The 115,724-nt window shown below is 43.5% G+C and overlaps 3 protein-coding genes, 1 long non-coding RNA gene, 1 other non-coding gene and 1 pseudogene across 9 annotated transcripts; 1 reads left to right on the forward strand and 5 right to left on the reverse strand.

The window, feature by feature from the left end:
• Positions 1–24,538: 24,538 nt before the first annotated feature.
• On the reverse strand, positions 24,539–44,631 carry LOC124035670. Of its 2 annotated transcripts, none has more exons than XR_006838782.1 (3): positions 43,558–44,631; positions 26,932–28,206; positions 24,539–25,556 (listed from the first exon to the last, which is right to left on the reverse strand). It is a non-coding gene; the product is annotated as an uncharacterized LOC124035670 (long non-coding RNA). The 2 variants fall into 2 exon arrangements; XR_006838781.1 differs by having other exon boundaries at positions 28,094–28,206; positions 43,558–44,608.
• On the forward strand, positions 44,467–48,805 carry LOC124035669 (forkhead box protein F1). Its single transcript, XM_046349240.1, has 2 exons — positions 44,467–45,784; positions 47,633–48,805. The coding sequence occupies exons 1-2, from the start codon at positions 44,812–44,814 to the stop codon at positions 47,794–47,796; spliced, it is 1,137 nt and encodes a 378-aa protein (XP_046205196.1). The 5' UTR covers positions 44,467–44,811; the 3' UTR covers positions 47,797–48,805.
• A 2,645-nt stretch (positions 48,806–51,450) lies between these two features.
• On the reverse strand, positions 51,451–75,886 carry mthfsd (methenyltetrahydrofolate synthetase domain containing). The gene is given in 10 exon segments (XM_046349239.1): positions 51,451–52,192; positions 52,194–52,664; positions 52,666–52,761; positions 53,772–53,897; positions 54,030–54,142; positions 54,262–54,352; positions 56,201–56,314; positions 56,491–56,604; positions 75,440–75,543; positions 75,697–75,886. Coding segments are annotated over 10 exon segments (1,608 nt in total). The 5' UTR covers positions 75,725–75,886; the 3' UTR covers positions 51,451–51,841.
• Positions 75,887–76,062: 176 nt separating this feature from the next.
• Positions 76,063–99,174, reverse strand: LOC124035671 (fatty acyl-CoA hydrolase precursor, medium chain-like). Of its 4 annotated transcripts, XM_046349242.1 has the most exons (14): positions 88,289–88,597; positions 85,979–86,084; positions 84,141–84,345; positions 83,833–83,971; positions 83,605–83,738; positions 83,318–83,471; positions 83,091–83,195; positions 82,809–82,913; positions 82,500–82,640; positions 82,312–82,392; positions 79,024–79,171; positions 78,673–78,822; positions 78,341–78,413; positions 76,063–76,597 (listed from the first exon to the last, which is right to left on the reverse strand). In XM_046349242.1, the coding sequence occupies exons 2-14, from the start codon at positions 86,076–86,078 to the stop codon at positions 76,414–76,416; spliced, it is 1,719 nt and encodes a 572-aa protein (XP_046205198.1). In that variant the 5' UTR covers positions 86,079–86,084; positions 88,289–88,597; the 3' UTR covers positions 76,063–76,413. The 4 variants fall into 4 exon arrangements, with proteins under 4 accessions (XP_046205198.1, XP_046205201.1, XP_046205199.1 ...); XM_046349245.1 differs by lacking the exons at positions 85,979–86,084; positions 88,289–88,597 and adding exons at positions 98,222–98,383; positions 98,512–99,174 and having other exon boundaries at positions 83,833–84,345; XM_046349243.1 differs by lacking the exon at positions 88,289–88,597 and having other exon boundaries at positions 85,979–87,012.
• A 3,184-nt stretch (positions 99,175–102,358) lies between these two features.
• Positions 102,359–105,422, reverse strand: LOC124034845 (annotated as a pseudogene).
• A 7,043-nt stretch (positions 105,423–112,465) lies between these two features.
• trnav-cac lies at positions 112,466–112,538 on the reverse strand. Its single transcript has one exon. It is a non-coding gene; the product is annotated as a tRNA-Val (tRNA).
• Between the last annotated feature and the right edge of the window lie 3,186 nt (positions 112,539–115,724).

A 115,724-nucleotide genomic window follows, 5' to 3' on the forward strand; every position in this document is an offset into this window, starting at 1 on the left:
GAACAGTCGGTTAACTGCCTGTTCAGGGGCAGAACGACAGATTTGTACCTTGTCAGATCGGGGACTTGAACTTGCAACCTTTCGGTTACTAGTCTCTAACCACTAGGCTACCCTGTGAATGTTCCATGCCAGGTTATGGCAGGCCCTTTTAGGATGCTTGCGGTCTTCTCATTCAGGTGAGCTGCTTGATAACATGCTGTTACTAAAGCACTGCTGTACGTGAGTTCATGCAGGTTTTGCCCCGTGTTTGAGGTGCTTAACCTTTTTATTCCAGTCAAGGTAACTTGCTATTGACCAAATTATTATTTTGCAACAAGTTAGAGGTCAAAATTTGTTCCATTCTTTTTGTATTATTAAACCTAGATTTTGTAAATAATGTCTAGACCCAGTCCTGATCGTCCCCTGGACTCTAAAGAAACAACACTTATTTCTCCAGAAGTTAGAACAGGTGGAGAGGATTTTGAACGTTCCTCTTAGCAAGGCTGAGTGCTTCAGTGTGTTAATGCAGCCATGTTTAAACAACTACAAAAACACACACTACAGTCTCAGCTCTCTCTGAGACATTACAGGGAAATGTTTCTCTTCTTCCCTTCAAAGGTTCTCTGAACAGAACAGGTTTCATTAAAAACGCATTTCACATTGGAAAGCACTTGCTGTATATTACAGACTTACACCAGTCTATTTTCAGACAGACTTTTATCTCTGAGGAAAATTAATGAAAGAAGAATTCAGAGATGGTGGTGTCAGACAATACCTTTGTCATTATACTGCATTACCATAATATTATGTTGGTGTGTATATGTGTGTGTGTATGCTTTCACCCATGCCAGGGTGTGTGTGTGTGTGTGTGTGTGTGTGTGTGTGTGTGTGTGTGTGTGTGTGTGTGTGTGTGTGTGTGTGTGTGTGTGTGTGTGTGTGTGTGTGTGTGTGTGTGTGTGTGTGTGTGTGTGTGTGTGTGTGTGTGTGTGTGTGTGTGTGTGTGTGTGTGTGTGTGTGTGTGTGTGTGTGTGTGTGTGTGTGTGTGTGTGTGTAAAACATAGTGATTGTGGCAGTGACCTCAACCCTCTTAGCTCCATGTGTGTTCCACGTGTTCCAGCCACATTCTTACAAATATTTATGCCTGGTGTGAAACGCTCTTGATCTCTCTCCTCTATTTACTCTCCTCCTCCTTTACTCTCCCACTCTCACACTGACCTTTTTTCATCCTGACTGAGACTGACAAGAGGAGGGGGGGAGAGAGGGACAGAGGGAGAGAGAAACAGAGGCGAGAGAGAGAGAGAGAGAGAGAGAGAGAGAGAGAGAGAGAGAGAGAGAGAGAGAGAGAGAGAGAGAGAGGGGGAAGAAAGTAGAGAGAGAATGAAAGTAGAGAGAGAAAGATAAAGAGAAAGCACAGTGATGGAGTGAGAGCCAGAAGAAGGAGGGGGAGGAGTGCCTACTTTGATGGAAGACTTGTCATCTCAGAGAAATTAAAAGCCCAATCGAGTGAGCTCTCTTTTAGAGAAAGCCACACAGTGCGGCAGCCCCGCAATGAGGCCCATTGGGCTAATTGTAGAGTAATTGAAGATGTGTTGACGTCTGACTGAGTGTTAGGTATGGAGGGAGCCGAGAGGGTGGCGGTGTAATGATCCCAACTTGATTTCTAAATTGTACACTGTCAGACGATACACTGATGCCCTGCTTCAATGCACCATGCAGGCCGATACACTGATGGCCTGCTTCAATGCACCATGCAGGCCGATACACTGATGCCCTGCTTTAATGCACCATGCAGGCCGATACACTGATGCCCTGCTTCAATGCACCATGCAGGCCGATACACTGATGCCCTGCTTCAATGCACCATGCAGGCCGATACACTGATGGCCTGCTTCAATGCACCATGCAGGCCGATACACTGATGCCCTGCTTCAATGCACCATGCAGGCCGATACACTGATGCCCTGCTTCAATGCACCATGCAGGCCGATACACTGATGCCCTGCTTCAATGCACCATGCAGGCCGATACACTGATGCCCTGCTTCAATGCACCATGCAGGCCGCCCTGCTTCAATGCACCATGCAGGCCCATACACTGATGCCCTGCTTCAATGCACCATGCAGGCCGATACACTGATGCCCTGCTTCAATGCACCATGCAGGCCGATACACTGATGCCCTGCTTCAATGCACCATGCAGGCCGATACACTGATGCCCTGCTTCAATGCACCATGCAGGCCGATACACTGATGGCCTGCTTCAATGCACCATGCAGGCCAATACACTGATGCCCTGCTTCAATGCACCATGCAGGCCGATACACTGATGGCCTGCTTCAATGCACCATGCAGGCCGATACACTGATGGCCTGCTTCAATGCACCATGCAGGCCAATACACTGATGCCCTGCTTCAATGCACCATGCAGGCCGATACACTGATGCCCTGCTTCAATGCACCATGCAGGCCAATACACTGATGCCCTGCTTCAATGCACCATGCAGGCCTCTGGAGTTGGAGGAAACACTGTAATTGAGTTACAAGACTGGTGGATTCTGATCAATGAGGCCCCAGGTGATGTTTAACCATAGTGAGTGATTGTGGTTTATAAACCCCATCAGTTGTGTCAGTGTGTGGCCCCTGTGTAACACTCCGGAGAGGTCCTGTCATTGGGACTGGAGCTGGGGTTTGACTCCCTCTTTAAACCCACTTCAGTACTCTAGTGAGTACTCAAGGCATAAAGGTGTCTTTGAGTCATGAGTCATCTGAGGGGTGGGAAAGTGTATTCTCAAAACATAGAAATCATGTAATATATATCTAGAATGTAGAGGAAGCCAGTTTACAGTATTGAGATGCAGCCCTATGTGAGCGCGGAGGGGCTGGCGTATGATATTCCGTTCTGGGGAGTCACTCTACTTGTCTGTACCATATCAGGCTAGATGGGGGTGTTGAAGAGGGTGGGGGGGTGATAATCCCCCAGTATGTTTACATGAGAACACCTCCCTGTGGAGAGAGAGGACCTCCAGGTCAGGCCCCCCACGGTGGGGAAGAGAGACCCGAGCTCTGTGAGCTCTGGCCTGGGGAGAGGTTAATGGTGCTCCCCATGGCTCCACTACTGTATGCGTCCTACGATAAGCGACCTCACTGCAGTGATACTGTGACTTCTGAAGGGTTACTGCACTACTGTAAGGTCCTTCTCTCTAGGGGACTGCTGTAGCTTATCTACTGCACTGGTGTAGATGATAGGGTTTATCTCTCTATGGAACAGAAATATGCTACTGTATTCCATCAGATGAAAACACTATTCTCCTCTCCCTATCCAGTCTGCAGCCTCTGCATGTGTTCTGGGCCTCTCACAAAAAGCCAGATGTAGCAGCTGAATTCCTATCCTATGTGTTGGCTGGCTGTGGATGAGGCCTTATGATCATTAGTGGACCTGATATGGGAAACACTAAACACTCTGCCGTTATTCACCAAGAAAGAACACAGCTATTCGCTGATTTTAATCACTGCCATTTTATTCTTGTAACGGCTGTCGTCTTCATCTGAGGAGGAGTAGGAAGGATCGGACCAACATGCAGCATGGTAAGTGTCCATGTTCATATTTATTATAACTCAGAACACTAAGACCAAAATAGACCAACACAAAACAGTTCTGTCTGGTGCAGACCCTGACTGAAAACAACTACCCACAACTCAAGGGCGAAACCAGGCTGCCTAAGTATGGATCTCAATCAAAGACAACGATTGACAACTGCCTCTGATTGGGAACCATACCAGGCCAAACACATAGAAATACAAACATAGAACAAACCATAGAATGCCCACCCCAACTCACGCCCTGACCAACCTAAAATAGAGACATAAAAAAAGGAACTAAGGTCAGGACGTGACAATTCTGTTTTAAATGGCAGCTGTCAAAATATCAGGCTGTTGTGAGGGGTGCAGAGCACGTTCCAAACCTCTGTCAGCCCACATAAACAGTGGGCTGACCACGGTATGTTGGAGACCAACATCCTCCTCCATCAGCCAAACCTTGCTGGAGGGCTATGGGGGACACAATGAATCTACGTCAATGAGATGTTTGCACCCCTATACTCACTCTGATACTCCTTCTCTGTAGTGTCTTTGTGATCAGCTGATCAACCCACCTCCAACAACCACCAGATGGAGGTGCTCATGTCAGAGACGAAAGAAAGAGGGAGTCGGAGTGAGAGAATAGGAGGGTCAGAAAGGGGGAGATGGAGGGAGAGCGAAGGAAAGCGGGAGAGATAGGGAGAGAAGCTGTTCTCTCTTTGTGCCAGCACATGACATCACAGCACTCCCAGCACTCCCAGAGCCTAATAAATGAAGGCCTAACGAGGCAGAGTGGGTGGGAAACGAGAGAGGGGGGAACCCTGCCACCCCACGCCTCTGTCAACCTCATCAGGAACACTCGAAGGAGGGGGAAGGAATATGGAAGGGGGAGAGGGGCGATGCAAGAGTGGGGCGAGGTGAAAAACCTCTCGACCCATTAGAGAAATCAGGTTGGGACTCTAAAAACACCCGGGGAGCAGAGGGGCTGAGTCGCGCTGGTGTAAACAGTGGGTGGGTGGCAGCCCCCGAGCGCCCTGACGGCCAGCGGCGGCCATGATGGATCTGTGGAGTTATCTCATTTTCCACTGTTTTAATTAGAGGCCAGGCTGAGCCCCGGCAGCTGGCTCCACTGTGCCGACTCCTGCTGCCTGACAGAGAAAAATGTCCGCCGACTACGCTGCCAAGCTCAGGCTGAGGTTCGGCCCGTACAGAGAAAAAACACAACTTATGGGATGCAGAACCTGAGGTTTCCGGGCAGAGGGCACATGTTCTTTGTTTCTCTTACTATTTCTTTCTTTTCTTTGATTTCCGTTGTTTTGTTCATCTCTTTCACAATGTGTTTTGCTTTTCAGAATCTTTTTTTAAATGAGAAAACCCTGTGTTCATAATTAAGCTAGTGAGGTAGCAATTACCTGTAGCTATACGGCTAAATAAAGCTACGCCACTTTAGAGACAATGACAGGATGATTAAAGGTATCAGGTGTCTGACCACACTATGTCCTCACGGTCATATGCATAAAGATACCCTATTATTAGATGGCACACGCAGGTGGTTAGATGGTGGAGCACAATGCCAACCCACTGGCATGTTTATAAAGCCAAAGAGATGGGAGTAAAATGAGGTTGTGAGACAAGGGGTTAAATGCCTTACACAGTGGTACAGGTCAGAGAATGGGTACTCATTGGAAGGGTAGTGTAGAAACAGGCATCTCTCTCACCCATCAAATAACATTTATTTATACCAGAGAAATAAATACATCTCAAAAATGGTAACTTGATCCTGTGACTTGTTAACACAGGTATAAACAGATAATTAGTTTGGTACCCTTTAAACTTCGATACCAATGTTATTTTGGAAACTAATGACCACACTCATTAATTGACTTATTTTCTAATGTTTTCGCGATTAATGTTGGTTGTTTTAATGAATTACAATAAAGGAAACCCTTATGAGGAAATTCCATTATCATAATCATCCATTATCATTTTGAAATATTCATTATCACAGTAATAAACACAAAGCATTTCACCAGAGTTTTTGGACAAAGGGATGACCTGAAAAACACACAAATAACTATGTTTAAAAAATGACCAGGTCCATTTTCAGAAGTATCACATCAAGTCCATGCCTGGAGCCATTAAGCTTGATAAATATGTCTGCGTTACCCGAACAGAACTGAGGCTGCACTCCTTATTTATTTATTTGTTTAACATTTATTTTAACTAGGCAAGTCAGTTCAGAAGAAATTCTTATTTTCAATGACGGTCTAGGAGCAGTGGGTTAACTGCTTATGATGATGAACTTAACTTGTCTGGGTAAAAAAGACTCGGAGGCAGCAAACCTGAACTTTGTTGTAAATATGTGTCCATGCAATTCTGCGACGTTGCCCATAAATTCAGCCCTTTGGATCAGGGGTAGAGAGGATAGTGGGTGTGGGAGGATACACAGATTTAGAGAGCAGTTGGCTCTCCCCATAAAACCTGTTGACATCTGACTTCAGCTCTATTCATGATCTGTTATTCCCAGGTGATGGGATGAAATGTTCAACTAGACCGCTTCGGCCAGAAAACGGGATAGCAAACAATTGTTCAAATGCTGCGTTTCTCACTCGCTGAAAAAGGCAGAGAATAGAAGGATGGGTGAGGAAGAGTGGAAAAGTTTTACAGAACACTGGAGAGACGGAGGAAAATAAAATCCTGCCATCGTTGTTTACATTGGACTCGCCAAATTATGGAGTGTGTGTGTGTGTGTATGTGTGTTCCATTGTCTTCCACATGAGCTACATGCAGTGCACCACAGTCAGAAAATCATTGAAAATGATGTTGTTCATCAAAGTATTGATTGCATCAAAATAATTTGGATCATTCTGAATTTGAACGTGGCAAATGTTTACTTTCTTTGGTAGGTAAAATACAGAGAAAAGGGAACATTATTTTCAGGCATGGATAGGGTAAATCTAGTTTACTTCACATTCACTTTAAAAATTAAATGGAATGCAGAACTACAATTTGACAGTAACCATTGTGAAGATAGCTAAGACCAAACAAAAGATGTGAGCCATAATTGAGATTATTCTGTAAATGACTAGATCAGTACATCTGAATGGTCATTCATGCAGCACCAACTGCTGCTCTGGCCCGGCAACATATACATCCAAACAGCAGAGAGATCCATCCTCTTTAACATGTGGGGACAGCTGGACACTTACTTTAGGCAGAGTGCTAATTCAAATCAAACATGTTTATCAAGGAAGAGACACAAAGACAAATTGCATACTAAAGAAGTCATGGGCTTCACTAAAACCGCTTGTTTAAAAACCATGATGCATGCATGCACACACACACACACACACAGACACACACGCCCTGGGGACAGGTGCTTTATGACCTTAGGGAGATTATTAATGTGTGTATCGACCTTCACCATGTAGTGAACTTCCTGCTCTCCCAGTCAGTCCAGGAACCTGCCTCAACACAACAATACAATAACTGGACTGTAACCTTTACACAAACCCAACCTTACACTTTACTCCCCCACCTTATCACTGGTCAACCATGCCCAAACACCAAGCACTCCCGCCCCCTCCCTACAGCACTCCCGCCCCCTCCCTGTTACCTCCCTCTCTCCCTTCAGAATGAATGACTCTTATCTCTCTCCAAGGGAGAGACCTTGTACACTACATCTTTCCCCTTAAACCTTAACCAGTATAGAACTATGGCACTGCTGCACTAGCAGTAAAGCCATGTTGTGGAGTATCCCACATACATGTGAACTTGGGGATACCAAGGAAAATCACATTCCCAGGGCCTTTTAGACATGGGAAGAATTTGCACATTCTACTGTGTGACTCAATGCTACACAGACGCACACACACACACACACACACACACACACACACACACACACACACACACACACACACACACACACACACACACACACACACACACACACACACACACACACACACACACACACACACACACACACACACACACACACACACACACACACACACACACGCACACACACACGTTCAGTAAAGAACATCCAGTAAAGTGGAGCAGTAGTCTAAGAGAGTACATCTTGGTCTGCACCACTGAATTCCAAACAGCCCAGTGTTATGACAGAGGTTTACTGATGAATGCTCTTAAACTGGGGGGAGCACACACACACACACACACACACACACACACACACACACACACACACACACACACACACACACACACACACACACACACACACACACACACACACACACACACACACACACACACACACACACACACACACACACACACACACACACAGCCCACTGATATCTTCCTCCTTAATGCTGCATGGGTGTCCAGATGGGGCTCATCCCTGCCAGAGGACTTCATCTTCACTGTTTATTTCTCTTTATCTGGCCTTTGTTAAGGACTGCCTACCTCTATTAATAGACTGGGATAGCTACATGTGTTTAGAGAGAGAGATGTGTGTGTGTCTGCACGTGTGTGTGTGTGTGTGTGTGTGTGTGTGTGTGTGTGTGTGTGTGTGTGTGTGTGTGTGTGTGTGTGTGTGTGTGTGTGTGTGTGTGTGTGTGTGTGTGTGTGTGTGTGTGTGTGTGTGTGTGTGTGTGTGTGTGTGTGTGTGTGACCATTGGCCTGTCTCAGAGTTGACTGAACTTGCTGACCTGTGCAGGTGTGCCTCTCCTCTCCTCAGCCCCGTCCTGCCTGGTCCAGACATCTGTTTGTACACATGAAGAGTTACTGTCAGCCACAGCAGGATGTTTAGTGTCTGGAAGTGTGTGTATGTGCACATATTTTTGTGTGTTTGTAAGTATGTGTGTGTGTGTGTCTGTCTGGTCTGTGTGTTGAGGACCAGCCAACCAAGATAATGTTTTGATGTTTCCATCTTTTGTCCCCTTTGTGTCGTAGGAGTCATATGGTCAACTAGGAGGAGTAGTGTGAATTGATTGAAGTTGATGATGTTTCTACCATCATAATGGCTCAAGAGGGAAAAACACATTTGAAACTTAGAAAATGGTGGAACAATTTAATGGGGGGACATAATGAGGAGGAGTTGAGATTAATTTGATCATTGTCTTCCTCACATTCACATTTTCCACATTTACCGTTTGGCTCCTATGATGCCTGGTGGACGAATGCTGGGTGAGTAATCAGGGAGGGAGGGAGGGAGGGAGAGAGAGAGAGAGAGAGAGAGAGAGAGAGAGAGAGAGAGAGAGAGAGAGAGAGAGAGAGAGAGAGAGAGAGAGAGAGAGAGAGAGAGAGAGAGAGAGAGACAGAGAGAGAGAGAGAGAGAGAGCGGGAGAGAGAGAGCGGGAGAGAGAGAGAGAGAGAGAGAGAGAGAGAGAGAGAGAGAGAGAGAGAGAGAGGGAGAGAGAGAGAGAGAGAGAGAGAGAGAGAGAGAGAGAGAGAGAGAGAGAGAGAGAGAGAGAGAGAGAGAGAGAGAGAGAGAGAGAGAGAGAAACAGAATAAGTAGAGAGTGAGTTAGCTCCCTGGGCGTCCTCACTCCATGTGCGATCATTTGGGTTGATTTGGATTAATGCTTTAATTGGGAAACACACACAGACCGTGAACATATGCACCCCATAGCTCTGGAGCCGCAGCCAAGACAAACCCTCTTGCCGCGTCACACTGCCAGACCCCCACCCCAGAAACACAGGCACTTAGAGAAAAAGTCCTGTGTGAGAGACACAGGGGCGTAATGACAGTACAGACAGGCTGGCCTTCGTGGATGGAATCAGGATCATTATGGTGGCACTGCCAACCCACAGGTAAAATCACACACACACACTACCGTTTCAATTCACACAGATGCCCACTCACATATACATACACATGCATGGGCATGACCACATGCACACACATTCGCACCCACCATAGTCTTACAGAGGACCACAGCACCAGAGCAGCAAATCTGCACATCTGTTTTCACTGTGGTTTCTCAATGCCATTCTGACCCGCGCATACAAAAGGAATCCAGCTCTGATTTAATTTACAGTTCCCTTAAATGACATTAGCTTGTTAAATGCATAACCCCTTAAATTTGGCAATTTCTATTAAATAATTTGTCTGTTTTCATTCCTGGGAACATGCCCAGTGGAAAAAAAGACAGTCGGCAGGGAGGCTGGAGGGGTCGAAAGTCAAACAAACATTTTATTTCCAAGATGGCCGCCAATATGGTTAGAGCCATATGGGGCTGTATGTGGCAAAGCCTCCTTTTTTGGCATGGCTGGTCCCTGTAGCTTCACACACTGGGGCCTATAAAAGTTTACAGCAAAGTTTACACATTCCCCATGGACCCGGCTGTAATTCTTTATGATACAGTCAAACTGCTGAGGAAGGATGTGCTGTCTGAGAGGCTGGCTACAGTCAGCTGTCTGTATCTACACTGAGTGCCCAAACATTAGGAACACCTTCTCTTTCCATGACATAGACTGACTGGGTGAATCCAGGTGAAAGCTATGATGCCTTTTTGATGTCACCTGTTACATCCACTTCAATCAGCATAGATGAAGGGGAGGAGACTGGTTGAAGAAGGATTTTTAAGCCTTGAGACAACTGAGACATGGATTGTGTATGTGTGCCATTCAGAGGGTGAGTAGGCAAGACAAAATATATAAGTGCCTTTGGTAGTTTGGTAGTAGATGCAGGTGGTATAGTAGTAGGAGTCAAACCGGCTTGAGTGTGTCAAGAAATGCAATGTTGCTGGGTTATTCACGCTCAACAGTTTCCTATGTGTATCCAGCCAACTTGACACAACTATAGGAAGCATTGGAGTTAACATGGGCCAGCATCCCTATGGAACGCTTTTGACACCTTGTATTGAGGCTGTTCTGAGGGCAAAAGGGGGTGCAACTCAATATTAGATAGGTGTTCCTAATGTTTTTTACACTCAATATATATTAGGAGAGAATGGGGATTTATCTCCAGGTGTTTCAGTGCACCACAAGAGGTTGGGCTCGGCCAGTGAATTCTGATAGTAATTCCGTTAATGCAATTGCATGAACAAATCAAACAAATCAAATGGAATTGCTTTCTTGAAAGGTAAAATCCAACCAGAAATGTTGGTTATGTAAAGTGCCTTCAGAAAGAATTCACACCCCTTGACTTTTTCCACATTTTGTTGTGTTAAAGCCAGAATATGAAATGTATTAAATTGAGATTGAGTGTCATTGGCCTACACACAATACCTCATAACCTGTTGAGTGTAGGGGGCAGTATTTTGATGTTTGGATGAAAAACGTACCCAAATGAAACTTCCTATTTCTCAGGCCCAGAATCTAGAATATGCATATATTCTAGATTAGGATAGAAAACACTCGAAAGTTTCCAAAATTGTCAAAATATTGACTATGAGAATAAGCTCTCTGTTCCATAGCCTGCCTTCTCTCCATTTAAAGGGATATCAACCAGATTCCTTTTCCTATGGCTTCCCCATGGTGTGAACAGTCTTTAGGCATAGTTTCAGGCTTTTATTTTGAAAAATGAGCGAGAAAGATCACATCGCGTCTGTGGATGGCTGGGTGCCAGCAGTGTTTTGCATGCGCAACAACTTGGAGCAGACATTTTATCTCTCTATCCTATTGAAGAAGCTACAGTCCCTGTTGAAATATCATCAATTCTATATTGTAAAAACAACCTGAGGATTGATTATAAAAATTTGACATGTTTCTACAAACTTTACGGATACTATTTGTATTTCTCTTCTGCCCGGTCTTGACCGCTCGAGTCTGTGTATTTCTGAACATAACGCGCCAACCAAATAGAGGTATCCCTTACTTCAAAGGCAATTATAGTCAATGAACTAATCACTGATCATAATCTTGATGGGATTGGCCTGCCTGAAACATGGCTTAAGCCTGATGAATTTACTGTGTTAAATGAGGCCTCACCTCCTGGCTACACTAGTGACCATATCCCCCGTGCATCCCTCAAAGGCGGAGGTGTTGCTAACATTTACGATAGCAAATTTCAATTTACAAAAAAAAATGACGTTTTCGTCTTTTGAGCTTCTAGTCATGAAATCTATGCAGCCTACTCAATCACTTTTTATAGCTACTGTTTACAGGCCTCCTGGGCCATATACAGCGTTCCTCACTGAGTTCCCTGAATTCCTATCGGACCTTGTAGTCATAGCAGATAATATTCTAATCTTTGGTGACTTTAATATTCACATGGTAAAGTCCACAGACCCACTCCAAAAGGCTTTCGGAGCCATTATCGACTCAGTGGGTTTTGTCCAACATGTCTCTGGACCCACTCACTGTCACAGTCATACTCTGGACCTAGTTTTGTCCCATGGAATAAATGTTGTGGATCTTAATGTTTTTCCTCATAATCCTGGACTATCGGACCACCATTTTATTATGTTTGCAATTGCAACAAATAATCTACTCAGACCCCAACCAAGGACCATCAAAAGTCGTGCTATAAATTCACAGACAACACAAAGATTCCTTGATGTCCTTCCAGATGCCCTCTGTCTACCCAAGGATGCCAGAGGACAAAAATCAGTCAACCACTTAACTGAGGGACTCAATTTAACCTTGCGCAATACCCTAGATGCAGTTGCACCCCTAAAAACTAAAAACATTTCTCATAAGAAACTAGCTCCCTGGTACACAGAAAATACCCGAGCTCTGAAGCAAGCTTCCAGAAAATTGGAACGGAAATGGCGCCACACCAAACTGGAAGTCTTCCGACTAGCTTGGAAAGATAGTACCGTGCAGTACCGAAGAGCCCTTATTGCTGCTCGATCATCCTATTTTTCTAACTTAATTGAGGAAAATAAGAACAATCCGTAATTTCTTTTTGATAATGTCGCAAAAAGTTGGATGGGGCCACAGTGTCTCCTGACCCCCTCCTGTCTCAGCCTCCAGTATTTATGCTGCAGTAGTTTATGTGTCGGGGGGATAGGGTCAGTTTGTTATATCTGGAGTACTTCTCCTGTCCTAATCGGTGTCCTGTGTGAATCTAAGTGTGCGTTCTCTAATTCTCTCCTTCTCTCTTTCTTTCTCTCTCTCGGAGGACCTGAGCCCTAGGACCATGCCCCAGGACTACCTGACATGATGACTCCTTGCTGTCCCCAGTCCACATGGCCGTGCTGCTGCTCCAGTTTCAACTGTTCTGCCTTATTATTATTCGACCATGCTGGTCATTTCTGAACATTTGAACATCTTGGCCATAGTCTGTTATAATCTCCACCTGGCACAGCCAGAAGAGGACTGGCCACCCCACATATGCTCTCTCTAATTCTCTTTCTTTCTCTCTCTCGGAGGACCTGAGCCCTAGGACCTTGCCCCAGGACTACCTGACATGATGACTCCTTGCTGTCCCCAGTCCACATGGCCGTGCTGCTGCTCCAGTTTCAACTGTTCTGCCTTATTATTATTCGACCATGCTGGTCATTTCTGAACATTTGAAAATCTTGGCCATAGTCTGTTATAATCTCTACCCGGCACAGCCAGAAGAGGACTGGCCACCCCACATAGCCTGGTCCCTCTCTAGGTTTCTTCCTAGGTTTTGGCCTTTCTAGGGAGTTTTTTTCTAGCCACAGTGCTTCTATACCTGCATTGCTTGCTGTTTGGGGTTTTAGGCTGGGTTTCTGTACAGCACTTTGAGATAGCAGCTGATGTACGAAGGGCTATATAAATACATTTGATTTGATATAAAATAATCTTTATGGAACAAAAGGAACATTTATTGTGTAACTATGAGTCTCGTGAGTGCAAACATCCAAAGATCATCAAAGGTAAGCGATTCATTTTATTGCTTTTCTGACTTTCGTGACCAATCTACTTGGCTGCTAGCTGTTTGTAATATTTTGTCTACTGAGGGAGATGCCCTTACATAAACGCTAGGTATGCTTTCGCCGGAAAGCTTTATTGAAATCTGACACGCCAGGTGGATTAACAACAAGCTAATCTGTGCTATATTGCACTTGTGATATAATGAAAATTAAATATTTTTTGTCATTTAATTTGAATTTGGCGCTCTGCAATTCAGCGGATGTTGACGAAAATGATCCCGGTAACGGGAAGGGTGCATCAAGAAGATAATGGACTTTTGTTTTTAGAAATGTTGACAAATTCAAAATCTGAAATGTCTTGAGTCTATAAGTATTCAACCCCTTTGTTATGGCTAGCGTAAAGAAGTTAAGGAGTAATAAGTGCTTATTTTCCACCATAATTTGCAAATAAATTCATAAAAAATCCTTGCAATGTGATTTTCTGGATTTTTTTTCTTATTTTGTCTGTCATAGTTGAAGTGTACCTATGATGAAAATGACAGGCCTCATCTTTTTAAGTGGGAGAACTTGCACAATTGATGGCTGACTAAATACTTTTTTGCCCCACTGTACATATACAACATGTGAAGACACAAGGGAATGACTCTGACACACACCCTTCTATAATCCTATGTTGTCCACACAGACAGACACACACCCACACACACACACCACACTCTTCATCGTTGTCCCTGGTCGCTAGAGCCCCATGGTGCCCATAAAGAGAGGGGCAGTAAAAGGTTAAACGATTAGATGGGAAGTTGGGGGCCTGTCTCTCTAAGTGCATCTAAAGCGTTACCTCTGTGGCCACTCATGACCAGGCTGGCCTTTCTCTCTTTTACTACAGGCTGCTTTACTATGTTTGACAGCCAAGCAGTAAGACCACCTGATGCTTTTGTTTCTCAGACTTTCTCTCACCACCCATAGGTTTGTAAAATGGTTGAAAAGGTTTGGGGGCCTGTTAAGTTCTGAACAGAGGGGCAAGGTTTTGTTTAAAGCAGGTGACTCTGCACCGACACACACACACGTTCACTCGCACTCGGAGACAATCGTGAGAACGCTGTGTAATGTGATGACAAATAAGGGTGTGTTTCCTCTGCTACGCTGCCCATATGAGTCAGAGACCCTAGAGGACTGTGTCCATGTGTGCCCCTTATCACCTTTATCATACCTGTCAATAACAGAGTTCACACATACTGTACACACACTCCTCTCTCTCCATGCAAACACACACACACACACACACACACACACCTGATAAAACCTCATACAGTGTGACAAACAGGAGACAGAGAGAGAGTCAGGTGTCAAGGCCTGAACCACAGAGCAACAGGCCAAGAAATCAGACTTTGTGGACGGTCATTAATACAACAAAGTCTGGGCTTTGGAAGTGACCACAGCATCCAGACTCCACAGCCCTGTACGGTTTCACTCCACAGCCCTGTACGGTTTCACTCCACAGCCCTGTACGGTTTCACTCCACAGCCCTGTACGGTTTCACTCCACAGCCCTGTACGGTTTCACTCCACAGCCCTGTACGGTTTCACTCCACAGCCCTGTACGGTTCCCCTCCACAGCCCTGTACGGTTTCACTCCACAGCCATGTACGGTTTCACTCCACAGCCCTGTACGGTTTCACTCCACAGCCATGTACGGTTTCACTCCACAGCCATGTACGGTTTCACTCCACAGCCATGTACGGTTTCACTCCACAGCCCTGTACGGTTCCCCTCCACAGCCCTGTACGGTTTCACTCCACAGCCATGTACGGTTTCACTCCACAGCCATGTACGGTTTCACTCCACAGCCATGTACGGTTTCACTCCACAGCCCTGTACGGTTTCACTCCACAGCCCTGTACGGTTTCACTCCACAGCCCTGTACGGTTTCACTCCACAGCCCTGTACGGTTCCCCTCCACAGCCCTGTACGGTTTCACTCCACAGCCCTGTACGGTTTCACATGCACACACACATACCTCTCAGTCAGCTGGGCTGTCCCACACACATGCAGACTCACACACACACATGCACACACACACACGCATGCACGCGCACACACACACACACACATAGATCCTCTCCTAACCTAACCTGAGTTCATGTAGTAGTTCTGTCATATCAGACATGAATGGAAACCAACAGCACAACAAACACATCAAAGGAAAGGAGGAATCAAAAAAGTGGCAGCAACGGTTTGAGAGCCAGTAAGGAGTTCATGGAGCAAAGACCTTGAGATGATTATTATACACAATGAAACACTCTACGGACTCTGGATCTGTTGTAGGAGATCAGGGTCCCCTATCAAAACAGCTTGAGGGTGTTCAATTTGGGGAGGGAGGGAGGGAGGGAGGGAGGGAGGGAGGGAGGGAGGGAGGGAGGGAGGGAGGGAGGGAGGGAGGGAGGGAGGGAGAGAGTCTCTGACAACTTCATGACAGTTTAATGGCTGCCCTTCTCTCCTACAGTGTCACCACTTCTCTCCACACAACTACAGTAAGCCATGTCTACTACCCTTAGTTCCCTCTGAGGGGAACGTAGGTGAGCCCACCCCGAACCTCACTGTAGCACTTTCTGGGGCTGGGCTTTGAGGTTTGGGACCAACACCACTTCAGAAGTGTACAAATATAGCATACCATTCCATGCCTTGTTAGAGGGAATGTTTACAACACCTCTGAAACCAGACAGATTTGGAATAATCACAATATGGGGAAATGACCACCTCTTTCTAAGCTCCTGTCCTCAGCAGCAACACATCCAATATCTGAAATAATTTACTCTAGGTTTGTTTAGTTTTCCTGGCTGGGCTTGGGGCCAAGGGCATGCCTGTTGTTCCAGTGGAGCGGCTAGCACTGTCTGATTATGGCCATCATTAACTTAATTATGTGGCCTGTTCGCTCTGAGTTCCGCCGTAATGGATTGACTTGGAGGATGAGGGGAAATATACAGCTAGAGAGCAGAGTCGGCGTTGAAGTTTCACCGTCTGTACGTCTCTCTGTCTGTCCGTCTCTCTGTCTCTCTGCCTGTGTGTCTGTCCTCTGTGGTCAGCAGCAGTGTCCCCCTCATCCACCAGAGAGAGGAGACAGAGAGGAGGCCCCTAAGTGTAAACAGTCTAGTGGACCAAATTACAGGTGTCAAAAAGTTGCAGACGGAGGCGGTTAGTCTGTGCCCATTTCCTCTCCTAAAAATATGCTAACCCGACGTCTTGAATGCCCGCTGTGGTGTCAATGGCAGCTTGATTAATGATCAACACGTTAAGTACAGGAACAAATCCACCCTCACCTTATATAACTTAAGTCAACGCATAGGCATTGGTAGATCACAAAAGTCCACATATTAACAGAAAAAAAAGGCAATCCCTTTACATACCATCAGGACTTTAAATAAAAAAGAACTAAATGCACAGTCAACCAGTCAAATCTCTTCTAGCGATATGAAAAACGTTTGAGGATATTGATCATGTGTTACCATGAGTCCGACTGCACTGAGAGTTTGTTACTGTATATTCCAATTGAATGTCTGTATTTACGTACTGTATGTGTAGGTCCTTTGAGAGGTTTATAGTAGAGCTAATCGGATAACTAAGGCAGGACGAGGAGCCACGAACTTAGAAACAGGTGTTTATCTTGTCAAAGCTGTTGTGAATAGTTGACCTTTAACCCCTGTTTCTGAGCCAAATGAGAAATATAAAGGAGAAGTAGGAGTAATAACAGTCAGTCTGCAGGGGTAAACACACAGGCCTTACAGTATATGAACGGCAATTATACACACAGGAAAGGTCAGGAAGAAGATGAGTCATTTCACAGGCATTTCCCAGAATGCTTCACTTCCCCTCTCCCGTGCCCTTCGACAGCCCTCATTGGAGAGTGGGAGAGAGGGAGAGTGGGAGATATGGTGGCTAGGAGCCCCTCTGTGTGGGGTCTGTCTGGCGTGTGTGTAGCCCTGGGGTCTGGTTATTGATTTTCAGGCATGAAACAAGAATATTGTCCAATGTTTACTCTGCTTGCCAAACCTCTCCCCACCCAGCCTCCTCCCTTTACACACCAGCCTCAGACACTTCAATTATACAAAAACATCTGACATAAATCCACACTCTATCCCTCTCTCCTACATGCCACATAACCTCCTACATACACTCAAACAAACACGCACACACACTCACACAAACACACACGCACACGCACACATGCACGCATGTACACACACACACACACTCACACGCACACACGCACGCATGTACACACACACACATATTGCCACAGGTAGCCTCTCACGTTAGTCAAGGAGAGGATTCATTTGGAGAGCAGGGAGGAATCCTGAAGCGTCAGGCTAATCAGGGCTGGTGTTCAGCATGCAAGTGAATACAGATGTGAGAACCAGACACACACTAGAAATAATACCATTGAGCCTCACCTTGAGCATAATTCCATCACACAATTCTAAAACAACACACGTATATACACACCTTCGTATACACACATTCATACCCATGTATATAAGCATGTAATCATACACACAGATACACACACCACCACAGCAGCCCAATGTCTACATAATAATCCATCATATTCTGCTTCTCTTTACGATGGGGGAGATCATTTAACACTGAAGCGACGGTTACTCCCTCATAAGAACCTCTTACAGGAACATGAAAGCAGCAAGAAGGAAGACAGGATGCTGCCACAACGCTCAAAGAACCTGCTGAAAAATGTGTGGCCGCTCCACACATACCAGGGGCCAGAAATAACACAGGTTGGCCTGGGAGGTGGGAGAAAATCCTTCATATTCATACTTCCACACACCTCACGCTGTGTGCGTGCGTGCGTGCGTGCGTGTGTGAGAGAGAGAGAGAGAGAGAGAGAGAGAGAGAGAGAGAGAGAGAGAGAGAGAGAGAGAGTCAGCCTGGCAAGCAGCTCACAGACTGCCAGCCTTCTCAGGCGTGACTGTAGTGAAGTAGTGTTGTATTGATCTAGTCACACACCACGGCCCACATCTCTCAGACTGGTCTAATTCACTCTGACACGGTGTGGTCATCAGACAGAGATTTAATGGTAGAATCAGGAAATTTCCAGAGAGCAGGACATTGAGTGAGATATCCTATAGCAAATAGGAATTCAATCATACCAACATAGCTTCTCATCATATCTGTCCACTTTTGTTTTCCTTTTTTCTAATCAAGAATGCAGGCATGTGTGCACACACACACTCCAAAATGTAAAAACAATCTCTTTTAGAAGCTGGGTGGTAAATTAGGCTCAGACAGAGAGTCTCTCTTCAGCGTTATCTCCTAGTTGTGGAGGATTGGGGAGAGCAGGGGCAGGCTAGGGTTGCTGTGGCCAGGGGGCTGAGGGGCAGATCTGGGGCTGGGCTGATAATGAGAGGGGGGGGGGGGGGGTCAGGGAGAGTTATGGAGATCTTAACACCCTTTGCCCCCAGGGTCATACTGAACTTCTGGTGGTCAGACACCACACACCACAGACCCTAGTGTGTGATTTATTGATTATATGATTCAGGACTGATTTGTTTATAATTCATCTATTTTACACGCTTTGAAAACAATATGCTATCTAGAACCTGAAATGGTTATCCTATGGGGACAGACGAATAACCCTTTTTAACCCTTTTTTCTAAGAGTGTATCATCCTCTGGGAAACAATTGTCACTGTTTTTCTCTGTTTACTGCCTTAGTCCTTGAATCAAAACAGACACAAGCTTAACTAGGCTGTATCCACTTTAGGGGTGGACATGTCATACACCCAGGAAGGGTGACTCTGGTAGGGGTCAGTAGACCATAGGCTCCCCCTAGGCCATGAGACCCACTGAGCACTCAGCCGTTGAAACCTGGCTGTAGCTCTGCAGGTTAGCTGGCAGGCTGGGTGGGTGGCTGGGTTGGTGGGTGGGAGGTGGTCAGAGAGTTATGGAGGTTTAACCTGGTGTGGTGGTGGTCAGACCTGAGGCTGTGATTTGTTAACATGCTCAGACAACAGACTGACCATACTCAGAGTAAATCACTCCCCTGGCACCAGTGACAAAAGTTAGGCCCTTAGTCCCCCAGTCCCTTCTTTAATCACTCTATTCACCTCTCTTCATCAACTTCAACTCTACCCATGCAAGCACACACACACACACACACACTACTCCAGCCAAGTCAAACAGGGCTGCACCATTGAGCATGTTTACCCTCCCACTCATGGATCTGAAGCTGTAGTAACTAAGACCTGGCTCTACCACCTCCCTCTCCTCCTCCAGACCAATGACCACACACACACACACACACATAAGTACCCATGCACGGACACACGCACGCTCACACACACACACAAACTCTCACACACACACACTCATCCAAATCCCAATTAAACCAACACCCCTGGTTCTCTCATCATTAGTCCATGGCTCCTCTGGGCCAACAACATCTCTCTGTGTGCCATTCAGAGAGAGAAGAGAAAGTCCTGAGGGGTTCCATGTTATTTTCCTTAAGGGCTAGCCAACCTCCTGTACAGTGAGACGTATTAGCAGAGCTGGGCCTAATTTGGACTGGCACAAAGAAAATAGGAAGAGTGTAACGTGTGTGAACACACGAGAGAGAAGAGGGTCAGTTTTACATGGTGAGGGAGGGTGAGGGAGCCAGGGTGAGGGAAGCATGGATTCTCTTACCATTACTATTCTAACTCTAGGCAGACTATGAAAATTGATGAAAAGATCAATTGGAGGAGATTAATTAGCCATTTGATCCTTCTGAGATTGATTTAATGACCTGTTTAACACTGAAACAAATATTGTCTGCACTTAAAATAGAAGCGATGTGTTCAAGAACAGAGCTTCTCTGTCATAATGGCTTTGATTTAACTTGTAAAGCATCTACACAATAAAGAAGAGTAGCGATGCAGAATAAAATCCTACATAGAAAGTCTCGCACAACAAAGGGATGAAAACAGAATTCCACTGCTAAAGACTCCCAGCCGAAGTTCATCAATGTTTCCTTGGCGACTGATACATAACACCGCAAACAAAACATAAGCAGGACTTGTTTTCTTCGTGTGTGTGTGCACGTGTGTGTGAACGTGTGTTCGTGTGTGTGTGTGTGTGTGTGTGTGTGTGTGTGTGTGTGTGTGTGTGTGTGTGTGTGTGTGTGTGTGTGTGTGTGTGTGTGTGTGTGTGTGTGTGTGTGTGTGTGTGTGTGTGTGTGTGTGCATGTGTGTGTGAGCATGTGTGTGTGTGTGAGCATGTGTGTGTGTGTGAGCGTGTGTTCGTGTGTGTGTGTGTGTGTGTGTGTGTGTGTGTGTGTGTGTGTGTGTGTGTGTGTGCGTGCGTGCGTGCGTGCGTGCGTGCGTGCGTGCGTGCGTGCGTGCGTGCGTGCGTGTGTGTGTGAGCGTATGTGCATGTGTGTATGCAAGCGTGTGCGTGTGTGTGTGTCTGTGTGCGTACGTGAGTGTGTTCGTATGTCTCCCATTATGGGTGGACTTTGACAAGAGAAAAACCCTGACTGCTTTCCATTGCTTTATTTATTTTTCTAACTTTCATCTGCAGGCCACTTCCAATCTGCCTTACCAGGCAAACCTCTTCTGTCAGTCCCAGAGGTGTCATTAAGGATGGATCCCCATGTTTCACCAGACACATGAAAGGGCCTCTGGCTGTCTGACTGACTGTCTATGTTGTTGTCTCTGTCTGACTGACTGTCTATGTTGTTGTCTCTGTCTGACTGTCTGACTGACTCTCTATGTTGTTGTCTCTGTCTGACTGACTCTCTATGTTGTTGTCTCTGTCTGACTGACTGTCTATGTCGTTGTCTCTGTCTGACTGTCTAACTGACTGTCTATGTTGTTGTCTCTCTCTGACTGTCTATGTTGTTGTCTCTGTGTGACTCATATTGTCCCACTCAATTTGAGCTGAAATTTCCCCATTCAATAGATACAGGATAACACACACACACGCTCACACACACACACACACACACACACACACACACACACACACACACACACACACACACACACACACACACACACACACACACACGCTCACGCTCACACACACGCACACACACACACACACACACACACACACACACACACACACACACACACACACACACACACACACACACACACACACACACACACACACACACACACACACACACACAGAGATAATGACATCAGAGACAGAGAGGTATGAACACTCATGTTGACTATGCTGCAGTATAAGTTCCTGTGTGTTGCTTACAGAGCCAGCTGATTCATGTTTTAGCCTTACCCTCTCTCTGTGTCTGTGTCTGTGTGTGAGTCACAGTTTACAATGTGCTGCCAGCAGCGGTCTGCTGGCCTGGTTAGTGGGCCTGCCTGTGTTTCAATGGGGTACAGTAGGCTGGGCTGGGGGTATAGGGCAGATCAAAATAACAGGCTAACTACAGAAAGGATCACTTTCCAGCACAACATGCTCCAAGTCACCTGAGGATAACACACAATCACCCATACTGGAGATTCTCTTCAACAAGGTCTTTCATCCGTCTTCATCAGATCAGCTTGCTCTCAACATTCATCCGCACAATACCTATGTGAGAGGTGTAGACTGTTATGTATGGCTGTGTTGTTGTTATGGTATTTTAACTAGCTGTCATTAACTGGGTTCTAACACAGACAGCACAAAGCAACTGGAGCCTTCTGTATTTCTACATCCTTGAGCGTTAGTAGGCTACTATTTACTCAGTATTAGAGGCCAGAATGATAAATTAAGTAAAAAGGGAACTCCACTCATATCTGATTCGAGATAGCGGCCTGAAGGGCCTCCTGTGTTTATCCCAACTCTAATGATTTCTCCTGATGCTAAAACGTTTTCTAATGAAGCTGATCCACTTAACCAAGAAGAGCAAACAGTTCAGGTCTCCACTATAGACCTTGTTCAGATTCTATTTTCCCCCTACACGCTACAACACCAATAAATGTCCAAATCCTGCCATAATAAATAACTACAGTGTAAACACTGATCCGCTCTACGTTCCCCTCTCCTGAGGAGAAATTCACCAGAAGCAGACGTTTAAAGTGTGTTTGAATTCCTGTGCTTTCCGTGACCTTTTTGGACTGCGAAGAAAGGAGTTCTACTAAGGTAGTGGAATCCAACCCCTCACTGACCACGTGTCCTGAGATGTCTGCAGCCACAGGTCGTTTATGATCATCGTACATCACACTGCATTAATGTGGGAACAGGATGCACAGCCAAGTCTTCATACTGTTTAAAAGGAGGGAAGGGTTTGTAGCTCTACTCCGTTCAGTAAGATACGTATTAGGGACTATAGGCTGCAGATGTCTACTGGTGTGAGAGGGCAGAAGGTCAATACCTTAGACAGGTCCTAGTGGTAATAGAGTTCATGTAAACATGGGACCACCAGAATGTTTCATTAGTGTTGAATTTATTCCAGCCTATGTTTATCTTATAGCCCAAACACATTTGCGGAAAGACAGGGAATTTATCGTCAGATCCCTAAGTGTCTCTTTCCCCCAGTTAGACAAAAATACTAGAGAACGAGGGGGAAGCCAGGGACCACTGACGTGCAATTCCATTAAATTAGACATGTAAAAAAAGACACTTTGCACGCACACACATCCTGGGAAACGCCTGTGGTGGTATTTTAAAACATATACATGTATGTTATCGTATTCACCTATTTTCTGTTATTTTGTTTTGCTTGCTCGGAGTTCACAAAATACAAACCTAAACTTAAATGAACAATAATTCATATTCAAATGAGTAAATACCTGTAAATGATTCACTTTATTTAGTACACATACTGTACATAAAAAAGGCCAATACTTTGAGGGAATGCATTAATGCTATCTACAATTCCGTATCACCAATGTCTTTTTATGAAACCAACTCCTAGTCTGCCTGCCCACCAGCACTCTTCCCCACCTGTGGTACTTCAATATATCACTCATTATAGTGTTTTGGAATTAGCAACAATATTCTTTACCTCTTATCCCAGATGTTCATCCTCAACACCCTCCTCTCTCATTGGCTTGTTAAAAGCCATGTGAAGCCGTGCTTAAGCAGTGTGTTGCACCTACACTGACGATCCTACATGAAACATCTGCCACTTGACTGATTCCTGAATCAAATTGGCCATAGCAACAGAACGAGCTGGTGCTTTTAAAAGAGCCATTTTGTCCTAATACATGTCCCATTACCGGATGGCCATTCATCAAATGAACCCTGCCTCCAGAAGAGAAACCTGGCAGGGACCTCCTGAATAGTGCCACAGTGCTCTCTCTGCTTTCTCACTGTCTCCCGTCAGGACACACTCAGCATGTCCGCTATGGCACCACTGTTTACCTCTGGGGTATACAGACAGACGTAGGCCAGCCGGACAGGCAGAGCTTCAGGCCATAGCTGCCAACCTGGGTGAGAACAGGAGACCCAGGCTGCTGCCTCACAGGATATGGAGGGGTTTTTCCTATTTTCCTGTATAATATGTTGTAAACATTCCCTTGGGGAAAATAAAGTTTTAAGATTACTAAAATAGATTAAAATGACAAGTGAAATAAAGAGCTACCATTATGGGGCAGTATTCCCTGTTGTTACTGTATGGATATAATATGTGATCGTGGTTGCATTTCTCTTCTCTCACAGAGACCCAAGTGTAGCCATAAACTCAGTGGTGGACAGACACACAGATTTTCTGGGTCACTAAGGTCCACTGTGGAAAAGAATACAAATATAAACACACTGTCTCACACACACACACACATTCAAAAAACACAAATCTATGTTTTTTTACAGGACTCAAAAAAATAAACACTTTTCCCAAGTCTTTAATTATAATGAACTGTGGTGAGCCTGATTACTTAATAATATGGTGATAAACACAACTATCAATCAAACCGCCTGACAACCCTTAGAATTCAGGAGAGACTGTCCAAAATAAAAGCTGCCGACTCTCTCATTGTGGCAGTGTGTGTGTGTGTGTGTGTGTGTGTGTGTGTGTGTGTGTGTGTGTGTGTGTGTGTGTGTGTGTGTGTGTGTGTGTGTGTGTGTGTGTGTGTGTGTGTGTGTGTGTGTGTGTGTGTGTGTGTGTGTGTGTGTGTGTGTGTGTGTGTGTGTGTGTGTGTGTGTGTGTGTGAGAGGTGGAGACACTGGTCAGTGGTGATGTTCTCCTCTCCAATATAAGGATGAAAGTAAGTAACGGAGGATGAATTGTCAGCTCAAAGCACATATTTATTTACAGAGTAAAACTAACAAGGGCACTTGCTCAAAAACAACAATTGTGCAATCACACAAGCCCACGGTGTCGAAGGCTACAGCGTGATGGTAGGCCAGGACATTGTATTTTAATCACAGGCGTTGGCCACAGTTCCATACTCATTCCAGTTTCAAGTTCAAGATAAAAAAAACAATGTATTTGGGAGTGCAGCGATTTCTCCTCTAAAGCGTATAACAAGGGATCTTCCAGATATAATCTGTATCTGGGAGAGTCAGAAATCTATTGCAATAAATTATTATTACACAGAAAAATCACATCATTTATGATTGTTGCATGAGACAGAGAAAGGAAATTACTTAATCTCTCCTAATTTCATTGGGCATAGCAAAAAACTGGAACGACTGCTACACAGTCAGCAGAAAATGATGACAAAAATAATACATGTTCGGAATATTACACAGTGATAGCAAAAACAAGCTGTACCTACATACTACAGTACACGGATCATTTCACTCAATGAGTGAATCAGACAATGAATCAGATTTCAATTACAGAATTACACTATTAATCTCATACCTTATGTTTTCATACAGTGCGCTATATTGTAGACATGGCTGATCTGTAGCTAGTCTCCCTACAGTAGTGAATAGGTTAAATAAACCCAGTGTAACGGTACAAGAGGTCAGTCACAGTGAGATGAATCAGGGCTCTGCTCTAATACTGCTGCTATTCTCTCTCACTTTGACACTTTTAGAAGACCGTGCCTTATTTCCTTCCTTGCGTGACTCCAGAAGGTAAACACACTGCTGGAGTGACTCATTACAATTCCTCACGTCGATGACCTGATAAAAACGCAGGCCGGGACCAGGGGTCAACTAGGAGGATTATGAGACATTACAAGGTACAGTATGTCTCTCCAACCCCAAGTCGTGTTCTGGGCCCTGACACCCTCTGTTCTCCGAGGAATTCATGGCTTCTTATAGGCAAACCCGCATGCCTGCCCACTCCAGCCTACAGAGAGATAGAGAGGAAAACAGAACATTAGAAAAACATACATTTGAGGTGATGGATCACCCTCTTCGCCAGGCCACTTCGGTGAAACAGACAGAATGCTGTCCTGATGAGCGTGTATCTCTTTTCTGCCCAGAGCCCCGGGGCCTGACGAGAGAGAGGTAGCAGCCGGAGGCGAGGTGGGGCGTCTCTGGGCTCGGGTTCGACCGTCTGCGTGGCGTAAATGAGCTTCATCCTGTTTCATGTAGTGGTGAATTGATTTACGAGTAGTGAAAAGCCTGTTTACCACCGCCTGCCAAGTTGCCTTTTCAGGCGATTGGCACTTTTGTAAAAAGGGATCTGGGAGAAAGGCCTGATCAGCACTTTGCCCTCTGCTAAGCCCAGTGTTAGAGGGAGAGGAGATGGAGATGGTAGTGGAGGGGTCGTAGTGTTGGTGGGGGGAGCAACTTCCCTTCAAAGGCCCCTATCTGAAAAAGGGCCAAACACAATCTAGCATCAATCTCTGTGCTGTCACCCTGCACTCTGCTGCCTTTCCAGCACCATTGTTATAGAGCAGACCAACGGAAAGAGGCCGGGAGCAGGTGGAAATAAAAAGCCCTTTGACGACTGGAGGGGAAAGATTCCTCCTGAGATCCTCACGACATTTACACAAGCCCCAGGGAGCAGGGACTGGCTGTCCACGCCAGTCTGGATACACACACACCGATTCATAGGCCTGGACAAACACACACACTCTGACAGATATACTTGTACTGTCCAATTTCAGCCGCAAAACCTGTCTGCTTCACACTTTTCAACACCGTCTGGTCTACTGCTCTCAACCAAAGTATTCATCACTTACTGTTGCAGGGTGTTGCTTAGTATCACGTGTTACTAAGTAAAGTTATATTTCAGACCTTCAGTTAACTGGATATACTCAGAATCATTCTGACATGCCTGTGCTGTGCCAAAATATTTACCACATTGTCTTTGCTGTGGTGAGAGGGAACAGTCTTTTAGAATGTACGTAGGATACCCCACACTGCTGCACAGATTCTTGCAGGTCTTTCAGTAGCAGTGGTCTAAGAGCTCCCAGTCTTCCACGTGGTCTCAGTGACCTCTCTGGAGACCATGACAGTATATACTGTTTATTCCTCACAGATACAGTGGAAGGCACTTTGTTGTGGGCAGAAATTAGAGACTGGGAAGTCCTCTTCATGAAAGTAGTGGTATAACACTCATCCAAATTACTTCACTCAGGGTAAATTAAAGATGTACATTTTAGCAGAATGTGTCTCTCCCCCTGACTCCCCTTTTCTGACTCAAACATCCCAATGCATCCCTCTCTCATCCCAATGCATCCCTCTCTCATCCCAATGCATCCCTCTCACCTCACCTCTCTCTCTTTCTTGCGTATCCCCCTCTCTTCTGTTCCAGCTTCACCCTCCTCTCCCCTACCGCATCCTTCTCCTCCAATCGGGATCATGGGCTCAGACCTGGTGGGATCCCTGTCATATGATGCCAGTGAAGTGTGATGCTTCGCTGGGACCCCCCTCTGTTCAGGAAATGCTCTTGGCCTTTTTCCCCACCCTAGCCTTCCGCTGTGTTACCATTCCAAAGCATTTCTGACTGATTCCGACCACTGCTGGGCCATGGGTTCCCACAGACAAGGAGGATCTGCTCCCCAACTCAAACAGTAGAGTGGAGGCAGGGGTATCATGTTGTGGGCTGCCAAGCCTGTTTATGGCAGGCAGAATAGCGAGGCCTAAGCTTCTCAATAGACAATTACCATCCCCATTTAACCCACACTCCACAAACCACCTCCACATAGTTTCAATTTGTGGTTTGTATGTAGGTTGGTTCTGCTCTCAGGGCGGATTAAATATAGCCGAGGACCGTTACAGAGGAAAACCGTAAGGGACTGACTTGGATTCGGAACTTGCATTGCAGAACGACGTCTCCCATTGTTGTGCACTGTTTGGGAATTCTTAATAGCTTTTTCCGAAGCGGCTCACCACAGGAAAATCCCCCTTCAGAGTGGGAGAGAGAGAGAGATGGTGGTCTGTGAGTAAACACGCATATAAACACGCATCATATAAACCTGCTTACGCTCCAATCAAAGTCCCATCAGCAACTATCAAAGCCTCTGTAACTAACCTGTATCAGAGCTGGCTGTGGCCTGACTTCCCTCCCTCTCTCTGTTATGTCCTACTCTGACCATTTCTTCTGATTGAGTTCTCCCTGTTGATATATTCCCTGGCATCTGAAACAAACTTCCCTGGACTGGCCCTGTGTTGTGTGTGAGGCTGAGCGAAGGGAGACACCGAAGGAGGTTGCACACACAGTGACATTACCCATTCACTCTCTGCCCTGTGTGGGGCAGGCTGGGAGGCCTCCAGCAGCAATATAGTATAGAGCAGAGTAGAAGCATGCAGTGTAGACCAGTGCAGGACTAAGCAGGGCGGTGGTGAGAGGGGGAAATTGTCATCTCATAGCGGTTTCTCTGGTATTCCGCTGGAGGAGAGATTACAGCCATACTCAATCTTTTCGATCCGTACCTCTCAATTATCATTAGCACTGTCTGACAGACGCAATCCCCCGGTGGAGGTCTGGTTGTCATAGGAACTGTTGCCATCACTGGAAAACCCTCTCTCTCATCCATCACAGAGGGCTGAAATGGGAAAAAGAAGAGTTGTGTTGGTTATATGAGCAAACTTTCATTAAACTGTACATGATATAGATTTGATAAGAAGCAGGGTTGTGAATTATTCAAAGAAACAATAACATAAAAATGACAAGGAACACCTGATCATTAAGTAGGTCTATTGAAATTCAAGCCATATTTCAAATGTACTGAAATTCCTTTTTCAAGCTTTTATCGGGAGTTGTATAATTTGCTTTCATTTAAATGAACTAGTATAGGATAAGGGACGCTTGATAAATCCCAGTGTCGTTTCATACAGTCGAACTGTTCTGTGGCTCATCAAAGACATTAAAGAAAGGTGTGTATTACATTAGCTTGAGGGCTATTGAGGATTATTATCATTTAGTTCAATGATTATGTGCTTTTAGACTGATTTTAAATGACCAAAATGGTCTGTTATAGTGGATGAGTCAGAAGAGATGCAGCTCTGGTAGAAAACATGGGCATCAATAGGGGGTTATAGCTGAGAGGTAATCAGACATTAGGCAGCACTCTGGTTTGGTTCAGCGCTATTTAGCTCTAGGAATGGCACACTAAGTTAATAATAGTGTGCAGAAAATGATTGTCAGATGTCTCACTGTTAAACGTTCTTGATTAAAGCATGCAGCTACTGTCCTGACTTGGCAATATTGTAAGGAAGACATAAGTAGAAAATAAACATTTGAAAAAATATATGAAAAATGTTAAACATCAATAGGGACTATTGTACTTTAATTACTTGAGCAACTATATTCAGGTATAGTTTCCAGATCGAGAAACTGGAGATAAGCAAGAATTGACAAAAGCACTTGAAAATAAGTGCAATAATATACAAAACCCTGCCACAATGAAAACAAAATAAAACATTTTTGGTGTTTTTCTTTCTGTTTATAATAATGAGCCTCAAAAAGTCTCAAATTAAAAAAGAATAAGGACTGAATTGTTGTTTTAGTGACAATCTTCTTCCTTATGATAAATACATATTTGTTGTTTGTCTCCTTTTGTCCTATAAACATGCTGTCAGTCTGTTGCTAAAACGTTAATCGCAGATATTTGACATGTTGGAACATTTTCCTTCTCGCAATGACCACATTTGGACAGTTTTGAGTTTGTAAAACTTCTGGAACTGCCAACTCTTCAACACTCGTGTCTTTCAGTCATGTCAAATAATGTTGTGGTAGTGAAACCGAGCTTGTGTGATCACAAAATAAGCCAGAAGGAATTTTACATACGCCTTTATTCATATTTTTTTAATCCCTGAAAGCCGTATTTCCCTCTGAAGATACGGCTGTCAAAAATTATTCAAAGTTCAGAGGACATGAGCACTATGTTACGAATAGAATACGCAGTTGTAGCCTACTGAGAGGAATAAGTGGAGCGGCTTTCGGATTGACAATATCTCAGGGACGGTTGGGTGAGGGTTGTTGTTTGGTTGGAGCGCCAAGCTTTCCTGAGAAGCTCGGTGTTCTGACACAGCACCATCGCTGCGCGCACAAAATGACTCATCACTGTATTTGAGGTTTGCGGGTTCCCTATATTTAAGGATAACAATACAGAGTCTATTGTAGTTTAACAAGCATAAAAAGGAAATAAATTGCCAGTTTCAAATTAACCAAAACATTATGAGTATAAACAAACTGTGCGACTGAGTTCCAGGGGCTATTTAGAGAACGCATAGGGTGGTATATCTTAATGTAGCCTATTTTTTTTAATGTAAGAGTTCTTGTTTTGGTTTTGGTTTCTGTGTGATAATTAATCGAAATCCGTTTAATATTCCCTCTCATATTGATAATCATACGAATAGGCCTACCTAACTCACTCACACAAAACATAGGCTATAAACAAATACAGTTAACATGATTAGCTATCAATGTCGTGCAGAACAAACAATGTTAACGAGCTATAAAAAGATTATTAACTTTTCATTCTCATGCAGGTTCACCTGCAATGAATGGCAATTATTGTGTTTGATAAGATGTAATGTGACCTTGCATATTTAATTATCGCATTATAAATAGTTCGCTTTCTAAGAGACACTTCAGGTGAATGCAGTTGAAACGGTGAAATATACCTTGATAGGGGAAATGTCAGCATTGAACAGCGCATGACGGCGAATGAGTGTCCAAAACGAAATCCACAATCCAATGTTTCTCAATAAACAACAACAAATAGTCATGCCTACAGGATATAAGGCCACAAATACTGAATGAATGTATTTTCCATCTCTTGAATACTGCAGTTTCAATTACGTTTTGACTTCTAAAACGGGTCACACATTCTCCATTTCATGCGTCTGATCACAAAAACGATCAGTTAATTAAAGGCCCATTGTTCCAAGTTAATTATAATTAATGTTAGTAGCCTCAGTCAATGGTTCAAATAAATTGACAAATAGAGATTTCATATAAATCTGTAAATGCAAGATTTTTCAATAGGAGAATTTGCCCACACACCGAACACACAATGCAGTGCAACATGAGATTCTTGTTTTAGTTCGAGACATGAATGATCAATGGTCATGTCACACGTTGTAGTAGGCCACCATGGAGAATCCTCGTCTTGGACTCTTTTTGCATGTGAAGCTTTCTAAACAAAGAGATGGAGAGCAAGGCGAGGTGATAGGAATATGACTGAAGTGTGTCAGGCACGAGATGAATATGTGCCCAAGAGCGAAAATGGACCATTGAACTGAAAGGGTCTGTTGTGTGCCATGTGCTTATTGCCTCCCTAATTCGAATCAGAAAAAGTTACTGTTACTGAACCAGTAACAGCTTACTGTGGGATGCATTGCAAATAAAATAGGTCCTGCTCATAGGCTAAATGGCAAGCGTATCAGCAACGATATCTGAAAACCTTTATCACCGACACCTTCACTAAGAAGATAACGCTATGGAATTAACAGAAAGCTGAAATGGCCTGAAACATCCCACCCTCCACACCACGTTACTTCAAAGTGGAAATGTTGGTCATTTATTGTTGAGATGTTGATCAATGAGATTTCAACCTTTATTCGCCCCCTCAAAAAGACGGACGTTGGTTGATTTCCCAATGTGTTATCACTATGCTTTAATCCATCTAAAAGCACAACCAAATGAATGAAAACAAAACAATGAATGATTTTTGATTTCGTTGTCATCTAAATGTCGAGAGTTTGGGGCTATAAGGTTATATGTTCAGTAATATGACACAAAGATAGATAATTGGCTTTAAAGTTCTGAAACCTCATTGGTTTGAATGGTGTCAGCAATTGTTTTAAATCTAGTATTCTTTTGAACTTAACAACATGAATTGGGGTATTTAGAGTACTATACAGGTAGAGAACATTGAACAAGAACAAGGCTGAACAAGGCTGTGACAATAATTACATCTAGACAAAAATGCAGATAGAACCTCATCTTCCCAACCTCTCCATGTGTTATCACTGCACTTTCAACCACTTAAAAGCACAACAGTTCAAATGGGAATACAATGTCAGCTTTTTTGTACTTATACAACTGCTTCAATCATTATCAATGTGCTTCATCTAATAGCACAACCGAATGAGCTGGATTGTATTTGTATTACATTAAAAGTACATAGTGCAAGTGATCAATGCTGTTTCAGATTTTGCACAGATATTTATATTGTGAAGATCTCCACAGAGCTGGGATTTTGAACATGCTATGAACATGCTATGAACATGCACGCTTTCTATGATTACATAATGAGACTTTTATAGTTACAGTAACCTCAAAATGTGGCCATGGATGTGTTACTAATTTTAAGGTTGAATAAAAACTGTTACATTAGTTTGTAAGATGGCCTCCATTTTAGGCTATTTACTATATTACACAAGTCATATTGAATTGTGTTAGGTTGGCAAGCAACAAAATAAATGAGACATATCTAATGCTGGGATAGTTTCAACTGAGACACTGGCTTAATCATATTCTTTCACTTTATTTTTGGTTTAGTTGCAGATGTGAATTCAACATATATTTGTTAACAAGTTAATATGCTATTTACTGTATTGTAAAAGTGATATTGAATTGTGTTTGGTTGTCAACACAACCAAATGTCAACATTTGAAGGGTATGTATATTTTGTGCCACTGACTTAGTCTGACTAATTCCAGTTTGTCTACAAATTAATAATTATATGTTGGATTCATGACTCCATCTCTACCAAAAATCTAAGTTAAAGAATAGGACTAAATCAAATCAAAATTTCAATGCACTTTAATTAAAGCAGTTTGATTTAGTCCTATTCTTTAACTTAGTTTTTTTGGTTGAAATTGAGAAGTGAATCCAACATATTCATTATTAACTTCAAGATTCAATTTGATATCAACCAAAGCTTGAAATCCTAGGCCTATTTATTGTCTATTTTTAGTTGAACCCTGTGTTGAATTGAAACAATAGCTGTTGATGACTTCACAAATGCTATATAGGCCTAAATAGTCTCATTGATGATGTATGAGTATGGTTACATTTCATTTGCTCTAACTACCCTTCAGAATGACTTCAATAGCAACAGTTTATATATTTAGTTAATATATATCTCAATAGTCATTATCACTATAGCACATTGGTAGTAGTCAATGGAAAATATCAAAGCTAAGCTGGGCTTGGTTAAAACACTGGATGGGAGATATAATAGATCGCTGTAGACAGACCAACTCTCCTGTAGGAGGTGCTGCTCTAATAGATCGCTGTAGACAGATCAACTCTCCTGTAGGAGGTGCTGCTCTAATAGATCGCTGTAGACAGATCAACTCTCCTGTAGGAGGTGCTGCTCTAATAGATCGCTGTAGACAGATCAACTCTCCAGTAGGAGGTGCTGCTCTAATAGATCGCTGTAGACAGATCAACTCTCCTGTAGGAGGTGCTGCTCTAATAGATCGCTGTAGACAGATCAACTCTCCTGTAGGAGGTGCTGCTCTAATAGATCGCTGTAGACAGATCAACTCTCCAGTAGGAGATGCTGCTCTAATAGATCGCTGTAGACAGATCAACTCTCCTGTAGGAGGTGCTGCTCTAATAGACCGCTGTAGACAGATCAACTCTCCATTAGGAGATGCTGCTCTAATAGATCGCTGTAGACAGATCAACTCTCCTGTAGGAGGTGCTGCTCTAATAGATCGCTGTAGACAGATCAACTCTCCTGTAGGAGGTGCTGCTCTAATAGATCGCTGTAGACAGATCAACTCTCCAGTAGGAGGTGCTGCTCTAATAGATCGCTGTAGACAGATCAACTCTCCTGTAGGAGGTGCTGCTCTAATAGATCGCTGTAGACAGATCATCTCTCCTGTAGGAGGTGCTGCTCTAATAGATCGCTGTAGACAGATCAACTCTCCTGTAGGAGGTGCTGCTCTAATAGATCGCTGTAGACAGATCAACTCTCCTGTAGGAGGTGCTGCTCTAATAGATCGCTGTAGACAGATCAACTCTCCAGTAGGAGGTGCTGCTCTAATAGATCGCTGTAGACAGATCATCTCTCCTGTAGGAGGTGCTGCTCTAATAGATCGCTGTAGACAGATCAACTCTCCTGTAGGAGGTGCTGCTCTAATAGATCGCTGTAGACAGATCAACTCTCCAGTAGGAGGTGCTGCTCTAATAGATCGCTGTAGACAGATCATCTCTCCTGTAGGAGGTTCTGCTCTAATAGATCGCTGTAGACAGATCAACTCTCCAGTAGGAGGTGCTGCCCGGCCTATTGGTTTTTTTCTGATAGTGGATATAATGTTGAAGATTTGATGTTATTTCAAAAGGTACAAATTCAACATATTTTATAGAAGGTTTGTCTATGTTGAAAATTGGTTACCATGATGACAATTATGGTAACCCGTACCCCCTGTATATAGCCTCCTCATTGACTCCGTACCCCCTGTATATAGCCTCCACATTGACTCTGTACCGGTACCCCCTGTATATAGCCTCCTCATTGACTCGGTACCGGTACCCCCTGTATATAGCCTCCTCATTGACTCGGTACCAGTACCCCCTGTATATAGCCTCCACATTGACTCTGTACCGGTACCCCCTGTATATAGCCTCCACATTGACTCTGTACCGGTACCCCCTGTATATAGCCTCCACATTGACTCTGTACCGGTACCCCCTGTATATAGACTCCACATTGACTCTGTACCGGTACCCCCTGTATATAGACTCCACATTGACTCTGTACCGGTACCCCCTGTATATAGCCTCCACATTGACTCGGTACCGGTACCCCCTGTATATAGCCTCCTCATTGACTCGGTACCGGTACCCCCTGTATATAGCCTCCTCATTGACTCGGTACCGGTACCCCCTGTATATAGCCTCCACATTGACTCTATACCGGTACCCCCTGTATATAGCCTCCACATTGACTCTGTACCGGTACCCCCTGTATATAGCCTCCACATTGACTCTGTACCGGTACCCCCTGTATATAGACTCCACATTGACTCTGTACCGGTACCCCCTGTATATAGCCTCCACATTGACTCTGTACCGGTACCCCCTGTATATAGCCTCCACATTGACTCTGTACCGGTACCCCCTGTATATAGCCTCCTCATTGACTCTGTACCGGTACCCCCTGTATATAGCCTCCACATTGACTCTGTACCGGTACCCCTTGTATATAGACTCCACATTGACTCTGTACCGGTACCCCCTGTATATAGACTCCACATTGACTCTGTACCGGTACCCCCTGTATATAGCCTCCACATTGACTCTGTACCGGTACCCCCTGTATATAGCCTCCTCATTGACTCTGTACCGGTATCCCCTGTATATAGTCTCCACATTGACTCTGTACCGGTACCCCCTGTATATAGCCTCCACACTGACTCTGTACCGGTACCCCCTGTATATAGCCTCCACACTGACTCTGTACCGGTACCCCCTGTATATAGCCTTCTCATTGACTCTGTACCGGTACCCCCTGTATATAGCCTCCTCATTGACTCTGTACCAGTACCCCCTGTATATAGCCTCCTCATTGTTATGATAGTGTTACTTTTGATTCTTTTTTACTTTAGTTTATTTGGTAAATATTTGTTTAACTCTTCTTGAACTGCACTGTTGGTTAATTAAGGGCTTGTAAGTAAGCATTTCAAGGTAAGGTCTACCCTTCTTGTATTCGGTGCATGTGACATAAAGTTGATTTGAATTGTGTGGTTGAAATTTCACTCTCAAATCAACTGTTTATGTTCATGACTTTTTGCAAATCCAATGTATTTTCCAGGTAGATTCAACGTCACAATATGTTGACAAATGACTTTGAAACAAAGTTGACTCAACCAGTTTGTGCCCAGTGGGATATGGTGAATTCGTTTTCTTCATGATAGATGTGTGCGCGTCCTGTTGTAGCCTATATACCGTGGGTAGTGTCCTCGGTATCGTGGGACACTGGAGTTCCCGCGCCAACAGGACTCCCCTCTCCCTCGCCTTCACTCACACCCGCGCGCGCCTTGGAGGTCCAGCAGCGAGATCTTGCCAAGTAAATTAAAAAGTCGTAGAACGCGATTCTATAGTGCTGTTGATTGCATGAAAGGGTGGGGCCCCTCAACTATACCGTTCAGATCAATGTAGAGGCCCAATGAGCGCAATCAGCGGTCTGCTAGCAATTCAGTCCTTTCTCATTCACATAAACACCACTTGAACAAAAATATACACGGCCACCTACCGCGCCAGAGAAAGTGATGAGGGGGGTGCACACACCTCGACATTATACTGTTTTCAATTAAAACGACAACGCTAGATGGCCTAAGCGACGCATGAGACAGAGATATCTAGTTTCAGACCACTGGAAATGGAAATCTGCAGTAATGTATATACTGATGATGCATTGTTCCGAAAATAGCCAAGAGTGTAAAAGGGAATCAACATTGTTTGTGTTATTGGGACAATGACAGTTTAAACGTCCCCCAAAATTGCTTAAAATTCAACTTTACATTCATGTGTATATTTTATATTGTGTATTGGCCATTAAAGTAGATCAGAATATTACTGAAATGACAAATTGTTGTTGATATTACAACGATGTTCTTAAATTTGGCTAGTCATAAAACAAAGGGGGGGAGGAAACAAATGAGCATACCTTTGGTGATTTCGTTGTTGGATTTCAAATGGTACATTAACAAATAGGCTACACATGTGGGCACGGAAAGTGTGAATGAGTATTTTCATTGTAATGTATCAAGATATCTGCAATCGTTCTTAAAAAACGAAATACTTATAGGCCTTGGCCAAATGATGCATTGTATAATGATTGTTCCCAGCACATGCCTATTAAAACAAAGACAACATTTTCAATTGTTGAACTGTTTTCCATACAGTGCATTACAGCAACATAATGTGCATGTTATATGTACCCTCCACGTATCCTACTGGCATTGTACACGGGATGCTCCTGTACGTAATTAGGCTACATATGCGCTCAGTCAGGTAATACCGTTATGTGCATATTTTGTCAAAATATTGTCATAGAGAGGACTTTGTTGCCATGTTTCCCTTTAACTACTTCTTAAGAAATATATCAAATGTAAAAATAGGACAAAAGTATATATACCCATAGGCCTACATATTTTGACAATATGGATAGCCAGGTTTAACACATGTATTTGCCTTGGCATTCTCACGCGAAGGCCTGAGTTGCATAACATGCACAATATGTGTTTTATTATAAATATTACAAATATGTGTATTTATATCTTGTAAGATAGAATATGTTGGTTTCAGGATTTCAGAAAACAAATTTTACCAAACTATTATTTCCATTGTTGTTCAAATTGAGATACTGTATTCATTTAATAACCTTTATTTACTCAGAACTATTTTGAGAATGATATATCTACATTTAGCAGCACCTTCAGAAAGTATTCACACCTTCCCTTGTCCACATTTTTTTGTGTTACAGTCTGAATTTAAAATGGATTAAATATAGATTTTTTTGGTTTTGTTACTGGCCTATACACACACACACACACACACACACACACACACACACACACACACACACACACACACACACACACACACACACACACACACACACACACACACACACACACACACACACACACACACACACACACACACATCAAAGTGGAATTATGTTTTGGAAGTTTTTGGAAATTAACTAAACATGAAAAGCTGAATTGTCTAGAGTCAATAAGTATTCAACCCCTTTGTTTTGGCAAGCCTAAATAAGTGCATAAAAATATGCTTAACAAGTTGCATGGACTCTGTGTGCGATAATAGTGTGTTACAAGATTTTGACTACCTCATCGCTGAACCCCACAGATAGAATTATCTATAAGGTCCCTCAGTCAAGCAGTGAATTTCAAACACAGATTCAACTACAAAGACCAGGCAGGTTTTCCAATGACTTACAAAGAAGGGCACCTTTTGGTATATGGGTAAAAACATGGTGAAGTTAATAATTACACATTGGATGGTGTATTAATACACCCAGTCACTACAAAGACACAGGTGTCCTTCCTAACTCAGTTGCCGGAGAGGAAGGAAACCGCTCAGGGATTTCACCATGAGGCCAATGGTGACTTTAAAACAGTTATATAGTTTTATGGCTCTGACAGGAGAAAACTGAGGATGGATCAACAACATTGTAGTTATTTCACAATACTAACCTTAATGACAGAGTGAAAAGAAGGAAGCGTGTACAGAATAAAAATATTCCAAAAGATGCACCCTGTTTGCCACAAGGCACTAAACTAATACTGCAAAAAATGTGGCTAAGCAATTCAACTTTATGTCCGAAATACAGTGTTATGTTTAGGGAAAATCTAATACAACACTGAGTACCACTCTCCATATGTGCAAGCATAGTGGTGGCAGAATCATTTTATGGGTATGGTTGTCATCATTAAGGGACTGGGCAGTTTTTCAGGATAACAAAATACAGAATGGAGCTAAGCATTGGACACTAACCTAAAACACAAATCTACACTGGAGTTGCTAAACAAGACAGTGAATTGTTCCTGAGTGGCAAAGTTACAGTCTTGATATAGGGTTTTTCTTTATTATGGTTATTTTCTACATTGTTGAATAACAGTACAACATTAGACACACCTACTCATTCAAGGGTTTTTCTTTATTTTACTATATTTCCACATTGTAGAATAATGGTGAAGACATCAAAACTATGAAATAACACATACGGAATCATGTAGGAACAAATAGATTCAAATAGAGACTCTTCAAAGTAGCCACCCTTTGCCTTGATGACAGCTTTGCACACTCTTGGCATTCTCTCAACCAGCTTCATGATTTAGTCACCTGGAATGCATTTAAATAAACAGGTGTGCCTTGTTAAAAGTTCATTTGTGGAATGTTGTTCCTTCTTAATGCGTTGGAGCCAATCAATCAGTTGTGTTGTAACAAGGTAGGGATGGTATACAGAAGATAGCCCTATTTGGTAAAAGACCAAGTCCATATTATGGCAAGAACAGCTCAAATAAGCAAAGAGAAATTACACACCATCATTACTTTAAGACATGAAGAGCAGTCAATTTGGAACATTACAAGAACTTTGAACATTTCTTCAAGTGCAGACGCAAAAACCATCAAGCGCTATGATGAAACTGGCTCTCACGAGGACCACCAAAGGAAAGGAAGATCCAGAGTTACCTCTGCTGCAGATGATACATTAATTAGAATTAACAGCACCTCAGATTGCAGCCCAAATAAATTATTCACAGAGTTCAAGTAACAGACACATCTCAACATCAACTGTTCAGATGAGAATGTGTGAATCAGGCCTTCATGGTTGAATTGCTGCAAGGAAACCACTACTAAAGGAGAGTGATGGAGTGCTGCATCAGATGACCTGGCCTCCTCAATCACCTGACCTCAACCCAATTGAGATGGTTTGGGATGAGTTGGACCGTAGAGTGAAGGAAAAGCAGCCAAAGGGCTCAGCATATGTGGGAACTCCTTCAAGACTGTTGAAAAAACATTCCAGGTAAAGCTGTTTGAGAGAATGCCAAGAATGTGAAAACCTGTCAAGGCTATATATAGTAACCAGTCAATTTTGGACACACCTACTCATTCAAGTTTTTATTTTTATTTTTACTATTTTCTACATTGTAGAGTAATAGTGAAGACATCAATAATATGAAATAATACATATGGAATCATGTAATAACCCAATAAGTGTTAAACAAATCAAAATATATTTTAGATTCTTCAAAGTAGCCACCTTTTGCCTTGACAGCTTTGCACATTCTTGGCATTCTCTCAAACAGCTTTACCTGGAATGCTTTTTCAACAGTCTTGAAGGAGTTCCCACATATGCTGAGCACTTTGGCTGCTTTTCCTTCACTCTGCGGTCCAAAAAAAAATAAGTAAAAAAAAAAAATATATATATATATATATATATATATACATAGTACCAGTCAATTTTGGACACACCTACTCATTCAAGTTTATATATATTATACAAATGGTAGAATTATTCTTCCACTTTTTGACAGAGTATTTTGTGTAGATTGTTTACAAAACAAAAATACAATTACATCAATTTTAATCTAACTTTGTAATAACAAAATGTGGAAAAGGTCAAGGGGTGTGAATACTTTCTGAAGGCACTGTAATGACATTTGCATAGTACTAGCATTGTGGGCTTTACATTAGGTTATTTTGTGTGATCACGTTGGTTAATTGACCAAGATGCAAGAGCCCATAGCCCAGAAATGGGTCAAATAAGAGAAAGAACAGAATTGCAAAGCGTAATTGATATTCTGCAGTAAATCATTGAATAATATTTAGGCATGGCACAACTATACAATTTTTTTTTGAAGCATTATCCTATATTTAGCATCAAAACAAATTAATCTCTTGACTTTTAGAAAATGCTTTACTAAGTAAACAAAGCATAATTCCAAACCATGCACTCAAGGTTCTCTTCTAATATCCTGAGGCGTGCAAAAAAGCGACTTCAAGTGCATCCAGGTCCAATGAACTAGCGGCTCAAAGGTGAAGTTATACATTTGATCGATCAATCCGTCACAAAGCTCTCCAAACAACTCTGCTGCAGCCTTCTGGTGACCCTCTCCGTCTCCCCTCCAACACTGAAGCGGGTAACACACTGATTTCTCAGTGTCAAGACCGTCATTTCAGTTTCTAAACAAACTCAGGACTAATTTTGTTTATCAATTATATATTCCCAAATGGTCTATAAGACTAATTACAACAGTAGTTTGTTAAATGTCCAGTAGTCTACACAGTTTTTTTTAAATGGTCCCTTGATCAAAAACAATTAATTTATGTTCTGGTGTCTCGTTTTCCCATCACCAATTTTTCTGAATGGTAATGGCAGCTGCAAAAAATAAAACTAAAAATAAAGATTAAATAAATCATATTTATATCTAACAAAATATTGTTATCAGATTTGGCATTCAATGGTTGTGGTGGGTAAAACAGTGTGTGACATGCTGAGGTTTATCTCTTACAGCATTGTCGAGGAATCACCTCACAGTCACATTAACTAAAGAAAGTAGCAGTTCTAATGTATAATTGGGTGAGTCTTGGACAAGCTATGATACTTTATTTCATATAGCCTAAGGCTAATTCAAGGTTTAGGCTGAATTACAATCTCCCTCGCAGTGAATGCAAGACAAATAAAACTCTGAGTGTATCACTGTACAGTGCACAGCTTCCGCAGTATGCCTATCACCGTTGATTGAACTGTCCAGGCACAGAGTGTTGTAGTTGTACAACAAAAGTTGCTAAAATAAAGGCCATGTGTTTAAAATGTGTGTTTGGGTAAGTGCATGCTTATAAGACAGGGATCTTGGGATGGTATATCCTCGTCTTCGCTGAGATCTGTTGCAAAAGGGATATCTAATGTATATAATCTATATTCATAGTCATTTCGACATACAGACAAAAATGCAATACCACCCCCAATAATATAATGCATCATTACATCCATGTAAAAGAAAAAAGAAAATAGGCCTTTGGGTCAGATTTCGTCGATTGGATAACAATAAGACCATTTGGAGAGGCTCTCTGTTGAGACACGCATACATGCTGGGCTGGCCGAATGATGTGGAATTCCTCCACCTAAGTGGTCGAACATTCCTGAGGATGCAACGCTGTCAAATATTTCATTCGAGGACGTCATGGAAAAAGTACATGAAATAAACTAGGAGGGGCAAGTGGGAAGTGGTGACCTCGGATTGCCGTAAAATGACGACAAACACAATCCTACAACAGTGACATTACCAGAGTAAATATGTACCATTAGAGTTAACCCTTTCCTCAATATGTCCATGTAACATTTAGGCTCCATAACATGGGTAAGGCGGTAAAGCATGTTAACTAATAAACATATATTCCATAGAAGATAAATATGGCCAAAGGGACTTCAGCCAATGTTAGTTATGCAATGTACTATGGAAATAAATCAATAGAATTTAGAGGACACCATAAATCGTTTAAAACCACAGTAACAAAAATTTGACTGACGGAAAATCGTCTATAATATCAACTGAGAGTCCAGAGGGACCCTTAATAATTATGCGTAGCTGTCAACAGCTTTTTACTGAGGGGTTTAACAACGCGCCACTCATCGGCGCGTCCCCCTTCAAAGATCAATGGAGCAACTCGCGTCCCGCTAGTTTGGGTAAACATTTAGGGATCGATTAGCCGTGGACATTAGTTTTTCAAAGTGTATGTCAAAGACGAGTGGCGGGGTTAAAGTGTGTGAAAGGGCCATTCGGCGTGGGGACGGGCACGACGTGTTGAAACAAGGCGTGATTCTCGGAATGAAGTCATCAACGGTAATTAAATGCAGGGGGAAAGGGAGAATGCAAGCTCGCCTGCCCCCTCTCTCTGCGCGCTGGGTGGTCCGCTCCCCTGATAAATGCGTGGGCCTCATTCCAAGCAAGCGCCCTGTGTAGGACCGGTTAAAACAATACTACTACCTATATACATTTCTTTACTTAGGTTTCAAACTCAGCCGCAACAGCAAATTCCACCATTGTACCTCTCGCATTGCCCGTGTAGTTGACAACGGAGATTTGTATATGTTCTTATTTGCTTTACCCTTTGGCAAAAACGTCACAAAGGAGCCAAGCCAACAACGGCATTTACGGGTTTTTGTTGGAACACAGGCTGTCCTTCAAATACATGTTGGCCTGTACAGCTTCAGAACATCATCTTAAATAAATCATGTCATTTTAATGTGGCCTTAGTTTTCGAAGTTTGATCAAATGAGTAGGCCTAAATAGCCTACAATATCCTCTTGTAGACGCATATTTGTAGGACCACGACATTTATTTGTAGAATATAATTCCAAAGACATAAACAATCTTAGTCAAGAAAAAACAGTAGCCAGTATAGCCTACTTGTATGACCCCCAAAATGTATTATGACATTTTGTATTTACAATTTGCCAAAGTATCTGTGACTAATTTGCGTTATTGCATATCCAATATGTGCATTAATTACAAGATTTTAAAAGCATAAAATGATCTAACAACCCGGCAAACCAAAACAGCAGAACCACCGCGAGCCAGCCCGGGGAGTGAACCCGCGCATCAGGAGCGCCTGAGTGAGGGTTGAGGGGCTGAGGGCGAGTGCGCTCTCCGGGGAACAATGAACAGTCTACAATCAACAGATTTAGTCTATGGACCGGCGGCTCTCCACTACACATATACATATATCCTAGCGGTTCAAGGCTTAAATTAATGACCAGAAACTGGTCACATTTAGAATGGTGGATGAGGTACAATGAAGGCTTGAAGACCTAGTGTAAAAAGTGCTGCTCAAAAACAATACATTTTCTGAATGTACTTATTTTCTTATTCTAATTTTCCAAACGATAAGCCTGAAAATTATGTGCCTAAGACAGGTCTTCGAACTTTTCAAACAGGAAAATAAAGTAGACCTATGTGCTACATCGCTTAACTTTGTAACTCAGATGATATTTGTTACTATTTTTATATGACACTATATATAGTCTGGTTAGGCTGCCCACCACATTACAGTCAATTTATATTTTATCTTTATTTAAATAGGCAAGTCAGTTAAGAATAAAATCGTATTTTCAATGACGGCCTAGGAACAGTGGGTTAACTGCCTTGTTCAGGGGCATAATGACAGATTTTTACCTTGTCAGCTCGGGGATTCGATGTTGCATCCTTTCAACAAGTCCAACGCTCTAACCACTAGGCTACCTGTCGAAATGACTAATGAGACCATCATATGGTGTCCTATCTAATTCGCACTTCTAACTGCACAACAGGTCTAGTAAATCTCGATTGGAACTCAATTGAAAAGCCCCGCAGGCATATCGCTTTCTTGTTTTAACTGACAAAAGTTGAAAGTGACTTACCTTGATTCGAGCACCATTCTGAGGAGAGAGTGTTTGGTGGGCGTCGATCTAAAGTCCTCAGCCGAGTTTCAGTGCTCAATGTTCGGCTGGGCTCAGAGCTCTTTCCCTCAGTTCTCCTGTGTGAACATAATAATTATACATGATTGAAATCTCTTTCTGCATTTACGTTGAAAAGTCCTATCCATACACAAGGAGCTGTCTAAAACGGACATAATGCATCAGATTGAGTATGAGCTGATCTAGCGGGGCTTTTTGCTTGATTTTTTATTTAAAGAAGGCCAGGGAAAATGTTTACATTTTGCTGTATAAACATCCTGCCCATGTTCCCGTCTATCTTTTAAAGAAATCAGCTGCGTGGTCTTCGAATATGGGCATTTTCTTTCAAATAAGCGTATTTTAAGCAACATTTTAGACATACTTCACACTTTAGTAAGTCAAAGTCAGTGAAATGTGCTATGGGGAGGTTGACCTGCTGTATCTGACAAGTGGGAAACCAGTTTTATATATCACGGTGGTTGTGCATACAAGCGTAGTAAAAACATACATTTTCAAAAACACTCTAAGTAATATTGTCGTTGCGGAAATAAAGACTATTGAACTTTGCAAAGTTCTAGCATAGCCTGTAGGCTGTTGTATTAGGCTACCATTTACATTCTGAAAGATGTTCTAGTAGGCTATGTCCTATATTTGAAAATAATTCCTGTTTCACGCCATGCAATTAAAACATGATATTTTTCTGTTCAATAAAATGTAATTTTGAGTGTTAAGAAAGATCCACTTCTCTGATTCTGAGTTGGAAAAAAACTGAGCCCATACAAACTAAAGCCAGGCAGATGTGTGTGAGTGGGAGGGGACTGGGCGGGCCCGGTGCGCCAATGACGTCCTGGTGGTCAAGAGCTCGAGCTAGCAAGGCGCTGATGGCAACGGATAAGTAAAAGGCGAGCTCCTCCGGACGCACCGACAGAAGTTGAAGTAGCTCCTGTTTCTCCCCCATTTCAATTTGGACACTCGCTACGGGTTTCAGGGTTCACATTGGCTAAGGAATTTAGGCACCAAAAGGAAGAGCGCAATAACGCACGGTTTACAGAAATTCAGCTTTGCATTTGACCGTGCGTAGTTCAACAGCATTGAGGTTATTGGTAACCATCTTAAACTTTTCTTTGATTATTTATACGAAGTTTCTAGTACTACTTCAAAACGAAGACGTGGATATTTTTGTTAAACATTTTTGTCATTGCGCTGATAGTCTAACTAATGACGGCAGAGGTCCAGCAGCCCCCAGCGCAGACTCCTGCCCAGAGCAGCCCGATGTCTGCCCCGGAGAAGCCCCACGGACAGACCACTGTGATGGAGACCGCCTCCTCCACCACCAAAACCAAAAAGACCAACGCGGGGATCCGCCGTCCGGAGAAACCCCCATACTCTTACATTGCGCTGATAGTCATGGCTATCCAGAGCTCTCCCACCAAACGCCTGACGCTCAGTGAAATTTACCAGTTCCTCCAGAGCCGCTTCCCGTTTTTCAGAGGCTCTTACCAAGGATGGAAGAATTCCGTGCGTCACAACTTGTCCCTGAATGAGTGCTTCATAAAGCTGCCCAAGGGGCTCGGGCGGCCCGGGAAGGGCCACTACTGGACTATCGACCCAGCCAGTGAGTTCATGTTCGAGGAGGGATCCTTCCGCAGGAGGCCGCGGGGCTTCAGGCGTAAATGCCAGGCGTTGAAGCCCATGTACAGCATGATGAACGGCCTGGGATTCAACCACCTCCCCGAGTCCTATAACTTCCAGGGGAGCGGCGGGGGCCTGTCCTGTCCGCCCAACGGCTTGTCTCTGGACAGCGGGATTGGAATGATGAATGGACACTTGGCAGGCAACATGGAGGGGATGGGTCTGGCCGGGCACTCCATGTCCCACTTGTCGGCCAACAATGGACATTCCTACATGGGGAGCTGCACAGGATCCACGGGGGGCGAGTACCCCCACCACGACAATTCAGGCTCGCCCCTCCTCACCAGCGGGGGAGTGATGGAGCCGCATCCCGTCTACTCAAGCTCGGCCTGGGCTCAAGCGCCTTCATCCTCTCTGAATAACGGAGGTTCTTACATCAAGCAGCAGCCACTGTCTCCCTGCAACCCCGGGGCGAACCCGCTGCAGCCCAGTTTACCCACGCACTCTCTAGACCAGTATAATCTTCATCAGAACGGACACAGTAACACTGATTTGCAAGGTAAACTAACATCGCCAAATGATTACGCATGCCTTTTACAGTCAGTCATACCCAATAGCCTAAAATGTGTGCGAAATAAACACTAAGCCTAGGCTATAGCCCACTAATTGCTTTGAACCAAATCCAAAACTTCTAAAGTAAATTATAAACGAGGTGAAGAAAAATGAAAATATATAGGCATATAGAGAGAGCATCGTTTCACAGAAAGCAGATACAAACTTAACGAAGATTACATTACTGATATTGGCCAGCTACATGCAAAGGTCGTCACCTACTGCAATCAGTTCAGTAGGCAAAGATAGGGACTGGGCATGCTCAGTGCATTTGTTTTTACATAGGCCTACAACTCCAATATGCCACAGTTTTTGGCGGACAATATTGGTAGAAATAATGGTTCTGTTGTCTTGGAAATAAGGAAATGGACGCAAGAGACCATCGTCGAATTATCTAGCAAGGAGGTTAAGTAATTCAGTTTCCTGTCCTCATTTAACTGGCCAAGGAGTGGGACAACAGCGGGTTTAACCCTCACTATGTTTTCCTATATAAATTCCTGGAGGTGGTCGGCACGTCTTCTGGGACAAGTGTTGGTGCCAATCTAGAGACAAAAACAACAAGCGCGAGCCGGAGCCAGCCAACTCAAGCCCTCGAGGCACCCGGTCCTCCGGGATTTGCGTGCGAGCAGGCCACTGCCAATTAGAACTATCCCACCCTCGAGATCTCCAGACGGTTCTCTGCCTCAACAGTTCCCTACGACAGCTCCAAATCAGAGGGGTAGACAGACCGGGGTTTTCCCAAATTAAATGAAAGATTATCTACCCAAATTAAAATGAATTGTTCTTGAAAAGGCAATTTAGGATGAATTTATCCTCTTTAACAATATTCTGAAAAGATTTCGGCAATGCTAGTCCTACTTCAATCGACTTTTATATCATAGTATAATTATATTACAATATAGGTTAAATAATGCAATGCACAATATTACAATTCACCCTATAAATAACAAATTAGTCCAACACCAAAAAGCTCAGTAGTCACTTTTGAAAACTGTTTAAAAAAAAACTTTCTACAGATAAAAGGTAAATGTGTATTATTATGGTGATGGAAATGTAGGGCTATATGCAATCACCCAGTGGCAATACTAGTTTCTTAATTTTCCATGTACCCACAAATATGTATTTCTAACTAATTTGCTACCACCTTTTCTTAATTTAAAAGGCAACTCGCATATCTGAGCAATCATTTTTGCAGGTGCATGGTAAGTAACAGTTGGACAAGATGAAGGTAAAAGGACACCGCACGCTGCTCTTGATAGTTTCACTGATCTTTAATAAGCTTGCGTATCGGCCTCACGGCCTTCGTCAGAGCTTTTGAGTAAAAAAATAAATAAATACCACCCTTATGTAGACCTAGCCCCACCCACATCCGTTCCACGCATCGAAAGGTGATGGAGGCGAAGGAAAAACAAACAAGTGCTACCAAATATAAGAATGTGAATTTCATAAATATTCGAATAACGTATGTAAATAAGACTTATTAAACACGTTTAAAACCAATGACATAGACCTATCGAGCAAGTTTTCATAAATCATTGGGTACCTGTGAGGCCGGTACTTAAGATTATTAAAGATCCGTGATACTATCGAGAGCAGTGTCCTTTTCCCCTCATCTACCACATTTTCTTTAAAAAGCTGGCCTATATCCTTCTCGACTTGTGGTTCTTACTAGGCCATTCATAAAGATAACCATATTGTGTTTGCCAATTGACAGCAACAAATTCATATTGGGTTGACATGCTATATGGCATAATGCGAATTGAAATATTATTTACTCTTATATCTGTATTCTTAGGTATTCCACGGTACCATTCCCAGTCTCCCAGTATGTGTGACCGGAAGGAGTTCGTCTTCTCCTTCAACGCGATGACGTCCTCAACGATGCATTCGCCCAGCAGCAGTTCCTACTATCACCACCAACAGGTTGCCTACCAGGACATCAAGCCCTGCGTCATGTGACAGCCCTTACAGTGAATAACGGACATCACTGACTTGAGCCACTAAAGCCAAAGCGGCTGCAGGGCTGAGACGAGGGAGCAACCCAACCCTTGGAGGTAGGAGAAGGCAGGCCCTGGAGCACGCTGTAAGAGAAGCAACAGTAACGCCAGAGAACCCATAAACTAAACAACTTTTCACACAAAAAAAAGGATTTGGTACAGAGACATAAATACTGCAAATACAGATTGTTAAACTTCAATGTTTCTCTCTCAGAAACCAAAAATGGAGTGGAAATATCACAGAACAGCCTTGTGGTGTAGGCCTAAGCTGTGGGCTATTTTCAAGAAATGTCTGTGTGCCACACAAGAGGTAGAAGCAGAGACCGGTCGACACTCACCTTATGCATCTCAACCCCAGCTGCCGCTTGGTACTATAACTCTGCGGGCGGATGACTACCACTTGAGAATATTTTACAATGTACAATAATGTGTATTATTTTTGTTATGCATTCAAAAGATATACTGCGGGGACAATTTCATTGCTCATTTATCCGGGTTAGGCTACTCGGCTCCATCGAAATGATAGTTAGATTTTTATTTGATTTTCTGAGAAGTTTAAACTAAGCTATAGGCTACACCATGCATTAACATGTTTAAATCAACAACAACACGATCTGAATTAAGGAAGAATGAAGGCACTTTTTTTAAATAGCAAAGGGCAACTTCTTATTTATTCTGTGCATATTTTTAATTGTACACTTATAGCCACAATGTTGAAGTATGCTTTATTGGCAATATTTGCCATGACGCGTTCTTATTTGTTCTAAAACGGAAATTGAAGATATAGATGTAAGCACTGTTAGTTACATGTCTATTTAGGTGTATATATCCGTGTAGACACCCGTTATTTTTCAGCACTGTATAAATTGTAAATGATGTTATGCTGAGTATTGGCATACTGAGTGTCTTTAGATTAGTCTGTATATTACTACACACGATCTGTATACAATTAAACGTATTGGCATGCAGTTTAACTGGCTGAAACACCTATACAATTATTTCTGTTTCTATTTCTGTTTTTTTTTAGGGAAAATTACACATGCAGATACAGTTCCGTCTATTCCACTGTCTGGTGCAACAGGAAGGCCTTTTAAATATTTTTGGGGATGTTCTATTTTAGTTGTCTTCAAATTCAAAATCTATTCGTCATAAGTCCTTAATTAATTTAATCAACCAAATATTTTCATGTGAAAATAGGCCACATATTTAGGAATTGATTCAGGTTTAGACAAGAATAGGCCTAAAGGTGAACACAATTAATTAGTATAGGCTACATCCATTAGCCTAAGGACGCCCATGTTAAAGACATTAGCTAACACCACAATAGCCTATGGTTGGATATAAAATAAGACATATCTGTTGGATGTCGAAAACTCCTGTCCAATGTGTAACTGTGTAATCGGAGTGTATGTTGTAATTAACCCTTAACTAATCAAAGCCAGCAGTTACGGGGGATGGCGAATTCGCCTCCGATTCGGTTTCAAAGAGGGAGGAAAACGCGTGCCCACCGCCGGGAAACATTTATCCTTCTCTTATAAGGCACAACGGGCTCACAGACTGCCTTTTCTCAAATACAGCATTCTGGGTGTGAGGTTGTTTTTACTTGAATATATATAGGCTGTAGCAAGTATAGCCATTGCTAAATAACATTTAAACGGGAGTTTATTATTTTGTGTGGGTTATGTATTGTTTTCAACCTTGAGATTATGGGCTAATTCTCACTGATAAAACATGACATTATCTGGTTTGTTTGTTGCTGTAGATGCTTATATGCCGTTCCTACTTAGCGCTACATTGCATGACATCTGCCCCCCCCCCAAAATACATAGCAAATCACACAAGGATTAAGTCAGTAGAAAGACATTAAAATAATATAGGCCTAAGCATTTCTCGTGCATTATAAGACACCGTGGTTTTATTGCCATTGTATGAATCTAAAGGCTAGACTGCAGAAGACATTTACAATCTGAAATGCCATTTTCACATGAAAACATGTCGATGCAATCTTTCAATTTGTTACTTTGGAAATGTCATATTGGACAAAACGAACGCAGACTTGTTTCAGCACCGAATCCAACTTGAAATCTGTAGCTTCATTTGACTTAATTCCCAAATAACTTCCTTAATTACTAAGTGTCACAAGCTATAAAGAGCACTTCAACACTATACTAGAAATAGTTAAGTAAAACATATTCGAATGAAACAATACAACAAATGTTGCATTCACTATCAAAACGTTGACTATAATATTGAAATACTGCCTGTTCAAATGTACTGTTTAAACCATTAGTATAAGAAAATATTTAGGCCTACTCATTCTAGAAGTAGCCCTATTATATCAGTGTCTGGAAAAATACTTAAAATTGCAAAGGAACAAATTAAATGACACATTATATTCTGCATTTCAATAGTCACTTCAACTTGATGTTAGTGTTCCTCCTTTAATTAAAGTACCCAATTTAGTTGCACTATAACGTTTTTACCTACAAGGACAAATACAGTAATAACTAAACTTAATTGTTGTGGAAGTGAAGTATTGTTATAATAGCTTATTCTCAGTGACATTCTCACATTGGGCCCCATGCCTTGCTGTGTATATGTTGGCTTTTCTGTGTGAGGCTGTGTGCGACTATGTATGTATGTATGTATGTATGGAGCTGTGTTATCTCACAAGGTGGTGACCACTCTCTGAACTCCAGTGAAATTCCCTTGTATGAGCAGAGCACACAGGGGCAGCAGGCCCAGTCACTCCACACTGCAGCGGAGGGACCACACATTAGCATGCTGATGACGTGAGCCGGGGCGCAGCACCTCTACAGGGCTGAGATTTCTGCTGGGGCTCCACAGCTGTTCCCCGGCCTGGGCTGGATGACAGCTCCATAAAAAGCCTGCCTGCCTAGGTTCTGGTCTGGAGAGTGTGCTCGTCCCTCAGCCTGTCTAAACTACTCTAAACTGTAGGACACATCTTTGGCCAAGCATTAGCACAGCAGCTATAAGTCACTGTTTTGCCAACCAGATGCACACAGGTTGTCACAGGGTTAGGGCATTGCAGGTAGCTGCAGATAGAACCTCAAGCATTGGCTAAAGTAGGTTCACATAAGCCATTAGACATGTCATGCCAGCCATAATGTTTACTTGCTGGTTATACAACGTATCACTTCCAGAGGTACAGTGTCTTTAGCAATAGATAGGTCAGAGGTTAGCACATCCAGTATACTACAGCTAGTCCTCTTAACTCCTGCTCCCCACATACCACCCTCAGACTAATTGGACTTGTCAGGCCATCTGATAGGCTATACCATGTGTTATGCCATTAGCGAGAGGAGTGCTGGAAAACAGCCCAATACTGACAAGACAAACAAGGTCCCATGAGAGGATAGGACACTTGATGACACTTGATGAAGGGTTAACACACCAGCTCACCATCCATCTTGCTATACTATTTCCCTCATCTGTTTTAGCTTTAGGTTCATATTTTCCTCAGATTGTTCGTCAGTAGGATAACTTACAATAGGAACACACTGTACTGACAGACTAGCGGTGTGTACACAGGTCATCATTTGACAGTCATAGGTTGATCAGTCCTGGGTTTTGAGTTATAAAGAAGACAAAATGGTTAAAACTATGAACTCAAAGTATGGTTTATTTAGTACACAAAATATCCTGTGAATTCCGATGGCATTACATGTAGGGCATTAAACATTGCCCCTGCACAAAGAGACTAACAGGGAAACCTCCAACCTCTCCTTCCTTTGTGACTGACAGACAGGCCTGCCAGTGTGGATGAAACTTCTGTATAAGAACATTTCAAACGTAAATGGGGTTACGTGTTATCAATACCAACACTAAAAACCATAACGACAAACCAAACTCTGCTTAAGGCATTAAACATATTTTCACACTTCACATTGGTACAGTGAAGGTAGCATCCTTCCCTTTCATGAAACACAGCCTTTTCTTTCTGCTGGCTTGGCTTCTGTTACGGAGATGGACATAGAATCAGGCAGTTACTCGTTATGGTTGAGCTCCTGCTTGGGGGAATCTGCCTCTGGTTCACTCGTACTCTCTCTACTTTCTCTAGCTGTATTTTTGGGGCCTGTATTTGGTCTGGGCCTCCGGTTGCTTGGACCTGGCCTCCTGCCTCCCCTCTGGCTCTTGGCCAGCTCAGCCTGCAGGTCGTGGCCGTTCAGGGAGAGCCCCTCCAGGGCGGCCAGGGCCTGGTCTGCAGCCTGGGGGTCTAAGTAGTCCAGGAAGGCCCGGTGCTGAGCACCCTGCCACGTGAGACGGATGGGGGCTGCCTCCCTCTCCCGGAGAGCAGTCTTCAGCTCGCTGACACGCAGCCCGGCAGGGATGCCCCCCCAGGTACACTGTGGTCACAGTCAGGGGGGGCCTGCGCTCACGGGGCTCGCCACCTTCCTCCCTGCCCTCTTGCCTGACCCCATCCCTGTCCCCTTCTCTTCCCCTCCCCCTGGCCCCCTCCCGGCCTCCTCCTCTGCCTCTCCCCCTACTTCCATCTCTGCCCCCCTCACGGAAGCCCCCATTGCGGAATCCCCTGACCCTCCTACCCCCCTCTCTGCCTCCCTCCTGACCTCCCTCCCAGTCACCATCCCTACCCCCCTCTCTGTCCCCCTCCCTCCTCACTCTTGGTGGGCGTCGTCTGGGTTTCTGCTCAGTCTCCTCCCTGGACTCCCCGTTGGGGTCCCTCTCAGAGTCCTCTTGGGTGTTCCGCCTAGGCCTGCGCCTGGGCTCACGCCGGGGTCTATCACCCTCTGACCTGGGCTCTCTGTCCCTCCGGGGCTCCCTCCTGGCCCTCTCCCTGGGCTGCGGGGGGAGGGTGGGTCCCCAGGGTCACGTCCTTCCCTTGCTCCTCCTCCAAGGCCCGGAGCTTCTTCAGCACGGGGATCTTCTCCAGCATCTCAGCGTTCAGCTGCAGGTATACAACAGGACAGGCTCAGGACCACTAAGGTCATTTCACAGCAGAGCTGCTCAAGGTCAGCAAAGGCACTGGGTTAAGGGCAGCCCAGCTCTGGGTCATGCCAAGAAGAATGGGGTTTAGTAAAGTGATGGGGTATAAACAATCAAGAAAGCTGATGTTTGGTGCCTGCTCATGCTGTTCTAGGTGACCATGCAAATGTTCAGAGCATGGTAGGTAGCTTATGAACTACACCAAAATCCATGCATGACTAGACTACTCGACAAACCTCAAAGGGCACAACAACCAACACAACAGTACTCCATAACAACACATCCATGCTTACAGTACATGAATGCAGAGGAAACAGACTGACAGTCTTCAGGAGTGCTGATAACCTCTCTGACCGCATCATCTTTATTGTGGGGGGGATATTCCACTTCCCTAGTAAAGCTATATAAAGACAGCTCTCTGATTTCCCAGGGCAGAACGTGTCTGCTAAGGCTGTGATGGCAGCTGCGCCTGTACAGGATATAATGGTCTATTGTTTTTACCTTGGCCCCGGTGCCCTCTCTTTAACTGGGCCCTACACAGCCAGGCTGGCCCGGTGGAGAGGCCTTTGATGATCAGACATGGCCTTCCTGTCTACGAGGTCAGCATGGGTCCTCAGGACGGGCATGGCTGTCTTAAGGGACCCCAGAGGTAGCGTGTGTGTGTGTGTGTAATGGATATACTTGTACGGGAAGGTGAGCAAACAAAACTCAAGCAACACGGTTTGAGGTGCAGCCAAAAGTCACTGGAAAACTACAGAAGATGGGCGCAACTTTAGCCTCACTTTGAAAGCTGTTTTCTAGCTCAAATCATTGAGGTTTCAGCCACTCAGCAACATACAGCAACTAATAGCAGTCATATGAGTAAAACCAGCAGCTGTAGCTAGCAGCAGCAACAGTAGTTCGAACAACTGCATAGGCAATGGAATTAATCATATTGAGCGACAGTAAACTGGGTGAGATTTAGTGTTGTACCTTAGTCCAGATGATGCCCTGGGGCTTGGGGCGTTGGCAGTCTGTCTTGATGACTCTGGTCGGGGTGAGGATGTAGTCCACAGTGATGTCATGGCTCTCAATCAGATCCTCTGGGATGTCAACAACCTGCAGAAATACACAGACATCAAGCACAGATACACATGGCAAAATAATAGGAATCTGGAACATGAAGCAACATTTATTCAGGTTAAGACCAAACACAGTGTGTGACTTCATGTTGTGGGATAACAGGCTAACCTGGCAGTCATGGACGATGGTAACCACCACAGTGGATTCCGTCACAGCCCCCATGCAGAGCATCATGGCATACTCCATGTCAGCAAAGCCCTCTCCTTTACCTATCCGGTAACCTGAGGAGAAAGGAGAGATGAGAATAATCCTAACAGTATGGGTGTTGGTGCTGAGCTGGAACTTTCCTGGACCAGGGTAGGTGTCCACTGCCCATAGAGTTCTCTCTGCGGGCTCTCACCTTTCTCAGACACGGCCACAGAGCCAACCACCAGAAGATCCACCTGAACCTTGGAATCCAGACCCACAGGGACACTGAACTCCTTCACTCCCTGGTGAAGAAAGAAAGAAAAGAAAGAAAGAAGAAAAAAGTCAAAGAAAAAATTGAGAACAGGTGCACCAGATCACAAGAAACATAGGATTCAAACTTTTTACATTTGAAACCCGACACTCCAACTAGTCTGGGAACAAAGCATTTGGTCTTCTATGGTGGATTCACCAAGTTCTACAGAGTGACAGCATGTTCATGGGGATAATGAATGGGAAGTGGTGAATGAAGGAGGTAAAGTGAGATATTGAATCCATGTGCACTGGGGCTGGATGGAGTGGCATAGGTAGTGCGCCGTCGGGGTGGGTGTTGGGTGAGAAGTAGTGTTGAGCGATTAGTGCTTTTTGAGGTTGGTTCAGTTTATTACTACAACATTACCACAATTTTGGATTTAGGTTTTGATAATTAAAAAACAAACATGAAATGCCCTATGCATTATGTGCGTTGAATGCTGTAACAGAATACAACTAATAAAAGTCCCATGGTGTTAGTGACTGCTTATCACTTATTAACCAGCAGTTCACATGACTTTAATTACAATTTTTCAGTTGTGTATATTATATTCGATTACTTTATTATTTAATTCCAAGTCATCCTCTCATAGCCATAGAGCTGCTGACAATGATTTCTGTGAATATCATTATCTCAGTAAGTCTTCAAAGTCATTAAAGCACCAAGCAACTGCTCTCTATGTATCCCCTCTTGATCGCACAGTTCGGGCTGGATCTGATTCATCTCTAGAGAAACTACAACATCGCACAGTTCGTACTGGATCTGATTCATCTCTAGAGAAACTACAACATGGATCTGATTGATCTCTAGAGAAACTACAACATCGCACAGTTCGGGCTGGATCTGATTCATCTCTAGAGAAACTACAACATCGCACAGTTCGTACTGGATCTGATTCATCTCTAGAGAAACTACAACATCGCACAGTTCGGGCTGGATCTGATTCATCTCTAGAGAAACTACAACATCGCACAGTTCGTACTGGATCTGATTCATCTCTAGAGAAACTACAACATCGCACAGTTCGGGCTGGATCTGATTCATCTCTAGAGAAACTACAACATCGCACAGTTCGTACTGGATCTGATTCATCTCTAGAGAAACTACAACATCGCACAGTTCTCTAGAGAAACTACTGGATCTGATTCATCTCTAGAGAAACTACAACATCGCACAGTTCGTACTGGATCTGATTCATCTCTAGAGAAACTACAACATCGCACAGTTCGTACTGGATCTGATTCATCTCTAGAGAAACTACAACATCGCACAGTTCGTACTGGATCTGATTCATCTCTAGAGAAACTACAACATCGCACAGTTCGTACTGGATCTGATTCATCTCTAGGAAACTACAACATCGCACAGTTCGGGCTGGATCGGATTCATCTCTAGAGAAACTACAACATCGCACAGTTCGGGCTGGATCTGATTCATCTCTAGAGAAACTACAACATCGCACAGTTCGGGCTGGATCTGATTCATCTCTAGAGAAACTACAACATCGCACAGTTCGTACTGGATCTGATTCATCTCTAGAGAAACTACAACATCGCACAGTTCGGGCTGGATCTGGTTTATCTCTTGAGAAACTACAACATCGCACAGTTCGTACTGGATCTGATTCATCTCTAGAGAAACTACAACATCGCACAGTTCGGGCTGGATCTGGTTTATCTCTTGAGAAACTACAGCGCAATGAGCTCACAGAATATTTTTAAAAAGAACAAAATGGAATTCAAATAATTTAACTGGAGTCAATTACTTGCTTAAAAAAAAGAAAAAAAAGAACTGACATTTCATTTAATTACTCAGCACTAGTGAGAAGGGACTGACTCGCCTGCGAGGTGGAGCACACTCTCAGTTCTTCTTTGCTTGCTCCCTCAGGCGGGACAATCTTATTGAAGAGTCCTGTGCGAAGGCGAGGGGTCGGCACCAGCAGGGTTTTCCTCGCCTGGAAGCCAGAGGCCAGAGTTTAGTAAGATAAGAGAATATAAACCATAGACAGATGAGTAAAGGGCATCTAATACAAATAACCTAATTCCAGCACTCCATGGTTATGATCTGGTGATGAGACAACACTACTGAACCAATGGCCCAGGCCCATGGCGGCCTGTGACCCAGGGCTACCTGCAGCACGGCCAGCCTCGCCCCCTCCAGCGGCTTGTCAGGGTCCACTTTCACCTCGTCAGTCTCATTGAATACCTGCAGCTCCGACACCTTGGCGCAGGCAGTGTGGGCACCCTGGGGGCAGAGAGGGGGAGAGGGGGTAAGGAGAGAGGATGTGAGTGCACACTTACATCCAGGGTGATGTAGCGTGCCTGCTGCTGGGGTCGGTCTGGGTTCACTTTGATCGTCTGGCTGGACTTGAACTCCTGCAGGGCTGAGAGACGGTCACAGGCCGGGACCGCACCCTGACCGCATAGACAACCACATACAGCCAGACAAGCACGCATCCACACACACAAAGGACAAAGGATTCAAAAACATGTGTGCCACTGTTAACCTATTTTGACCAGTAGACTTGACTAAAATAGAGATTTTAAAACAGGTCAAAGACAAAGGAACTATGATAGCTACTAGCTTACAATATGACATACCTAATAATATGCAGTATTGACACTGACGTCATTTCCTGTCACAACTTGCAGACTTGTTTTCGAGTTGCTGTGCGTTTTGTTGCCAACCTATTTTGCTGCCTGACAACTTTACTTTTTAATTACCGTTTATATTTTTTCCCCCTCAACTTTTTCACTCCGGACGCTTTATCTGGATACGGTTCGTCAGGACCTCCAACAGCCGAAGCTAAGTAGTAAGATTAACATGATGCCTTCTAATTGCAGTCGCTGTACTCATAATATACAGGAGAACGATCGCCTTGCGGCGAGGATAGCTGTGCTGCAAGCCCAGCTTCAGACGCAATCGTTAGGCAAAGGTAATTTCAGTGTAGGAAAATATATATATATATATTTTTTTACCTTTATTTTACTAGGCAAGTCAGTTAAGAACAAATTCTTATTTTTAATGACGGCCTAGGAACAGTGGGTTAACTGCCTGTTCAGGGGCAGAACGACAGATTTGTACCTTGTCAGCTCGGGGATTCGAACTTGCAACCTTTCGGTTACTAGTCCAACACTCTAACCACTAGGCTACCCTGCCGCCCCGGATGAAACCGCGTCTGTGCAACCAGTAAGTACAGACAGTAGTATAAATCCCCTGGTACAGTCCCCGCAGCCGGACAACTTTCTCACGGTTTCTGGAAGGAAATGCTGTAGGAACGCTCAACAGGTTTTCTCCATTAAGCAGCGAGTCAGTGTCAGAGGCCGAGTCTTTACTGGTCTCTACTCCTCCCGTTACAGGGTCTGAGACGCCGAAGCTTCCCACCATTAGCTCTGTCAAATTGAAAACTCTAGTCATTGGCGACTCCATTACCCGCAGTATTAGACTTAAAACTAATCATCAAGCGATCATGTTTACCAGGGGGCAGGGCTACCGACATTAAGGCTAATCTGAAGATGGTGCTGGCTAAAGCTAAAACTGGCGAGTGTAGAGAGTATAGAGATATTGTTATCCACGTCGGCACCAACGATGTTAGGATGAAAGAGTCAGAGATCACCAAGCGCAACATAGCTTCTGCGTGTAAATCAGCCAGAAAGATGTGTCGGCATCGAGTAATTGTCTCTGGCCCCCTCCCAGTTAGGGGGAGTGATGAGCTCTATAGCAGAGTCTCACAACTCAATCGCTGGTTGAAAACTGTTTTCTGCCCCTCCCAAAAGATAGAATTTGTAGATAATTGGCCCTCTTTCTGGGACTCACCCACAAACAGGACCAAGCCTGACCTGCTGAGGAGTGACGGACTCCATCCTAGCTGGAGGGGTGCTCTCATATTATCTACCAACATAGACAGGGCTCTAACTCCTCTAGTTCCACAATGAAATAGGGTGCAGGCCAGGCAGCAGGCTGTTAGCCAGCCTGCCAGCATAGTGGAGTCTACCACTAGCACAGTCAGTGTAGTCAGCTCAGCTATCACCATTGAGACCGTGTCTGTGCCTCGACCTAGGTTGGGCAAAACTAAACATGGCGGTGTTCGTCTTACCAATCTCACTAGGATAAAGACCACCTCCATTCCTGTCATTATTGAAAGAGATCATGATACCTCACATCTCAAAATAGGGCTACTTTATGTTAGATCCCTTACTTCAAAGGCAATTATAGTCAATGAACTAATCACTGATCATAATCTTGATGTGATTGTCCTGACTGAAACATGGCTTAAGCCTGATGAATTTACTGTGTAAATGAGGCCTCACCTCCTGGCTACACTAGTGACTATATGCCCCGTGCATCCCGCAAAGGTGGAGGTGTTGCTAACATTTAGGATAGCAAATTTCAATTTACCCCCAAAAAATGATGTTTTCGTCTTTTGAGCTTCTAGTCATGAAATATATGCAGCCTACTCAATCACTTTTTATAGCTACTGTTTTACAGGCCTCCTGGGCCATATACAGCATTCCTCACTGAGTTCCCTGAATTCCTATCAGACCTTGTAGTCATAGCAGATAATATTCTAATCTTTGGTGACTTTAATATTCACATGGAAAAGTCCACAGACCCACTCCAAAAGGCTTTCGGAGCCATCATCGACTCAGTGGGTTTTGTCCAACATGTCTCTGGACCCACTCACTGTCACAGTCATACTCTGGACCTAGTTTTGTCCCATGGAATAAATGTTGTGGATCTTAATGTTTTTCCTCATAATCCTGGACTATCGGACCACCATTTTATTACGTTTGCAATTGCAACAAATAATCTGCTCAGACCCCAACCAAGGACCATCAAAAGTCGTGCTATAAATTTACAGACAACACAAAGATTCCTTGATGTCCTTCTAGATTCCATCTGTCTACCAAGGACGCCAGAGGACAAAAATCAGTTAACCACTTAACTGAGGAACTCAATTTAACCTTGCGCAATACCCTAGATGCAGTTGCACCCCTAAAAACTAAAAACATTTCTCATAAGAAACTAGCTCCCTGGTACACAGAAAATACCCGAGCTCTGAAGCAAGCTTCCAGAAAATTGGAACGGAAATGGCGCCACACCAAACTGGAAGTCTTCTGACTAGCTTGGAAAGACAGTACCGAAGAGCCCTTACTGCTGCTCGATCATCCTATTTTTCTAACTTAATTGAGGAAAATAAGAACAATCCGAAATTCCTTTTCGATACTGTTGTAAAGCTAACTAAAAAGCTGCATTCCCCAATAGAGGATGACTTTCACTTTAGCAGTAATAAATTCATGAACTTCTTTGAGGAAAAGATTGTGATTATTAGAAAGCAAATTACGGACTCCTCTTTAAATCTGCGTATTCCTTCAAAGCTCGGTTGTCCTGAGTCTGCACAACTCTGCCAGGACCTAGGATCAAGAGAGACGCTCAAGTGTTTTAGTACTATATCTCTTGACACAATGATGAAAATAATCATGGCCTCTAAACCTTCAAGCTGCATACTGGACCCTATTCCAACTAAACTACTGAAAGAGCTGCTTCCTGTGCTTGGCCCTCCTATGTTGAACATAATAAACGGCTCTCTATCCACCGGATGTGTACCAAACTCACTAAAAGTGGCAGGAATAAAGCCTCTCTTGAAAAAGCCAAACCGTGACCCAGAAAATATGAAAAACTAAAATCGGCCTATATAGAATCTTCCATTCCTCTCAAAAATGTTAGAAAAGGCTGTTGCGCAACTCACTGCCTTCCTGAAGACAAACAATGTATACGAAATGCTTCAGTCTGGTTTTAGACCCCATCATAGCACTGAGACGGCACTTGTGAAGGTGGTAAATGACATTTTAATGGCATCGGACCGAGGCTCTGCATCTGTCCTCGTGCTCCTAGACCTTAGTGTTGCTTTTGATACCATCGATCACCACATTCTTTTGGAGAGATTGGAAACCCAAATTGGTCTACACGGACAAGTTCTGGCCTGGTTTAGATCTTATCTGTCGGAAAGATATCAGTTTGTCTCTGTGAATGGTTTTTTTCTTTTGACAAATCAACTGTAAATTTCGGTGTTCCTCAAGGTTCCGTTTTAGGACCACTATTGTTTTCACTATATATTTTACCCCTTGGGGATGGTATTCGAAAACATAATGTTAACTTTCACTGCTATGCAGATGACACACAGCTGTACATTTCAATGAAACATGGTGAAGCCCCAAAATTGCCCTTGCGAGAAGCATGTGTTTCAGACATAAGGAAGTGGATGGCTGCAAACTTTCTACTTTTAAACTCTGACAAAACAGAGATGCTTGTTCTAGGTCTCAAGAAACAAAGAGATCTTCTGTTGAATCTGACAATTAATCTTAATGGTTGTACAGTCGTCTCAAATAAAACTGTGAAGGAACTCGGCGTTACTCTGGACCCTGATCTCTCTTTTGAAGAACATATCAAGACCATTTCAAGGACAGCTTTTTTCAATCTACGTAACATTGCAAAAATCAGAAACTTTGTCCAAAAATGATGCAGAAAAATTAATCCATGCTTTTGTCACTTCTAGGTTAGACTACTGCAATGTTCTACTTTCTGGCTACCCGGATAATGCACAAAATAAACTTCAGTTAGTGCTAAATACGGCTGCTAGAATCCTGACTAGAACCAAAAAATTTGATCATATTACTCCAGTGCTAGCCTCCCTACACTGGCTTCCTGTAAAAGCAAGGACAGATTTCAAGGATTTACTGCTAACCTACAAAGCATTACATGGGCTTGCTCCTACCTATCTCTCTGATTTGGTCCTGCCGTACATACCTACACGTACGCTACGGTCACAAGACGCAGGCCTCCTAATTGTCCCTAGAATTTCTAAGCAAACAGCTGGAGTCAGGGCTTTCTCCTATAGAGCACCATTTTTATGGAACGGTCTGCCTACCCATGTCAGAGACGCAAATTCGGTCTCAACCTTTAAGTCTTTACTGAAGACTCATCTCTTCAGTGGGTCATATGATTGAGTGTAGTCTGGTCCAGGAGTGGGAAGGTGCACGGAAAGGCTCTGGAGCAACAAACCGCCCTTGCCGTCTCTGCCTGGCCGGTTCCCTTCTTTCCACTGGGATTCTCTGCCTCTAACCCTATTACAGGGGCTGAGTCACTGGCTTACTGGGGCTCTCTCAAGTCCCTGGAAGGGGTGCGTCACCTGAGTGGGTTGATTCACTGATGTGGTCATCCTGTCTGGGTTGGCCCCCCCCCCTCGGGTTGTGCCATGGCAGAGATCTTTGTGGGCTATACTCAGCCTTGTCTCAGGATGGTAAGTTGGTGGTTGAAGATATCCCTCTAGTGGTGTGGGGGCTGTGCTTTGGCAAAGTGGGTGGGGTTATATCCTCCCTTTTTGGCCCTGTCCGGGGGTGTCCTCGGATGGGGCCACAGTGTCTCCTGACCCCTCCTGTCTCAGCCTCCAGTATTTATGCTGCAGTAGTTTGTGTCGGGGGGCTAGGGTCAGTTTGTTATATCTGGAGTACTTCTCCTGTCCTAATCGGTGTCCTGTGTGAATCTAAGTGTGCGTTCTCTAATTCTCTCCCTCTCTCTTTCTTTCCCTCTCTCGGAGGACCTGAGCCCTAGGACCATGCCCCAGGACTACCTGACATGATGACTCCTTGCTGTCTCCAGTCCACCTGGCCGTGCTGTTGCTCCAGTTTCAACTGTTCTGCCTTATTAGTATTCGACCATGCTTGTCATTTATGAACATTTGAACATCTTGGCCATGTTCTGTTATAATCTCCACCCGGCACAGGCAGAAGAGGACTGGCCACCCCACATAGCCTGGTTCCTCTAGGTTTCTTCCTAGGTTTTGGCCTTTCTAGGGAGTTTTTCCTTGCCACCGTGCTTCTACACCTGCATTGCTTGCTGTTTGGGGTTTTAGGCTGGGTTTCTGTACAGCACTTTGAGATATCAGCTGATGTACGAAGGGCTATATAAATACATTTGATTTTATTAATAAGGTAGTTAGGCTAGCTATAGCCTGAAGAACCCAAGTTTAATTGCATAGAATTCTACTTCGGCAGAAATGAGCATTTGGATCAGGAAAGCTTCCTCTCACAACTCTACATACCGGTTGGCTGTCTGGTTGGTCCTTTTCAGGTAGGAATGTGTGACAAAACATCTACAGAGTAGCAGTATCAACCTGACCTTCCGTGTGCTAGTCGTCTGTATATTGTTTGTATTTTCAATACTGATGCAATTTGCACGTAACAAAACACTTGTACAATATGGCAGAGCGTAACTAACGGCAAACACTTACAGATAATTGTGAGAAAACATGCTTTAGTTCACTGAAGGTATGGCAAATAGGTCTGGCAGCACAACCAATCAGAAAACATACTGAACATTTAGAAATTATGTGACTAAACAGAATTAAAAGGAGGAACTACACTATGAAACAAAAAAATGATAGTAAAAAGCTTTGAAGCACCTTAAACGAAAATTGGGGCAGAAAGGTACATTCGGCTCCATCCTTCATTGAATCAGATGGCTCATTCATCACAAAACCCACTGATATTGCCAACTTTTTTTCAGTGGCAAGATGAGCAAATGCTTCACATCCAAGTACAACTGACCAAATTATGAAAGACAAGCATTGGCGCCAGAAGAAATGGCAGCAGTTTTACTGGCGCCCAACCAATTGTGCTACGATGTGTTTTTTTCCACGTTATTTATAACTTATTTCTGCAACCGTATCTTACGGCAAAAAAAAGAGCTTCTGGACATCAGGACAGCGATCACTCACCTCGGATTAGATGAAGATTTTTTTCTTCAACAAGCAAGACATTCTCCAAACACCCAGCAGGGCCGACATCCACATTATTTGCAAGAGGAAGCGACGCAGGTACAGAGGACAAAGAGCCGGATGCCTGGTCAGGACCCGGAAAAGGCGAGTGGGAAAGCTGAGATTACAGTCAATACTACTCGCCAACGTGCAATCATTGGACAATAAACTAGACGAGGTACGATCACGAATATCCTACCAACGGGACAACAAATACTGTAATATCCTATGTTTCACGGAATCGTGGCTGAACGACGACATGGATATTCAGCTAGCGGGATATACGCTGCACCGGCATATACGCTGCACCGGCAAGATAGAACAGCACACTCCAGTAAGACGGGGGAGGGGTCTGTGTATATTTGTAAACAGCAGCTGGTGCACGAAATCCAAGGAAGTCTCTAGATTTTGCTCGCCTGAAGTAGCGTATATTGTGATAAATTGCAGGCCACACTACTTGCCTAGAGTTTTCAGCTATACTTGTTGTACTGTTTATTTACCACCACAGACAGATGCTGGCACTAAGACTGCTTATTTCCTTATACAGATGACTGAATGCAAACAGGAAACCACTCACCCAGAGGCGGCGCTCCTAGTGGCCAGAAACTTTAACGCAGGGAAACTTAAATCAGTTCTACCAAATTTCCAACAACATGTTAAACGTGCAACCAGAGGGGAAAAAATATATATATAACCTGTACTCCACACACAGAGACCATGGACAAAGCTCTCCCTCGCCCTCCATTTCGTAAATCCGAACACAACTCTATCCTCCTGATTCTTGCTTACAAGCTAAAAATTAAAGCAGGAAGCACCCATGACTCAGTCAATAAAAAAAGTGGTCAGATGAAGCAGATGCTAAACCACAGGACTGTTTTGCTATCACAGACTGGAACATGTTCCGGGATTCTTCCGATGGCCTTGAGGAGTACACCACATCAGTCACTGGCTTTATCAATAAGTGCATCGAGGATGTCGTCCCCACAGTCACTGTACGTACATCCCCCAAACAGAAGCCATGGATAACAGGCAACACTTGCACTGAGCTAAAGGGTAGAGCTGCCGCTTTCAAGGTGCGGGACTCTAACCCGGAAGCTTACAAGAAATCCTGCTATGCCCTACGACGAACCGCCAAACAGGCAAAGTGTCAATACAGGGCTAAGATTGAATCATACTACACCGGCTCCGACACTCGTCTTATGCTTGTAACGCCAGGGTAGTGGGTTCAATTCCCGGGACCACCCATACGTAGAATGTATGCACACATGACTGTAAGTCGCTTTGGATAAAAGCGTCCGCTAAATGGCATATATTATTATTATTATTATTATGTGGCAGGGCTTGCAAACTATTAGACTACAAAGGGAAGCACAGCCGCGAGCTGCCCAGTGACATGAGCCTACCAGACGAGCTAAATCACTTCTATGCTTGCTTCAAGGCAAGCAACACTTACTCATGCATGAGCGCATCAGCTGTTCCAGGTGACCGATTCCCAGGACGTGTGCTCCTGGCATGTGCTGACCAACTGGCAGGTGTCTTCACTGACATTTTCAACATGTCCCTGATTAAGTCTGTAATACCATCATGTTTCAAGCAGAACACCATAGCCCCTGTGCCCAAGAGCACAAAGGCAACCTGCCTAAATGACTACAGACCCGTAGTACTCACGTCTGTAGCCATGAAGTGCTTTGAAAGGTTGGTAATGGCTCACAACACCATTATCCCAGAAACCCTAGACCCACTCCAATTTGCATACCGTCCAAACAGATCCACAGATGATGCAATCTCTATTAGAGGTCGAGTGATTAGGATTTTTCAACGCCGATACCGATTATTGGAGGACCAAAAAAGCAGATTTTAACTTAATATAATACATCAACAAAATATATTTAGCCTCAAGTAAATAATGAAACATGTTCAATTTGGTTTAAGTAATGCAAAAACAAAGTGTTGGAGAAGTAAAAGTGCAATATGTGCTATGTAAGAAAGCTAACGTTTCAGTTCCTTGCTCAGAACATGACAACATATGAAAGCTAGTGGTTCCTTTTAACATGAGTCTTCAATATTCCCAGGTAAGACGTTTTATGTTGTAGTTATAGGAATTATAGGACTATTTCCCTCTATACCACTTGTATTTCATTAACCTTTGACTATTGGATGTTCTTATAGGCACTTTAGTATTGCCAGTGTAACAGTATAGCTTCCGTCCCTCTCCTCGCTCCTCCCTGGGCTCGAACCAGCAACACAACGACAACAGCCACCATCGAAGCAGCGTTACCCATGCAGAGCAAGGGCTCAGAGCGAGTGACATTTGAAATGCTATTAGTGTGCGCTAACTATCTAGCCATTTCACCAGCCTCATCTCGGGAGTTGACAGGCTTGAAGTCATAAACAGCGCAATGCTTAACGCACAACGAAGAGCTGCTGGCAAAATGCACAAAAGTGATGTTTGAATGAATGTTTACGCGTCTGCTTCTGCCTACCACCGCTCAGTCAGAAATTTAGAAACTTAGATACTTGTATGCTCAGTCAGATTATATGCAATGCAGGACACACTAGATAATATCTAGTAATATCATCAACCATGTGTAGTTAACTAGTGATTATGATTGATTGTTTTTTTATAAGATAAGATTAATGCTAACTAGCAACTTACCGTGGCTTACTGAATTCGCATAACATGCAGTCTCCTTGTGGAGTGCAAAGAGAGAGAGGCAGGTCGTTATTGCGTTGGACTAGTTAACTGTAAGGTTGCAAGATTGGATCCCCCGAGCTGACATGGTGAAAATCTGTCGTTCTGCCCCTGAACGAGGCACCGTTCCTAGGCCGCCATTGAAAATAAGAATGTGTTAACGGACTTGCCTAGTTAAATAAAGGTATATATAAAAAAATTGTTTAAAAGAAATAGGCGCCCAAAAATACAGATTTCCGATTGTTATGAAAACTTGAAATCGGCCCTAATTAATCGGTCATTCCGATTAATCAGTCGACCTCTAATCTCTATTGCACTCCACACTGCCCTTTCCCACCTGGACAAAAGGAACACTTACGTGAGAATGCTATTCATTGACGACAGCTCAGCGTTCAACACCATAGTACCCTCAAAGCTCATCACTAAACTAAGGATCCTGGGACTAAACACCTCCCTCTGTAACTGGATCCTGGACTTCCTGACGGGTCGACCCCAGGTGGTGAGGGTAGGTAGCAACACATCTGTCTCACTGATCCTCAACACTGGCGCTCCCCAGGGGTGCGTGCTCAGTCCCCTCCTGTACTCCCTGTTCACCCACGACTGCATGGCCAGGCACGACTCCAACACTATCATTAAGTTTGCAGACGACACAACAGTGGTAGGTCTGATCACCGACAACGACAAGAAAGCCAAAAGGGAGGAAGTCAGAGACCTGGCCAGGTGGTGCCAGAATAACAACCTATTCCTCAACGTAACCAAGATTTATGAGATTATTGTGGACTACAGGAAAAGGAGGACCGAGCACGCCCCCATTCTCATCAACGGGGCAATAGTGGAGCAAGTTGAGAGCTTTAAATTCCTTGGTGTCCACATCAACAACAAACTAGACGACAAAGCCTATTCCCCCTCGGGAATCTAAAAAGATTTGGCATGGGTCCTGAGATCCTCAAAAGGTTCTACATCTGCAACACCGAAAGCATCCTGACTGGTTGCATCACTGCCTGGTACGGCAACTGCTCGGCCTCTGACCGCAAGGCACTACAGAGGGTAGTGCGTACGGACCAGTACATCACTGGGCTAAGCTGCCTGCCATTTAGGACCTCTACACCAGGTGGTGTCAGAGGAAGGCCCTAAAAATGTTCAAAGACCCCAGCCACCACAGTAATAGACTGTTCTCTCTACGACCGCATGGCAAGCAATACCGGAATGCCAAGTCTCGGTCAAAAAGGATTCTCAACAGTTTTTACCCCCAAGCCATAAGATTCCTGAACAGGTATGGCTACCCGGACTATTTGCATTGTGTGCCGCCCCCAACCCCTCTTTTTACGCTGCTGCTACCCTCTGTTTATCATATACAGTGGGGCAAAAAAGTATTTAGTCAGCCACCAATTGTGCAAGTTCTCCCACTTAAAAAGATGAGGCCTGTAATTGTCATCATAGCATAGGTACACTTCAACTATGACAGACAAAATGAGAAAAAAACTCCAGAAAATTACATTGTAAGATTTTAAATGATTATATTTGCAAATTATGGTAGAAAATAAGTATTTGGTCAATAACAAAAGTTTATCTCAATACTTTGTTACATACCCTTTGTTGGCAATGACAGAGGTCAAATGTTTTCGGTAAGTCTTCACAAGGTTTTCACACACTGTTGCTGGTATTTTGGCCCATTCCTCCATGCAGATCTCCTCTAGAGCAGTGATGTTTTGGGGCTGTTGCTGGGCAACACAGACGTTCAACTCCCTCCAAAGGTTTTCTATTGGCTAGGCCACTCCATGACCTTGAAATGCTTCTAACGAAGCCACTCTTTCGTTGCCCGGGCGGTGTGTTTGGGATCATTGTCATGTTGAAAGACCCAGCCACGTTTCTTCTTCAATGCCCTTGCTGATGGAAGGACGTCTTCACTCAAAATCTCACGATACATGGCCCCATTCATTCTTTCCTTTAAACGGATCAGTCGTCCTGGTCCCTTTGCAGAAAAACAGCCCCAAAGCATGATGTTTCCACCCCCATGCTTCACAGTATGTATGGTATTCTTTGGATGCAACTCAGCATTCTTTGTCCTCCAAACACAACGAGTTGAGTTTTTACCAAAAAGTTATATTTTGGTTTCATCTGACCATATGACATTCTCCCAATCTTCTTCTGGATCATCCAAATGCTCTCTAGCAAACTTCAGACGGGCCTGGACATGTACTGGCTTAAGCAGGGGGACACATCGCCGCCAGGGACTCAAATCCTGCAGTGCGAGATGTGTGTTACTGATGGTAGGCTTTGTTACTTTGGTCCCAGCTCTCTGCAGGTCATTCACTAGGTCCCCCCGTGTGGTTCTCGGATTTTTGCCCACCGTTCTTGTGATCATTTTGACCCCAAGGGGTGAGATCTTGGGAGATTATCAGTGGTCTTGTATGTCTTCCATTTCCTAATAATTGCTCCCACAGTTGATTTCTTCAAACCAAGCTGCTTACCTATTGCAGATTCAGTCTTCCCAGCCTGGTGCAGGTCTACAATTTTGTTTCTGGTGTCCTTTGACAGCTCTTTGGTCCTAGCCATAGTGGAGTTTGGAGTGTGACTGTTTGAGGTTGTGGACAGGTGTCTTTTATACTGATAACAAGCTCAAACAGGTGCCATTAAAACAGGTAGCGAGTGGAGGACAGAGGAGCCTCTTGAAGAAGAAGTTACAGGTCTGTGAGAGCCAGAAATCTTGCTTGTTTGTAGGTGACCAAATACTTATTTTCCACCATAATTTGCAAATAAATTCATTAAAAATCCTACAATGTGATTTTCTGGATTTTTCCCCCCATTTTGTCTTTCATAGTTGAAGTGTACCTATGATGAAAATTACAGTCCTCTCATCTTTTTAAGTGGGAGAACTTGCACAATTGGTGGCTGACTAAATACTTTTCTGCCCCACTGTATGCATAGTCACTTTAACTATACATTCATGTACATACTTCCTCAATTGGGCCAACCAACCAGTGCTCCCGCACATTGGCCAACCGGGCTATCTGCATTGTGTCCCGCCACCCTCCAAACCCTCTTTTATGCTACTGCTACTCTCTGTTCATCATATATGCGTAGTCACTTTAACCATATCTACATGTACATACTACCTCAATCAGCCTGACTAACCGGTGTCTGTATGTAGGCTCGCTACTTTTATAGCCTCGCTATTGTATGTAGCCTGTCTTTTTACTGTTGTTTTATTTCTTTACCTACTTATTGTTCACCTAATACCTTATTTGCACTATTGGTTAGAGCCTGTAAGTAAGCAATTCACTGTAAGGTTTACACCTGTTGTATTCAGCGCACGTGATAAATAAACTTTGATTTTATTTGTAATTTTCACTTCTGTAAAGTGAGTGTGGAAGAGGTGAAAAATGTATTGTTGTCTATCAACAATGACAAGCCACCGGCGTTTGACAACTTGGATGGAAAATGAATGTGGATAATAGCGGACAATGTTGCCACTCCTCCTGGATGGAAGCAAAAGTAATTCAGCTACCCAAGAATAGTAAAGCCCACTTACTGGCTCAAACAGCCAACCAATCAGCCTGTTACCAACCCTTAGTAAACTTTGGAAGAAAATTGTGTTTGACCAGATACAATGCTATTTTACAGGAAACAATTGACAGCAGACTTTCAGCAAGATTATAGGGAAGGACATTCAACAAGCACAGCACTTACACAAATGAAGGATGACTGGCTGAGAAGAATAGATCATAAAAATATTATGGAGGCTGTTTTGTTAGACTTCAGTGCAGCTTTTGATATTATCGATCAGTCTGCTGCTAGAAAAACATATGTGTATATACACCTCAGCTACTACAGCGACTGAAATGACTGCAACACTTAAAGAGCTGCAATTAGTTTCAGAATGGGTAGCAAGGAATAAGTTAGTCCTAAATATTTCAAAAACTAAAAGCATTGTATTTGGGACAAATCATTCAGTAAACCCTAAACCTCATCTATATCTTGTAATGAATAATATGGAAATTGAGCAGGTTGAGTTGACTAAACTGCTTGGAGTAACCCTGGATTGTAAGCGGTCATGGTCAAAACATGTTGCTACAACAGTTGCTAAAATTCTTAACAACGCTATCAAAAAGGCATGTCCATTTTGTATTGTCCATTTTGCATCGCGACGTCCTCCAAAGGCTAACTCGCTATCTTTTGCTTGTTAGTTCGGCATGCTAACTGCTAGCTTGTTTAGCCCAGGTCCGCTAACTACTACCGTGTTTACCCCAGCCTGCTAATCTGTTAGCTTGTTAGCACAGGCCTGCTAACCGTCTGCATCGCCGCGTCCCAAAAACTCAGTGGCCCATATGTACTCTCTCTCTTCCCGATTTAATTTTTTTTTGTTTATACCTTCCGGAAACCTGCCTCACCCAATGTGATACGGAATCGCTATTATCTTTATTTTTAGAACACACTCAAGAACCTCCAGAAGCTAACCAGCTAGCTAGCTACAAGCTATTTAGTCATTGTTAGTTTTCTTAACCTGGATAACACTCGCCAGCCCAGCCCCCCTGCCCCATCCACCGCTGCCACCTGGACTCTGATCGCTTGGCTACATAGCTAGTGCACGCTGGACTGTCCATTAATCACGGTACTCCATTCTGCTTGTTTGTTTTATCTGTCGGCCGAGTTGCCTAGTCAATGCCATCTCACCTGCTGTTGTTATGCTAGCTGATTAGCTGTTGTCTCACCCACTGTTTTAGCTAGCTTTCCCAATTCAACACCTGTGTTTACTGTATGCCTCGCTGTATGTCTCTCTCAAATGTCAATATGCCTTGTATACTGTTGCTCAGGTTAGTTATCATTGTTTTAGTTCACAATGGAGCCCCTAGTCCTATTCCTTATACCCCTGATACCTCCTTTGTCCCACCTCCCACATATGCGGTGACCTCACCCACTACAACTAGCATGTCCAGAGATAAAACCTCTCTCATCATCACCCAGTGCCTGGGCTTACCTCCGCCGTACCCGCACCCCACCATACCCCTGTCTGTGCATTATGCCCTGAATATATTCTACCATGCCCAGAAACCTGCTCCTCTTATTCTCTGTCCCCAACGCTCTAGGCGACCAGTTTTGATAGCCCTTAGCCGCACCCTCATACTACTCCTTCTCTGTTCCGCGGGTGATGTGGAGGTAAACCAAGGCCCTGCATGTCCCCAGGCACCCTCATTTGTTGACTTCTGTGATCGAAAAAGCCTTGGTTTCATGCATGTCAACATTAGAAGCCTCCTCCCTAAGTTTGTTTTACTCACTGCTTTAGCACACTCTGCTAACCCTGATGTCCTTGCCGTGTCTGAATCCTGGCTCAGGAAGGCCACCAAAAATTCAGAGATTTCCATACCCAACTATAACATCTTCCGTCAAGATAGAACTGCCAAAGGGGGAGGAGTCGCAGTCTACTGCAGAGATAGCCTGCAAAGTAATGTCATACTTTCCAGGTCCATACCCAAACAGTTCGAACTACTAATTCTGAAAATTACTCTCTCCAGAAATAAGTCTCTCACTGTTGCCGCCTGCTACCGACCCCCCCTCAGCTTCCAGCTGTGCCCTGGACACCATTTGTGAATTGATTGCCCCCCCATCTAACTTCTGAGTTTGTTCTGTTAGGTGACCTAAACTGGGATATGCTTAACACCCCGGCAGTCCTACAATCTAAGCTAGATGCCCTCAATCTCACACAAATCATCAAGGAACCCACCAGGTACAACCCTAACTCTGTAAGCAAGGGCACCCTCATAGACGTCATCCTGACCAACTGGCCCTCCAAATACACCTCCGCTGTCTTCAACCAGGATCTCAGCGACCACTGCCTCATTGCCTGTATCCGCTACGGTGCCGCAGTCAAACGACCACCCCTCATCACTGTCAAACGCTCCCTAAAACACTTCTGTGAGCAGGCCTTTCTAATCGACCTGGCCCGGGTATCCTGGAAGGACATTGACCTCATCCCGTCAGTTGAGGATGCCTGGTCATTCTTTAAGAGTAACTTCCTCACCATATTAGATAAGCATGCTCCGTTCAAAAAATGCAGAAATAAGAACAGATACAGCCCTTGGTTCACTCCAGACCTGACTGCCCTCGACCAGCACAAAAACATCCTGTGGCGGACTGCATTAGCATCGAACAGTCCCCGCGATATGCAACTGTTCAGGGAAGTCAGGAACCAATACACGCAGTCAGTCAGGAAAGCTAAGGCCAGCTTCTTCAGGCAGAAGTTTGCATCCTGTAGCTCCAACTCCAAAAAGTTCTGGGACACTGTGAAGTCCATGGAGAACAAGAGCACCACCTCCCAGCTGCCCACTGCACTGAGGCTAGGGAACACGGTCACCACCGACAAATCCACGATTATCGAAAACTTCAACAAGCATTTCTCAACAGCTGGCCATGCCTTCCGCCTGGCTACTCCTACCTCGGCCAACAGATCCGGCCCCCCCGCAGCTCCTCGCCCAAGCCTCTCCAGGTTCTCCTTTACCCAAATCCAGATAGCAGATTTTCTGAAAGAGCTGCAAAACCTGGACCCGTATAAATCAGCTGGGCTTGACAATTTGGACCCTCTATTTCTGAAACTATCCGCCGCCATTGTCGCAACCCCTATTACCAGCCTGTTCAACCTCTCTTTCATATCGTCTGAGATCCCCAAGGATTGGAAAGCTGCCACAGTCATCTCCCTCTTCAAAGGGGGAGACACCCTGGACCCAAACTGTTACAGACCTATATCCATTCTGCCCTGCCTATCTAAGGTCTTCGAAAGCCAAGTCAACAAATAGGTCACTGACCATCTCGAATCCCACCGTACCTTCTCCGCTATGCAATCTGGTTTCCGAGCCGGTCACGGGTGCACCTCAGCCACACTCAAGGTACTAAACGACATCATAACCGCCATCGATAAAAGACAGTACTGTGCAGCCGTCTTCATCGACCTTGCCAAGGCTTTCGACTCTAAGTCACCATATTCTTATCGGCAGACTCAGTAGCCTCGGTTTTTCGGATGACTGCCTTGCCTGGTTCACCAATTATATTACAGACAGAGTTCAGTGTGTCAAATCGGAGGGCATGTTGTCCAGTCCTCTGGCAGTCTCTATGGGGGTGCCACAGGGTTCAATTCTCGGGCCGACTCTTTTCTCTGTGTATATCAATGATGTTGCTCTTGCTGCGGGCGATTCCCTGATCCACCTCTACGCAGACGACACCATTCTGTACACTTTCGGCCCGTCATTGGACACTGTGCTATCTAACCTCCAATCGAGCTTCAATGCCATACAACACTCCTTCCGTGGCCTCCAACTGCTCTTAAACGCTAGTAAAACCAAATGCATGCTTTTCAACCGATCGCTGCCTGCACCCGCTTGCCCGACTAGCATCACCACACTGGATGGTTCCGACCTTGAATATGTGGACACCTATAAGTACCTAGGTGTCTGGCTAGACTGCAAACTCTCATTCCAGACCCATATCAAACATCTCCAATCGAAAATCAAATCAAGAGTCGGCTTTCTATTCCGCAACAAAGCCTCCTTCACTCACGCTGCCAAGCTTACCCTAGTAAAACTGACTATCCTACCGATCCTCGACTTCGGCGATGTCATCTACAAAATTGCTTCCAACACTCTTCTCAGCAAACTGGATGCAGTTTATCACAGTGCCATCCGTTTTGTCACTAAAGCACCTTATACTACCCACTGCTGCGACTTGTATGCTCTAGTCGGCTGGCCCTCGCTACATATTAGTCTCCAGGTCATCTACAAGGCCATGCTAGGCAAAGCTCCGCCTTATCTCAGCTCACTGGTCACGATGGCAACACCCATCCGTAGCACGCGCTCCAGCAGGTGTATCTCATTGATCATCCCTAAAGCCAACACCTCATTCGGCCGCCTTTCATTCCAGTACTCTGCTGCCTATGACTGGAACGAATTGCAAAAATCGCTGAAGTTGGAGACTTTTATTTCCCTCACCAACTTCAAACATCAGCTATCTGAGCAGCTAACCGATCGCTGCAGCTGTACATAATCTATTGGTAAATAGCCCACCCATTTTCACCTACATCATCCCCACAGTTTTTATTTATTTACTTTTCTGCTCTTTTGCACACCAATATCTCTACCTGTACATGATCATCTGATCATTTATCACTCCAGTGTTAATCTGCAATATTGTAATTATTCGCCTACCTCCTCATGCCTTTTGCACACATTGTATATAGACTCTCCTTTTTTTCCTCTACTGTGTTATTGACTTGTTAATTGTTTACTCCATGTGTAACTCTGTGTTGTCTGTTCACACTGCTATGCTTGATCTTGGCCAGGTCGCAGTTGCAAATGAGAACCTGTTCTCAACTAGCCTACCTGGTTAAATAAAGGTGAAATAAAAAAATAAAAAAATAAAAATTGTAGATATGTAGTGGTGTAATAATTGTATATAAAACCCTCTAAGATGAAGGAGTGAGGCCTGAGATATCTACTGTAGCCCTCATCCTCCACCTGTTCTGCCAGTCACATTCTGTTCAATGCCCCTGAAACACACACATCCCTGGGTTGCTCGTATTTTCAGTTCACTACAGCTAGCGACTAGAACGAGCTGCAAACACAAAGACTGGACAGTTTTATCTCAATCTCTTCATTCAAAGACTCAATCATGGACACTCTCACTGGCAGTTATGGCTGCTTTGTGTGATGTATTGTTCTCTCTACCTTCTTGCCCTTTGTGCTGTTGTTTGTGCCCAATAATGTGTGTATCATATTTTGTGCTGCTACCTACCATGTGTTGCTACCATGCTGTGTGGTCATGTGTTGCTGGCTTGCTATGTGGACAAGCCAGCAACACATCTCTTTAGATCTCTCTTTATGTAGTGTTGTCTCGTCCTATAATTTATTTTTAATTCCAGCCCCCATCCCCGCAGGAGACCTTTTGCCTTTTGGTAGGCCATCATTATAAATAAGAACTTGTTCTTAACTGACTTGCCTAGTTTAAAAAATAATGTATTGTTTTAGATTTTGTTTTTGTGAGATGTAAGTGGCTTAATGTGTTTGGACCCCAGGAAGAGTAACTTCTGCCTTGGCAGAAGCTAATGGGGATCCCTAATAAATACCAATGCATTCAGCTATTGTTAACATATTGTGCAAAAAGTCGGGTAAACAACACTTTTCTGTTGATACCTGATCTCAACCTCCTACAGCCAAAAGGAACAGCACGTACAACCGGTAAAGTGTAAATATTATTTTCTTCAACATTGTCTTGTAGAGACTACGGAGTCTTTTCTACAGCTACTTTCAGACTGGTGTCATTGAGTAACCATGGTAGCAGTCTGATGTTTAGGTAAGGCTAGCTAGAGACATGTATTAGTGCTGACCAATGGCTGTGGAGAGTGCACAATGAACATTTTACAATACTTTTCAAAATGGCTATATGTGACCTTACCAGCAGCACATGCAAAATACAAATTGAAACTACTGACAAGAGGGTTCAAACCTATTTTGACAAATACTAAGAGGGTTAGCTTTAGGAATAATTCAATCAAATTGCAGTACACGGAACCTCCAGAAATGCCCTACCTTAAAATTGGGGATTCTGTTGTGCACAGGCCTTGGAAAGTTTGCAAGATTCTTAGCTTCAATGTAATCCCAAACTTTCTCTCGGATGTCCCATTTCGTGGCCCCTAAACAGAAAACAATTCACATGCTTGATGAAATGACCGTTTTGAAGAAAGGGTAATGTAAATCGCAACTTCATAACGGCAACGGCTAGGCTACCATCCATTGGCATGCGTTAGCATTAGTGACTTTACACTAAACACGCAGCAATCATTTACCGGGATTAATCGTAATAACGGCCTCCATTGTCCTCTAGTCGAAGATGCAGAAAATTGTCACAATTGCACTGACTATTAGTCAAACTATCACAAAGTGACCACAGATTGATTTGCGCACGTGGGAATTCTGTAACATTGTAGCAACAGCTGCTTGTCAGGGATGTTTTTTTTTTGTATGGTAGCTCGGAAAGGCCAAACCTTACACCGTCAAAAGCAAACATGGGATGCATTCATTAGCCAATTGTTACAAAACATTTAACGCAAGCAACCGTAACTAACGGGGAATGACATTCCTAAATTTGTCCAATAGAAACTCGTTTTAGAACGTTTTGCAACTGTTTGGACTAATGATTGGCACACTGCACACAGTGCTCTAGACATTTATTTAGCATATCAGATAAGTGTCTAAATGTTTTATTACTAAGCAGAAGGACAATCATCAAATCAGTCACACTTTATGGATTGTATGGCTTTAATTGGGCATATGAACACAGCAAGATAAAAAAAATAGGCTACACAATATCAAAAACAATTAATATATAAAATAGAAGAGCAAACCACTACAGAAAATCTGGAATATTAAAATGGCCAAAATATGATACAAAATAAGGGAAAGGCCTCATATACTGTAACCTAATAGCAGACTGACATCACTGGAGTGGAGGGAAACAACATGGCCACTCCTAGAACAGCATTTGACACAGTGAAAATTCAGCTCTACAGGTCATTATGTGCATCTTTGTGTCCAGCAGTCTGCAGTCCTTTGGGGAAGTCTTCTGTCCAGAACTGGGCTCTCTTCTTCTCTGAGACACTGCCCAGCCCGAGGTTGACCTGGATCAGTAGACACTCTTCTTCTGTGGTGAATGTTGGCCAATCAAACATATTCTCTCCGTTAGGGTTACTACAGGAACAGAGGGAGAGATAGGGACACACCCATTGGCATCATATGAGCGGCTGCACTTATGACTACTTCATTTTACATACAATGCATTCAGAAAGTATTCAGACCACTTGACTTTTTCCACAATTGTTAAATTACAGCCTTATTCTAAATACATTTAAGAAAACAAAACCTCAATCTACACACAATACCCCATAATGGCAAAGCGAAAACAGAAGTAGAAATGTTTGCAAATGTATTAAAAATAAACAGAAATACCTTATTTACATAAGCATTCAGACCCTTTGCTATGATCCTGTGTCCATTGATCAGCCTCGAAATGTTTCTACAACTTGGAGTCCACCTGTGGTAAATTCAATTGATTGGACATGATTTGGAAAGGCACACACCTGTCTATATAAAAAGGTACCACAATTGACAGTGCATGTCAGAGCAAAAACCAAGCCATGAGGTCGAAGGAATTGTCCGCAGAGCTCTGAGACAGGACTGTGTTAAGCCACAGATCTAAGGAAAGGTACCAAAAAGTCTGCAGCATTGAAGGTCCCCAAGAACACAGTGGCCTCCAGCATTCTTAAATGGAAGTTTGGAACCACCAAGACTCTTCCTAGAGCTGGCTGCCCGGCCAAACTGAGCAATCTGGGGAGAAGGGCCTTGGTCGGAGAGGTGACCAAGAACCCGATGGTCACTCTGACAGAACACCAGAGTTCCTCTGTGGAAATGGGAGAACCTTCCAGAAGGCCAACCATCTCTGCAGCACTACCTGTGAGTCTTTTATGGTAGTGGCCAGACAGAAGCCATTCCTCAGTAAAAGGCACATGACAGCCCGCTTGGAGTTTGCCCAAAAGGCACATAAAAGGATTCAGACCATGAGAAAAAAATATTCTTTGGTCTGATGAAACCAAGTTTGAACTATTTGGTCTGAATGTCAAGCATCATGTTTGGAGGAAACCTGGCACCATCCTTACGGTGAAGCATGTTGGTGGCAGCATCATGCTGTGGGGATGTTCTTCAGGGGCAGGAACTGGGAGACTAGTCAGGATCGAGGGAAAGACAAATGGAGCAAAATGCTGAGTGATCCTTGATGAAAACCTGCTCCAGAGCACTCAGGACCTCAGACTGGGGTGAAGGTTCACCTTGCAACAGGACAAAAACCCGAAGCACACAGCCAGACAATGCAGGAGTCGCTTTGGGACAAGTCTCTGAATGATCTTGAGTGGCCGAGCCAGAGGCCGGACTTGACCCGATCGGTCATCTCTGGGGAAAAAAATATGTAATACATTTTAGAATAAGGCTGTAACGTTAACAAAATGTGGAAAAAGTCAAGGGGTCTGAAAACTTTGCGAATGCACTGTATGTATAGTACTACTATGACCCAATGCAATTGGTGGTTGATCTACTATAATGTACTATATTGGAGTAACCACTAAGTAGATATGAAAAGCATACTTGGCATATAGTAGCAAATATTTTTGTTGCATACAGTAGGGAGTCAAACTGTTCTTTGTCTAGTATGAACTATCTCCTGTATCTTATTTAGAAATCAACTCAGAACTTCTGGCGGTATGAACTTGACTACATCATGACAGAAATCTGGTTCTTGTTACATGTCATATCTGTGCTGAAGCTTCTCCAACTGAATGCACACAGAGACAGACAGAGACAGAGACAGAGACAGAGACAGAGAGAGAGAGAGAGAGAGAGAGAGAGAGAGAGAGAGAGAGAGAGACGAAAGGGATCTCTCACCCTGTTCTGGCAAAGTTAGTCCAGTATTTCATCATGGTCCTGCTAAGCTGTCGTTCCTCATCTGTCGTGTTATCTATGAGTGGAAAACTTTTTTAGTTTCTGTCATTTCCAAGAAAAGCTGCAGAGATAGAGTACAGGCTCAACAGAATGAGTTTGTCCAAAATATAATCTCCCTAAGTATTTTGTCACGTAACAGTATTAACATCTGATTATGTTAACATGAGTAACAAGTTATTGTTATGGACAGTTTCTCCAGAATTTGATATAAAAACAAGGTTTTCAAGTACATTTAGCCTGCAATTTCTCCAGAATAAAAATAAATAAAATTGTACCTAACATCACTATGTCATCTGTCCAAAAGGGGGCGCCAAACACAAAGCCAACCTCATCAAAGTGGTCTGCTTTCACAAAGCCTGGCCTGCTGGACTTGAACATGGAGGGGCGCTGCTGGAACTCATAGTAGTAGATCAAGCAACCAGCATCTTGTATAGACAGACATATACATTACACACAACTGTGAATACCAACACAACATGTCTATCACCTACGAAATGTCTCAATCATTTAGATATTAAACTGTCTTAAAATAATTTATTCATAATAATTATTAAATAATGTCTTCCAGGAGGTTTATAAAGAAAAATCAGGCATCAGATTGGTATAGTTCCCAGTGTATTCTTCACCTCTACACCTTCTGGCTCCCTGGATCCCAGGGACCACAATCAGTAGATCTCCCATAAGCTCCAAGAAGGCATCTCTGATCCCCACGGGGTCCTTCATGTCACCAAAGTACTCCCCTACGATGATCCCCAGGGCAGAGTCTGGCATACGCTACCAGGGAGATACAGGGTTTAAAATACAGCTCATGGACCAGACTGCTAGATGCATTATTATAAAGCTGCCACCAGGGTTGGGGAGAAACCGATTACAAAAAAAAACGGTATTAAGTGTTAAAAGTGGATTTTCAATATAATATACCATGTACAGTGCCTTGCGAACCTTGAACTTTGTGACCGTTTGCCACATTTCAGGCTTCAAACAAAGATATAAAACTGTATTTTTTTGTGAAGAATCAACAACAAGTGGGACACAATCATGAACTGGAACGACATTTATTGGATATTTCAAACTTTTTTAACAAATCAAAAACGGAAAAATTGGGCGTGCAAAATTATTCAGCCCCTTTACTTTCAGTGCAGCAAACTCTCTCCATAAGTTCAGTGAGGATCTCTGAATGATCCAATGTTGACCTAAATGACTAATGATGATAAATACAATCCACCTGTGTGTAATCAAGTCTCCATATAAATGCATCTGCACTGTGATAGTCTCAGAGGTCCGTTAAAAGCGCAGAGAGCTTCATGAAGAACAAGGAACACACCAGGCAGGTCCGAGATACTGTTGTGAATAAGTTTAAAGCAGGATTTGGATACAAAAAGATTTCCCAAGCTTTAAACATCCCAAGGAGCACTGTGCAAGCGATAATATTGAAATGGAAGGAGTATCAGACCACTGCAAATCTACCAAGACCTGGCCGTCCCTCTAAACTTTCAGCTCATACAAGGAGTAGACAGATCAGAGATGCAGCCAAGTGGCCCATGATCACTCTGGATGAACTGCAGAGATCTACAGCTGAGGTGTGAGACTCTGTCCATAGGACAACAATCAGTCGTATATTGCACAAATCTGGCCTTTATGGAAGAGTGGCAAGAAGAAAGCCATTTCTTAAAGATATCCATAAAAATTGTCGTTTAAAGTTTGCCACAAGCCACCTGGGAGCCACACCAAACATGTGGAAGAAGGTGCTCTGGTCAGATGAAACCAAAATTGAACTTTTTGGCAACAATGCAAAACATTATGTTTGGCGTAAAAGCAACACAGCACATCACCCTGAACACACCATTCCCACTGTCAAACATGGTGGTGGTAGCATCATGGTTTGGGCCTGCTTTTCTTCAGCAGGGACAGGGAAGATGGTTAAAATTGATGGGAAGATGAATGGAGCCAAATACAGGACCATTCTGGAAGAAAACCTGATGGAGTCTGCAAAAGACCTGAGACTGGGACGGAGATTTGTCTTCCAACAAGACAATGATCCAAAACATAAAGCAAAATCTACAATGGAATGGTTCAAAAATAAACATATCCAGGTGTTAGAATGGCCAAGTCAAAGTCCAGACCTGAATCCAATCGAGAATCTGTGGAAAGAACTGAAAACTGCTGTTCACAAATGCTCTCCATCCAACCTCACTGAGCTCGAGCTGTTTTGCAAGGAGGAATGGGAAAAAATGTCAGTCTCCCGATGTGCAAAATTGATAGACATACCCCAAGCGACTTACAGCTGTAATCGCAGCAAAAGGTGGCGCTACAAAGTATTAACTTAAGGGGGCTGAATAATTTTGCACGCCCAATTTTTCAGTTTTTGATTTGTTAAAAAAGTTTGAAATATCCAATAAATGTCGTTCCACTTCATGATTGTGTCCCACTTGTTGTTGATTCCTCACAAAAAAATACAGTTTTATATCTTTATGTTTGAAGCCTGAACTGTGGCAAAAGGTCGCAAAGTTCAAGGGGGCCGAATACTTTCGCAAGGCACTATGTATGTATGTATGTATGTATGTATGTATGTATGTATGTATGTATGTATGTATGTATGTATGTATGTATGTATGTATGTATGTATGTATGTATGTATGTATGTATGTATGTATGTATGTATGTATGTATGTATGTATGTATGTATGTATGTATGTATAAATATAGTGTATACACAGTACCAGTCAAAAGTTTGGACCCATCTACTCATTCAAGGGTGTTTATTTCTACTATTTTCTACATTGTAGGATAATAGTGGACATCAAAACTATGGAATAACACATGTGGAATCATGTAGTAACCAACAAAGTGTTAAACAAATCAAAATATATTTTATTTTCTTCAAAGTGTAGCCACCCCTTTGCCTTGATGACAGCTTTGCACACCTTTGGCATTTTCTCAACCAGCTTAATGAGGAATGCTTTTCCAACAGTCTTGAAGGAGTTCCCACATATGCTGAGCACTTGTTGGCTGTTTTTCCTTCACTCCGCGGTCCAACTCATCCCAAACCATCTCAATTGGGTTGAGGTCGGGTGATTGTGGAGGCCAGGTCATCTGATGCAGCACTCCATCACTCTCTTTCCTGGTCAAATAGCCCTTACACAGCCTGGTGGTGTGTTTTGGGTCATATTCCTATTGAAAAACAAAATGATAGTCCCACTAAGCACAAACCAGATGGGATGGTGTATCGCTGCAGAATACTGTGGTAGCCATGCTGGTTAAGTGTACCTTGAATTCTAAATAAATCACAGACAATGTCACCAGCAAAGCACCCCCACACCATCACACATCCTCCTCCATGCTTCACGGTGGGAACCACACATGTGGAGATCATCCGTTCACCTACTCTGCGCCTCACAAAGACACGGCAGTTGGAATAAAAAAAATCACATTTGGACTCATCAGACCAAAGAACAGATTTCCACCAGTCTAATGTCCATTGCTTGTGTTTCTTGGCCAAAGCAAGTCTTCTTATTACTGGTGCCCTCTATTTTCCATTTTCAAGCAGCTGCAAAACTTGTTTTCGTCTTAAATCGACAAATCCCAGTCTTTAGCCTGCATATTATCAGATAAACGTTGTTCAGATTTTGCATAACGGCACACGTTTAAGTTTGTTCCACCCGAGCAAGTCTGACCACAAGTCAGAGACCACTATGACACACCAAATGCATTTGATGGATCCTTCTAGTCTTCTTCTAATGCTTCTTAAGGAGAAAGTAATCAGAAAGCAACTGAAAGTAATCCAATTACATTACTGAGTTTGTGCAATCCAAAAGTTACGTTACTGATTAGTTTTGGACAGGAACTTAGTAACTAAAAAAATTACATTTAGAAAGTAACCTACCCAACCCTGGCTGCCACCATACTTCACTAACCAGTTCCTGAAGCATAAACGCCAGGATCATCATCATGTTTTCACGGGTCATTCCAAGATCCCATCCAGGAAAAAGGAAAAACTGGTGGAACACACAAAATCTTACAACAACAAAAAATGATAAAAGTGTATTTACCTGTAAAATATATGACAGACAGTTTTCATATCTTCATGCAAGGACATACATACATGTGGGAGCATCCATCCATACTCATGGTTGTTGACCCCTATGATCCTGGGGAAACCCAGGAAGCTCTTGGTCTGCAGGACTTCCTCCAGGTTGGTAGGGATGACTGTCCCATCCCTGTGCACAGACAGAACCATATCCCCCTGTGGAGAGAGAGGATGGGCCCCAGCCAGAATGGAAGTCAAACAACAGCGATGTTGTTGCATTCAACAGCGGTATACTGTATGTTAGCTAAAGCAGAAACAGCCTGGCATTCAGATACATACACCCCACATACTGTAGGGTGAGTGTGAGGCTCAGAACAAACCTACCAATGCAGGTGTAGCCGCCTCTATGTCTTGTGGGCTGAGGGTACCGAGGCAGGTCATGAGCTCTGCAGAGTCATCACTGGGACATCCTGCTCTCTGTGCCACCAGCTGGCGGAAGGAGAGATTGAAACCAGAGCATTTGAATGATGGTAATTACAACACGTTACATTGTACCAGAATAATAACGACAGTTATAAGACCACTGAAGATTTTATTGCATATGAACCAATGTATGGGATCCTTAAGACTTGCTGTTACGATCAGCACAGTGAAACAGCAGATCACCTGTGCAGCAGGTTTGGGATCATCCTGGATGAACAGAGAAATGAGGGGTACTCCACTCTGACTGATGGCCTTGTGGAACAGTCCTGATGACAGAGGGGACATCATCTGGACAGACAGAACCATGGATCAGTGCCCAAAGTAAGCCTACATACAGACAGCCACCTACATACAGACAGCCATCTTTCTGTATCAGCAAGTATCTGTTTCCCTAGATCTACAATACACACATGCAAAAAGATGGCAACACCCCCAGCAGACTCTCCGAAAATGGTGACAGATCCTGGGTCTCCCCCAAAACTGCTGATGGTCTCCTGCACCCAGCGCAGGGCACACACCTGGTCCAGAATACCCACGTTCCCGGGGTACTGGCCATCCCCTGTGCTGGACAGTCACACAGACATTAGATCCGATATGCCAGGGTTGTGTTCAGTAGACAACAAACAGTAGAAGATGTTACTGACCTGAATTTGTGCATAGATCATATTGACCAAAATCAGTACCAATAAAAGTGTACCTGAGGAACCCTGGGATACCCAGACGGTATTGAAGGATGACCACCACAACGTCCCCGAAGGCAGCCAATGAGGAGCCATCATAGAGTGAAGCCCCTCCCATGAGAAAGCCTCCACCATGGATCCAAATCATCACCTACAAACACTTTTTTTTAGACTAGACCACCAAACAAAAGACATCTAACTCAGAGTAGACAAGCATATGAGTACATTCTCATGTCTCTCCTCACTGGTAGTTTCCTTGGGTCCCCAGGTTTGATTGGTGTGTAGATGTTCAGGTAAAGGCAGTCCTCTGAGGTGGTTAGGACAGGGAACCGACCTCCGTACAGGTCCACCATTTGTCTAGTGTGGTTCATGTTCTGCAGACACCTGTGTGTTAATAGGACAAGAAAGGTGATATTTTCTTATACTAAGAATGAAAATATGGCAGAATGTTAATGTTCATCAGAATAAGCATGATTCAGAGTTCCTCATAAAACAGTATAGGCTGTTTGTCTCTCTGCCTGTCTCTCTGAGACATTACTGCTTAAACTCATACAGAGGGGGATAAGCCTTGGCATCTCTTAGTCCCTGCCACACCCGGGGAGGCCGGGGGGCCTGGAACCTCAGGGGCCCGACAGGGGGCTCAGCGAAGGGGATCCCCAGGTAGGCAGCCACCTTCCTCTGGCTCTCTCTCACTCTGACCAGTCTGCCCTCCAGCTGACCATAACTAGTATGAAGCTGGAAGAGGCTCTCTCTGTCACCTGGAAAATATTTAAGTTATAGAAAAGGCATTGTAGTAGTCTGTCAAAGGACGCATTCATTGGGAAAGGAGCGATTTACAACCATACCAAACTATAAAAAGTATATATAGATTCTTGTTTACAGCTAATCGATTTATTTCATAGTTGCTAAATAGTGAATTAAACAGGACAAACTCAGCAAAAAAATAAACTTCCTCCCACTGTCAACTGCGTATATTTTCAGCAAACTTAACATGTGTAAATATTTGTATGAACATAACAAGATTCAACAACTGAAACATAAATTGAACAAGTTCCACAGACATGTGACTAACAGAAATAAAAAAATGTGTCCCTGAACAAAGGGAGGGTCAAAATCAAAAGTAACAGTCACTATCTGGTGTGGCCACCAGCTGCATTAAGTACTGCAGTGCATCTCCTCCTCATGGACTGCACCACATTTGCCAGTTCTTGCTGTGAGATATTACCCCACTCTTCCACCAAGGCACCTGCAAGTTCCCAGACATTTCTGGGGGGGTGGGGTGGCCATGGCAGAGATCTGGGCTCTTCGCTGGCCATGGCAGAACACTGGCATTCCTGTCTTGCAGGAAATAACACACAGAACGAGCAGTATGGCTGGTGGCATTGTCATGCTGGAGGGTCATGTCAGGATGAGCCTGCAGGAAAGGAACCACATGAGGGAGGAGGATGTCTTCACCGGAAAACACACAGCGTTGAGATTGCCTACAATGACAAGCTCAGTCCATGATGCTGTGACACACCACCCCAGACCATGACGGACCCTCCACCTCCAAATCGATCCCGCTCCAGAGTACAGGCCTCGGTGTAATGCTCATTCCTTCGACGATAAAAGTGAATCCAACCATCACCTCTGGTGAGACAAAATTGCAACTCGTCAGTGAAGAGCACTTTTTGCCAATCCTGTCTGCTCCAGCGACGGTGGGTTTGTGCCCATAGGCGACGTTGTTGCTGGTGATGTCTGGGGAGGACCTGCCTTACAACAGGCCTACAAGCCCTCAGTCCAGCCTCTCTCAGCCTATTGCGGACAGTCTGAGCACTGATGGGAGGGATTGTGCATTCCTGGTGTAACTCGGGCAGTTGTGGTTGCCATCCTGTATCTGTCCCGCAGGTGTGATGTTCGGATGTACTGATTCTATGCAGGTGTTACACGTGGTCTGCCACTGCGTGGACGATCAGCTGTCCGTCCCGTCTCCCTGTAGCGCTGTCTTAAGCGTCTCACAGTACGTACATTGCAATTTATTGCCCTGGCCACATCTGCAGTCCTCTTGCTTCCTTGCAGCATGCCTAAGGCACATTCACACAGATGAGCAGGGACCCTGGACATCTTTCTTTTGGTGTTTTTCAGAGTCAGTAGAAAGGCCTCTTTAGTGTCCTAAGTTTTCATAACTGTGACCTTAATTGCCTACCGTCTAAGCTGTTAGTGTAGTAACGACCGTTCCACAGGTGCATGTTCATAAATGTTTTATGGTTCATTGAACAAGCATGGGAAACAGTGTTTAAACCCTTTACAATGAAGATCTGTGAAGTTATTTGGATTTTTACGAATGATCTTTGAAAGACAGGGTCCTGAAAAAGGGACGTTTTTTTGTTGTTGCTGAGTTTACAAACTTACCTTTGACTGTATGGAAACTCACAAACAGGCTCAGACTTATCCATGCGAGCAGGACTCTTCTTCCCTGACACGTCATAGTGGTGCCAGATAGATTATCCATTCACGTCTGTAGAATATCAAACCACCTGAAGATCTATTTCAGCAGTTGCCGATTTACATAACCTTGATACATTAATGCACATTACATCCATATCCAGTGAGTAACCAAATATCAATACATTAAAGAGAAAAGTATACCCTCCAGCTAAAGGAATATGAACCGTATGGAGCCCCAATTCAGTTAAATGCCTTCAGTAAATCTGTGGAAGACTGAGGATTGAGCTGCTCTTCATATCACAGGCTGGCATTGGAAACTCCAATGCAACCTGTTATGGATTTTCTAAAAAGCCAGCCGAGTTGATTCAGTCCTGATCGAATGTCAAACAGCAGTTTGAAAAGGGGGAGTCCTCTGAAAGAACATCCTGGTTTGTTTTAATCTTCTATAGCTGCCTGGACATGCACTATGAAATTAGATGTCATGCTACCAACTCCACTTGTTTATCTTGGGTCTACATTTCTGCCAAGTTCAGAGTGTGCAGAACACCAACAATGACATGACATCAGGTAATTAACTATGAGTAAATTACCTACAGCTTGGCTCAGGACAGGAGTAGACTAGACCTTGAGCTAACCTGGATAGAGATTACATTGGACTAACAGCAACAGCATTGGCCATACAGTAAACTAAAATGATGAAGTTACAGCAGGCTTCTGTAGCTCAGTTGGTAGAGCATGGCGCTTGTAACGCCAGGGTAGTGGGTTCGATTCCCGGGACCACCCATACGTAGAATGTATGCACACATGACTGTAAGTCGCTTTGGATAAAAGCGTCTGCTAAATGGCATATACATCAAAAGTCCCTGGTGTCACGTATGCTCCCTCTCCGACGCTCTAGGTCACCAGGCTACTCAAACTGAACCAATTACATTAATGTGGGGACAGGTCGAAAAGCATTAAACTTATGGCAATTTAGCTAGCTAGTTTGCCCTTGCTAGCTAATTTGTCCCATTTAGCTAGCTTGCTGTTGCTAGCTAATTTGTCCTATTTAGCTAGCTTGCTGTTGCTAGCTAATTTGTCCTGGGATAAAAACATTGAGTTGTTATTTGATCTGAAATGCACAAGGTCCTCTACTCCAACAATTAATCCATAAAACGGTCAACCGAATCATTTCTAATCATCTCTCTTCCTTCCAGGCCTTTTCTTCTCTTGACTTTATATTGCGATTGGCAACTTTCAGAAATTAGGTGCATTACCACCACTGACCTCATTGGTCTTTCAGTCACCCATGTGGGTATAACCAATGAGGAGATGGCATGTGGGTGCCTGCTTCTATAAACCAATGGGGAGATTGGAGAGGCAGGACTTGCAGAGCGATCTGTGTCAAATACAGCTGACTTCTATTTTAGCCCATGGCAAGCAGACGCTCGTTGGCGTGAGGCGAGCAAATAATTCAATAATAATAATAATACATTTATTTTGCAGTGCTCGTGCACACGACAGCGAGCTGTGTAGTCAGCCTGTAATACACCTCATTTCTGAAAGTTGCCAATAATGCTTTTCGACCTGTCCTCAAATTAATGTAATTGGTTCAAAGTGGGTTTTTATATTTTACCTGCGTGTCGTGCTCGCGTTTGGTGTGGGGGGACAAAATACATTTATACACGATGGCGCACGCGCGCAGCCGGTTTGGGTTCCGTTTAAAGACTCATCTGGACTTTATTACCTCCCTTATATCTGTCACTCCCTTTCGTTACTTTCCCATGCGTTAATGTTTCACGTTTGTACTCTACTCGTGTTTCTTGTTTTGTTCTACGTTCATTTATTTCTTAAATACACTCCCTGAACTTGCTTCCCGACTCTCAGCGTACACGTTAACACCTGGTTTTAATGTGATGTGGAATAAGCAATGCATCAAATACATTATGGAATTATAGTAAACTAGTTGAATGCAATCCACCCACATACAATACAGTGTATAGGCTAGGCTATAAGTGTTATGCTTGTTCCTTATATAATGACAAACCGGAGCGTAGGTTGAACTACATTTAATGAACATATACTTCAGCTAGAAAACTCCATGTTTAGCCATGCAAGGCGTTATTTAACCATCCGCCTAGCCTGCTGGGTAAACGTAGTATACATGTTATTAACACATAACAACACAATAAGTATTATAAGTCCATTTACATTTTCAACTATCATGCATTACAGTAAAAGCAGGACTAGAGGCAGCTACTTAAAATAATTAGCAAAATAAGTATCTTGGCTCACCAGTGAAAGCTGCTCTCCAGTTGATAACTCGGTGCAATATCAGGGATTGACATTAAAGTCCGCTGTTTAGAAATGCCATAACCTGGCAATCTTTCAATACGAAGGAACCAGAAATCAGTTTTAGTGTACTGGACATTTGTGCAGTTTGGTTGTTTTCAGTTTTTTTAAACGCCCAATGAGGCAACGGGCAGGATCAATTTGATCAAAAATCCCTGACTGGCACCTAGCGATAGTCACGTGTGTCCACTAGAGTTCATGCACCCAGATGCCGTTACCATGGAGGTAGGAACGCTTGAGGCAGTTGTGCTGAGTGCGGACAAAGGCATAAAAGACAGAGGCACCCTCCCTCAGTCTCCGGCTAGCAGGCTCGTGTAAAATGGATGTCTCTATTCCATTTAAGGAAATCAAGCTCCACAACGAAAAACACCACGAAACTTCTAACCCCAATCCATGAGACTGCTAAATGGTTAACCAGATAGCGACCCGGACTATCTGCATTGACCCTTTTCCCACTAACTCATCACATATGCTGCTGCAACTGCTTGTATTCTGTGCTGTTAATTATATGTACATATCCACCTCACTTACCTCTTAACCCTGCACATATGTTATGTATTTTTTTATTAAATCTTTATTTTATCAGGGAGTCATACTGCGACCAAGGCCTATTTTACAGAATATCCCCGAATTACATAAAATACAAAAAGTAAGTAGACAGAAAAACAGTCATAATAACACAGCAATCAGTAAAAAGGTCCTCAATCAGCGTTGATTGAGGACCTTTGGCCTAGAGGCAGCAAAACATCACATTTAAGAACATTTTGAATATTCTTTGCACCTTATCTGTGGAATAAACTCAAAGCTGATTTATCTAACTCATTAGAGACCAAAAGCAATTTCCAGAGTTAGCCATCCTTGAGCTCAGGTGTGGTAACTCGTGTGTCTAAAGTTGAGTAATGTCACGTACAATGGGACTTTTTGTAAAAGGGCTTTATGAATGAAAAACATATCAATGTATCAACATATTTGACATCATAGAGGGCCAACCAACTTTCTGCTAGAGAATGCAGAGATGAGTACTAAAATTGTCACCCGTAATAAAGCGCTTTGCGCTCGGATAAACTGCATCTAGTGGCTTTAATGAAGTGGCAGCTACGTTCATATAGATGTGGCCATAGTCTAGGACCGATACGAACGTCGACTGAATCATCTGCTTTCTACTATTTAGAGAGAGGCAGGACCTATTGCTATAGAATAACAACATTTTTATTCTCCGCTTCTTAACAAACTCATCAATATGCTTTTTAATAGACAGCTTTTCATCTATCCAGATATTTGCAAGCACAGACACAATCAATATGGGTACCGTCCAAAGTACATACTGTATGCTTAAATTAGAGTTATTTTCATGTGCTTGAGAACATCTTATTTAGTTTTACCTGCATTCAATACTAATTTCAGGTCAATAACATTTTTCTGTAATACAATAAAGGCAGACTAGTTCAGATAGAGCCTGGTTAACCGTGGGGGAAAAAGTATACACAAGAGTATCATTGGCATACAAGTGAAGGTAATTATTTTTACTGACATCTCAATATTGTTAATGTAAACAGTAAAAAGTACAGGTTAAAAATGCACCCCTGCGGGACACCTTTCGTAATATCCGGGAAACCTGATTTAACACCATCAGTCAACACACACGGCGTTGTATCTGTCAAGTCATTTTTTTTTAAGTACACGTAGCCTGGTCTAGGCCAATTGAGGAAAGGCCGCCTTCCAAACCTTGGATATAGAACCAGATATAATCATCAGTGAAAGAGTGACAGCTCTACATATACTACATATTCAAAAGTATATGAACACCCCTTCAAATGAGTGGATTTGGCTATTTCAGCCACACCCATTGCTGACAAGTGTGTATTTATATATAAAAAACATGTTATATATTTTTTTAAAGCACACCGCCATGCAATCTCCATAGACAAACATTTGCAGTAGAATGGCCTCATTGAAGAGCTCAGTGACTTGCAACGTGGCACCATCATAGGATGTCACCTTTCCAACAAGTTAGTTTGTCAAATGTATGCCCTACTAGAGCTGCCCCGGTCAACTGTAAGTGCTGTTGTGAAGTGGAAACGTCTAAGAGCAACAACGGCTCAGCCGCGAAGAGATAGGTCACACAAGCTCACAGAATGGGACCGCAGAGTGGTGAAGCGCGTAGCGCGTAAAATTTGTCCGTCCTTGGTTGCAACACTCACTGCCGTGTTCCAAATTGCCTCTGTAAGCAACGTCAGCACAAGAACTGTTCGTCGGGAGCTTCATGAAATGAGTTTCCAGGGCCGAGGAGCCGCACACAAGCCTTAGATCGCCATGCACAATGCAAAGCGAAGCCTGGAGTGGTATAAAGCTCGCAGCCATTGGACTCTGGAGCAGTCGAAATGCATTCTCTGGAGTGATGAATCACGCTTCACCATCTGGCTGTCCGAAGGTCTAATCTGAGTTTGGAAGATGCCAGGAGAACGCTACCTGACTCAATGCATAGTGCCCACTGTAAAGTTTGGTGGATGAGGAATAATGGTCTGGGGCTGTTTTCCCATGGTTCAGGCTAGGCCCCTTAGTTCCAGTGAAAGGAAATTTTAACTCTACAGCATACAATGACATTCTAGACAATTTTGTGCTTTCAACTTAGTGGAAGGCCCTTTCCTGTTTCAGCATGACAATAACCCTGTGCACAAACCAAGGTCCATACAGAAATGGTTTGTCGAGATTGGTTTGGAAGAACTTGAATTCCCTGCACAGAGTTCTGACTTCAAACCCAACGAAGACCTTTGGGATAATTTGTAACGCCGACTGCGAGCCAGGCCTAATCGCCCAACATCAGTGCCGGACCTCCCTAAAGATCTTGTTGCTGAATGGAAGCAAGTCCCCGCAGCAATGTTCCAACATCTAGTAGACAGCCTTCCTAGAAGAGTGGAGGCTGTTATAGTAGCAAAGGGGGTGGGGGGGGCTTCATATTAATGAGCATGATTTTGGAATGAGATGTTCGACGAGCAGGTTCCCACGTACTTTTGGTCATGTAGTGTATTTTACTGGTTTGTGACTCACTGACACTGCCCCCATTTTGAGGGGAATAAAGCAGCCCAAGAGTTCACACACACACACACACACACACACACACACACACACACACACACACACACACACACACACACACACACACACACACACACACACACACACACACACACACACACACACACACACACACACACACACACAGGAGAAGATTAACATGGGTTTGGTTTTGTAAAGGTACAGAAACAGAGAATGAATGTACAGATGGAATGCAATGAATAGAGTAGGATGAATGTATGCATATCAAATCTGGCAGCAACCTTTTTTGAAAGGTTTCTGCCCTTATCGTCACCAAGCCTCTCTCTCCTTTCTGGGGAGGTTCATATTGCTTGGAAGGCAATCGCGGTTCATACTTTATTTAAAGGGGAGATCAAGCCGATCCTAACTGTTATAGGCCTATTTCTATTTTGCCCTGTTTATCAAAAGTGTTGGAAAAACGTGTCAATAATCAACCGACTGGCTTTCTTGACGTCTATAGTAATCTCTCTGATACACAATCTGGTTTTCGCTCAGGTTATGGATGTGTCACTGCAACATTAAAAGGTCTTCAATGATGTCCCCATTGCTCTTGATTCTAAGCAATGTTGTGCTGATATTTTTGACTTGGCCAAAGCTTTTGATACGGTAGACCATTCCATTCTTGTGGGCCGGCTAAGGAGTATTGGTGTCTGAGGGGTCTTTGGCCTAGTTTGCTAACTACCTCTCTCAAAGAGTGCAGTGTATAAAGTCAGAAATTCTGTCTCAGCCACTGCCTGCCACCAAGGGAGTACCCAAAGACTCAATCCTAGGCCCCACACTATTCTCAATTTACATCAACAACATAGCTCAGGCAGTAGGAAGCTCTCTCATCCATTTATATGCAGATGATAGTCTTATACTCAGGTGGCCCCTCCATGGGGTTTGTGTTAAATGCTCTACAACAAAGCTTTCTTAGTGTTCAAAAAGCTTCCTCTACCCTTAAGGCCAACAAAGTCAAGGTATTGGAGTGGCCATCACAAAGCCCTGACCTCAATCCTATAGAAAATGTAGGCCTCCTTGCTCACGCACACAAACCTGACTCAGTTAAACCAACTCTGTCAGGAGGAATGGTGTAACGCTCCGGGTATCGTGGGTGTGGAGTTAGACGCAGGAAACAGAGAGTGCAATACTGTGCTCTTTTAATGCACCCACGCAACACTGGGTGCTCAAAATCAAATAACCCAAACACAGGGAACGAAAACAGTACAGCAGAAAATACACAACCAGGAACAAACACGTTCCTCTACTACCTACACGAAGGTCACAATGATTAATCCCGCACAAAGAAACAGGCGGACCGGCTGTCTAATAAAGCCCAACTAATGATTCACGAACAGGTGCTAACAATAAACATACAAGGAGGGGTAGGAAAGACAATCAGTGGCAGCTAATAGGCCGGCGACGACGACCGTGACAAATGGGCCAAAATTCACCCAACATATTGTGGGAAGCTTGTTGAAGGCTAACCGAAAAGTTTGACCCAAGTTAAACTATTTAAAGGAAATGCTACCAAATACTAATTGAGTGTATGTAAACTTCTGACCCACTGGGAATGTGATGAAAGAAATAAAAGCTGAAATAAATCACTCTCCACTTTATTTTAAGAATGTGAAATGTCAATAATAGTAGTGATCCTAACTAACCTAAGGCATGGAATATTTACTAGGATTAAATGTCAGGAATTGTGAAAAACTGAGTTTAAATGTATTTGGCTGAGGTGTATGTAAACTTCGGACTTCAACTGTACATGGGTAATGTTCTGTAAAGCTACAGAAACAGAGAGACAATGAATATACACATGGAATGCAATGAACAGAGTAGGATGCAAAAATTCATCAAGTTTAATCAGCCCCAGTGTATTTAAAAAAAACTTTAATCTTAAGCAAGGCATCAAGCACATCACAGATCGTAAATTGTTGAAATGATAACAAATAATCACTAGAAGTTGACGAACCGGTTATGGATCATGCGCATTTTCGCAGCTTTTTGTTAAAAATCGCACAACATTTCAGTGTCCTGCTACTCATGCCAGGAATATAGTATATGCATATGATTAGTATGTGTGGATAGAAAACACTCTGACGTTTCTAAAACTGGTTAAATCACGGCTGTGACTATAACAGAACGTGCGTTTCATCGAAAAGCGCAGGAAAATCTGATCACTGAAAACTGGAAAATATATCAATGCGCCAGTTGCCGGTATTGTTGATGGTAAACCAAATTACATCAAGCTGAGATTTGCAATTTCTACAGCTTCCACACAATGTCAATAGTCTTGTCATTTGCCTAGGCTTTGTTTGTTGGTCAAACGAACAAGAGAAAGCCCATTCCTTCCGGTCTCCGACAGGATGTTTTGGTTGAGAAATATTTGGACATGATATCAGGACGTGGAGCTATTGAATATACATCGCCCCGTGATCATTTTGATAGATTATTAACGTTTACTAATACCTAAAGTTGCATTACAAAATTATTTCGAAGTGTTTTGTGAAAGTTTATCATCAACTTTTTTTTATTAAAAAAATGACGTTGCGTTATAAAACTCAGTTTATTCCTTGATTACACAGTCTTCATAGATCGATATCTAGGCTATATATATGGACCGATTTAATCGAGAAAAAGACCCAATAGTGATATTTATGGGACATCTAGGAGTGCCAAGAAAGAAGCTCGTCAAAGGTAATGAATGTTTTATATTTTATTTCTGCGTTTTGGGTAGCGCCGGCTACCGCAAAATCTGTCATTTTAGGTGACGTTCCAGTAATTTGGGGGTGCATGCTATCAAATAGCTTCTCATGCTTTCGCCGAAAAGCATTTTACAAATCTGACTTGGTGGATAGATTGACAACGAGTGTAGCTTGAATTCAGTACCTTGAATGTGTGTTTTAAATGAAAGTTTGAGTTTTATCAAAAACTGTACGTGACGCCCTTGAAATTTCCGCTGATTTGATTTGATTTATTTCACCTTTATTTAACCAGGTAGGCTAGCTGAGAACAAGTTCTCATTTGCAACTGCGACCTGGCCAAGATAAAGCATAGCAGTGTGAACAGACAACACAGAGTTACACATTGAGTAAACAATTAACAAGTCAATAACACAGTAGGAAAAAAAGGGGGAGTCTATATACAATGTGTGCAAAGGGCATGAGGAGGTAGGCGAATAATTACAATTTTGCCGATTAACACTGGAGTGATAAATGATCAGATGATCATGTACAGGTAGAGATATTGGTGTGCATAAAAACTGTGGGGATGAGGTAGGTGAAAATGGGTGGGCTATTTACAAATAGACTATGTACAGCTGCAGCGATCGGTTAGCTGCTCAGATAGCTGATGTTTGAAGTTGGTGAGGGAGATAAAAGTCTCCAACTTCAGCGATTTTTGCAATTCGTTCCAGTCACAGGCAGCAGAGTACTGGAACGAAAGGTGGCCGAATGAGGTGTTGGCTTTAGGGATGATCAGTGAGATACACCTGCTGGAGCGCGTGCTACGGATGGGTGTTGCCATCGTGACCAGTGAACTGAGATAAGGCGGAGCTTTACCTAGCATGGCCTTGTAGATGACCTGGAGCCAGTGGGTCTGGCGACGAATATGTAGCGAGGGCCAGCCGACTAAAGCATACAAGTCGCAGTGGTGGGTGGTATAAGGTTCTTTAGTGACAAAACGGATGGCACTGTGATAAACTGCATCCAGTTTGCTGAGTAGAGTGTTGGAAGCAATTTTGTAGATGACATCGCCGAAGTCGAGGATCGGTAGGATAGTCAGTTTTACTAGGGTAAGCTTGACAGCGTGAGTGAAGGAGGCTTTGTTGCGGAATAGAAAGCCGACTCTTGATTTTATTTTCGATTGGAGATGTTTGATATGAGTCTGGAAGGAGAGTTTGCAGTCTAGCCAGACACCTAGGTACTTATAGATGTCCACATATTCAAGGTCGGAACCATCCAGGGTGGTGATGCTAGTCGGGAATGCGGGTGCAGGGAGCGATCGGTTGAAAAGAATGCATTTGGTTTTACTAGCGTTTAAGAGCAGTTGGAGGCAACGGAAGGAGTGTTTTATGGCATTGAAGCTCGTTTGGAGGTTAGATAGCACAGTGTCCAATGACGGGCCGAAAGTATATAGAATGGTGTCGTCTGCGTAGAGGTGGATCAGGGAATCGCCCGCAGCAAGAGCAACATCATTGATATATACAGAGAAAAGAGTCGGCCCGAGAATTGAACCCTGTGGCACCCCCATAGAGACTGCCAGAGGACCGGACAGCATGCCCTCCGATTTGACACACTGACCTCTGTCTGCAAAGTAATTGGTGAACCAGGCAAGGCAGTCATCCGAAAAACCGAGGCTACTGAGTCTGCCAATAAGAATATGGTGATTGACAGAGTCGAAAGCCTTGGCAAGGTCGATGAAGACGGCTGCACAGTACTGTCTTTTATCGATGGCGGTTATGATATCGTTTAGTACCTTGAGTGTGGCTGAGGTGCACCCGTGACCGGCTCAGAAACCAGATTGCACAGCGGAGAAGGTACGGTGGGATTCGAGATGGTCAGTGACCTGTTTGTTGACTTGGCTTTCAAAGACCTTAGATAGGCAGGGCAGAATGAATATAGGTCTGTAACAGTTTGGGTCCAGGGTGTCTCCCCCCTTTGAAGAGGGGGATGACTGCGGCAGCTTTCCAAACCTTGGGGATCTCAGATGATATGAAAGAGAGATTGAACAGGCTGGTAATAGGGGTTGCGACAATGGCGGCGGATAGTTTCAGAAATAGAGGGTCCAGATTGTCAACCCCAGCTGATTTATACGGGTCCAGGTTTTGCAGCTCTTTCAGAACATCTGCTATCTGGATTTGGGTAAAGGAGAACCTGGAGTTGCTTGGGCGAGGAGCTGCGGGGGGGGGGGGGGCAGTTGGCCGAGGTAGGGGTAGCCAGGTGGAAGGCATGGCCAGCCGTTGAGAAATGCTTGTTGAAGTTTTCGATAATCATGGATTTATCGGTGGTGACCGTGTTACCTAGCCTCAGTGCAGTGGGCAGCTGGGAGGAGGTGCTCTTGTTCTCCATGGACTTCACAGTGTCCCAGAACTTTTTGGAGTTGGAGCTACAGGATGCAAACTTCTGCCTGAAGAAGCTGACCTTAGCTTTCCTGACTGACTGCGTGTATTGCTTCCTGACTTCCCTGAACAGTTGCATATCGCGGGGACTATTCGATGCTATTGCAGTCCGCCACAGGATGTTTTTGTGCTGGTCGAGGGCAGTCAGGTCTGGAGTGAACCAAGGGCTGTATCTGTTCTTAGTTCTGCATTTTTTGAACGGAGCATGCTTATTTAAAATGGTGAGGAAGTTACTTTTAAAGAATGACCAGGCATCCTCAACTGACGGGATGAGGTCAATGTCCTTCCAGGATACTCGGGCCAGGTCGATTAGAAAGGCCTGCTCACAGAAGTGTTTTAGGGAGCGTTTGACAGTGATGAGGGGTGGTCGTTTGACTGCGGCTCCGTAGCAGATACAGGGAATGAGGCAGTTATCGATGAGATCCTGGTTGAAGACAGCGGAGGTGTATTTGGAGTGCCAGTTGGTCAGGATGACGTCTATGAGGGTGCCCTTGCTTACAGAGTTAGGGTTGTACCTGGCGTGTTCCTTGATGATTTGTGTGAGATTGAGGGCATCTAGCTTAGATTGTAGGACTGCCGGGGTGCCGCATATCCCAGTTTAGGTCACCTAACAGAACAAACTCTGAAGCTAGATGGGGGGCAATCAATTCACAAATGGTGTCCAGGGCACAGCTGGGAGCTGAGGGGGGTCGGTAGCAGGCGGCAACAGTGAGAGACTTATTTCTGGAGAGAGTCATTTTCAAAATTTGTAGTTTGAACTGTTTGGGTATGGACCTAGAAAGTATGACATTACTTTGCAGGCCATCTCTGCAGTAGACTGCAACTCCTCCCCCTTTGGCAGTTATATCTTGACGGAAGATGTTGAAGCTGGCAGAGAGAAGAGCAGTTGATTGACCAGGGTCAATTTATGTAACCAGGTAGGCCAGTTGAGAACAAGTTCTCATTTACAACCGCGACAAGATAAAGCAAAGCAGTACGACACAGAGTTACACATAAACAAACGTACAGTCAATAACACAAGAGAAAGTCTATATACAGTGTGTGTAAATGGCGTGTTGTGGTAAGGCAATAAATAGGCCATAGTAGCAAAGTAATTACAATTTAGCAATTGAAAACTGGAGTGATAGATGTGCAGATGAAGTGCAAGAAATACTGCTGTGCAAAAGAGAAAAAAAACTAAATGAAAACAATATGGGGATGAGGTAGGTAGAATGGATGGGCTATTTACAGATGGGCTGTGTACAGCTGCTCAGATAGCTGATGCTTAAAGTTAGTGAGGGAGATATAAGTCTCAAACTTTAGCAATTGTTGCAATTCGTTCCAGTCATTGGCAGCAGAGAACTGGAAGGAAAGGTGGCCAAAGGAGGTGTTGGCTTTGGGAGTGACCAGTGAGATATACCTGCTGCAGCGTGTACTACGGGTGGGTGTTATGGTGACCAGTGAGCTGAGATAAGGTGGAGCTTTACCTAAATAATTTAAAGCATTGTTTCTCAAATAAAAAGCCTACTGAAATAAAATTATTAAAAGCGTCACTTATCCTATTCTTCTTGGTTATGATGCCAGTCAGACAGAACTTGCTTAGGCAAGGAAGAAAAGTCATTTCTACGCTTTTCCAAATATGTAGAAAGTTCACGGGAGTCAGAGCTTAAAAAGTAGCTTGATTTAGCTTTCTTACTTACATGTGTTACGTACGCCTCCTGGAGGAACATCCTGCTACATCTCAACTCCTCGTGGAGTGAAAAAGTATGTGATCGTAGGTGCAGGGAAGGATGACAGGACGAGAAAAATACAATTTACAAGGAATGTATTATTCCTTAACACAGTAAGGTGGGGAAAATGATCTGGATGGAACCAAAGCAAAGAAAGTATAAGTTAGAGACCCCTCTCCTATCTTACCACTAGTTCCCTAACCTTTAGCACCATCTGGCATGCTAACCAAAATACAGGGGGTGGTCCACCCAGGTCTTACCTAGTGTGCATAGACAGATTAAATACTATGGGTTATGTATTCCTTCAGTCCTCTTGCCTAAACACTCCCAAGGTGCGTTCCCCTTCCCCTCCAGGAACAAGTGAAACAGAATAATTACTTATACATAGTGTTTTTGGTTATTGAAATGGTTCACTACGTCCAATTGGCATACACATACCTCAGAAGGAGTGGCTACAAAATAATATCCACAAACGTTTCACTGACCGCCACAAAAATCAACACAGGACATAAACAGAAGCTCTCTTCTGACAAAGGAAACCAAGCTGGAGAAGGAGTTGGTAATTGGAGCTGTTTCCCCTAATGAGAGGGAGGGGTCAGAGGTCTAGCCAGCGATGGGGCCGACCAATCAGTTGCTTTAGGATTCCAGGATGCCATTTCCTGAAATACACACACAACAAACCCACAGAAACTGGGGGAAGTAACACATGAGATAGTTGTTCTATGAGGTATCAGCCAGTTAACGTGATCTTTATGAATTATGAAGCCTTTGGGTGTCTTTTATTTCATTACATGAACGCTTCATAATTCACAAAAGTGATGTTAGCTGATTAAGATTATCGTGTAGAACAAAACATATAAGATCTTAACCTGTGTTAACCAGACCTTATTTTTGGCATTCATCCAAAAACCCTACATGAAGCTAGGGTTAGGGTTGTGGTTAAGAGTTAGGGCTGAACCAGGATGTAGACATGAAGCTAGGGTTAGGGTTGTGGTTGAGAGTTAGGGCTGAACCAGGATGTGGACATGAAGTTAGGGTTGTGGTTGAGAGTTAGGGCTGAACCAGGATGTGGACATGAAGCTAGGGTTGTGGTTGAGAGTTAGGGCTGAACCAGGATGTGGACATGAAGTTAGGGTTAGGGTTCAGAGTTAGGGCTGAACCAGGATGTGGACATGAAGCTAGGGTTAGGGTTGAGAGTTATTGTTAAACCAGGATGTGGGCATGAAGCTAGGGTTCAGAGTTAGGGCTGAACCAGGATGTGGACATGAAGTTAGGGTTAGGATTGAGAGTAAGGACTGAACCAGGATGTGGACATGAAGCTAGGGTTAGGGTTGAGAGTTATTGCTAAACCAGGATGTGGGCATGAAGCTAGGGTTAGGGTTAGGGTTCAGAGTTAGGGCTGAACCAGGATGTGGACATGAAGTTAGGGTCAGGGTTGTGGTTGAGAGTTAGGGTTGAACCAGGATGTGGTCATGAATCTAGGGTTAGGGTTGTGGTTGAGAGTTAGGGCTGAACCAGGATGTGGTCATGAAGTTAGGGTTAGGGTTCAGAGTTAGGGCTGAACCAGGATGTGGACATGAAGTTAGGGTTCAGAGTTAGGGCTGAACCAGGATGTGGACATGAAGTTAGGGTTAGGGTTGAGAGTTATTGCTAAACCAGGATGCGGTCATGAAGTTAGGGTTAGGGTTGAGAGTTATTGCTAAACCAGGATGTGGGCATGAAGCTAGGGTTAGGGTTAGGGTTCAGAGTTAGGGCTGAACCAGGATGTGGACATGAAGCTAGGGTCAGGGTTGTGGTTGAGAGTTAGGGTTGAACCAGGATGTGGTCATGAATCTAGGGTTAGGGTTGTGGTTGAGAGTTAGGGCTGAACCAGGATGTGGTCATGAAGTTAGGGTTCAGAGTTAGGTCTGAACCAGGATGTGGACATGAAGTTAGGGTTGTGGTTGAGAGTTTGGGCTGAACCAGGATGTGGTCATGAAGTTAGGGTTAGGGTTCAGTGTTAGGGCTGAACCAGGATGTGGACATGAAGCTAGGGTTAGGGTTGAGAGTAAGGACTGAACCAGGATGTGGACATGAAGTTAGGGTTAGGGTTGTGGTTGAGAGTTAGGGCTGAACAAGGATGTGGGCATGAAGCTAGGATTAGGGTTGTGGTTGAGAGTTAGGGCTGAACCAGGAGGTGGACATGAAGCTAGGGTTAGGGTTGTGGTTGAGAGTTTGGGCTGAACCAGGATGTGGACATGAAGTTAGGGTTGTGGTTGAGAGTTTGGGCTGAACCAGGCTGTGGTCATGAAGCTAGGGTTAGGGTTGTGGTTGAGAGTTAGGGCTGAACCAGGATGTGGGCATGAAGCTAGGGTTAGGGTTGTGGTTGAGAGTTAGGGCTGAACCAGGATGTGGACATGAAGCTAGGGTTAGGGTTGAGAGTAAGGGCTGAACCAGGATGTGGACATGGAGTTAGTGTTGTGGTTGAGAGTTAGGGCTGAACCAGGATGTGGGCATGAAGTTAGGGTTAGGGTTGAACCAGTACATGGACATGAAGCTAGGGTTAGGGTTGAACCAGGACATGGACATGAAGCTAGGGTTAGGGTTTAACCAGGACGTGGACATGAAGCTAGGGGTTAGGGTTGTGGTTGAGAGTTAGGGCTGAACCAGGATGTGGACATGAAGTTAGGGTTAGGGTTAAGAGTAAGGGCTGAACCAGGATGTGGACATGAAGCTAGGGTTAGGGTTGTGGTTGAGAGTTAGGGCTGAACCAGGATGTAGACATGAAGCTAGGGTTAGGGTTAGGGTTGAGAGTTAGGGCTGAACCAGGACGTGGTCATGAAGCTAGGGTTAGGGTTGAGAGTAAGGACTGAACCAGGATGTGGACATGAAGTTAGGGTTGTGGTTGAGAGTTTGGGCTGAACCAGGAGATGGACATGAAGCTAGGGTTAGGGTTGTGGTTGAGAGTTTGGGCTGAACCAGGATGTGGACATGAAGTTAGGGTTGTGGTTGAGAGTTTGGGCTGAACCAGGATGTGGTCATGAAGCTAGGGTTAGGGTTGTGGTTGAGAGTTAGGGCTGAACCAGGATGTGGGCATGAAGCTAGGGTTAGGGTTGAGAGTAAGGGCTGAACCAGGATGTGGACATGGAGTTAGTGTTGTGGTTGAGAGTTAGGGCTGAACCAGGATGTAGACATGAAGCTAGGGTTAGGGTTAGGGTTGAGAGTTAGGGCTGAACCAGGATGTGGACACGAAGTTAGGGTTAGGGTTGAGAGTTAGGGCTAAACCAGGATGTGGTCATGAAGCTAGGGTTAGGGTTCAGAGTTAGGGCTGAACCAGGATGTGGACATGAAGCTAGGGTCAGGGTTGTGGATGCGAGTTTGGGCTGAACCCAAATTTAACGACTAACTCTCATCTAAGCCAAAGATGTTTTATTGTCATGTGTGTTTTTGTAACTGAGACCAAGTACCCTACTACATTTCTATTCACTCTCAGATACACCCAACACAAACCATTCATCATAGAGCATTTGAGGGAATTGTACTTTTCCATGTTGCTATATGAATATATTTTATGCATATCTGTCATACTGCTACATTGTTGCTTTTTGCTATAAATCTTCTCTATAATTACCATATAATTAAATATCATGTATTCTATTCTGTGTTTGTGTGTGTAACCCACCACCAGTGAGGTCTTGTCCTTCTCGTAGTTGGCCAGTTGTTTCTGCAGCTCGGTCACCTCTTCCTTGGCCCTCTGCAGGGGCTCCGTCAGGCGCTTGTTTTGCAGCAGCACCTCTGCCATGTCCTTCTCCAGACGCTCCTCCTTCCTCTTCATCTCCTACATTTGTTCCTGACAGACACACAGGCCATGTAAACAACTGGTTACTAGCTTGTATTGGATTGATGTGTTTGCCCTCCAGGGCTCCAAACCCTGGCCACTGTCAGTCCTGCACTACACACAGTGAACCATTCTGCTAAAGATCAGGACCTATCAATAATCATACACCTCTCTGTTATTGTCTTGTAATACACAAGTGAGTTGTGAGTTGATGAAGCCTAGGTTAGGTTTGATGATACCGTACGTTGAGGAATTTCTAATACTCAGTTAGTGGATTGATCCTTGGTTATTGTTATTGAGTAGAACAAAAACCTTGGTTATTAGCTGATATTGTTGTGGTATTGCTAGCCTTGAGTGAGTTGATGAGGGACAGGTTATTAAAGGTGTTGTCGTTGTAGTAGTTCTTGATGTCGCTGAAAGCCGTCTCGTGGTTCTTCATCAGCGTGTTGATCTGGCTGTTCTTCCTCTCCTCGATCTCGTGGATCTCGGTCTTCCTCCTAAGGTCCTGCTCCTGACGCAGCATCTGCATCTTCTTATCATACTTGGCCTCAATTTCTACTCAGCAGGTCAGTCAAATGGCAATAGAGACAGATGGCTATGTTTCATATTTTGGGTATATGTACGAATGTGAGTACAGTTTAATGGCAACACAGGCACAGCTATAATCACCTCGCACTTGTCTCTCAAAGTCATTTCTCGTATGAGACCTGTTTCAACCAGAGGTCTGGCCGAAGGACATGAGCTCAGTCAGGCTTTGAGGGTGCGCATGCCCTTGCCCGTGAGAGGTAGCTGCGTTCCATTGCATTTCTAAAGACAAATGAATTCTCCGGTTGAAACATTATTGAAGATGTATGATAAAAACATCCTAAAGATTGATTCTATATATCGTTTGACACGTTTCTACGAACTGCAACGGAACGCGTCGTGAATTTGGATTTGTGAACTAAACATGTGAACAAAAAGGAGGTATTTGGACATAAATCATGGACTTTATCGAACAAAACAAACATTTATTGTGGAACTGGGATTCCTGGGAGTGCATTCTGATGAAGATCATGAAAGGTAAGTGAATATTTATAATGCTATTTCTGACTTCTGTTGACTCCACAACATGGCAGGTATCTGTATGACTTGTTTTTGTGTCTGAGCGCCGTACTCAGATTATTGCATGGTGTGCTTTATCCGTAAAGTTTTTCTGAAATCTGACAGAGGTTGCATTAAGGAGAAGTATATCTCTAATTCCATGTATAACACTTGTGTATTTTATCAATGTTTATTATGAGTACTTCTGTAAATTGATGTGGCTCTCTGCAAAATCACTGGATGTTTTGGAAGCAAAACATTAACTGAACATGACGCGCCAATGTAAACTGAGATTTTTGGATATAAATATGAACTTTATCGAACAAAACATAGATGTATTGTGTAATTTGTAAGTCGCTCTGGATAAGGGCGTCTGCTAAATGACTTAAATGTAAATGTAAATGTAACATGAAGTCCTATGAGTGTCATTTGATGAAGATTCATTTTATCTCTATTTTTGCTTTTTGTGACTCCTCTCTTTGGCTGGAAAAATGTCTGTGTTTTTCTGTGACTTGGTCCTGACCTAACATAATCGTTTGGTGTGCTTTCGTCATAAAGCCTTTTTGAAATCGTACACTTTGGTGGGATTAACAACAAGTTTATCTTTAAAATTGTGTAAAATACTTGTATGTTTGAGGAATTCTAATTATGAGATTTCTGTTGTTTGAATTTGGCGCCCTGCACTCACTGGCTGTTGTCATATATAGCCGTAAGAAGTTTTAATGTCCACTTTGAGGGTGTGCATGCCCTTGCAGAGCTCGTTCTCCAGCTCTTCGTGCTCTTTCTGCATCAGCTTGTTAGAGACCACGCCCTCTCCCTTCAGTTCTGAGATGCTGTTCTGGTGCTCATACAGCAGATGCTTCACTTTCTGCTTGTACACCTGAGGAACAGAACAGTAACAGGAAGGACCCTGGTAACTATTCTAATGTGGTTAAACACTGTTTGTGTGTCTGTTACTGTATGTGTGTGTAGGTGTGTGTGTACTGTACCTTGATCTCAACTTGGTGGCTCTCCTCAGCCTCTTTCATCTCCCGGTCTCTGTTCCTCAGGTCTGCCTTCCTCTTGTCCAGGTGTCTCTAGGTGATCTTCCAGAAGGTGTGGATCTTGTCCCTCTCCAGCTGGAAGTAGTTCCTCTCCTCCCTCTCCAGCTCCTCCTGCAGCCGCACAATGTGCTCCTCCAGCGGACACAGATCATCATCATGTAGATTCAGATAAATATATGCTATGCAGCATAACTCATGGATTATCAAGCAAATGGTTGATTTGATACACCCTATCTGCAGGACAGAACAGCCTCTGGCAAGACAAACAATAGCTGGTGGACGATATCTAAGGAAGTCTTAAGGTTTTGCTCACCTGAGGTAGAGTATCTCATGATAAGCTGTAGACCACACTACCTACCTAGAGATTTCATCTGTATTTTTCGTAGCTGTCTACATACCACCACAGACTGACGCTGGCACTAAAACCGCACTCATTCCGCAATAAGCAAACAGGAAAACACTCATCCAGAGGTGGCGCTCCTAGTGGCCGGGGACTTTAATGCAGGGAAACTTAAATTAGTTTTACCTCATTTCTATCAGCATGTTAACTGTGCAACCAGACGGAAAGAAATTCTAAACCACCTTTACTCCACACACAGCGACGCGTACAAAGCTCTCCATCGCCCTCCATTTGGCAAATCTGACCATAACCCTATCCTCCTGATTCCTGCTTACAAGCAAAAATTAAAGCAGGAAGCACCAATGGCTCGGGCTATAAAAAAGTGGTCAGATGAAGCAGATGCTAAACTACAGGACTGTTTTGCTATCACAAACTGGAATATGTTCCGGGATTCTTCCGATGGCATTGAGGAGTACACCACATCAGTCACTGGCTTTATCAATATGTACATTGAGGACGTCGTCCCCCTGTGACTGTACGTACATACCCCAATCAGAAGCCATGGATTACAGGCAACATTCGCACTGAGCTAAAGCGTAGAGCTGCTGCTTTCAAGGAGCGGGACTCTAACCCAGAAACTTACAAGAAATCCTGCTATGCCCTTTGACAAACCATCAAACAGGCAAAGCTTCAATACAGGACTAAGATCGAATCTTTCTACACCGGCTCCAACGCTCGTCGGATGTGGCAGGACTTGCAAACTATTACAGACTACAAAGGGAAGCACAGCCGAGAGCTACCAAGTGACACGAGCCTACCAGACGAGCTAAATAACTTTTATACTCGCTTCGAGGCAAGTAACACTGAAACATGCGTGAGAGCAAACATGTTGGTATTACAGACTCAGACAGGGAGAGGTTGAAAATGTCAGTGAAGACACTTGATAATTGGTCAGCGCATGCTCTTAGTACACATCCTAGTAATCCCTCTGGCTCCGCAGCCGATGTGAGTAAGACCTTTAAACACGTCAACATTCACAAGGCCGCAGGGCCAGATGAATTACCAGGACGTGTACTGCGAGCATGCGCTGGCCAACTGGCAAGTGTCTTCACTGACATTTTCAATCTCTCCCTGTCTGAGTCTGTAATACCAACATGTTTCAAACAGACCACCATAGTCCCTGTACCCAAGAACACTATGATAATCTGCCTAAATGACTACTGACCTGTAGCCATGAAATGCTTTGAAAGGGTGGTCATGGCTCACATCAACACCATTATCCCAGAAACCCTAGACCCCCTCCAATTTGCATACCGCACCAACAGATGCACAGATGACACAATCTCTATTGCACGCCACACTGCCCTTTCCCACCTGGACAAAAGGAACACCTATGTGAGAATGCTATTCATTGATTACAACTCAGCGTTCAACTCAGCGTATGTAGAGGTGTATGTAGAGGTGCATGAAATAACACCTGCCTGCTCCTTCGACATCTCCTCCATGGAAAGGCCATCTACTACTGTGGGCGTCTTCCCTTTGGCAGACTTGGCTGCGACCTTCTTTTTGGTGGCTGTAATGCAACGAAATCTAAAAATGTTACTTCTAACTACCGAGCTGGCTAAAATGTAGTGGATTAAAGTCCTAGCTAGCTAAGATTACATCGATTCGCTCAAGGTCAATAACGTTAACAGTAACGTTAGTTCAAAAATGAAACACCCACATTGTACACCTAAGTAAAGATAGTTTCAAGTTGGATATTCACGCTTTGAAACCTCAATAGCTTTCAAACCACTTGAGCCACAGACTCCAAATTAGTGTCATGATGTTGGAATAATTGCGCACAACATTGCACAGGTCTTATTTTCATGATTTGGACAGTAATTCGCTTTCCAGAGCTAATGAACATGTGGAAATGTGAGCAGCATTTTGTATTCCAAGTTGAATTAGTTAGGGAGCGTAAACAAAGTACAAACTTTTTTTACATTCAAATGTCAATAGCTCCTTGGTCATGTGACCCAATGACTTCAAACAAGGTTCCGTATGTCCACTGACTACGCGTGTATATTGCACACCCTTTAGTTTGTCCATTTCCATCTCACATGGTTTTACATTAATTTTTCAAAATGTAGAATTTCAATAGCTCTTTGGTCATGTGACCTGGTGACTTCAAACAAGGTTCAGAATGTCCATTCAGTGGGCCTACATATTGCACACCCTTTAGTTTGTCAATTTCCATCTCACATGGTTTTACATGAATTTTTCCAAATGTAGAATTTCAATAGCTCCTTGGTCATGTGACCTACTGCCCTCAAACAAGGTTCAGAATGTCCACTGACTATACCTTCATATCACACACTCTGATGTTTGTCTACTTTCATATCATGCTATTAGACTTAAATCTGTAAGCTGTGCAGACCTTCATTTTACATGGTTGTTAAAAAAATAAAAATAAAGTCAACCAATGTTTCATCCTCGCAATAACTATCAGTCACATGGACACTGAAAAGATCCGCAAATGGCTGTATGTGGAATGGATCAAGGATAGGAGAGGTGTTCAGAGGTGTGTAAAGGAAGGCGCACAGGTAGGCCTCATGAAAAACAATGTTTCATATGCTCTTTTTAATCACAGTAATAGGCAGTGATTTGTCAGTCACAGTGAGCTTGATAATGTGAAAGAATCCTTTTCATAGCATCACTTTCATATACTGTACATTATGAGAAATCATTCTATGTTGAGTATTAGAATGCAGTTTACATAACCTGATAATGACTTGATATTTGAGTGCATTCACAACAAGCCACCTGCAGACAACTTACAAAATGCAGTATTGTATTTGAGGGTTCGTTTTTCTGATGAAAATAGTTATTTGATGCATGGCCTACTATTTCTAACTGGGAAAATAAATTCCTACATCTTTTGTGAGTAAAATCCTTTTTCCAAAATTGATTTAGGTACATTTTTGTGAAGAGGTATGAGGGTTGTGATATGGGTCATTTAATAGTAAAATCATTTAAGGGATCAACACATTTCTATATTGCTTCCCCAGTATCTGCAAGAACCATCAGGCCAAGTGTTTTTGGTTGACCCTGCAGGACAGAAAGAGGAGGAGGAATTGGAACACGCTGCATTCAAATTCAGGTCTTAGTTATTCCATTGTACTGGATCTTATACATATTAGCATTTTACATACATTCATAAGTGTAATACTTTGTTATGACGTACTGTGATAAACTCTCTTGGCTGCTGGCTCTGTCACTTTCAGACATGTGCAGAGCAGACTTGAACCACAGGGGTTCTCTGTAAAGAGAGATTAATCCAAAAGGCACAGACACACCCCTTGACTTTCAATTGGCACCGTTGACCTGTATGTATTCTCTCCTGATTGGTTCTGTGGTGCTCTGTGGTGCTCTGTGGTGCTCTGTGGTGCACAGTCTGGCAGTCTGACTAAAGTGCCAGAGGTATGAGGAGAGACATCCTCCTTTGTATTTATGGGAACAAATATTTCCTAACACTTTGGATCATATTCTTGGACAGTTAGAAGACACAATGTGTCAATGCAACAAAATAAAATACAAATACTAATTACTGTCCATGAGTAACCTCAACCTTGTGGGTGTTTGGGCCAATAAAGTGCCAACTCAATTCTACCAGTGACGAGTCTCTCATGCCCCTATGAACAGGGAACCAGGGGAATAGTTTTTCATCTAAACCAGCCCTTTTTTACTGGAGTACACACGCCCCTAATTGCGGCTCTTTTCTTGACACAAAGTAGCAGTTTACCAGATAAGAAGATCAAGAAGTAGATTGTTGTAAGGGTGTATTACATCCTGTGCTGCCCCATTGTCACATCCATTCTGGATTCTGAGTGGTAAAATCATAGCTGAAAAATGCCTTTATGTATGTGTATACATTTTCCGCCAAGACAGAACTGCCAAAGAGGGTGCAATCTACTGCAGAGACAGCCTGCAGAGTTCTGTCATGCTATTCAGGTCTGTGCCCAAACCGTTTGAGCTTCTACTTTTAAAAATCCACCTTTCCAGAAATAAGTCTCTCACTGTTGCCGCTTGTTACAGACCCCCCTCAGCCCCCAGCTGCGACCTGGACACCATATGTGAAATAATTGCCCCCCATTTATCTTCAGAGTTTGTAATGTTAGGTGACCTAAACTGGGATATGCTTAACACCCCGGCTGTCCTCCAATCTAAGCTAGATGCCCTCAATCTCACTCAAATGATCATGAAACCTAACAGGTACAACCCTAAATCTGTAAACTCGGGCACCCCCATAGATATCATCCTGACCAACCTGCCCTCTAAATACACCTTCTGCTTTCTTCAACCAGGATCTCAGCGACCACTGCCTCATTGCCTGTGTCAGTAATGGGTCCGCGGTCAAACAACCTCCACTCATCACAGTCAAACGCTCCCTAAAACACTTCAGCGAGCAGGCCTTTCTAATTTACCTGGCCGGGGTATCCTGGAAAGATATTGACCTCATTCCGTCAGTAGAGGATGCCTGGTTATTCTTTAAAAGTGCTTTCCTCACCATCTTAAATAAGCATGCCCAATTCAAAAAATGTAGAACTAGGAAAAGATATAGCCCTTGGTTAACTCCAGACCTGACTGCCCTTGACCAGCATAAAAACATCCTGTGACGTACTGCATTAGCATCGAATAGCCCCCGTGATATGCAACTTTTCAGGGAAGTTAGGTACCAATATACACAGTCAGTTAGGAATGCTAAGGCTAGCTTTATCAAACAGAAATTTACATCCTGTAGCACAAACTCCAAAAAGTTCTGGGACATTGTAAAGTCCATGGAGAACAAGAGCACCTCCCCCAGCTGCCCACTGCACTGAGGCTAGGAAACACTGTCACCACCGATAAATCTACGATTATCGAGAATTTCAATAAGCATTTTTCTAAGGCTGGGCTTGCTTTCCACCTGGCTACCCCTACCCCGGGTCAACAGCTCTGCACCCCCGACAGCAACTTGCCAAAGCCTCCCACATTTCTCCTTCACCCAAATCCAGATAGCTGATGTTCTGAAAGAACTGCAAAATCTGGACCCCTACAAATCAGCTGGGCTAGACAATCTGGACCCTCTCTTTCTAAAATTATCCACCGTAATTGTTGCAAGCCCTATTACTAGCCTGTTCAACCTCTCTTTCGTATCGTCTGAGATCCCCAAAGATTGGAAAGCTGCCGCGGTCATCCCCCTCTTCAAAGGGAGAGACACTCTAGACCCAAACTGTTACATACCTATATCTATCCTACCCTGCCTTTCTAAAGTCTTCGAAAGCAAAGTCAACAAACAGATCACGGACCATTTTGAATCCCACCGTACCTTCTCCGCTATGCAATCTGGTTTCTGAGCTGGTCATGGATGCACCTCAGCCACGCTCAAGGTCCTAAACAATATCATAATCGCCATCGACAAAAGACAATACTGTACAGCCGTATCCATCGACCTGGCCAATGCTTTCGACTCTGTCAATCACCACATTCTTATTGGCAGACTCAACAGCCTTGGATTCTCAAATGACTGTCTCGCCTGGTTCACCAACTACTTCTCAGCTGGAGTTCAGTGTGTCAAATGGGATGGCCTGTTGTCCAGACCTCTGCCAGTCTCTATGGGGGTGCCACAGGGTTCAATTCTCGGGCCGACTCTTTTCTCTGTATACATCAATGATGTCGCTCTTGCGGCTGGTGATTCTCTGATCCACCTCTATGCAAACGACACCATTCTGTATACTTCTGGCCCTTCTTTGGACACTGTGTTAACTAACCTCCAGACGAGCTTCAAAGCCATACAACTCTCTTTCCGTGGCCTCCAACTGTTCTTAAATGCAAGAAAACGTAATGCATGCTCTTCAACCGATCGCTTCCCGCATCTGCCCACCTGCCTAGCATCACTCCTCTGGACGGTTCTGACTTAGAAAAATGTATGTAAAAAATGTATTACTAGCCACTTTAAACAATGCCACTTAATATAATGTTTACATCCCCCACATTACTCATCTCATATGTATATACTGTACTCGATACCATCTACTGCATGTTGTCTATGCCGTTCTGTACCATCACTAATTCATATATTTTTATGTACATATTCTTCATCCCTTTACACTTGTGTGTATAAGGTAGTTGTTGTGAAATTGTTAGGTTAGATTACTACGCTCGCATTAACATCTGTAACCATGTGACAAATAACATTTTATTTAATAGCATGACTCTCGTACTTTGCCCTTTTCCTTTATGGTTGATATTAATGAAGAAAGGAGATATTATCTGTCTCTCTCCTATTGTGTACCACTGTTAAATACTGTGGAAAAATAAATAAAAAACAGGGAAAATAAGTACTTAGAACTACCAATTATAGAAAGATAAATATTAAAGAAAATGCTAAACACAACACTGGACTGAACTCCCTAATTGTCAAACTAATAATAATGTACAACAATATAGAAGATACATGACTAGAGGTTATGCAATATGGGTGTATATCCACTGCATGCTTCTTCAATGTGTAATTGACATGACCAAGGAGCTATTGCAAATTTAAAACTATGAAAAATGTACGTTACACCGCGTTATTTTACAGTACACAAACAAGAGTGTGCAATATAGAAGGGTAGTCAGCGGACATTAGGTCACATAACCAAGGAGCTATCGAAATTCTAAATTTTGAAAAATTAATGTAAAACCATGTGAGATAAAAATGGACAAACTAAAGGGTGTGCAATGTGTAGGCCCACTGAGTGGACATTCTGAACCTTGTTTGAAGTCACTAGGTCACATGGCCAAGGAGCTTTTGAAATTCTACATTTTGAAAAATTCATGTAAAACCATGTGAGATTTAAAAACAAAAATGGACAAACTGAAGGGTGTGCAATGTGCATCTATGCCACGGGTTAGCTACAACCAGTTTTGAAAGTGTTAGGAGTAATGCTTAAAGAGCTATTGAAATTTGAAAAAAGAATGTAAAACCATGTGAGATAAAAATGGGCAAACTAAAGGGTGTGCAATGTGTAGGCCCACTGAGTGGACATTCTGAACCTTGTTTGAAGTCACTAGGTCACATGGCCAAGGAGCTTTTGAAATTCTACATTTTGAAAAATTCATGTAAAACCATGTGAGATTTAAAAACAAAAATGGACAAACTAAAGGGTGTGCAATGTGCATCTATGCCACGGGTTAGCTACAACCAGTTTTGAAAGTGTTAGGAGTAATGCTTAAAGAGCTATTGAAATTTGAAAAATGTGATTTGTCACTATGTTGACGGTCCCTAACTGCTGTTGTGGACGTAAGGAGAACTACAGGCGAATATCCAATCTGAAACTGTCTTTACCTCGGTACATTGTACCTATGTTTTTCCTGCCTTTCTTTGTTTGCTGAAATACATTATTTTTCAAAAAAACGTAAATCAAATACAACAGCAGACTGGTCTCGGCTCCACTCAGTGGTGAAGTTAATCCTAAACTTCCTTTACCATTGAGTGGAGTTTAGTCCGTTTACGTTAGCTATCTACAATGCATATTGCATGTATTCATGGAGCTAGATTAACATTACAGTACTAGTAACGTTAACTGTAGTGAGTCTAACTGTAACGCTTTATTATATTGTTGAAAATAGAATACACGTACTTACTATTCGGATATATTGCTACCACGCACAGATATATCTGATTTCTGAAAAGGGACTATCTTTGAAAAAATAAACATCTAGCACGCTGCCTAGCTAAACATATTCATCTGCAATCGCTCGAACGACAGCAAAGTATCGTCAGTAACGTTGATTACTATATCGCGAGACTGGCCTTTTGTAATATCTATCAAGATTGCTTTTAGATGATCATTTAATGTAACGTTGGACGAATAAATTAAACCATTGAATTGTATACCAATGTCCATTAGAGCTAAAAAATATGTTTCCGCCCGGTTTCGAACCGGGGACCTTTCGCGTGTGAGGCGAACGTGATAACCACTACACTACGGAAACAGTTACTTGAAAAATAGCTTCATTCTGCTTTCATGGTTCCTCCTGTCGTCTCTCATATCTAATGTGTTTTGAGAAAGAGGCGTGGAGGGAAAATGTGAGATCCACCCATGGACTGACTGGTTCATCAGAAATCTGCACATAATGACGAGGTGCTCATGTCTCCGCCCTGACAATGCGATTCGTCGTCTCGACAGGCGTTAAGTGTAGATCTGCTTAAATCCATACCCCATTGAAACGCATTGGGATTATTTTATACAGATTTTTGTCGAGAGATAGCTAACCCTCTCGCTTCGCCTCTTTCTCTGAAGGTATTATATGGGCGATGGTAAATTCAGTTTTCAATGTAAATTCTAACTAAAATAATTCTAACAGATCAGGTTTTCATCGGCATGATGATGGGAGCTAAGATATTAAACTTTTTAATCAACATGACAAATAAATACTTGAACTTTAGCTATATCGGCAACATCGACTTCTGAACACAATACAATCTACGGGTTTATCAAAGTTCCATTCGGGATGTAAACAGAAAATGTGATAATGAGTTCAGAATGGTCGCCCTCTGCTGGTAATTTGCAGGACGTGCAATGGTACAAGTAAAAGGAGGGTGGGTATATAATACTGAACAAAAATATAAACGCAACATGCAACAATTTCAAAGATTTTGCTGAGTTACAGTTCATATGAGAAAATCACTCATAGGCCACCCACTTGGCAGCCAGGCCCAGACAATCAATCAGACAATGGCTTCCAGTTGAAGCTCGCATCCGCTACAAGACCATGGTGCTTGCCTACGGAGCTGTGAGGGGAACGGCACCTCAGTACCTCCAGGCTCTGATCAGGCCCTACACCCAAATAAGGGCACTGCGTTCATCCACCTCTGGCCTGCTCGTCTCCCTACCACTGAGGAAGTACAGTTCCCGCTCAGCCCAGTCAAAACTGTTCGCTGCTCTGGCTCCCCAATGGTGGAACAAACTCCCTCACGACGCCAGGACAGCGGAGTCAATCACCACCTTCCGGAGACACCTGAAACCCCACCTCTTTAAGGAATACTTAGGATAGGATAAAGTAATCCTTCTCACCCCCCCCTTAAAATATTTAGATGCACTATTGTAAAGTGGCTGTTCCACTGGATGTCATAAGGTGAATGCACCAATTTGTAAGTCGCTCTGGATAAGAGCGTCTGCTAAATGACTTAAATGTAATGTAAATGTAAATCAGAATGAGTTTTTCCCCACAAAAGGGCTTTGTTACAGACAGAACTAAATAAAATGTTATATTTTCAATATTTAAGAATTTATTTAACTATATTTCTAAATTAATTTACCGTTTTTTTATTGAAAATACTACTACTACTACTACTACTACTACTACTACTATTGAAAATAAATACTACCATATTACAGAGCAAGCGGTAAAGCTTCATATGACTCACATTTTTGTTTTGTGGGACCTTGTAAGACATTATGTTCTTCAAGGAGGCCTGAGTAAGGCCAAAATGACTGCGTTTACACACATCCCATATATTTTTTTCTCTAATTGGTCTTTTAACCAATCATAACAGCTCTGAAAAATATCTGATGTGAAAGATCTGATGTGATCTGTCAAAAGACCAATTAGTAGAAAAAATATCAGAATTGGGCTTCCTGTGTAAATGCAGCCAATGTCACAAATGTTCAATCAAAAACTTCAATAATCTCTTCCTCAATTATGCTTTAAAATACAAATGTCAAATATACGTCAACAATCCTTCCTCCAAAGGACCCTTCTATGGATTACATTTTGTGAAAATCCCCAAAAGCATGATCGTTTTTTGTTCTAGTTAATCTGACAATAGCTTCATCTGTTATAAACATCTTCATTTGAAGCAAACTCGTTTTGTTTGAATACTTCGTATAGAAGCATTAAAGCTACTCCTTGCATTTACCTACCTCACTTTCTTCTTCTTTGGTATCAGGGCATTCCCACATTTAGTTTGTGTATGTGTTGTGTGTGGTCAATCGCGGTACATTTTTTAACCAAAAATAAAAAGGAAGGGGGGGGAAAAGTAAAATATTGCACCACCAACTAATCCTCCACCTGTAAACCCCTATTACATTCCACCACTATTACCGACTCACCGACAACTTCTCACAAAACACCCAGACCTGCTTTAAAGAAAAGATCCTTGTCCAGTTCGAGGTGAGTCATCGCTGTTCTGATATCTAGAAGCTCTTTTCGGCCATAAGAAACAATGGCAGAAATATTATGTACAAAATAAGATACAAACAATGCAATAAAACACAATATAGCACAGTTGGTTAGGAGCCCGTAAAACAGCAGCCATCTCCTCCGCCACCATTCTATTATCCCTGGCAACTTCAGCCTATGTGAGAATGCTGTTCATTCCATTCAACACCATAGTGCCCTCCAAGTTCATCACTCAGCTCAGGACCCTGGGACTGAACACCTCCCTCTGCAACTGGATCCTGGACATTCTGACGTGCCACCCCCAGGTAGTGAGGGTAGGCAACAACACATCTACCACACTGACCTTCAACACAGGGCCCCTCAGGCGTGGGTGCTTAGTCCCCTCCTGTACTCTCTGTTCACCCACAACTGCATGGCCGCACACAACTCCTACTTTAGCTTTAAGTTCCTCGGTGTCCACATCCCTGAGGAATTAACATGGTCCACACACACCAACACAGTCGTGAAGAAGGCACCCTCAAGAGGCTGAAAATATTTGGCATGGACACTCAGATCCTCAAAAGGTTCTACAACTGCACAATTGAGAACATCTTTGTCTGGTAGCATCACCACTTGGTATGGCAATTGCTTGGCATCCGACTACAGGGCACTACAAAGGGTAGTGCGTACAGCCCAGTACATCACTGAGGCTGAAGTCCCTGCCATCCACGACCTCTATACCAGGCGGTGTCAGAGGAAGGTCCTAAATAATTGTCGAAGACTCCAGCCACCCAAGTCATAGACTGTTCTCTCTGCTACAGCATGGCAATCGGGTACCGATGCAAAATCTGTAACCAACAGGATCCTGAAAAGCTTCTACCCCAAAACCATAAGATTCATAAATAGTTACCCAAATGGCTATATAGACTATCTGCATTGACACCCTTTTGCACTAACAGTTTTGACTCACATACTCTGCTCATTCTGCTTATTATATATCCTGTTACCTAGTAACTT

Source organism: Oncorhynchus gorbuscha, linkage group LG05 (assembly GCF_021184085.1).
Source record: "Oncorhynchus gorbuscha isolate QuinsamMale2020 ecotype Even-year linkage group LG05, OgorEven_v1.0, whole genome shotgun sequence".
NCBI lineage: Eukaryota > Metazoa > Chordata > Actinopteri > Salmoniformes > Salmonidae > Oncorhynchus > Oncorhynchus gorbuscha.

Bases quoted from the DNA above. Each gene is read 5' to 3' on its own strand.
- LOC124035669 (XM_046349240.1), top strand. From the start codon at position 44,812: ATGACGGCAGAGGTCCAGCAGCCCCCAGCGCAGACTCCTGCCCAGAGC. The intron at 45,785-47,632 runs GTAAACTAACAT...CTGTATTCTTAG, and splicing joins CAGTAACACTGATTTGCAAG to GTATTCCACGGTACCATTCC.
- LOC124035671 (XM_046349242.1), bottom strand. From the start codon at position 86,078: ATGGATAATCTATCTGGCACCACTATGACGTGTCAGGGAAGAAGAGTC. The intron at 83,972-84,140 runs GTATGAGTTTAA...ATTAACACACAG, and splicing joins GCCAAGGCTTATCCCCCTCT to GTGTCTGCAGAACATGAACC. The intron at 76,598-78,340 runs GTGAGAGATCCC...CTGTTCCTGTAG, and splicing joins ACTAACTTTGCCAGAACAGG to TAACCCTAACGGAGAGAATA.